Source organism: Neovison vison, chromosome X (genome assembly GCF_020171115.1).
Source record: "Neovison vison isolate M4711 chromosome X, ASM_NN_V1, whole genome shotgun sequence".
Classification (NCBI taxonomy): domain Eukaryota; kingdom Metazoa; phylum Chordata; class Mammalia; order Carnivora; family Mustelidae; genus Neogale; species Neogale vison.
In genome coordinates, this window is record NC_058105.1 from 97,861,728 (window position 1) to 97,983,623 (window position 121,896).

At 38.9% G+C, this 121,896-nt stretch overlaps 1 protein-coding gene and 1 pseudogene across 1 annotated transcript; both read right to left on the reverse strand.

Moving 5' to 3' along the window:
- Positions 1-56,893: 56,893 nt before the first annotated feature.
- Positions 56,894-121,031, reverse strand: OTC (ornithine transcarbamylase). Its single transcript, XM_044234921.1, has 10 exons — positions 120,955-121,031; positions 108,220-108,358; positions 106,667-106,748; positions 97,004-97,091; positions 78,870-79,023; positions 76,832-76,954; positions 70,268-70,321; positions 70,038-70,187; positions 67,432-67,569; positions 56,894-56,953 (listed from the first exon to the last, which is right to left on the reverse strand). The coding sequence occupies exons 1-10, from the start codon at positions 121,029-121,031 to the stop codon at positions 56,894-56,896; spliced, it is 1,065 nt and encodes a 354-aa protein (XP_044090856.1).
- Positions 93,282-93,406, reverse strand: LOC122896835 (annotated as a pseudogene).
- Positions 121,032-121,896: the final 865 nt, after the last annotated feature.

Here is a 121,896-nt window from a genome sequence, read left to right on the forward strand (position 1 = left end):
TGTTCTCCGTGAGTGTAGTTACATCTGTCACCATTACTGCCACTATTACTTATGCTGTACCCTTTATCCCCATGACTTACTTATTCCATAACTGGAAGCCTATTCCCCCCACTCCTCTTTACCTATTTTGTTTATCTCCCTACCCCCCACCCCTCTGGCAACCAGCAGTCTGTTCTCTATATTAAAGAGTCTATTTCTGCTTTTTTGTTTGTTTGTTCATTTGTTTTTTTAGATTCCACATATAAGTGAAATCATATGAAATCTTTCTCTAACTTGTTTCACTTAGCATAATACTCTAGCTTCATCTGTGTTGTTGTAAATGGCAAGATCTCTTCCTTTTTTATGTCCAAGTAATATTTAATTATATATTAATATATATGTATAATTTATATATATTATATATATAGATATATTATATGTGTGTGTATATATATATCACATTTTCTGTATTCATTCATCTATCAATAGGCATTTGCATTAATTCCATATCTTCTTAATTATGAACAGTACTATAATAAACAGAGGTTCATAAAGCCTTTCAAATTAGTGTTTTTGTTTTCTTTGGATACATGCCCAGTAGTAGTATTACTGGATCACATGGTATTTCTATTTTTAATTTTTAGAAGAACCTCCATACTGTTTTCTATGATGGCTGCGCCAATTTACATTCCTACCAACAGTGCACGAGGGTTCCCTTTTCTCCACATCCTTGCCAGCACTTGATATTTCTTGTCTATTTGATACTGGCAATTCTGACAGGTGTAACGTGAGATCTCATTATGGTTTTGATTTGCATTTCTCTGATAATGAGTGATGTTGAGCAGTTTTCTTGTGTCTGTTGGCCATCTGTATGTCTTCTTTGGAAAATGTCTATTCAGGTCCTCTCCCCATTTTTAATCAGATTATTTGTTTTTCTTGGTGTTGAACTATAAGTTCTTTATATATTTTTGATATTAATCTCTTATCATAAATATCATTTTCAAATATCTTCTTCCAGTCAGTAGATTTCCTTTTCATTTTGTTGGTGGTTTCCTCTGCTGCGCAAAAGCTTTTTATTTTGGTATAGTGCCAATAGTCTATTTTTGCTTTTGTTTCCCTTGCCTGAGGAGATGTGGCTAGAAAACTGTTGTGACAGCCGATATTGCACGTATTTTCTTACTCTTGTAGATGCACAGTATGCATTAGCCACTGATTCTTAATCAGGCGAACATCAGAACTATCCAGAGAGTGATTTTTTTTTTCTTATTCTCTACGTCTGGATGGGGCCCAATCATCTGTGGTTTTTAAAATTTCCCCAGGTGATTCTAATGTGTGTGTGTGTGTGTGTGTATGTGTGTGTGTGTAGCGCCTAGAAAACTTCTGCCGTCAAGAAACTTGTTTGATAATGCTTACCTTGATATTTCCTTAAGTTACATGACCAAGGAACCCTTTGATCATATAACAACTGTTTAGATCTACCCAAACCAGTGTTAGTAACAGACTGCCCGATGCAAGTTGAGGCTTCCCTGAAGGCTATCTAAACAGTCGCATTTTGAATTGCACTATTTCTGAAACAACTTCTGACTGTAAAATTTGCCGGTTGTAAGGCACAGGTTTCTAGGGATGAAAAGTGATTACCAACTTAATTAAGTTGTGCCTTTTTATCCATGCAAATGACTCCATCAATTAGTAATATACTGATAATTTAAATGTGTTCTTAGTCCATATTTTTGGCAGTTTTCTCTCTCCCAAACCCACTCTCCTATCTCACCCCCACCTTTCAGCTCCAATACTTCACCTGAGTGAGATCAGTAAAATCTTTCCATCATCTTTATCACTCTTTAGTGGAAGACATAGATTTTGTGGAACCACCTTAAAAAATAGGCCCTGCCAATAGAATATTTATAGCTTTTACAGAGAAAGTTGAAGAAAATTGCTTTATATTGACCCCCCTCCCAATTAAAAGGCAAATGTCAATGGGAACAGAGCCCTTTGGGAATTAATGGTTGTTGCTAGGGGTGACCAACCATTCTGGCTTGCCAGTAACTGAGCTGTTTCCTGGGACACAGGACATTCAGTGCTAAAATGAGAACAATCTCAGACAAATCAGGACAGTTGTTGTCAGCCACTTAAAGGATAAAGAAAAAGATGGAAAAGGTGTGTATTTTTCCCTGTGGGTCATTATGCAATTGCCTTTATGTTCTGGACTATTTCTACTGCTACTATCATTGTGGCTGGCTGTGCCTAAATGTTGTCCGTTCCATTGTATTACCTCTTCTTGCTGTGAAAGTTGGAGGGCTGCATTTTTTTAAAGATTCTGTTTATTTATTTGACAGAGAAATAGAGATCACAAGTAGGCAGAGAGACAGGCAGAGAGAGCAGGGGGAAGCAGGCTCCCTGCTGAGCAGAGTGACCGATGTGGGGCTCGATCCTAGGACCCTGAGATCATGACCTGAGCTGAAAGCAGAGGCTTAACCCACTGAGCCATCCAGGCGCCCCGAGGGCTGCATATTTTTAAATTTTACTTCTATCTTTTCTGCATTTTAATCTGTCATCCCATGGCAACAAGAGGAATAATGAGTTGGAGAAAGCATCCTTGGCTAATATCCATTTCCATGACAGCTGTGCTATATGTGGGTGGAGATGCAGGGGCAGAGACAGGCACATGTTGGGAAACATGATGTTGACTGGGAGACACTGAACATATCTTTGCTTATCATTGTGCAGTAAGCCAGCTGGTGCCTGGTTTGCATTGCCTCTTATTGATGGATTAATTGATCAAAGCAAGCACCAAACCACTTATTCTGGATGCGTTAAAAAATTCTTTACCCAATCCTCAGTCATAATTTATTTGCTGTTCACTTGGTTCTAAGGATACCAAGTACCAATTACCCTGGAAATGTAATGCTTTTCAGGCAGTTTATTGCCACTGCCCTAAGCTTTGCCCCATAGCTAAGTTTATTGGACTATCAAATCACCTGACATGATAGATTATTGGTTAGCATTTCCTTCGGTGAGTTGCTGAGTGGGGAGTTGCAAATGTTACACAGAATAGTAAGACTGACTCCTTTTCTGCTTTCCGGGCATCAGGTTTTTAAAACATTTTTCCCAGTTTCTGGGAGTCACAAATCCAGGCACAGCTTAGCTGAGTCCTCTAGCTCAGGATCTCTCATGAACTACAGTCAAGATGTAGACTGCCGGGGTGCCTGGGTGGCTCAGCCCTTAAGTGTCTGCCTTCAGCTCAGGTCATGATCCCAGGGTCCTGGGATCGAGTCCTGCATCAGGCTCCCTGCTTGGCAGGAAGCCTGCTTCTCCCTCTCCCACTCCCTCTGCTTGTGTTCCCTCTCTCGCTGTGTCTCTCTCTGTCAAATAAATAAAATTAAAAAAAAAAAAGATGGAGACTGTCGCTGTAGTCTCACTGGAAAACGATTCACTTCTAAGCTCACTCTTGTGCTCGTCAGCAAGATGCAGTTTCTTGCAGGGGTTTGGACAGAAGGCCTCAGTTCCTTGCTGGCTCTTGATGGAAGCCATCCTGAATTCCCTGCCACACGGGCCTCCCCAGCATGAAAGCATGCTTCATCAAAGCCAGGAAGAAGTTCTGTTAGCAAGTGGGAAGTCATAGTCTAAAATAACTAATCACGGAAGTATCATCTCATAACTTACGCCATATTGTATTTATTAGAGGCAAATCGCTAGGTCCTGTGCACACTGAAGGAGAAGGGATTGATATGTGTGTGAATACCAGGAGGGAGGAATCATGGGGATCCACTTTAGATATATACCTTCTATTTAGCAGTTTTGGAAGGAGCATAGCAAAATGATTGACTGAGCTGCTTCTGAATCCTTATTTGTATTTTTGATACTGTCACGGGCTAGCCATATAGCCTTGAAAAAGTAACTTCTTGAACTTTAGTTTCCTCACCTGTTAATTCAGAAGAATAATAGTACTTAAGTCTCGGAGTGGTTGTGAAGGTTAAATTGAAATGAAATTATTTACATGCACATTTAGCATGGTTCCTGGCATGTGGTAGGTACTCGAAAATGTTACTTGTCTTAGCCAGGGCTTCCTGGCAGCACCCTAAGAGATGGGCCAATGGGTTAGGGAGCAGGGAAGTAAAAGAAGGCAAGCAGGATAGGATCTCAGCAAAGATCACACAAGGACCACCTTCAGCCTGATCCTGCAGGGGATTCTTAGTGTGAGCTAGCTTTCTAAGTTGTATCATTTGAGGTCTGGCAGCTGTAATTTCATGATCCTAGAATCTATATCCACTGGTTAACAACTACTCACCTCAGGGTAGAGGGGGAGGATGGAGACTACCAGCACTAGCTGTCTGACCTTGTGGGCAAAGCAGCTCTAATAGCCAGAAGGCAACTCTCTGATAAAGAGAGTTGGAATTGCCAGGTGCTGGCCTTGCAATTCCAGAAACACTGATGTTGGTGGAAGAAGGGCACATAATAGTAAAAAGGCCAAAAAAGTTATCTGTGGAGCATAAATATATTGTCCAATATATTACCCAATTAAAAAATGGAGGTTCCAGTCTGAGTAGGGGGATAAAACAAGTTCAAAGAAAACTGTAATTAGATGCAAGATATAACAATTGACATAATTGAATTTTCAGATTGGGTCTTGGAAAAAGTTTCAAACCAAGTCTTTATAAGAGAAGCCAGAAGAGAAGGCATCCTAAATGATATTGAATATTGGTTAGGATTTTACAAGTAGAGATGAGGGAAGTGGTATGAGCAAAGGCATAGAGAATCTAAGGACAAGTATAGGGAGCAACAAGTATTTCAGTTTTCTTGTTTATAGTAGGAGTAGAGGGGGGAAAGCCAAGCATAGATAGGTTGGGAATGTATCACAAAGATGCTTGAATGTAGGGATAATAAATTTGCACTTAATTGAGAAGGAACTAGGGAGCTATTGGTGGCTTCTGAACAAGCAAATGACCATTGCTCTAGTTTTGGAAATTAACTTGACCTTACTGAATATGATGGATTGGAATAAGAAAAGAAGGATAGGGGAAGAGAAATTAAAAGCATATTACAAAAGACAACATGAGTGATTGTAAGGATTGGGAGTAAGGACAGTAGTGTTAAGAATGGAGTATAGGGTGTTAGAAAGTAGTCCAATTTCATTCTTTTATATATAACTGTCCAGTTGCCTAGCACCATTTACTGAAAAGGCTGTCTTTTCCCCCATTGTATATACTTTGTCCAGGTTAACTGACCTTATAAGTGTAAGTTTATTTTGGGGCTCTCTGTTCTCTTCTGTTGATCTATGTGAGGTTTTTTTTGTTTTGTTTTGTTTTTGTGCCTGGATTATACTGTTTTGAATACTACAGCTTTGGAATCTAAAAAAAAAAAAAAAGAATAAAGGAAAAAGCAGAATCAGAATCAGACCTATAAATACAGAGAACACACTGATGTTGCCAGAGGGGAGTGGGTGGGGAGTTGGGTGGAGGGGAGTGGGAGATACAGGCCTCCAGTTATGGAATGAATAAGTCATGGGAAAAAAGGCACAGCATGAGGAATACAGTCAATGATATTGTAATAGCGATATAATGGGACAGATGGTAGCTACACTTGTGAGCATAGCATAATATATAAACTTGTCAAATTACTAATTTGTACACATGAAATTAATGTAACATTGTGTGTCAGCTATACTCAAATTTTTAAAAAAGCAAATGGAGAAGAAGTAAAAAGAAAATGGAGTATTAGGGATGGATGCATATGTGGCAAAAGCAGAAAGCCACAGATTTCCTAATTGATTGGATATGGTGAGGAGCAAAGAACAGGCTTCCAACCTTTGGGAAAGTAGATAATTCATGAGAGAACATAATGAATTTACCTTTGGATCTGTTGAGTTTGAGATGTTGTTGAATTATCCCAGGAGTGTTGTCCATCCGGAAGTTGTGAACAGAGGAATAGAGCTTCAGGAAATAAATGAATTGAGGCTTAGGCTTGGTAAGATGAAACCACAGACATTGATGAACTCATCAGGGTGCAGGAGTGAGAATGACAAGTCTTAGAAAGTCTTTAAGAGCAAAAAGAGGAATAAAATCAGTGCAGAAGACAGAGAAGGAGCATCCAGAAGTGGAATAAAGAGGCTCTGTATCATAAAAGTCAGGAGAAGAGAGAGACCGAAAGAAAACAAGATGAAAAGATAGAGAGAGAAGCAGAGGCATGGGGAAACGAGACAGCAATGAGATTGACAATTAGAAAGTCATCTGTGACTTTGGTGAGTAGTTTGTGTGGGGCTGCAAAACTGGAATCCACATGTGAAGGGGATAAACAATGAGCAGGTTATGAGAATAGTTTTTTTCAAGAAGTTTGATTGTAATGATTTTGGCAGCTTATGGGAGGTAGGACATAAATATTTTTAATACCGGGTAGAACTAAATATGTAAGCAAAGGGAAGGAAGAGTAAAACGGAAGTAATTAAAAACATAAACTGATGGGGCTAGATCTAAGGTGTCACCAGAAGAGATTGAGGTCAAGAGAACCTAAGTATTCTTCCTGTCTTCGCAGGCACTGGTCAGGTAAATAAACTCATTCATTACAGCTCTCTGTGGTTGATGTAGAGATCATCCTCCCCCACTCTCTTTAAGCTTAGAATCTTCCAGTTTGTTACTTAAATAATGTCTCTAGTAAAGTGTCTAATTGCAGATGAAGCTTGCCATTTGGAAGAGCAATTTGCAAAAGATAACTATATCAGGGTGAGGAATAGCGGTGCCTGAGAGCTCACGGGTCCACCCACCACACTCATCATTCCGCAGGAGAGCAATCATCCTAAAACAAAATGCAATTTCCACATCTAATTTTTGGTTTCTGTGCTAACTAAAGGTTATACTCCACACAGATAAAATATCTTTCGACTGAACTTTACGTGCTAGTCACTCCAGAAACTTTTTTTTAAAAAGATTTTATTTATTTGACAGAGATCACAAGCAGGCAGAGAGAGAGGAAGGGAAGCAGACTCCCCACAGAGCAGAGAGCCCGATGCGGGGCTTGATCCCAGGACTCCAGGACCATGACCTGAGCCAAAGGCAGAGGCCTTAACCCACTGAGCCACCCAGGCGCCCCGCTCCAGAAACTTTTAAAGGTAAGGATTTGGAGAAAGCTTTTTAGTCAGAAGCTGTAACTAGAACAAGAAAGGAAAGACTCTTAAAACTAGTCACTATATGATTTTTTACCTTCACTATATTTTGGGTTTTATTGTTTGGATTTCTTTTCTAAGACCCCAGGAGAAGGGATTCGTGGTTCTAAAATGGGCTGGGAATGAGGAAAGTAAGACTATGTCTGTGACATTATGAGAATTTTCCCAGAGTGTCATCCTGGATTACAAACAAGAAATTCAGCTTCTTCGAAGCAACAAGGCCCTATGCTGTGCAGGCAGTGACAATGGCACCTGTGTTCCCTGTTAAGGGCTTAGCATTTGTGGTGGCAGTGGTGGTGACCTCAAAAGGTGTGCAAAGCCATGGTGCACTGTGTAGCCACTTTCCATATCCTGCTAGATTTACACATGCTATGCATAACAAACTGGGAATTAATTTAGCCATACAGTATGTGCATGACGTGGTTTCTTTGCACCAATCTGTAGCCCACAAGAAGAAAACCTAAGGAACAAATAGTGGAATGGAAAAAAAGATCACAAATACAAATGAAGAAAACATTGCTGAAACAAAAGGAGCTTTATATATACAGAGGGGAATGGCATACTGTATCCCGGGAAAATTGACATGTAACGAGCATGCCGGTTATTAGTCCCTCAGCTCCAAACATTCACTTCTCTATTCCACTTTGCTGATGCTGGGGCCGAGACTCTGCAAATTACATTTTTCATTTGCCAGCTTGTTCCTTCTTAGACTCTGTCAATAGGGGGCAGGACCAGGGAACATCTTTCCTTTTGTTTGCGTGATACTCCCCATTCGCACAGACCCAACAAAGGTACTTTGTTTCCAGATTCTTTTGGCATTCCCATAACTGACTGATCTAGCTCCTTTAAGATAACAGCAGCAGTCAGAAGTGCATAATCTTCAGAGGTCTGAGTTTCAGCTCTGCCTGATCTCTTCAAACTCCTTAAGTGACAGAACCAGCCAGGCAGCTGCCTTTCCTTGGGGATTGGAGTTCCCTTCTCTAAGGTTCTAGGTTCAGATCATCACTTCCCTTTGTTTTCCTAGTCTTCCAAAGGATAGCTATTTCCTGCAGATATTATCTCTGGGTCCCCCCTCCCCGTGGTTCTCCTTTTGCTCTTTCAGCTCTCTCACATCTGTGAAGATTTTCCTGTATTAAATTCCCTCTGTTGAAATACTTAGCATGAAGTCTCTTTTTAATGACTGGACCTTAGCTGATAGAGTGAGCAAGAACAAAATCTATCTCAGCAAATATTTTTAGACCTCAGAAATAAAGAGGATGTCCTTTTGGCCTTAAAACAGTCGGTTGGGCCTCTGACTCTTGATTTCAGCTCAGGTCATGATCTCAGGGTCATGGGATCAAGCCCCACATTGTGCTCTGTGCTCTGCAGGGAGTCTGCTTGAGATTCTTTCTCTCCCTCTGCCCCTTCCCCTGCTCACCTGTGTTACCTCTCTCTGTCCTAAATAAATCTTAAAAAAAAAAAAAAAGATAAACCATCTACAAGGGGAAAATTCAGGTTGACTTCTGATTCTTACACAATAATATTCAACCCTAGAAAACAGTAAGTACAGCAGTAATGCTTATAAACTTCTAAGGAAAAAAGAATCCTAAGACTATTAGAAACATCTAAAATGTTGTTCAAGTATAGAACCAACAGATTAATATTTTCAGATACACACAAGAATTCAGGACGTACATTCCTTTGAAATCTTCCTGATGAAACTAAAATCTATTTTCTCAAAAGTGAATGGAGACTCCATGGCAAGTGAATGGGTAGTAGGCAGTAACTTCACACTAAAGTAAATGGTAGACTGCAAATCTAAAATACAGAAACGAAGCAATAAAATTACTAATAAAACTCAAGCAGAGGAGATACGTTTTCTAACAGATTGCTGATTGTTTGTAAAAGTGCAATTGACTCTTATACTTTTTTATTAAATTCAGGAAACCTGCTAAACTCTTCTTAACTCTAATAAATTATAAATTCTGTCAGATTTTCTATATAGAAATCACATCAGATACCATAATAACAGATTCTCCTGCTTTTTTTTTGAAGGTTCAAAAAAGTTTTTTTTTTTAATGAAAGGTATTGTTTTTTTGTTTTTTTTTTAAAGATTTTATTTATTTATTTGACAGAGAGAGATCACAAGCAGGCAGAGAGGCAGGCAGAGAGAGAGGAGGAAACAGGCTCCCTGCTGAGCAGAGAGCCCGATGCGGGGCTCGATCCCAGTACCCTGAGATCATGACCCGAGCCGAAGGCAGCGGCTTAACCCACTGAGCCACCCAGGCGCCCCTTAACAAAAGGTATTGTTGAGATAAACTGGTTTAAAAGTTAAAAGAGGAAAGGGTAAAGGCTAAAAAATTTTTAGCTTAAGAATAAAATAAAATTCAAAAAATTAATTAACAAGACTAAGAATCATGGGGAGAAAGCCATGAATTCCATGCTTTGCTTGCTCCTCCTCTGGAATTCCGCTGTTCTTGGTAGTGAACTCAGTCTTGGCTGAATTTCTTGCTGATCTTCTGGGGGAGGGGCCTGTTGTAGAGATTCTCAAGTGTCTTTGCCCCAGGCAGAATTGCAAAATTGCACCGCCCTTACCAGGGGCCCGGCTAAGTAATCCGCTGGGGTTCCCCTTTGGAGCTTTTGTTCCCTGAACACTTTCCATAGAGTTCTGGAGGATGGCATGAAAATGGTGGCCTCCGAATCTCTGGCCCAGAGGAGCTGAGAGTTCGGAGCACCACTCCTCAGTGCACCCTCAGAGAAAAGTGCTCAATCATTTGCATCTCCCTGGCCTATAGCCCCGCTTTGAGCTCCCCCAGCCTGTGACCAAGTGACTCTGGCACACAGCCCTGCCTGAAGTCTCCAAACTCAGGAGATCCCTGTGCACTTCCAGGGATTCCCAGGATCTTGTGGGGTCCGTGCTCACAGAGAAGGGGTCTGCCTATGCCACGGATCACAGCTTAAGGTAACTCCAAGTTCAGAGCTCATTTCTCAGCACAGTCTCTGTAACCAGCTTCCTGGCTCTAATACCTGGGAGCTCTGTGACGCTCAAAGAAACCCGACCCTTCTTGAACCCCGCAGGATGTGAGACCACGATATCCCTGCCTGGGCTTCACCCCGGCTTACCATCTGCAGTGATGTCCCTCAGTGGAACAGACTTTTAAAAGTTCTGATTTTGTGCTCCATTGATCCACTGCTTGCAGGGAGCCAGATCATCCCCCTGCGGTCTATTTTTCCATCACTTTAAATTCACTTCTCCACAGGTCCCACCTTTCAGAAAGTGGTTGATTTTCTGTTTCTAGAATTGCTGCTCTTCTTCGATCTTCTGTTAGAGTGTAGCTGTTTGGAATGGTTGGATAAACTATCTAGCTGATCTCCTGCTACCTGATGTCATCTCAGCCTGTTACTTCTCTGCCATCTTGACTCCTCCCCACTATCATGAGTGTTTAAAAGGGATCCTGACAACTTGTCTTAGGAACTTCAAGTCAGTCCTGCATCCTCCCACACCCCCTGTTGCCACACACAACCACAGTCAACAAGCCTTTGGCATCTACAGTGCAATCTAGAGTCCTTGATCCCTCACCCTCTCCACCTGACTGACTTCATGCCATGGACTCTCCTGCTTCTTGAGTCCTCTGTCCATTTCTATTCCTCACATGTTTTAACAGCTGCTTCCAGACCAGCCATTATCTCACAACTCCTTTGTGTTCCACCTTGGATATTGGTTTGATCTGAAACATTCTAAATCCGGGTTTCTTTTTCTCTCCAAACAGCTGCAGAAATAAGGGGGATCCAAATGGGGTTAATGAGAAGACAGAGGTAATGGTTTCAAGGATCTCAGAAGGGTTAGACTGCAGTTAGCTTTAGTGTTGTCATTTGAAAGATCCTCATCATTATTCTAATCCAGGTGCAGAGCAGAATCATGTAGGATCTTTCAGTTCCCCTCGTCTTCATATTGGACTTCTCAGGCAAACTTTTCCAGGCCTGAGTGGACTTAACAGGTAGGTAGAGCTCTCAGGCAGGGCGAGGATCCTGACTCCTTCCAGAGGAGGTAAGCAGGTGAGTCCTGGTTGCCAGTCTCTTCTGAGCTGGTTGATGTGACTCTTCTCATCTCTCCTCAGAGCCGAGTACCTGGACAGGTCATCTTTCTTATTGGTGAGCTGCCAGTGGTGTCTTGTGGCCATTGCTGATGTCTGAGGCCTGTTGTGATGCAGGCTTCCAGAGTACATAGTAGCAGGTGAAGTTAAAGATGAGGTTGTCATGGTGCCTGGGGGGCTCAGTCAGTTGGGCGGCCGCTTTCAGCTCAGGTCATGATCCCAGGGTGTTGGGATGGAGCCTCGCATCAGGCTCCCTGCTCGTTGGGAGCCTGCTTCTCCCTCACTGTCTGCCTGCTGCTCTACTTGTACTCTCTCTGTATCTTTCTTTCTTGAACCGGCCGCAGGCTCGGTGAGCTCGGAGCGCGGCTGGAGGTCAGGCAGACAGGAGTTACTGGGTGCTGTTCTCTGAGGGCGCACTGAGGAGTGGGGCCCCGGGCTCTTGGCTCCTCCGGGCCGGAGACCAGGAGATCGCCATTTGTATTCCCGTCCTCCGGAACTCCTTCTTTTTACTTCTTATACATTAAATTTTTTTCCTGTTTTTCTTGCACTGACTATGATGTCCCATATCTTTTTTTCTGATCTTAATGGTAATCCTTTCATTTTGTCACCTTTAAGTATAATAATTGCTATCAATATTCATAGATGTCCTTTATCAGGTTAGAGAAGGTCCCTTTTATCTTTAGTTTTCTGTTATGATCATGATCATGACTGTATGTTGACTACATCTGTGGCATCAAACGAACTTCTCTTTCTCAGTTTCCTTATGTGCTTAAGTATTAGATATTATTACCTGTATATTCACTTGTTATATTATTTCATATACTTAATTGGATTTTATTCATTATCTTTCCTTCTTGCATTTTAGATCTTACATCTGAGATTATATTTTGCTCGAATGACAATCCTTTAGAATTTAATAAGGATTTATTGATAAAGACCTTGTAATTTTTTTTAAAGTTTTCTACTTTATTTTCAACCTTGAAATATAGTTTCTGTGGGCACAAAATTCTAAGTTGACAGTTATGTAATCTCAGAATATTAAAGATATTATTCTACCATCTTCTGGCTTCAATTGTGGCTAATGACCTAATAGCCATTTTTTTATTAGTGATTATTAGTCTTTTCTCTTTTCGATAGTCTGATTTTGATATTTTCTCTTTGTTAATCCATAGTTTCATTAAGATATATGAAGATGTGGGGGCACCTGGGTGGCTCAGTGGGTTAAGCCACTGCCTTCGGCTCAGGTCATGATCTTGGGGTCCTGGGATCGAGTCCCACATTGGGCTCTCTGCCCAGCCTGATTCCTCCTCTCTCTCTGCCTGCCTCTCTGCCTACTTGTGATCTCTCTCTGTCAAATAAATAAATAAAATCTTAAAAAAAAAGATATATGAAGATGTGAATTTCTTCTTGTTTATCCTGTTTGGAATTTATTAAGGTTTCATAATGAGATTTAGTGTCTGTCAACAATTTTGGAAAAATCTCATCTATGGGGTGCCTGAGGGGCTCAGTGGGTTAAAGCCTCTGCCTTCGGCTTAGGTCAAGATCTCAGGGTCCTGGGACTGAGCCCCGCATCAGGCTCTCTGCTTAGCAGGGAGCCTGCTTTCCTCTCTCTCTCTGCCTGCCTCTCTGCCTACTTATGATCTGTCTGTCAAATAAATAAATAAAATCTAAAAAAAAATCTCATCCATGATCTCTTTAAATGGTTATTTTCCCCCTTGTCTTTTAATCTTTCTTTTATAGATTTTATCTCTTGTCTCTGGGCTACATTCTAGATAGTTCTTAGATCTTCAAGTTGGTACTGCCACAACACATTCTTCTGATAGCTAAGCCTCTCTCCTCCCATGCTGTAGTTGTAGAGCAGGATTAGAACTCCCAGTTGCATCTTCTTTCCATCCACGTGGAATGCATCTTTTATACCTCTCAGGAAATGTGAACATAAATGGGGTTTTCTCCTTCTTGATAGTCTCTGTTTGGTAGTCCTCCCCCTTGCCAACCCCCAATTCTTGTTTCCCTCCCCCCATTGTACAGGGACAGTTTAACAAGTCTTCTGACTAGAGAGGCATCCAAGGAGAGAGTGAAAACATCCATAACTTTATGAGTCTCTTAAAGCCTCCATCTTTGAAAAACGAATGCAGGAAGCATGCTCCCTCAACCCAGAGAAAGGGTGTATAGTAATGGTGAAGGGTCAAAACAGCTTACTTTACTAAAAGCCCATGGGCTCTCCCCCCAGTTTTCTTTTTATATTGCCTAGGAAAGGGATGAGGTAGAGTGGATAATGTAGTGTCTGGTTTTTTTTTTTTTTTTAAATCTCTGGTTTATATTTCTTGCAGGGGTGTGGCTAGCCCCAACCACAGATGGTTTAATGAACTTAGACTGAGGGTACTAAATAATCTTCTGTCATCAAACTTGGGCCTTAGCTGTAATGCAAGTGTAGCAGGAAAATCCCACTCAACATCTGGTTACACATCAAAGTATTATTTTTGAGAAGGGTTGATCAAGCATTGGGTTACTCAACTGTTACTGTCAATTGTATTCCCAACTGTTCTCAATGTACTGGGCTTAACTCAAATAACTAAACAAACATGTGTTTAGAAGAATCACAAAATATTTTCGATATTTTAGTTCTGATGTAGCAATTTATCTTTTAATTTCTAAAATTACATATGCTTTGGAAAATACTTTGTTAAACACTTAAGGATATATAAAATTTATACAACTCAATATACCCTAGCCTCATACTGGGTAGTCCCCAACACAGGAGCAAACAAAGAAAAACATCAACTTCTGGTTAGCTTTCCAAATTAGAGTGAGTACAAGCACGATCTATTGATTGTCTGGGATGAACACACACTGGCATCATCCATTAACAACTCTAATTAGGGGACCCATCAATTAAAGTAAAGCAGGCCCTGGGCCGAGAATAAACATGACAGAAAACAGTCACGATCTGCTAATTATCTAATCACTAATGGACATTAGTAAGTTAAGGGACATTACAACTCTCATAAAAATAGTGAAATTTTAGAATAAGAGGAAATATGGTTATTATAAAACAAGTTGAACAAGACAGAACATAAAAATCTCCATAGTTCCTTCCACCTAGAGATAAATGCTATTCATATTTTGGTAAACATCCTTATAGACATATAGGTAATGTTCTTTTAAAAGAATCACCTTTGCCTACTTTTCCACTATATGTAATGTACATTACTATTTTAAATGTTTCTCAATATTCTCCATATTCCCTTCATATTGTTTCATTTTATAGAAAATAAATAATTAGCTAGTGCCCGTTTATAGATGAGGGGTGGTGATAGCTGCAATCTTCAGAAAACTGGAAAGTGAAGGAGTTATGAAGAATATTGAGAAGCATCCAGAAACCTCAAGAGTTGTCATAATTTTAGGGAAACTCTCCAACTTTGATAAGGAAGATTATATTTAAAGGCACGATGTTAGCAAATTTGTTGTGCCCTCTTGATCTCATGCTGGTGTTACATCATAACTTCTTTTGAGTTTTCTTCTGTGTGGAGCTTTGTAATTGTCTTAATGGCGTCTCCTTTAATTGCCTAAGCAGGACTGCCACCTAGCTTCAGTCGCTAAACTTTCAGAATGTCAGAGCTTCCATCAAATAATGAGTGGCCAACTTGAAGGTCCCTTCAAATGATTTTGTCACTTATTATTTCAAGAGGCTTTATCTCAGGGCAAAACAGCTCTTCACTTGGGCTTATACAATTCAAGCTTCGTTGTACTGTCACTAAGGGCATTGAAAATTTCAGAGGAAAAAGTGGAATGATTTATTCTTGTGTTCACAGAGAATAACAAGAATGAGCAGGACCTTTGGCCGCCCAGAGTACAGAGCCAAGGGGAATAAGCTATGGTCCTTGGTTAAGGGTGGTAGGCAGGGTTATCCTTCTTCCCCAAGAAGACAGTAAGTTTCAAACATCACTCAGATTACGAGGTGCCTTATTGTAGAACAATACAAATAATTGCTTGATATCTGTTAGAATTAGTGGTTCTCAACCCTGGTTGCACATTAGAATTATCTGGGAAGCTTTAAGATGGTATCAGTGACTAGGCCCAACCTCTAGCAACACTGATTTAGTTGTATTGAGATGTTTCTAAGGCATCAGTATTTTGAATAATTCTAACAAGCCCACAGGGCTGCAAATCAATGGTGGAAATGAGTAAGAGGAGCGGAAGTCTCATTGTATCTGTAATTTAGGTCATGCAAGATGTTAGTTTGAGCATCTTTTGGGGAAGGAGAAATAGAAAACATGTAGGAAATGCCCCCACTTTTGGTCATTTGTGCTTAGCACCATTTTTTTCATGGATAGGATAACTATAGAATTTATTATCCAAATCAGGACACTTGTGAAAGTGAAAGAGGGTGCTAGAAACAGTTATGCCAGGGCAATGGTTGATGGTTGTTAACTGTGACTATCCAATCAAAGTGGAATCAATTGTTAGTCTGCTCTCCTATGGCCTGCCTCTTCTCTTGGTCGCAGTAATGGCCCAAAGTTAAGCCATGCTCTTGTTGATCTTTTCATATTTGCCCATTGAAAGACTTTAAAGTCACTTTTTAAAAATATGTCTTTATCATGTCAAATTTTGGCAATTGGTTTTTGGAAAGTCATTTTTGAGGGTTTAAAAATTTCTGCTTTCCCAAGATTCTTATTTCATTTCTCCACCATTACACTCCTAGGGGAGAGACAGGAAATGAAACCCACACACATTGCCTTTTTTTCTTTTTGGGGAGGGGGTGGATACTGTGGATACTTTTTAGGACTTCCAGGCAAAGTTTAATGAGAAAGAAGTTAGAAACTACTTGTTCTAATTAAGTTTTTAGTTTGTGTGTGGATTTTGCATGCACATACAGGGTTCATTTCTTATTAACAAGGATAATTAAATGTTAACTGGACTTAACACATTTGTGAATGTGTACTCTTAATTGATTGCCTTTATTGATTAACTTTGTTCTCCTAGCCAAATGAAATGTGTGTGAGAAGTCTTTAAAGAAGTAGAAGTATCATATAAGTGGAAGGCATTATTATATTACTGAAAGTTTGTATTTTAAAATAGAATCCTCATTTTCTTAGGATGATTTGGTTTCAGTGGGTTTTCAATTTTTTTTTTTAACCTGATAATCATTTTAGCAAATGAAATCTTACATGGAAATTTAATAGATAAAACAAGTTAAAGGCCAGCTTGAAGTTAGAAGAGGTGGTTGGGTGGAGGATGAGGGGAAGGGAGCCATGCCTTACCTTTTCAGTCTGCTCCTTCATCCTTTTCAGGATAATGTACCAGGTGAAATAAAATGGATTCACTTACGTCAACAGTGTTTTAAAATAAAGCCAGGAGGCCATTAAGGTGGTGGGCCTTCTGATCATTCTCACTAGGTGGAACCATGAACTTCAGCACTGGGCCAAACTGCAGCTATTCCAAGGACTCCGCATAAACATCAGCAACTTGCTATAGTAACAGATATTTACTTAGTGATAGCCTTAGCAACCAATTATGTTTAGCTGAGATTAGTTTAGCGCCACCAACACCATTCACAATTCTTTGTAAGCAGCATACACAAGCATTTCCTTTTGTCTTTAAAAACTGACTTTGGGGGCGCCTGGGTGGCTCAGTGGGTTAAGCCGCTGCATTCGGCTCAGGTCATGATCTCAGGGTCCTGGGATTGAGTCCTGTATCAGGCTCTCTGCTCAGCAAGGAGCCTGCTTCCTCCTCTCTCTCTCTCCGCCTGCCTCTCTGCCTACTTGTGATCTCTCTCTGTCAAATAAATAAATAAAATATTTTTTAAAAATTGTATTAAAAAAACCTGACTTTGGGGGCTCCTGGGTGGCTCAGTCAGTCAAGTGTCTGCCTTCGGCTCAGGTCATGATCCCGGGGTCCTGGGATTGAGGCCCGTATCGGGCTCCCTGCTTGGTGGGAAGCCTGCTTCTCCCTCTCCCACTCCCCCTGCCTGTGTTTCTTCTCTTGCTGTCTCTCTCTCTCTCTGTCAAATGAGAAAATAAAATCTTTAAAAACAACTGATTTTGTTCCCTAGTGGGACACAATTTAGGGTGCCATGCAAATCTGTGCTCCTGATTACAATTATGAGAACCCAAATAAATGTTTTTGTTTCATTTCCGTTCTGCCTCTTTTCTCAGCTGACATTTCAGGTGTGGGAAGAGAGTGGTAGAGTAATTTGGGGCTTGGGAACTTGGTATTTTGTTCCTGGTTTTGATCCCAAGTTTCTGCCACAGTCCCAAATATTTACTTTCAGAAGGCTCCTTTTCAATAGAGGGAGGATCATAGATTCTGCCATCTGCCCGCCATTCAGGGATGGTATGTGAGCCAAAGTTGATCAATATGGCATGCTTTGATTTCTACCAATGACAATACATAAGTCTAAAGTATTTTAGGTTTGCACAATAACATTATTACTAATTATTAGAAAAGCAACTGGCCCAGAGAAAGAAAAGGAGGCAGAAGTTTAGCTGTTGAGTTAAAGAAGATTTTAGCAAGAATCCTACTTTCTTTGTATCTTCTGTTATTCATAAAGCCAAAGTGACAGGTCTATGGTCTTGTTTTGCTTGTTTATTTCATATTAGTCCATTAGTCCATCAACCAGTGAATTATTAAACAAATTGTATATCCATACAACAGAAAATTATTCAGTAATAAAAAGAAATAGACTTTTGATAACACACAAGTCTGGCTGAATCTCAGTAATACTATGCTGAAGGAAAGAAGCCCAACATAAAAGAACACATATTCTATGATTTAGTTTATATGACATTTTAGAAAAGAAAAATCTAATCCATACTAACAGAAAGCAGATTAATAGTTGCCCAGGGCTGGAGGTGGGGAGGCTCTCTAGAAAGGGGTACATGGGAATATTGTTTAGGGGTTTTAGAAATGTTTGCATATTACTCGTGGTAGTATTTATACCAGTTTGTAAATTTGTCAAATCTCATCAAAATATACACTTAAAATAGGTACATTTTAGTGTATGTAAACAACATATCAATTTAGTTGATTGAAAGTTTCATTTTCTTAGGACAAACAGTTTGTTCTTGGCACTGATGCCAGTGGCAAAAGATGAAATATTACATGGAACTAGTTTCGTGCAAGATATAGATCAGTTGGCTTGCTTTTATCTCTTGGACACTATTGTATCCGATTTTAGAAACTTAAACTCTAGATGTGAATATTAGTATGGTATCTACTTCTGCATTTATTCCCAGTTTCACTTTATCCTCTGATTTATTTTTTCTCCCCATTTTTAATGCCTGCTATTTTTTTATGTTGAGATGTGTGAAATAATTTCTAGTACAAGGTAGAGAATTTTTCAAATTAAAAGTGAATTAAGTTAATTTATTTGGGCTTTTTAAAATTATAGACAAGGTTAATACATACTTTTCACTTTACTATACTTACACACATATTAGTTCATATGCACACAAAATTACTAACCATTAATAGATTTAGAAGTCCAATAAAGTTGGTGGATTTGAGAGGATAACTTTTAGCTGTGATAAGACTAATAAATGAAATGTTTGCTCTTTTCTATGAATCCTCTTCTAAAATAGAAACTTGACCAAATGTGACTAATAGTGGATACCCTGTAATTGAGAAATCTGGCAAAAAATAATGCTAGATGGGGAACCTGGGTGGCTCGGTGGGTTGGTTAAAGCCTCTGCCTTCGGCTCAGGTCATGATCCCAGGGTCCTGGGATCGAGCCCTGCATGGGGCTCTCTGCTCAGCAGGGACCCTGCTTCCTCCTCTCTCTCTGCCTGCCTCTCTGCCAAGTTGTGATCTCTGTCTGTCAAATAAATAAATAAAATCATTAAAAAAATAATGCTAGACAACTCATTGGAGAAGTATGGTGTGGGTTTTGATATTGTTTATCATGTTAATGACAGCAAGGGAGTTTAATAACAAGAAACCCTGCTGCTATGGTATTTAGGAATTCTCAAATTCAGCTTTTATTTCCTGGAATCAAAGCTGTTTCATGGCATTGATGAAGTGTATTGTACAAAGCTGATTTGCCATTGGGAAGTGTGCCCAAAGAAAAGTAAATCAATGAAGTTTTTTAGATAGGAAGTTGAAGAAATAAGTCTAGGAGTAATCCTTATTAAACACTTTCCTGTCTTATATGTGAAATATATAAGATTTATAAAGAAATATGTCCCTGTAATGTAAGAATAAGGAAATAAGTTTAAAAACACACAACTCCAGTAGAAGGTACATATGCTGCCTGAATGTGGTTGTGATGGGAATGGGCAATACAGAATTGTTAATGAAATTAAAATTATCTAAAAATACCACGTTCAAAATTTTTTTCAAAATCCAAAAAAAGAACTAAATAGAAGGTGACTAGTGTAATACAAAAAGTAGAGTAACAATCATCATCTATAATTTTCTTATCAATTAAAATTTGCTTAGTTATAAGTTGAATACCCTTCCTTTAAACTGTTTTTCATAAACCCACTGTACTATGGGCAAGTAAATTAATTTCTTTCTCTTTACCACAAATATTTATAAAGAAATAATATTATCACATGAAGACTTTTCTTTCATTTAGTTAAAAGCAGAGATGAACTAATATTAAATTTCAAATGTTGAAGATTTGTAGCAAGACCTTAGCAGCAGTATTATGCTTGCCCTTGACTCTAACCTCGGTGTGGTCCATGGGTAGACCAGTAGCATCAGCATCACCTGGGAACTAGAAATGCAGCCTTATAAACCCCACCCCAGACATCTTGAATCAGAATCAGTGTGTTAACAAGATCCAGAGAATTTGGATGCACTTTAGTTTGAGAAGCCCAGTCCTACACCATTAATGTAACCAAAATTATTTAAGAAATTGCTAGGATAACCAAGTATCCCAGTCTGCCCCGTACTAAGGGATTACTCTGGATTTAGGACTTTCAGTGCTAGAACAAGACAGTCCAGGAAAATTGAGATAAATTGGCTCACCCTAAAATTTGCCTATGTTCAACTTTAGAGCTGAGGAGGAAAAAATGTGAATATGGGGAAATTACGCTCTGGGTCAATGTCTATGTTTCCACTCACTAATTTTAAGCTTTAAGAAAATAGTTGAAATTAGGAACTGCTCTCTGCTCTCCAGCTCTTTAGATCCTCTTGTGAATCAAAACATGGAGTCCAGGGTCAAAGCCCTAACAGGTAAAATCTGTTGCTTTTCCAGTAAAATTCTTGCCACAGGTTAATACACTAGATAGTGTCAAGCAAGGCATTTTGGTTTATTCCTTTCCTGGTTGCTCATTCAGGATTGTTGAACTGTACCTCTGGCCTGCATGTGATTATCTTAGAGTTGCAAAACTTCTAAGGAAGGCCACCTGGGATAGAGCTGTTTGTTCTCATTAGCTGGGAAAACAAGGTTCTGTTTATTTCTCATGCTAGTGTCAGGGGGACCCTGGTTTAATTCCAACACACGACTAAGTGTTGATTTCACACAAAGGGATTAGCTTAGGTGTCTGTGGAAGTTCTAAGGCAGCCTCACAGGAGCCATCTGACTCAACATTGTGTGACTAGGGAAAACTGGATGTACAAAATACACCATATTTTTCTTTTAACACATGTTATTAGCAAACATTATGGAATCAAATCAAGTACATAAAATGCCAATGGTGCTGTCTCATTTATCATAGACAGCAGTGTTGATTTTGAAATCATGTCTGATAAATGTCTCTTTTGTACAGTTCTCACCTCTCATGATTATGGGATGGGTAGTTATTCATTGAAGCAGATGCTGCCATGCTCTACCCTGACTCCTCCAATCCCTTTACATTCTCATGTTTTCTGTCCTGATTCAGGCTTTCATTCCCAGTAGTCAGCACCTAAATCTCTTAGCTGGCTGACTACCTTTAGGCAACTGACCCTTGATATGCCTGGAGACATAGAAGCCTGGAAGTACCTGGGAATTGATATTCCCTGAGAACAACACCTAACCAGTGATGGACAGTGAAGAGAATTAATATTATAGCTCCCTTTCCTTCTAATGAGGACAATTCTTAGATGTGTTTTACATTGTCTCTGTAACACCCCTATAACACTGACCCAAAGTAAGATTCCTTGAATTTTGCTTGCTATCCCACCCCACCTGGGCCTCTTTTCCTTCCTTGTCCTATTTATCCATTTGCCTAATGGAAATACCTCCTAATAATTCACTGACACATGAATCCTTGTCTCAAGGTCTGCTTCTTAGCAACCTAACAGAACACATTCATATTACATAATTTGAAGAGTATCCAAATCTCTCCTTTCGCAAAAAGACAGAGGTACATACACATAGATATGCAAATGCTATCAAGTGTATGCAAATATAAATCAAATTATTAATTATATTAACTTAATTAGGAACAAAGAGTTTCACTGTCAGAGAAAAGGGATACAAAAATAAAATCAAATAAGAACACTCTAACTTCAAATTTGACTTGGAAATATCAGTATAAACTCATGATTTGTTTTTTACTTTCTAAAAATGCATATATTTCCCAATTCTGATTTTATGATTTTTGAAAAAAATGAAATTGTTTGGGAGTTACTAGAGCATCAAGTCACTGTTTTAAAAAAAATTGATTAATAAAGGGGCATCTGGGTGGCTAGATGGTTAAGCATCTGCCTTCAGCTCAGGTCATAATCTCCAGGTCCTGGGATTGAGCCCTGTGTCAGGCTCCCTACTCAGCAGGGAATCTACTTCTTGCTCTGCCTCTCCTGCTGCTCGCCATTGTGTGCGCTCTCTCTCTCAAGTGAATAAATAAAAAGTTTTAAATAAAAATTGATTAATAAAGAGAAAGAATCAAATACTTATTCTGTTTCTTGTACAAGCTATATTTTAGGCTAACTATATAGTTGAAGAATCCTAGCAGCAATCATCAAAAGATGTAAAAATCATTAGATGGACATCAGTAGGGAACTTTATAATGGAAGGATCGGGCTGACAGCACTTGAACCCACTGTCATCAGTTGAGTCACAGAAGGAAACATTATAATGTTTCCGAAAAAGATAATAAGGCAGTTTAGTGAAAAGACTATTTACCAAAGTGTAGGCATGGTTAAGGAAAATCAACACGGAAACACAAAGTACTCCAGAATTCATATGGGAAGGGACCATTAACCCTAGGCTTGGAGGGGTAAAGAGAGCACTCCTGGAATCTAAAAAGAGAGCTGTAGCTGCAAGAGAAGGCCACCCAATGGCAGCCATGTTGTATGGTAAAGAGATGTAACCACTACCCACTTGGGCAACCCAGCAGGGAAGCAATCAGAGGAATGAATACCTTGACTTTACTCTCTTACCATTCTATGATTTATGGATGTCTATCATTGGATAACCAGGAGCCATAGAACAAAGAAGTTTGTTGATACAGTCTATAAATCTGGCTCCTATGGCAGGTAGCAAGATGGAGAAAAATGGAGAGTAAGACCAGAGGCATAAATAGGGAATATCTAACACACAAGTGATAAACACTTTCAGCACAAGTATAATTCTTTAATAGACCTGAACACAAGATCAGATTTCATAAGGATGCTCCCAAAATTCTGGATTTCTCAATTTGTCCCTCATTTTGAAAACCAATAAGAAGCAGACTGGTATTGCAATAAATTCCAATGAAGTCCTCAGGATGAAGGTAGTGACCCTGTTATTCATCCCATTTGCCAACTGGCAGACTAAAACATCTATAGTAAGAGTCTAGATTTGATTAGAATTCTGAGCTCCTGGGGCTCTAGAAAAAGATAAAGCCTGCAACAAATCTAATTTGTCTGGCCTCTTGCAATTCCTTTAAGTTGATTTTTAAAAAATCTTCTTCAACAACATCTTACCCAGATTCCAAATCTTTTCTCCTCTCCAAATAACACTTCCAGCACTCCTATTCTTTCTATTCGTGAAAAGACTTAATTATTTTTGTCACTTCATAACTAGAGTGACCATAATAGATAGTTGATCTTCATGATTCAAAAATGGATTCATGATTCTTTATTTATGAATCTGCCTACTAACTAAAATCTATTTGTAACACCCAAATGAATGCTAGTGGTACTTTTTCTGTCATTCACAGACATGTGCAGAGCAGTGAAAAATTTTGAGTTGCTTGCTCAGTGTGCATGTTCCTAGCCGAGATTGAACATGGATGGCAGTGCTCTGCCTTCTTGCTTCAGATCTCATGCTATAAATAAGTGTCCTTATTGCAGCCTATGTAGTGCCATGTTTTCCCCATTTCCATGCTTCTGCTAGTGATTTTACTGTTTAAAATGGCAGCCAAGCAAAGTGCTGAAGTTCTGGCCAGTGTTCCTAAGTGCAAGAAGGCTGAGATGGGCTTTATAAGGAAAATATGTGTGTTGGATGTTTCATTCAGACATAATATTTTGGCTACTAGTTCAGTGTTAATGAACCAACAATGTGTACAAAATCAGGTATCATTAAATAGAAACACAGATAAAACAAAGTTATGTGCTGATCAGTTGATGAAAATGTTGTGACTAAAGAATTTCAGGAACCTAACCCTGTATTTTCCTTAGGAGCACTGGCTCAGTATTTGCTAATTCAATGTTTGCAGTGACTTTATAGAACATTACTATGAATAACAAGAATAATAAAGTATTTGGGGAAGTGAAAGATGGAATGCCTAGACAGTGGGTGAAAACTGGGACTAGGAACACTATACCTAGTGTGTTGTAGCCAGCTCCCACTAGCCTACAGACCTGATCATGTGCCTCTCTTCCCAACTCCACCATTTATTGATTCCACAATGAAATTGGCCATTGTGGCATAGTATTTACACCATGGAAATGGGCACACCTTACAAATAAGACAGGCAGGTATTAAACATTTACCAGCATACCCCTGACTATAACTCCTCCTTTGCATAATTTTCCCCTCAAATTCCTTTTGTTGAAGTACAGGGAGCACAGCAAAGCCGCCACCAATTATTTCAGCTGCCTGTAGCCCTGGAGAGAACAACTCTCAGGTGGATGAGTGGAAGTGTGGCAAAACACTATGCTTACTGCTTGCAGCCATTGATCCCCCTGTACCTGCCATTAGGGAATAATAGCTCCTCCTTCCTTCTGCCATAGCAAAATCTTACTGGAACCTTGATGACAAAGGAATCTGGAAAATACAGTTTCCAGGCTTTCAGTCCTTGTGGTACAAGGGATAACATGAAAGATGGAAATAATACCCAATATCAGTAAACCCTATATGACTTGGAAGGAAAATAACTCGATATGAGTAAACATCAGTGAACTGTTCAATAAATGTTTTCTATGTGCCATCTTTGTGCCAGGAACATGCTACAGGATTTCAAGCAGTGATTTTTCAAATTATGGATAAAAATCTATAATAGGTTGTAATTTTGATTTATTATGTATGTCCAGTGTTTTTTAAATAAAATAGAGCAAAGCAGAGTAGAATACAAATATGAGTACATTGAATGTAGAGTGAGTAAATATTGTTTGTAAAACTTTTGTCTCAGACACATAGATATATCTGTGTCTACTTGTTTCTAGAGTAAAATGTACTTCTCACTATGGATTACAGTCAAATATAGTCCAAAAAAATCCACATAGCTTTAGAGCAAGGATCAGTAAAACTTTTCTTTAGAGGATCCTGTAGTAAATATGTTAAGCTTTGAGGGCCATGTGTCTGTGCTACAGCTACTCAACTCTGTCTCTGTAGGGGAAGCAGAATAGATAATAAGAAAATGAATGGACAAGGCTTGTTCCGCTAAAACTTATACAAAACCAGATAGCTGACCAGTAGCTTTCGTCTCAGAGATTGTAGTTTGACAACTACATTTTTAGAGCAGTGCTTCTCAAACTCTCTATGGTAAAAACAAACAAACAAACAAAAAGCAAAAACCCCAGCTTTTTGTTTTTGTTTATTACTGTCCAGCACAAGTACACAGCTCCTACTGTATACAACTCATCTGAGCAAGCTTAACACTCAATCCAGTCTATGCCTTGCTTAGCAAGATGACCACAATGATCATGCACTTAAACAATATGGAAATCTTAAATTTCTAGAAAAGATTGTGAGTACATACCCTTAGTTTGTGTACTTGTGGCAGACTGGTAACAAAGAGTTCATAGGCCAGGGACCAGTTCTCATCTATAAATCACATTTTGAGTAGCACTGCTCTCTCTCTCTCTCTCGATATATATATATATACACACACACACACACACACACACACACACTATATATATATACATATACATATTACAACATATAGTGTTATATTAATTTCAGGTGTACAGTATAATGATTCAACAATTCTCTACATTAGTGTTCATCACGATAAGGGTACTCTTAATCTTCTTCACCTATCTCATCCATCCCCTCTACTACCTCCTCTCTGGCAACTACCAGTTTGTTCTCTATACTTGAGTCTTTTTTTTTTGTTTGTCTCTTTTTTACTTTATTCATTGGATTTCTTTCTTAAATTCCACTTTTGAGTGAAACCATATGGTATTTGCCTTTCTCTGACTTATTTCATGTAACATTAAACCCTCTAGATTACCCATGTTGCAAATGGCAAGATTTCATTGTTTTTTTTTTTTTAAGTTTTATTTATGACAGAGAGAGACAGCAAGGGAGGGGACACAAGCAGAGGGGAGCTGGAGAGGGAGAAGCAGGCTCCCCACTGAGCAGGGAGCCTAATGTGGGGCTCAATCCCAGGACCCTGGCATCATGACCTGAGCCAAAGGCAGACACCTAACAACCGAGCCACCCAGGCTCTCTGAGATTTCATTCTTTTTTATGGCTGAGTAATATTCTGTTGTGTATATATGTGTATATATACCATATCTTCTTTATCCATTCATTTATCTCTGGATACTTGAATTGCTTCTCTTGGCTATTATAAATAATGCTGCAGTAAACAAAGGGTTGCATATATCTTTTTGACTTAATGTTTTCATTTTATTTGGGTAATACCTGCTAGTCAAATTACTGAGTTATATGGTAATTCTATGTTTAATTTTTGAGGAATTTTCATACTGTTTTTGAGTAATTTTTGAGGAAACTTCATATTGTTTTCTACAGTGGTTGCACAATTGCAATCCCATAACTATGCATGAGGGTTTGGTTTTTTTTCCACATCCTCACCAGTGCTTGTTATTTCTTGTGTTTCTTATTTTAGCCATTCTGACAGGTGTGTAGTGATATTTCTTTGTGGTTTTCACTGATGATTAATGACATTGAACATCTTTTTATATGTTGTTGACCATCTGTATGTCTTCTTTGGAAAAATGTCTAATCAGTTCCTCTGCCTATTTTTTAAAAATTAGGTTATTTGTTTTTTTGGTGTTGAGTTATATAAGTTCTTCATATATTTTGGATACTAGCCCTTTATTGGATAAGTCATTTGTAAATATCTTTGCCCATTCAGTATGTTGTCTTTTTGTTCCACTGATGGTTTCCTTTGTTGCACAAACCCTTTTTATTTTGATATAGTCCTAGTAGTTTGATTTTACTTTTGTTTCCCTTGCCAAAGGAGACATATCTAGAAAAATATTTCTATGGATGATGTCAAAGAGCTTACTGCCTATGTTTTTTTCCTAGGAATTTTATAATTTCAGTTCTCATATTTAGGTCTTTAACCCATTTTGAGTTTATTTTTGTGTATGGTGTAAGACAGTAATCTAGTTTCATTCTTTTGCAAGTACCTGTCCAGTTTTCCCAACACCAATTATTGAAGAGACTGTCTTTTTTACATTGTGTATTCTTGCCTTATTTGTTGCAGAGTAATTAACCATAAAAGCGGGAGTTTCTTTTGGGGCTGTCAGTTCTGTTCAAATGATCTATGTGTCTGTTTTTGTGCCAGTACCACACTGTTTTGATTACTGCAGCTTGGTAGTATATCATGAAATCTGGGATTATGATACATCCAGCTATGTTCTTTCTCATGATTGCTTTGGCTATTTGGAGTCTTTTGTGATTCCATATGAATCTTAGAATTATTTGTTCTACTTCTGTGGAAAAATACTGTTGGTATTTTGATAAGGATTTCATTATCGCTGTAGATTGCTTCAGGTGGTATGCACATTTCAACAATATTGGTATTTTTGATCGATGAACATTGAACATCTTTCCTTTTGTTTGTGTCATCTTCAATTTCTTTCATCGTGCTTTTTAATTTTCAGAGTACAAGTCTTTCACCTCCTTGATTAAGTTTAATCCTACATATTTTACTCTTTTTGGTAAAATTGTAAATGAAATTGTTTTCCTAAATTCTCTTTCTGCTACTTTATTATTCATGCATAGAAATGAAAGAGATTTCTGTATATTAATTTTGTATCCTGAAATTTTACTGAACTCATTTATCAGTTCTAGTAGTTTTTGGTGAGGTGTTTAAGATTTTCTAAATATAGTATCTTGTCATCTGCAAATAGTGAAAATTCTATTTCTTCCTTACCAATTTAGATGCCTTTTATTTCTTTTCTGTTGTCTGACTTCTGTGGCTAGGACTTCCAGTACTTGTTGAATAAAGGGGTGAGAGAGTGGACACACCTGTCTTGTTTCTGATCTTAGGAGAAAAGCTCTTCTTTTTCCATCATTGAGTATGATGTTAGCTGTGGGTTTTTCATATATGGCCTTTATTATGTTGAGGTATGTGTCCTCTGAACCTGACTTGTTCAGAGTTTTTTTTTTTTATCATGAATGGATGTTTTACTTTGTCAAATGCTTTTTCTCCATCTATTGAAGTGATCATGTGGTTTTTATCCTTTTTCTTGTTGATGTGTTGGATCATGGTGATTGATTTGTAAATACTGAAACTCACTTGTATCCCAGAAACAAATCCCACTTGGTCATGGTGAATGGTTTTTTTAATGTATTATTTGATTTGGTTTGCAATATTTTGTTAAGGATTTTTGCATCTATGTTCATCAGGAATATTGGCCTGTAGTTCTCTTTTTTTTTTTTTTAAAGATTTTATTTGTTTATTTGACAGACAGAGATCACAAGTAGAGAGGCAGGCAGAGAGAGAGAGAGGGAAGCAGGCTCCCTGCTGAGCAGAGAGCCCGACGCGGGACTCGATCCCAGGACCCTGAGATCATGACCTGAGCCGAAGGCAGCGGCTTAACCCACTGAGCCACCCAGGCGCCCCTGTAGTTCTCTTTTTAGTGGTGTCTTTATCAGGTTTTGGTATCAGAGTAATCCTGCCCTCACTGAATTTGGAAATTTTCCTTCCTCTCTCTTATTTTTTAAAATATTTTGAGAAGAACATGTATTTACTCTTCTTTAAATGTTTGATGGGATTCACCTGTGACACCATCTGATTTTATTTGAGTCTCTGTCTCTCTCTCTTATAGTCTGGCTAATGGATTATCATTTGTGTTTGTTGAGAGTTTTTGTAAAGTACTGACTCAATATCATTGCTTCTAATTGGTCTGTTCAGATTTTCTATTTCTTCTTGATTCAGTTTTGGAAGGTTGTGTGTCTCTAGGAATTTATCCATTTTCTAGGTTGTCCAATTTATTGGCATATAATTTTTTATAACATTCTCTTTGTAGAGAGATTGCAGATCTCTCTAGTGATTATAAATAATTATAGATTTTTATTTCACAATAATCCTTTGTATTTCTGTAGTGTTGTTTGTTATTTCTCCTCTTTAATTTCTGGTTTTATTTTAGTCTCTGTCTCTCTTTTTCTTTTCTTATGAGTCTGACTAGTGAATTACCAATTTTATTATTCTTTCAAAGAACCAGCTCTTGGTTTCATTGATCTATTCTATTTTTCAAGTCTCTATTTCATTTATTTCTACTCTGATTTTTATTTCCCTTCTATTGGCTTTGGGCTTTGTGTGTTCTTCTTTTTCAAGCTTCTTTAGGTGTAAGGTTAGGCTGTTACTTTGAGATTCTTCTTCCTTCCTGAGGTAGGTCTGTATTGCTATAATCTTTCCTCTCAGAATAGCTTTTGTTGTATCACAAAGATTTAGGACATTTGTGTTTTCATTTTTATTTGTCTCCATGTATTTTTTGATTTTTCTCTTTGATTTCTTGGTTGGCCTATTCATTGTTTATTTAACCTCCATGCATTTATGTTCTTTTCAGATTTTTTTCTTATAATTGACTTCTAGTTTTATACCATTGTAGTTGAAAAAGATAAATGATAATGACTTCAGTCTTTTTTAATTTGTTGAGACTTGTTTTGTGGCTGAACATGTTATCTGTTCTGGACAATGTTCCATGTGTACTTTGGAAGACTGTGTATTCCACTGTTCTTGGATGTAATGTTCTGAATATACCTATTAGATCCATCTAGTCCAATGTATCATTAATTCCACTGGTTTCTTTCTTTCTTTTTTTTTTTTTTTTGGTCAATTTTCTGTCTGGAAGATCTATCCATTGATATAAGTGTGGTGTCAAAGTCCCATAGTATTATTGAATTACTATCAATTTCTTCCTTTATTTCTGTTAATAGTTGCTTAATGTATTTGAGTGTGCCCATGTTTGGTGCATATATATTTATAATTATTACATCTTTTTGTTGGATTGCTCCCTTTATCATTTGTGTAACACTGTTCTAGAAAATACAAAGAAAAGGTTCTGCTGTTGTATTTATGAGATTTATGAGCTAATGGAGACACATCTGTTAACAATAATAATACAAGGTAGAATACAATACATGCTCTAATATAAGAACTAGTTCCTAGTACATGAACATATTTTCCCCAAACTTGATCTACCTATCTGAAATGGCCAATTATGAGACACACACACACACACACACACGCCATATCCAAAGAAGTTATTTAATGTATACCATGTATTATTAAAAATTTTTCTTTGATAATAATCATCTCTCTAGATAGATAGATAGATACAAAATTTCTCTCTCTCTCTCTCTCTCTTTTTTGAAATGTGCTTGTGAAATTTAGAAGAAGAAATTCCTTTCCTGGACATCATTATGAATGATTCTTAGTGAATGAAGCTTTGGAAAACATTCAACTCAATTACTAGTGTAGCTGCAGCTGGCCAACTAGAGACAGAAGCTATTGTTATTTCCATGTCAAATGGCTCGTTTCTCCCTCCAGTGAGAAGCATTACTCTTTATATGCTAGTAGCAAAAACCATTCAGGAAATATTTTAATATTTTTAAATATGTAATGTGGTAGGTGCAAGCCAGATTATAGTGCAATAGAATAAAAATTCCTGACATTTGAGAGTTTATGGCCATTACCCTCCCAGTGTCTTTTAAAATGAATTCTTTTCTTGTTCACTCCTTTTTCTGCCTTCCAACGAAGGACTTCTAATGACAAATAGGTTTGAGAGTTTCTGTGCTGCAGTCAGAAAGAAATGGTGAAGCAGAGTATGTAGATAAGAGTTTTGTGGAATCATGAGTTGCTAGACTTGGACTAGTCATCCATGTAGACATTGGTTGCTAATGTCGAAATGTTGGTTGGAAGGAGAGAGATAAGGGAGCACCTGTGATGTGTGATGGGAGTGTATGGGAAAGGAATACAAAAAGGAATTTTAAGACATTGCTGAGAACTATGTGTTTCTATTCATGGAGTTGCTGAAATATAAGCAAAAATATTTTAAGCCATTTAAAATTTACCTTCAGTTGCATGAAATATGCTCTTTTGAGAACAGCATCATGTGGGGAATAGTTTTATAACACTAACATTGTTGTCTTTAAACTAGTAATAATTAGAGGCACCTGGGTGGCTCAGTTGTTAAATGTCTGCCTTCTGCTCAGGTCATGATCCCAGGGTCCTGGGATCGAGCCGGTGAGCCCTGCATCTGGCTCACTGCTCAGCGGGAATCCTGCTTCTCCCTCTCCCACTCCCCCTGCTTGTATTCCATCTCCTACTGTGTCTCTCTCTGTCAAATAAATAAATAAAATCTTAAAAAAAACTAGTAATAACTAAGTAGTAACATCTTATTTTGTCCCTTTCCCTGCTCAAGGTTCTCAAAGAACATTTCAAGCTACATCTTTTTGTTTTAATTTTTTTATTTTTTATAAACATATATTTTTATCCCCAGGGGTACAGGTCTGTGAATCGCCAGGTTTACACACTTCACAGCACTCACTAAAGCACATACCCTCCCCAGTGTCCATAACCCCACCCCCTTCTCCCAACCCCCCTCCCCCCCAGCTGCCCTCAGTTTGTTTTGTGAGATTAAGAGTCACTTATGGTTTGTCTCCCTCCCAATCCCATCTTTTAAGTCTGTCAGAACTACCAATTATTTTGATTATTTATTTTATAACTGGAAATTTGCACCTCTTAGTCCCCTTTACCTATTTTACCCATCCCCCTACCCTGTTCCCCTCTGGCAACCACCAGTTTGTTCTCTGTATTTATGAGTCTATTTCTGTTCGTGTTTTGTTTGTTTGTTTTCTTAGATTCCACATATAAGTAAAATCATATGGTATTTGTCTCTATCTGTCTGACTTAATTCATTTAGCAGAATACCTTCTAGGTCCATTCATGTTGTCACAAATGGCAAGATTTCATTCTCTTTTATGACTGAGTGATGTGTATGTACACTTTTGCTTTATTAATTTATCTATCAGTAGACACTTAACTTACTTCTGTATCTTGACTATTATAAATAGCGCTGCAATGAACATAGGGGTACAGATATCTTTTTGAATTAGTGTGAATTAGTGGAATTATTGGATAATATGTCATTTCTATTTCTCAGTTTTGGGCGAACCTCTATACGGTTTTCCTTAGTGGCTGCACCAATTTACATTCCCACCGACAGTGTAAAAGGTTTCCTATTTTCCATATCCTTGCCAACAGTTGTTATTTTTTGTCTTTTGGTTCTAGTCATTCTGACAGGTGTGAGGTCATAGCTCACTGTGGTTCTGATTTGCGTTTCCCTGATGATTAGTGATGCTGAGCATCTTTTCATGTGTCTGTCGACCATCTGTATGTCTTTGGAAAAATATCTTTTCAGGTCCCCTGCCCATGTTGAAGTTAGATTATTAGGGTTTTTTGGTGTTGAGTTGCATTAGCTCTTTATATATTTTGGATGTTAATGCCTTATCAGATGTATCATTTGCAAATGTCTTCTCCCGTTTAGTAGGTTGCCTTTTTGTTTTGTTGAATGTTTCCTTTGCTGTGCCAAAGCTTTTTACTTTGGTGTAGTCCCAGTAGTTTATTTTTGCTTTTGTTCCCCTTGCTTGAAGAGACATAACAAAAAAAACGGTTGCTAAGGCTAATATCAAAAAGACTACTGCCTACATTTTCTTTTAGGAGTCTTATGGTTTCAGGTTTCACATTTAGATCTTTAATTCATTTTGAGTTTATTTTTGTGTATGTTGTAAGAGAATGGTCCAGTTTTCTTCTTTTGCATGTAGCTGCCCAGTTTTCCCAACACTGTTTATTGAGGAGACTGTCTTTCCCCCCACTGTACATTCTAACCTCCTTTGTCACAGATTAATTGACATTATAAGTGTGAGATTGTTTCTGGGTTCTCTATCCTGTTCCATTGATCTATGCACCTATTTTAGTGCCTATATCATGCTATTTTGATTACTGTAGCCTTGTAATCTAGTTTTAAATCTGAGATTGTAATACCTCCAGTTTTATTCTTCTTTCTTAAGATTGCTTTGGCTATTTGGGGTCTTTTGTGATTTCATACAAATTTTAGGAGTATTCTAATTCTGTGACAAAAACTATTGGCATTTTGATGAGGGTACTAAGTTTTCTTTTGGTAAAAACAAAACCAACGTGGTTAACATTGAAAGATTCCTGTGAATCATATTTGCTACTTTATTTTGGTCATTATAACCTGATTAAATTAAAATCAAGGTATCTTTCCCCGTCTTAAGAACCTATGGAGTAAGGAAGAGATAAGTAACATTACTTCAGTTCCACAAATGGATAAGTTTAGGTGCAAGAAATTAAATGCTCCCACTAGGGTCACTTGGTGAATTGGGTCTCCTGATTAATTAAATTGCAGAGATGGCATGTACCTCCAGTATTTGTGTGGGGGGGTCCCTAAGAGAATGCCCAGATGATTTTGGCAACTAGATCAGCTATGGATGTAAAAACGAGGAAAAGATCCCAATCATCCAATCAATCTACAGTTTTGTCATTCTGATATCCTGCTGTTTACACCAGGATGCTCCCCCAGAGACATCACTTTTGAGGAAAGGTCATTTGGGACTTTTTGTGCTTTGAAAAAGGCTTCACTCCACCTATATCCTGGACCCCAACTTCAGCCTCTCCTCTCCCCTCACATTACCCTAGATGTGTCGTACCCTCAGCTACTTTAAGTTGGGCTGACATCTTGAGGAGATTTCAGACACTAAAATTCTTAGAAAAAAAAAAAGAAAAGTTTTTATTTTGCTCTTTTGAGGAAGAAAGACCCAGGAAATTTTACCAGAATAAGAGTAGGACAGAAAACAGACAGAGTACGAATTTTACTTGCGTCCATTTGTTTTGTATTATGCTGTGAAAGAGAAAGCTTAAGATTATTCTTGATAACATACCAATGAATAAATGGGTCGAGGAAGAGTACTTTGAATCAGTCTTGTCATTAATAAGAGAGGAGGATGTTGCCAGCCTCTGAGACCCTCCCCTGTGGGTAATAGAGCTATTAGGTAGATATTGTCCCCCTCCCTGACAGCAAAACACAATGTCATGGAGAAAGCTCAAGTGTGGTTGGGGAGTGCACATTTTATAAAAAAGATAACTGTCTAAAACCTAAAATGTATGTATTTAATTTTCTCCAGAAGTGGTTTGCAATCATCTTCCCTCATCACTGCATTTTTCAGGATGGGGAAAGCCATTGTGTTTGTGGTATACCTCAAGTTCTTGGAGTGACAGATAGCATTGCAACTTGGATGATTTGGGAAGGATTTTTATTCTCTTTAATATATTATTTTAATAAAAATTTAAAGCAGACAATTTCTCTAGCTTAATTGCTTTTGTGACATTCCACTGAATTCCCATAATTTATATAATAAGGCTGACTCTGTTGGAAGGGTGACCTGTCTGGCCAGAGAGAAGAGAAATCACTGTTGGCCTAAACTTATTCCCAATGTTGACTCATCTTCCCAGATGCATCAGCACAATCTTATTCACCTTGACATAGCAAGAATGAGACCATTGATCTGAGTCAGGGACTCTTCATATTTCTGTTCCTTGTTCTTCCAAGACAAGAATGCAAACTCAGCATCTGGCATCTGGGTCGTAACCTGTTTTAGGTCACAGAACTTTTGAGTATCTGATGAAAGCTGTGTTGAGTCAAGTCTTCTAAAATGGGATTAGTTGTGCAAGAGATTTGAGAGAAAGGCTTCTGAGGGAATATGAGGGACAGGGCAGAACAGGAAAGGCTAGGAGAGCTATCAGACTGCGGATATCTGATCTGACCCCTGTAGAGGAGAAAGGAAGGGAAGGAAGGTTAGGTGGAGTGTCTTAGATTTCACTGAAGATTTCAGAGAGTTCAACAAGGTCCTTCAGGAGTCCTTGAGTCAAAGTTGGCCTGGCTTAGGAATCCTTCATCTGCCAGGAACATGCCTGCCTTAGTGTTCCTACTATACTCACTCACTGGCTGGGAGCCAACGGGCTATGTATCACTTCTACTCCCTATAGTCAGAGATCTAAAAAGGGGATTCTTTTTTTTTTTTTTTTCAATTTTGTAGTATTTATTTTTTTTTCCCAATTTATTTATTTTCAGAAAAACAGTATTCATTATTTTTTCACCACACCCAGTGCTCCATGCAAGCTGTGCCCTCTATAATACCCACCACCTGGTACCCCAACCTCCCACCCCCCCGCCACTTCAAACCCCTCAGACTGTTTTTCAGAGTCCATAGTCTCTCATGGTTCACCTCCCCTTCCAATTTACCCAAATTCCCTACTACTCTCTAACGCCCCTTGTCCTCCATGCTATTGGTTATGCACCACACATGAGTGAAACCATATGATAATTGACTCTCTCTGCTTGACTGATTTCACTCAGCATAATCTCTTCCAGTCCCGTCCATGTTGCTACAAAAGTTGGATATTCGTCCTAAAAAGGGGATTCTTATTCTATTTCTTTTTTTTTTTAAGATTTAATTTATTTATTTGACAGAGAGAGATCACAAGTAGACAGAGAGGCAGGCAGAAAGAGAGGAGGAAGCAGGCTCCCCGCTGAGCAGAGAGCCCGATGTGGGGCTCGATCCCAGGACCCTGAGATCATGACCTGAGCCGAAGGCAGTGGCTTAACCCACTGAGCCACCCAGGCGCCCCCCCTCTTATTCTATTTCTTGTGCTGCACAGAACTACCTCACACAAATTCAGAGAACAGTCCTCTACCATGGGCCTCTTTTCCTGAGGGGGAATCTCAGAAAAGGAGGGCTAGTGAGGCAAATTGTAACCCCTGTTGCTACAGTTGGTTTTAGAGCTACAGTTAGAATTCATTATCTCTTTCCTCTACTATCCGTTCTCTCACCTTCACGTATCTCTGTAGGTCTTACTGGTTTTACCTGATGGTATAATGAAAAATTTCACTCCTGAGATATCTAAGCCTTTGGGAATCATACTCTTCTGAAGCTAGAATTGCTACACTTGCCCATTCATAGTCATAATTGGGTAAAAGCATGCCAAGAGGTACCCAGTTGTAACACCCAGTTAACACACATATTCCTCCCTACTGTCATTATGTAAAAGCAGCCCTACTTCCTCCTGATAATTGGTGTCACTTACTCTTGCCATGACTGTGACTCCTCTTCTTGCCTTCTGCTCTTTGGACACAAGAAGTCCAAAATGTCCTAGGAGTAGCCATAGCTTAGAATTCAGTGGGACCCTTTCTGTATCCTCTGGCAAGACTGTACCCTTGCTAAAGACCATGACCACCAATCCTGTCATGCCCAGAGTCCATGGGACTGAAAGCAGAATTCTTCAGTGGTAAGCAGAGCCACTCATACTTCCAACTCTTAGTCCCTGGATCCATGTATTCTTTTTTAAAATTATTAATTTTTTTTTATTTTTAGGGAGTGGGGGAGGGGCAGAGGGAGAATAGAGGAACTCTGAGTAGATTCTGTGTGCTGAGGGTGGAACCTGACACAGGGCTTGATCTCACCATCCTGAGATCACAGACTGAGCCAAAACCAAGTCAGTTGCTTAACCAAATACACAGCTCAAGTGCCATTGGATCCATGTATTTTTCCTACTGGGGACATAGTACCAGATAGAGGTCTCTGATTTAATGTGCACAATATGATCTGAAGGTCTCCCTTCTTTTAGAGTGTTGCCTCAAAACTGGTACTTTAGTTACTCCTTTCCAAATCCATTTCAGTGTTCTATGAGGCTGGCTGTTTTTGGATAACATGGTACATGATATGAGCAGTGGATCCCAAGGTCATGGTCTCACTTCAACCCCACCTTCACTGTAAAATGAGTCCCCTGGTCAGATGCTATGTTGCATGCTTGTGGATCAGGCCTTCCAAAATCCCCTGAATAGTGCTAGTGGCTGAGGCTCTATAGGCAGGAATGATGAACCCATACCGACCTTTCCAGGATGGGTTGACTTAACACCAGATGACCAAGAGAAGTGCCATATTTGGGAATTCAGTATGGGTTTCTGTTGCCAACAGGTTGAACATTCAGAGGCAGCAGTAACTAGATCAACTTTGATAAGTTGGAATCCATGTTACTGGCCTATATCTTGGTCACCATGACCACTTCATGAATATGCCTATCATGCCAATTCTGAAGTAGCTGATGATAGAGGCTAGCTGATGTCAACTAGCTGAGTCATTTTGCCTCCTTGGTTGTTTGGTATCTCTTTTGTGGTATATGCTTTCTGGTGGACATTTACATATGATACAGATATCTTCACATTTTGTATCCACTCCTATGTTTCCATCCACATTGCTCTACCCCAGAACTTCTTATATCTGATCTTTGAGTCTTTCTTCCCAGGCCATTGGTCACTGCCCTTGTATCTAAATATTCTCATCTCAGACCATCATTCCTTCCGCACAAAGTGGATGACTAGATGCACCATTTATTTTCCACTCATTGGGAAGATTTTTCCTCTTATTATCCTTCAGGGATACTCCTAAATGTAGTGTAATATAGCCAATATCCCTTTTCAGCTTTCACTCACACACTGAAACAAACTATAAACCAAGCAAGAGCTTTATTCTCTTCCTTCAGCAGGTCATATGAGAACTCTCTCCCATATAATTATAGGTTCAAGCCTTAGTGGGGCACTAGTACAACTCCTTTGAGTGACATGGGCATCTGGGGTGTCTGCTCATGCAGTCTACTTGTTTCCTCTCATCTTGCCCAGGTCCCATTCAGGATGCATCATTTCCATATTATTATGGATGGATACTAGGCCTTTATAATTTGTAAGTTATTTGGTTATAAGTTAGGTCTTTATAATATGTAACTTATTTTCTTATAAAGTCTATCTTTATAATTTGACAGCTCAGAAAAACTCAACTCAATGGGTAGCTCCAGCTGCATGGTCACTGGGTGCCTGTAATCAAATATTTTATCTCTCCTGGGACCCAGTAGCATATCAGAACTCATTTCTCAAAAGGCATATCATTTTCTGCTGTGGATGGCCCTTTCTTCTGATTCCCAGGGCCTGCATTGCTTTTCTCCTGCGGGAGCTTGCCGTAAGTTCCATACCGTATCATTTTCCACTGCTGATATTTGTAATACCATAAAGTCTTTCCACTTGGGATGTACAATCCAGCAGACTATATGGTGTTACAAACCCTGGACCTGTTTCAGAACCTTTTCCTGCTCTGGACCCTACTGAAAGGTGGCAGCCTTCTATGTTGGAGGAATATTCCTAGAAGTGTAATGTGCTACCTCCAGAACCCAAAGAGGCCTCCCAGATGCTGTGCTTTTCTGTGATAGGAGATATAAGATACAGCACTATTTTATACTTTGAAAAAAGTATTCCAGCATGCCTGTGACCACTGGACTCCTCTGCTGGGATAACCACCTGTGAAATCTTTAACAATTAAGTCACAACTTTGTGCCAGGGACAGTCTGTGCCCCACCTACCAAGCAGGACAATGTCATGTTCACCTGCAGGGCAGTGAATGACCATGTTTTAATTGTATATCTTAGTGCCTATATTCTCAGACCCCTGGTACTATTTATGTCGTCCAGGCCTCATGAGAAGAAGATGCCATAATGGAACTAGCCATATGAGACTTATTGGGGTCTGTGACTATGAGAGGAAATAGCAAGCAAACCCATAGGGGCTGGAGCCCTCAAAGCAGATCTGACTCTGGGTGAAAGAGATAGAAGGAGGAAGGAAAGTAGGAAGGTTGGGTCTAAGACTGTAATGCAGTTCTGAAGGCATTCTGCAAAGCTGTCAGGGATTCCTTGAACTAGAGGTGCCACCAGAGAAGTCCCACATTATTGGCTTGGAGCTGGCTGTGGGAAGCATGGCCTTGGCATCAACACAGTGATGGATTTCGGAGTGCAGCAGGTGGGATCATTAGTCACTTATGCAGTGGATTTGAAACATCCATTTTCATGGCTACCACAAAAGCTTTTTTACCTTCATAGAAAAATACTAATATACACATGGAAAAATGTGTGTAATTTCATGGGATTCATGGACCCCTTCAAGTCCATTCATGGTACCATATGGATGGTTAAGAACACCAGTTAACAGAATTTATTGCTGATCTCATTTAACAAGAGACTTCTGTCGGCTTTTATCTGAAAGGTAAGCAACACATCTTCTAAAGACACTGACTTTCTTAAGGATGTATTATAGCCTCTTCATTAAAAAGGGAGGAGCCTATATCCTCTTAATATAAGATACAGTACCAAATACATTATAGATAATGCAGATATGTTGGATGGGTAACCAATAAGATCCCAGCCAAAATAGTCCCATTCTGGGGATAGTTCCAGCACTAGGATTGGGAAACAGCAGTGGCTTTTCAATCTTGAAGCCCTCTCATGTTTCATAGTTTGGAAGAGCAGAAAGTTGGTCAATCTACCAATTGCAGAAGGTTCAGACTTTCATTCTAATAAAGAAGATGCCCAGTTTCGATAATCAAATGAAATGTTTTCAAAATGTAATTTCACTTTGGTAAGCAGTATAGTCAAAGCAATGCTGTGGAATACATATCCAAATCCAGACAAAGGATCATCTTGGGCAACTCATTTAACTCCTGTGCTTTGGATCCCCCTACCTTTTTTAATGTTCAACAATATAAATACATTTTTTATTAATTTATAATTATAATTGAGATAAAGTTTATATGCTTCAAAGTGCACAAATGTTAAAAGAATGGTTCAATGAAATTTTGTATACACCTATGGAACCACCAATCAGATTAAAATATAGATCACTTCAAAAAACCCCAAGACTCCCTCATGCTCCTTTCCAGTCAGTACCCATTCATGTAAAAGTAACCACTCTTCTGACTTCTATAACTATGTGTTAACTTTGCCTGCCCTTTAGTTTCATGAGCTCCTTTGTGCCTGGGTTGACTCTGCATTATGTTCATGAGTTTCATTTCTTTTCATCGCTGTTTAGTATTACATTGCATGAATATACTACCAGTTATTGACCCATTTTATTATTGATGTGGATTAGGGTTGTTGCCAGTTTGGGGTTATTATGAAAAAAGCTGCTATGGATTCTTGAACATGTCTTTTGATAGACATGAACCCTCATTTCTCTTGAGTGCATATCCAGAAGTGAAATTCCTGGGTCATGGGATGTACATATGTTTGGCTTTGCTAGATATTGTCAAATAGTTCTGTAATGTGGTTGCATCAGTTCACCCTCCCATCAGCAAGAGAGAGTTTCAGCTATTCCTTATTCCTTATCCTATTCTAGCCTTAAGGACAATAGGTATTGTAATTCCTTTAAATTTTAGCCATTCTGGTGGAGATTCTCCCCTTTCAAGTAAGACTAACTGGGCTATTATCTGGCAAGAAGAAGCCATGTCCATGCTCTTAGAACTTCTTAGAGAGCTTGGCATGGTTTTGCCATGCTAGATAAACAGGGTTTTGATGTGGGCTTATTTTGTTGACTACTTATTAGAGTATTCTTGGTTCTTTGGAAGCAGACCTCTAGAAGTAACAGATTTACAATTCCAAAGGCCCTTAGAAAAGCCACTGAAAAGTATTCCTGGAAACTGAAAGACAAGTCTTTGGCCCAAATTGTAGTGGGATGAAGGGGGAAATGGTCACCTCAGGGGTCAGAGAAGGAGTCATCTTCAGGGAATGGACCCTGTATTTTATTACTGAGAATAACTGTCCACTTTTACTTAAATATGTATAACTTCTTCTCAATGGCAATTAAAGGATTAATAATTTAATTATTAAAGAGCTTGGACTTTGTTAGATCAGGGAAACAGATGTTTACATCCATGAGGCTCCACTGTTCCAAGCTTTTACTTATGAAAGACAAAGATGGGGAAACCATTAATAATTGTAACTAAGTAGTTTCCCTGCTTTATTTTAATCCTAGGCCCATGAGCAGGAAATATGTTTGTTTAATCTATTAATGTGTAAATCAGGATTTGAAGTCAAGAAATATAGATCCAGAACCTCCTTTAATCCTTTCCCTGATCTAGTGTTTTTGATTTGAATGTGAGGCTCTATTTCCAAGGTATCAAAATAATTAAAAATTAACAAGTGTTTATTCATTGCTTTCCCTGTGCTTGGTAAGGGGCTATGGGTCCTTGCATGTATTATCATAGTCATGCTTCACACTGAGTATATTGTTTATGTTCTTTTCATCCCTGTGTAGCTGAGAGATTATATGTTATTAACACTGCTTTAAAGATAGAAGTACAGAGGCAAAGAGGCAAAGTGACCTGCTTTTATATGTTTTGTAATGATTTCAAGTTCAAAGTGTTTATTCTTCTCCTTAACTTTTAGATTCAATTGTCAAATCCCATCCGATTTCTCCTGGATCAAATCTTCTGTTTCCCCCAACCGCTACCCGATTCTGGCAGTAATATAGTTATATATATAGTATATATATATACTATAGTAATATATACTATATATTAATATAATTATATATATAATTAATATATATATTAATATAAAAACCAAAATCCTCTTCTGTTTCCCCCAACCGCTACCCCATTCCGGCAGTAATATAGTAATATATATATACAGTAATATAGTAATATATACTATATATATAGTATATAGTAATATATATATACAGTAATATAGTAATATATACTATATATATATAAATATATATATAGTAATATAAAAACCAAAATCCTTGTGTTGGCCTCAAAGACCTACATAGGCTAACCCCTGTTGAACTTTCCAGACTTGTCTTGTGCTCCTCTCTCCCTTACTCATGATACTCTAGCTATAATCATCTTCTTCCAGTTCTTTGAAGAAGCCAAGCCCTTTTTCTCCTCAGGGCCGAACCTGTATACTATTCCCTCTAGCTGAAATACTCGTATCCTCCATTTTTCACTTAATTATATGAGAATCAGAAATTAAATACCTTAATTTCTTTTCCTGATTTTAGTTAAAGAAATGTAATTTTTACAATTATATTTAATGAAAAGCCTTGAGGGGAGCTAATCTTATTAGCATAAGCACTTTGAGAATTAATTCAAATTGTCGTGATGACTGTACAAGTCTCAGGAAGATAACAAAGAGAAGTCAGAGGACATTTACATTCCAGTGACCATGTAAAAAGGCACTGTTGGAAAGTAGCCAGTAGGGACATAAATTTTTAAAAATAAAGGTATGTGCTATGTCCTTTGTTAATGGGATAAGATCTTCAGAGATATGTTCTATGACAAGGCTTATAAATACAAAATGTCTATGGTGACCACTTATGCTCATAAAACTATGTTATAGAAACTTGTAGTTCACTAAAGAGACAAAATATTTTTGTAATAAGTTACGGAATGGGCTCACTTAAGCAATAAATGAACTTACCAGCCCTAAAGCTTGGCCTACAGCTGTAGAAGGATTAGCATCACCTCTGACAAATCTGACCCAGATCCACTGAAAATGCACCACTTCCACCTCCCCAATTATTCTTATCAGTCAGGACTCAGTTTTACAATCATCTTCTCTGAGAGGCTTGCTCTGGGCACTGTATTTAAAGCAGCACTGCTGGGGCGCCTGGGTGGCTCAGTGGGTTGGGCCTCTGCCTTCGGCTCAGGTCATGATCTCAGGGTCCTGGGATCGAGCCCTGCATCGAGCCCTGCATTGGGCTCTCTGCTCAGCAGGGAGCCTGCTTCCTCCTCTCTCTCTGCCTGCCTCTCTGCCTACATGTAATCTGTCTGTCAAATAAATAAACAAAATCTTTAAAAAATTAAAAAAAAATAAAGCAGCACTGCTCAAATTTTAGAAAATCACTTGGTAAAACTACAGAGGCCCAGGGCCTCCCTACTTCAATAAGTCAGGGCCTCTGTATTTTGTATTAGCTCTACAGGTCATTCTCATACTCACCAAAGCTTGAGAACTACTGATTTGAATGTGTATGCATCCTTTCATACCTTTTTTTCTCTATTAGAGCATCCCATTTATTTCCTTTAGCTCTCTTGCAATATCTAATTACACGTGGTTGGTTGTCTGTGTCTCCTGCTAGACTCTAAGCACCATGTGGTCAGGGACCATGGCCTTCCTTGTCAGTTACTATATCTCCAGTACCCAACACAGTGCATGGTACAAAGCTGGCACTCAAAACAATAGATGGCTTGCTATGCACAGGATAAATAAAAAAAATTTTCAATGTGGATTTTATCCATAGTTAGTTCAGCCAAGACTTACTTTATAGAAGTGAGTCATAAACTTTTTATTTTCCACCAGAATCTTTTTAGGGATGCTACTAATTACAGATAAAATCAGAGTACAGGCAACTGCTGTGATTTAATCAGGAATAAGCGTTCCAGAGTTCTTCCCACATGACTCCCTTGGATCCCTGAGCGCAGTATAGGACCTTACTTCACAGTGGTTGGTCTCTGGACCAGCAGTATCAATTGATGGTACAAAAGGAATGGTGGGTAAAACTGCTGACAGCTTAGCACAAATCAAAGCAATAGAACCAAAAGTTATTTTCTTCTTCACTAGCACATTCAGGTAGTATTCTTAAAAGCCAGATTCATTTATGATATCCTTGATGAAGCAGTAAATATCATTAATATTAAATTTCAATCCTTGAATACACGTCTTTAATATTCTGTGTAATGACTGAGACATAAACATTGCAAAATACTATAATTGTCTGGAAGAAAAGCACCTGTGCAATTCCTTGAGCTGTGTGTTGAACTAGCTGCCTTTTGCATGGTACACCCATTTTAATTGGGGAAAAAAAAACCCCAGCAACCGACAAACTATGGTCATTAGGTCTTGGGTATTTGGCAGATATCTTGAAAATGAATGAGGTAAACCTATCACTTCAAGGAAACAAACTGACAGTATTTATTGCCAAAGATAAAATTTGAGTTTCCAAGAGAAAATTAGATTTGTGTGTACATCTTGTGTCTGCTTTGCAATACTTAAACATTTTTCTAATGTGTGAGGGGGTTATCTTAGTCCATTTGGACTGCTGTAACAAACCACTACGCACTGGGTAGCTTATAAACAGTAGGAATTTACTTCTAACAATCCTGGAGCTTGGGATGTACAGGATTAAGGTGCTGGCCAATTCAATGTGTGGTGAGGGCCCAATGCCCAATTCATAGATGGCTGACTTCTAGCTGTGTCCTAATGGCAGAAAAGGCGAGGGAGCTCTGTAGGGTCTCTTTATATATATATATATATATATGTATATATATATATATATATATACATATATATATATATATATATATAGACACTAATTCCATTCATGAATGGAGAACCCTCATGACTGAAACACCTCCCAAAGGCCCCACCTCCTAATACCATAATCTTTGGGGGTTAGGATTTCAATATATGAAATTTGGGGGGACACATTCAGACCATAGCGGTGGTGATATTAACAAATGTAATATCTAAAATTTTATGTAATGTAATATGCCATCATTTGGGAAGATCTGCATAGTTCAGTGAACTAATATTTTCCAAATGACCAATGCAGAATCATGCATGGATAAAAATCTATTCAAAGTGCAATACAGGCATGAAGCTTAATGTAACAGTGTAGACAAGTTCATTAAAGTGGTTTCAGATTCCAAATTGCAATTAATCTTCATGGAGTTATCACTTGAGGAGTTTCAGTGTAGCATCAAAGAATATCAATGATTATTTGAAAATGCTGTTAAAATAGCCCTCCCTTTTCAACTACTTATCTTTGTGGGGCTGGATGTTCCTCCTATACTTCAAACCAACATAGCACCACTAATGGAATGCAGAAGCAGATATGAGAATTCAGCTGTCTTCTAGTAAGGTGGGCATCAAAGACATGTGCAGAAGTATAACATAGAGTCAGCCAATCTATTCATTAACTTTTTTTGGGAAAACATAGTAATTTTTAAAATAAAAATATATTATTTATGTTAACCTATAATGGGTTTACTATTTTTATTTTTAAATGAATCAATAAATAATTATTTCTAAACTTTCTGTTTTAATTTCTACTGTGTATATGAGATACATATTATCCCACATAAACAAAAACTCTTTGAGATCTTCATAATTTATGAGAGTGTGAAGAGGTCTGAGACTAAAATGTTCAAGAACTGCTGCCTTAACAATTTGAAAATGTCTTTCTTTGAGGAGTTCTAGCCTCAGAGATAGATAAATCCTGAAGAGTTCTTCCTAATCCCTTTCTCCTTTTATCAACAAGACCCCAAGTCCAACAATTGCCAGAGGTCTTTAGTTTATTTCACACAAACGTACATTCCCATCATGCTTTCCTAAGCAAAGAATTTAGTCAATTTGATTAGATTTTTGAACTTTTTGGCATCAATGACTTGACATGGTAAAGAGCCAGGTCACTCACCAGGGTTAACATATTCACAACCCACCTTCTAGAGAGACATAGCTCAACTGAAGCATCATCTGGGTTGTGCCAACTTCAGAAGGCAAGCTCATTCCTTGCATTTTGTTGTTTTGTTTTGTTTTGTTTTTGGATACCAGCTATTCTACTCAATATATTTCTGATGGTGGAATATAATTTTGTGATGAAGGGACAAAGACAAATATAAAGCATTAGAAATAATAGACCAAGTAAAAAGGGGTTAATATTTATTTAACACTTGCTCTAAGTCAAATACTCTTATATATGTTACTTCATTTAATCCTCCCAACATACAATGAGATGGGCATCATTATTCTCATTTTACAGATAAGAAGAGCAGGGAGATAGCTGTTACGTAGCAGAGGAGATATGAAATCCAGGCTTCAGTAGCTCCAAAGACAGATTAATAGAGTATCTGGGTTGTGTCAAATGCTTTATGGTTCTACGGATAAAAATGGTTATGGTTACTTATGGATGTAGGGATAAAAATACTTCAACTAAGTCTTTAGAATTGCCTCAGACCAATGACTCTCAAAGTGTGGTCCTTGGACCAGCAGCATCAGCATTTCTGGGAACTCGTTAAAAACATGGATTCCCAGGTCCCAATTCAGACCTGCTGAATAAGAAGCCTTGGGGGAAGTCAAGAAGCAAACACAGAGGGCAGGCTAACTAAACTAAGTCTATAAAGATACTAAAATGTTACAGAAATATACCAGAAATATTGTACCAGTTGCTCTACTCTACTGTGGGGAAAGCAAATTGGTCTCCTATTCCATATGGCTAATAAATTCCTTATTAGGAATTTGTACATGGGGCAGGAAAATATTATTTGCTATGTATAATGTTCTGCTTCCTTCTAAGAAAGCCTGATCCTGGTAACCAGAGAAGTTTTTGCTTGCTAAGCACAAGCTCTTCACCATTTTCTTTCCTTTTTTTTTTAAAAGATTTTATTTATTTGACAGACAGAGATCACAAGCAGGCAGAGAGGCAGGCAGAGAGAGAGGGGGAAGCAGACTCCCCACTGAGCAGGGAGTCCAATGTGGGGCTCGATCCCAGGACCCTGAGACCATGACCTGAGCTGAAGGCAGAGGCTCAACCTACTGAGCCACCCAGGTGCCTCTCTTTACCATTTTCTAATGGCTTATTAACTCCCTGCTCCTCCCTTAATGTTTGAGGGATGATCAGTACAGTATAGACCTCTAAAAAATCTTATTTAGGGATTATCTTAGATCAGATTCCCTACAAGCAGAGCCCAAGATGGGGATTCTTTTGCAAGTAATCTATTGACAAAGCATTCTCAGGAGAAAGGACGCAGGTTAAGCAGTAGGGGAACGCTAACCAAGGACATATTCTTCTTCTTTTTTTTAAAGAACATATTCTTAAACAGATCCTAACTTCAACCTGATCCTATGCGGAGGTCTGGAGCATGAGTTTTACCAAAGTTGATCCTACCTGGAGGGAAGGGAGCCAAGTCTTTATATACCCCTCTTCCAGTCTCTTATTGACTGTGGGCTACTGGTAGTGGGATGAGGGTGTGAGTCTAATCTCTTGGGCCAAGTGGTTCCTGATAGCTGAGGGTAGCAATTCAGGGCAGCTCTAAGCCATTAGCAGACAACCCTGACAGCAGATGGGGGATGGGCAAACCTAGATAAAAGGGATCTGGATGGGGCACCAACAGTATCTACTACCTCAATATTTTTTGGATCTCTGTTCATATCATTGGGTATCTATATCCATGCTTGCCTCTGTATGATTTCTCCTCTCTATCCCTTGGCCTCACAGAACAATAATCTTGGACTAGCCAGCTTTCTGTTCTCCACTCAGTCTATAAGATAAATCAGCTCAAGTGACTACATTTATAGGATCCCAGATAGTTTGCAGAGGGTATTGAACATAGGCATTATCCCTTCTTATAGAATATATTTCTACCCCAGGAACATTTTGTTCTTGTTTCCTATTTCCTGTTTCTGCAAAATGAAAGGATAGTCTGGCTTATTTCTAAACTTCATTCCAATTTAAAAATTCATTTGGCTAATGATTTTGCTCCACAAGGCAGTTGTTATGCTTGCATTCTTCGGGAACAAGCTTTACAAAAGCATTGATTAGAAATTAAGTCTGGTGTCATTGATAGATCTTAGGCATTATTGAAACTGAAAAGATTTCAACCATATCAGGAATTCACTTCCATTTTCTCTGATCAAGATTCATTAAAAAAATTTTTTTTAATTTTTTTATTAAGATATAATGTATTATTAGCCCCAGGGGTACAGGTCTGTTAATCACCAGGTTTATACACTTTATAGCACTCACCATAGCACATACCTGCCCCAATGTCCTTAACCCCACTACCCTCTCCCTGCCCCCCTCCCCCAGCAACCCTCAGTTTGTTTTGTGAGATTAAGAGTCTCTTATGGTTTGTCTCCCTCCTGATCCCATCTTGTTTCATTTATTCTTTTCCTACCCCCAAGCCCCCTATATTGCCTCTCAACTTCCTCAAATCAGGGAGATCATATGATAATTGTCTTTCTCTGGTGACTTGTTTTACTAAGCATAATATCCCCTAGTTCCATCCACATCGTCACAAATGGCAAGATTTTGTTTCTTTTGATGGCTGCATAGTATTTCATTGTATATATATATATATATATATATCTCATCTTCTTTATCCATTCATCTGTTGATGGACATCAAGATTCTTTTTTTTAAAGAAGATTTTATTTACTTGATTTTATTTATTTGAGAGAGAAAGAGAGCATGAGTGGGGCAGGTGTCAGAGGGAAAGGGAGAAGCAGACTCCTTGCTAAGCAGGACCCTGGGATCATGACTTGAGCTGAAGGCAGATGCTTAAACGACTGAGCTACCCAGGTACCCTTCTTTTTTTTAAATTTGAGTTAACATACAGTGCAATATTGGTTCCTGGTGTAGAATTCAGTGATTCTTCACTTACATACACTACTCAGTGCTCCTCACAACAAATGCCCTCTCTAATACCATCATCCATCTAGCCCATCCCGTACCCATCAACCCTCAGTTTGCTCTCTACTATTAAGAGTCTCTTATGGTTTGTTTCCCTCTCTCCTTTTTTTCTTTTCCCCCTTCCCATATATTCACCTGTCTTCTTTCTTAAATTCCACAAATGTGTGAGATCATATGGTATTTGTCTTTCCCTGACTGACTTATTTCACCTAGCATAATACACTCTAGTTCCATCCATGTCATTGCAAATAAGATTTCATTCTTCCTTGATAGCTGAATAATATGAGATTATATATATATACATATATATGCATATTATATATACATATATATGCACACATACTATATCTACACATATTATACACACACACACACACCCTCATTTTCTTTACCCATTCATCAGTCCATGGACATTTGGGCTCTCTCCATGGTTTAGCTATTGTTGATAATGTTGCATTAAACATCAGGATGCATGTATACACTTTGAATCTGTATTTTTGTCTCCTTTGGGTAAATACCTAGCAGTGAAATTGCTGGATGATAGGGTAGTTCTGTTTTTAACTTTTTGAGGAACTTCCAAACTTTCCTCCGAAGTGGCTGCAGCAATTTGCGCTCCTGCCAACAGTGCAAGAGTGTTTCTGTTTCTCTGCATCCTCGCTAACACATGTTGTTGCTTGTGATGTTAATTTTAGCCATTTTGACAGGTGTGAAGTAGTCTCTCATTGTGGCTTTGATTTGTATTTTCCTGATGATGAGTGATGTTGAGCATCTTTTCATCAGTCTGTTGGCCATCAGGATGTCTTCTTTGGAAAGTGTCTATTCATGTCTTTTACCCATTTCTTAACTGGGTTATTTGTTTTTTGGGTGATGTTTGATAAGTTCTTTAGAGATTTTAGATACTAACCCTTTATCAGATATGTCATTTGCAAATATCTTCTTCCATTCTACAGGATGACTTTTAGTTTTGTTGATTGTTTCCTTCACTGTGCAGATTTTTATCTTGATGAAGTCCCAATAGTTCATTTTTGCTTTTGTTTCTCTTGCCTCCAGTGACATATCTAGTAAGAAGTTGTTATGGCTGAGGTCAAAGAGGTTACTACGTGCATTCTTCTCTAGGATTTTGATGGTTTCCTATCTCATGTGTAGGTCTTTCATCCATTTTGAATTTATTGTTGTGTTTGATGTAAGAAAGTGATCCAGTTTCATTCTTCATGTTGCTGTTCAGTTTTCCCAATATCATTTGTTGAAGAGATTGTCTTTTTTCCATTGGATATTCTTTCCTACCTTGTCAAAGATTAGTTGACCATATAGTTGTAGGTCCATTTCTGTGTTCTCTATTCTGTTGCATTGATCTATGTGTCTGTTTTTGTGCCAGTACCATGCTGTCTTGATGACTACAGCTTTGTAATATAAACCATAATATAGCTTGAAATCTGGAATCACTGTGCCTCCAGTTTTGTTCTTCTCTTTCAGAATTCCTTTGGCTATTCAGGGTCTTTTGTGGTTCATTTCTAAATTTCTAAATTTCATTTCTAAATTTCCAAATTTAGAAATTTTAGGATTGTTTGTTCTAGCTCTGTGAAAAATGCTGGTGGTATTTTCATTGGGATTGCATTAAATGTGTAGATTGTTTTGGGCAGAATAGACATTTCAACCGTGTTTGTTCTTCTAATCTATGGGCATGGAATGCTTTTCTGTTTCTTTGTGTCCTTTTCAATTTCTTTCAAAAGTGTTCTATAGTACAGATATTTTACCTCTTTAGTTTATTCCTAGGTTTATTCCTAGATATCTTATTGTTTTTGGTGCAATTGCAAATAGGATTGATTCCTTGATTTCTTCTGCTGCTGCTCTGTTATTAGTGTATAGAAATGCAACAGATATCTGCACATTGATTTTATATCCTTCAACTTACCTGAATTTGTGTGAGTTCTAGCAATTTTTTGGTGGAGTCTTTTGGGTCTTCCACATAGGGTATCATGTCATCTGCAAATAGTGGATGTTTGACTTCTTCCTTGCCTATTTGGATGCCTTTTATTTATTTTTGCTGTCTGATTGCTGAGGCTAGGACTTCCAGTACTATGTTAAGTAGTAATGGTGAGAGTAGACATCCTTGTCTTGTTCCTGACAAAGATGATCCTTGTCATTGTTTATGATGATCCTTGTTCCCTATCCTAGGTGAAAGGATCTGTTTCTCCCCATTGAGGATGATATTAACTCTGGGTCATTTGTATATGGCCTTTATGATGTTGAGGTATGTTCCATCTATCCCTACTTCGTTGAGGATTTTATCAGGAAAGAACACTGTATTTTCTCAAATGCTTTTTCTGCATCTATTGACATGATCATATGGCTCTTATCCTTTTTTTTTTAAACCAATATGGTGTATCACGTTGATTGATTTGTAAATACTGCACCACCCCTGCAGCCCAAGAATAAATTCCACTTGACAGAGGTGAACAATTTTTTTAATGTACTGTTGAATCTGATTTGCTAGTATTTTACTGAGAATTTTTGCATACATGTTCATCAGGATATTGGCTTGTAACTCTCCTTTTTAGTGGGGTGTTTGTCTGGTTTTGGAATCAAGGTAATGCTGGCTTTATAGAATGAGTTTGCAAGTTTTCCATCCATTGGTATTTTTGGGAACAGTTTTAGAAGAATAGGTATTAATTCTTCTTCAGTATTTGGTAGAATTCCCCTGGGAAGCTACCTGACCCAGGACTCTTGTTTTTTGGGAGATTTTTGATTACTGATTCAATTTCTTTACTGGTTATGGGCCTGTTCAAGTTTTCTATTTCTTTCTGTTTTAGTTTTGGTGGATTGTAAGTTTCTAAGAATTTGTCAATTTCTTTCTGATTGCCCAGTTTGTTGGCATATAATTTCTTCTTTTTTCCCTTGTTTTATAGTATTTATTTGATTCACTAAATAAACTGTCTTTTCATTTGATGGCGTTATGACTTCTTTCTTATTTATGGAAACTGACTTCTTGATTTTTACCTTTTTTAAACCAACATATAGTACATCATTAATTTTAATGATTCATTAGTTGTATATAATTTTTCATAATATTCCTTTATAATTGTATTTCTGTGGTGTTGGTTGTGATCTCTTGTCTTTCATTTGTGATTTTATTTACTTGAGTCCTTTCTCTTTTCTTTTTGGTAAGTCTGGCAAAGGGTTTATCAATTTTATTAATTCTTTCAAAGAACCAGCTCTTAATTTCATTAATCTGTTCTACTGGTTTTGTTGTTGTTGTTGTTTTATATCATTTTTTTCTGCTCTAATCTTCATTATTTCCCTTCTGCTGTCTGTAGGCTTTATTTGCTGTCTGTTTTCTAGCTGCTTCAGGTATAAGGTCAGGTTGTATATTTGAGACTCTTCTTACTTTTTGAGGAAGGCCTGTACTGCAACATATATCCCTCTTAGGATTGCCTTTGCTACATCCCAAAGTTTTGGACTGTTGTGTTTTCATTTTCATTTGCTTCCATGGATTTTTAAATTTCTTCTTTAATTTCCTGGTTAATCCATTTATTCTTTAGTAGGATGTTCTTTAACCTCCATGTATTTGAGGTCTTTCCCATTTTTTTTTTTTCATGTGGTTGACTTCAAGTTACTTCAAGTTTCATAGCATTGTGGTCTGAAAATAAGCATGGTATAGTCTCAGTCTTTTTGTACTTGTTGAGGGCTGATTTGTGACCCAGTATGTGATCTCTTCTGGAGAGTGTTCCATGTGCACTCGAAAAGAATGTGTATTCTGCCGCTTTAGGAAGAAATGTTCTGAATATATCTGTTAAGTCTGTCCAGTCCAGTGTGTCATTCAAACCCATTGTTTCCTTGTTGATCTGCTTAGAGGATCTGTCCATTGCTGTAAGTGAGGTGTTAAGAGTCCCCTACTATTATTATATTATTATCAATGAGTTTCTTTATGTTTATTATTAATTGATTTATGTATTTGGGTGCTCTGAAGTTGGGGTCATAAATATTTACAATTGTTAGATTTTCCCTTTTTTTTAAGTGTTTTCTTTTTTAAGATTTTATTTATTTGACAGAGAGATCACAAGTAGGCAGAGAGGCAGACAGAGAGAGAGGGAAGCAGGTTCCCTGCTGAGCAGAAAGCCTGATGCGAGGCTTGGTCCCAAGACCCTGAGATCATGACCTGAGTGGAAGGGAGAAGCTTACCCACTGAGCCACCCAGGTGCCCCCAATTGTTAGATCGTCTTGATGGATAGACCCCTTAATTATGATATAATGCCCTTCTTCATCTCTTGTTACAATTCTTGTTTTAAAATCTAGTTTGGGGGTGCCTAAGTATCTTAGTTGGTTAAGCACCAACTCTTATATTTTGGCTCAGTTCATGATCTCAGAGTTGTGGGATCAAGCCCCATGTTGGATTCTGCACTCAGCATGACGTCTACCGATTACCTCCCTCTCCCCCTGCTTACGCTCTTTCTTTCTCAAAGAAGATCTTTAAAAATTAAATAAATATATCTAGTTTGTCTAATATAAGTATGGCTACTTTGGCTTTCTTTAGATGTCCATTAGCCTGATAGATGGTTCTCCATCCCCTTTCTTTCAATCTGCATGTTTTGTTGGGTCTAAAATGAGACTCTTATAGGAAGCATATAGATGGATCTTGTTTTTTTTACCCATTCTGGTACCCTATGTCTTTTGATTGGAGCATTTGGTCCATTTACATTCAGAGAGTGATTTTTGAAAGCTATGAATTTAATGTCATTGTGTTACCCGTAGAGTTAGTGTTTCTGGTGATGTTCTCTGGCCCTTTCTAATCTTGGTTGCTTTTGGTCTTTTTCTTCCCACTCAAAGAGTCCCCCTTTTAATTTCTTTCAGAAGTGGTTTAGTAGTCACAAACTCCCTTCATTTTTGTTTGTATGGGAAATTCTTCATTTCTCCTATTCGAATGACAGCCTTGTTGGATAAAGAATTCTTGGTTGCGGGGGTGCCTGAGTGGCACAATTGGTTAAGTGTCTGACTCTTGGTTTTGGCTCAGGCTGTAATCTCATGGTTGTGAGATTGAGCCCTGCATCAGGCTCTGTGCTCAACATGGAGTCTGCTTGGGATTCTTTCTCTCTTTGCCCCTCTTGCTTATGTTCTCTCTCAAATAAATAAATCAGTCTTAAAAAATTGAATTCTTTTTTTTTGATATATCATCTTTTTATTGGTGTCAATGCACACATATGCATATTTCACTGGATGGAGATAAAGTATATTTCATTCACATTTGGCATATATATAAAATTGTGTATTTTAAACTTTTTTAAAAGATTTAATTTTTTTTCCTTATTTATTTATTTATTTATTTTCAGCATAACAGTATTCATTTTTTTTTTTGGCTGCACATTTTTCCCATGCAGCCCCTTGAATATATCCTGCCACTTTTTTTCTGGCCTTCTGGGTTTCTGTGAATAAATCTGCCATGAACCTGATCCATCTTCTCTTATAGGTTAAGGGCTTTTTTCCCCTTGTAGCTTCAAGATTCTTTGTCTGTGTATTTTGTGAATTTGACTATGATATGCCTTGGCAATGATCAACCTTTGTTGAATTTAATGTGAATTCTCTGTGCTCCTTGGATTTTGACATCTGTGTCCTTCCCCAGATCAGGGAAGTTTTTATCTATAATTCGTTTGAATAAAACTTTTGCCCCCTTTTCTCCCTCTTCATCTTCTGGGACTCCTATGATACAAATGTTACTACATTTTAAGAAGCTGCTGAGTTCCCTAAGTCTACCTTTGTGATCCATTATCTTTCTTTCTGTCTTCTTTTCAGCTTCATTATTGACCAAGATTCTTTTACCTTTAATTGATATTAAATTTTCAGGACAAGGGATGAATTTCTTCAAAAGATTAAAGAATAGCAGAGTTGATCTCAAAGTTCTGCTTCAATGATCTGTCATGTATTTGCCATACAAAAATAAACAGACACTTCCACTTCCATTGTGAAGTCTTAATGAAATTGTTGCAGAAACTGAGGCAAGACACTGAAGTGTCTCTATGTGTCTTATTTCAATCAAGTATAAGATGGTATTGAAAAAATTCTAAATGTAAATAGTTGATGGTAGGGCCACCCCTACCAAATACTGGCCCTTTGTGTGACTTAAAATAAAACACCTATTCAGGCTTATGAAATGCTGAAAAATGTGGCCCCCTGGGTAGGGGTGACTATTAAAAAGTCAATCTTTTCTCCTGGATGTAAGGCCTGAAGGAAGCACAAGACTTGGTAACTGAAGTGAAATCCAGGTTTCAGCCCTACTCACACCTTTCACCTGAGACTTTCGCACAGAGCACAAGTTTCACATCAGTAATGTGATGTGGAACACCATCAGTAATGTGTTCCCAGTTGTAGGAGTCTGATCATTGTGACTAAACTGGTTTTCCATTTTTTGATATAACCTTTTATATCTGTCAAAAGACATAAAGGCTACAAAATTGCTGAGTGGTGCCGTGCCTCAAGATGTACTTCAACCACCTCCATAATATAGATGTTGAGGAGAGCTTCCAAAACAGAAAGCCCCCCCCCAAATATATTCTGTATATACCTTCTATGTATTCTTTGTTCATTTTTATCACATGAGGAGACTTGTCTTGACACTTTGGCATTGGGCTAAGGGGTCCCCACCATTTTAATTGAGGTTCTAGGGTCACTTGCTTGTGTAGGAGGTCTAACATAGCATTGCCATGCTAATCTGTGCAGATTTGCCTGGGTATTTTACTATAGTTAAGTCATTAATGCAATATCAGTTAGAAATATTTGACAGTGAATTACTTTTCTTAAGTTCTTAGAAACTTAAAATTGGGGGGAAAGAAACCTGTTGATTCTTCTCCAACACTGAAATCATCGCAGTGTAATTACTTGATGTTTTACTTCCAATATTGCGTGAAGAAAGCCTGGAAGAAAGGAAATCTTTGGCAAGTTATATTAAATGGATAGGATCTATTATGTACACCAGAGACCCAAGGGTCATTGCTGGAGTTTTTGTTAATCATTGCTGATGCAGTAGATATACAGAAAAGGTGATGAGGGAAGAAAACATAAAAAGTAAAAATGGGAGATTAAAAATAGCTTTGGAAAAATTAAGGCTCTGTCTTCCTTCCCTGTTTTCTTTATTCCTAATGTTATAAATAATGTCTTTGTAAGATGAAAAGTTAAGAAAGCAAATAAATTCCTATAGTTTTATGTTGAGAAAGATATTAAATTGGTGTATACATAAAAAGAAAACTTCGGGGCTTATTGAGATAAAGTGATTACATTATGACAAGAAAATGATTAGAAGTTACTTTTGATTGAGTGAACCATTTGGTTCAGAGAGTAACCCGTAAAGAAAGGTCATTACCATGGGCAACCATTTAGATAGTAGAAGTATACTTAGGATTATGTCCTTTATATATAGGTAGTTTGAGGGAGAGCTTCCACAGTGTATATGGCACCTTCTGGTTAAATCATTCTATACTCTCTACTGAAAGAAGATAGTCTGTTAAACTCCATTCTTTCTTTCTTTCTTGAGTGGTCCCAAGAAATTACCATAGACAAGAAAGTCAACTTTGATATTTACTAGAAAAAAATGGATTTTTCTCTTACAACATTATCTGCCTTTTCTCCCTAAAAATATATTTTATTGCATGTTGATTGCAAATCTAATTTATAATTCATCTCTTACTCATTTAAGTCATAGTTATCTGCTAAAGAATATCTGTCAACCAGCCTGGAAACATTCTTCTAATAGTAGAGGCAGAACATAAAGATGGTTATTTTTTTTTGTCCTCTGTGAAATACATTATTTTCTTAAAGTTCCACTTATGTTATTTAATATTTTGACTAAAAATGTTTAATTCATATCATAATAATACAACAATACAAATTTTGATCACCCACAAAAGCATGTAGCCTTAATTACAATAATCCAGTGATGCAAAATTTTGTTATCCTGGTTAGAAATTGTAGAGAAAAGAATGGACTAAAATGTGGCAAGCAGTGCATTTATAGACACATCCGGTGTGGGGTGTGAGTAGATGCACAATAAGCACAAACATGAAAAAATTAAATTGCTTCTGCTAGAGAATTTGGACCTACGAAAATATCACTCTGCAACGGATCTTATGTTCCCACCTAGGTTTCCATGGTTTTGCCACTTGTTCACAAAGGCTTCTTTAGGCTTTTGACATTAAATGTTCATTACGGAGAAAAGGTGTGTGCTTTTGAAAAATCCTTCCCACATATAACCAGAAAAAACTCGAATTTGGGCACTGTTATAGCTGTTTTCCGAGAAATTTCATCATTTCCTCTATGCATAAGTAAATGTCTGTCCACCTCATTTGCCTGAAAACTACTACATCAGCAAGATGGATCATTTGGCTTCCTTGTTGGTCCTGGGGGATATGAACACAGGCCACAGATCTACCAGCAGCTGACTTCCTGGTAAATGTTTACTTACAAATTAGCACAAGTGATGATTTATTAAGGTAATAAGCATAGATTACATTTAATGGCTTAGACATTATGCATTATGAACACAGTATTTTATGTTTAGTTGAAGCAAGTGTACACGACTATTAATATAATACCCAAATGTGACTCAAAATTGTGCATTAGAGAGTTTAAACCAAGTCAAGCCATGTATTGTAGTGCATTGGCGCTTAAATTAAGGCCTTCAGGAAGGTTTCACAATGGTAAAGCAATATCACATCATTCACCTATACTGTGTGTCAAGATTTGTTTATTTCTTAGATTCTCTTCTCCTTCCTCCATATGTTGACTTTTTCAGGTACTGAAGAACATTGTTTCTCTCTTGACAAACATCACTGCTTCAAAACTTTGGTTTCTGAAGCTGAGGTGAATAATCTGTCAGCAGGGACACCATGACAGCCTGGGATGACACAACAAAGAAAGAGAAAGAGAGAAATGGGCAAATATTAGCAAGACTCTGCTTAGGGATCTAAGGAAGAGGAAATGGATTGCTGCTTTGAAGGCCTGTAGTTAAAATGTGTTTTCTGAAGGAAGTGATAAGGGGACAGTTCTAAATTAATATCTATTTTTATTTGGGTAGAGGAAGGTCCGGAAGGATCAGACTGACCCAAATAAATGCAGAAACGCCATGCTTACTTAGGCCTCATTCCAGAACTAGTGGATATGAGAGTTGAAATGAGATACCATGGTGGTAGCCATTATTGGATTTTCCAGTCATAAGTGAAACCTAGGTATTGGTTGGTTTTAGAGAAATATAATCCCTCTCATCCTGATGTTTATGCTGTGGTTTGGTCACTTATAACCTAGAGAAGTTTAGAATCAATCAGATGTAGAATAAGAAAAGTAAATTGTTTGGGCTAACAAATAATGTCTGCCTGAATCTGGGTCCTCATGAAGGAATATTTATAATCGAGAGTATAGCTTCCCATTAGGCTGTGACCTGCAAATGGTAATTTGCACTTTTACTCTTCCCAGCTTCCACAATAATGACAATAGTAATAATATCAGAAACAACCACAACAAATGCTTACTGAGTGCTTACTGTGTACTGGACTAAATGCCTTATCATATGTTGGTTACTTAAGAAATATTTGCCAGGCACTGTGCTAGGTACTGCTAGGTAGAAGTGTCTATCCATTATCTCATTTAATGCAATAAGCTTCTAAGGTAACTTCTGTTACTATCATTTATATATGGGAAAATCCTGGAAAAACAGATAGTACACAACTGGGTTTGGACTCAGGTTTCTCTGACCTCACCCTTAGGAGGTGGTTTTACTGCCTTACAGGTTCTTACTGTCTCCTTTTGACCATACTGTACATGTGTCCCTAGCCTATACCAGAAATGCAAGTTTTCTATTTCATAGGTATTCATTGAATGTATTTACTGAACAGTAACCATGTGTTGGGCCCTGTATTGAGTGCTTTATGTGCACCATACCACTTCATGTCCTTCCCTACTTGTGTGAAGTGGTAAGAGAGAAGAAGGTGTAGGTATTTCCTGAGTGGTAGTAGTAGGGGATGGATTTGCATCTGCCTGTCCCTAAGATCTTAACCACTATGCTTAGATGACTCTTACCTCATTTAATCCTCATAAACTTATGAATTTATTTCTATTTTTATCTCCATTATCATATGAATAAACTGGACTTGCTCAAGATCACATAGAGAGTCAGAATTTTTTTTAAAGATTTTTATTTATTTGATAGAGAGAAATCACAAGTAGGCAGAGAGGCAGGCAGAGAGAGAGGGGAGAAAGCAGGTTCCCTGCGGAGCAGAGAGCCCGACGTGGGGCTCGATCCCAGAACCCTGGGATCATGACCTGAGCTGAAGGCAGAGCCTTTAACCCACTGAGCCACCCAGGCGCCCCGAGAGTCAGAATTTTAACTTGATTTCCAAAGTCTGTATTCTAGAAGCAATACCCTATATCACCAGTAGGCTACAAAAACTGTTTTGAGCACAAATATAGGGTGTCATGCTCCTTCCAGGTATAACGAAGAGCATTATAGACAAGATCAATGCTCTTTTGAAGTCGTTTTCATTATAGTAGGGCGACAGGCAACAAACAGAAAAATACCAAGTCGGGATAAATGTCATTAATAAGTAAAATAAAAAATGGAGGGGCACCTGGGTGCCTCAGTGGACCAAGTGTCTCCTTTTGGCTCTGGTCATGATCCTGGGGTCCTGGGATTGAGCCCTATGTCTCTCTCAAATAAATAAATTTTAAAAATCTTTAAATAAAATAATGTGATAAAGGAGGATGAAGAACCTCTTTAAGAGTGGGTAGCAAAGGAAATAGTCAACAAAACAAAGAGGCAGCCCACGGAATAGGAGAAGATATTCACAAAATTATACTACAGACAAAGGGCTGATATCCAAGATCTATGAAAAACTCCTCAAACTCAACACCCACAAAACAGATAATCACATCAAAAAATGGGCAGAAGACATGAACAGACACTTCTCTGAAGAAGACATACAAATGGCTAACAGACACATGAAAAAATTTTCATCATCATTACTATCAGGGAGATCCAAATCAAAATCACATTGAGATAGCACCTCACACCAGTTAGAATGGTCAAAATCAACAGTACAGGAAACAGCAAGTGTTGGAGAGGATGTGGAGAACGGGGAACCCTCTTACACTCTTGGTGGGAATGCAAGTTGTGCAGTCACTTTGGAAAACAGCGTGGAGATTCCTTAAGAAATTAAAAATAGAGCTACCATATGATCCTGCAATTGCACTACTGGGTATTTACCCCAAAGATACAGATGTAGTGAACAGAAGGGCCATCTGTACCCCAATGTTCATAGCAGCAATGGCCACAGTCACCAAACTGTGGAAAGAGCCAAGATGCCCTTCAAAAGATGAATGGATAAAGAAGATATGGTCCATATATACAATGGAATATTATGCCTGCATCAGAAAGGATGAATACCCAACTTTTGTATAAACATGGATGGGACTGGAGGAGATTAAGCTGAGTGAAATAAGTCAAGCAGAGAGAGTCAATTATCATATAGTTTCATTTACTTGTGGGGTATAAGGAATAACACGGAGGACGCTGGGAGAAGGAAAAGAGAAATGAGTTGGGGGAAATTGTAGAGGGTGACAAACCATGAGAGACTGTGGACTTTGAGAAACAAACTGAGGGTTTTGGAGGGGGGCGGGTAGGGGGTTGGGTGCGCCTGGTGCTGGGTGTCAAGGAGGGCAGGTATTGCATGGAGCACTAGGTGTGATTCATAAACAATGAATCTTGGAACACTGAAAAAATAAAATAAAATTTAAGAAAAAAGAGTGGGTGGCCAGTGAAGGCCTTGTTAAAGGAATGACATTTAAGATTTGAATGACAAGAAGAAACTAGGAAGGCCAAAGTCTAGGATAAGAACACCTTCCAGGTAAAATATTTTAAGCTTCTTTATGGGTTTTTAGGATCACATTTCAGTTTTTTTTTATTGTTAATGGTCATTGCAAGTGTCAAATTTATTTTCAAATGTTAAATCTTATAAAGTCAACTTGGAGTAGAGTTGCCAGATTTGGTTAAATAAATAACTAAATACATACATACAAACAATGAAATTGGCATTTAAGAAAGCAACAGTTTTTTTTTTTAAACTGTAAGTATGTTCCAAATATTGCATGGGACATACCTATACTAAACAATTATTTGTTGTTTAGCTAAAATTCCAATTTAACTGGGTATTCTGTATTTGATCTGTCACCCCTAATTTGGAGAGAAATAAAGTACGAAAATACTGTGAATTAGATTTGCAGTGGTGTTGCATATCTAAGGATCATCCTGATAGCAGTGCTTTGAAGTATCAGCTCTACTGCACAGTCCCTTTAGGTTACTTCAGGTCCACAGTAAAAATTGTAGGCAGAGGAAGAAAGGTACCTGACATTTTATGAGTTCTACAGCCTTCGTAATTACTGAAAAATACAAAAGCAATCTTCGTGGGGAGGAGAGGGTATATTTAAAAAACAAAATAAATTGCTGTATGAGTTCTAGTAGTTTGGGGGTGGAGACTTTTGGGTTTCCATATAAAGAATCATGTCATCTGTGAAGAGAGAGAGTTTGACTTCTTCATTGCCAATTTGGATACCATTTATTTCTCTTTGTTGTCTGATTGCTGTTGCTAGGACTTCTCATACTGTGTTGAACAAGAGTGGTGAGAGTGGGCATCCTTGTTGTGTTTCTGATCTCAATGGGAATGCTGCAAGCTTTTTCCCATTGAGGATAATATTTGCTGTGGGTCTTTCATAGATATATTTTATGAAGTTCAGGAATGTTCTCTCTATCCCTATACTTCGAAGCGTTTTAATCAGGAACAGATGCTGGATTTTGTCAAATGCTTTTTCTGCATCAATTGAGAGGACCATGTGGTTCTTCTCTCTTCTCTTATTAATTTGTTCTATCACATTTATTGATTTGCAAATGTTGAACCATCCTTGTAGCCCAGAAATGAATCCCACCTGGTCATGGTGGATAATCTTTTTTTTTAAATTTTATTTATTTAATTGATAGAGACAGAGAGATCACAAGTAGGCAGAGAGGCAGGCAGAGAGAGAGGAGGAAACAGGCTCCCTGCCTCACAGAGAGCCCGATGCGGGGCTCGATCCCAGGACCCTGAGATCATGACCTGAGCCGAAGGCAGAGGCTTTAACCCACTGAGCCACCCAGGCGCCCCAGGTGGATAATCTTTTTAATGTGCTATTGGATCCTGTTTGCTAGGATCTTGTTGAGAATCTTAGCATCCATATTCATCAGTGATATTGGTCTGAAATTCTTCTTTTTGGTAGGGTCTTTGCCTGGTTTGGGGATCAGGGTAATGCTGGCTTCATAGAAAGAGTCTGGAAATTTTCCTTCTGCTTCAATTTTTTGAAACAGTGTCAGGAGAATAGGTGTTATTTCTTCTTTGAAAGTTTGGTAGAATTCCCCAGGGAATCCGTCAGGTCCTGGGCTCTTGTTTTTTGGGAGGTTTTTGATCACTGCTTCAATCTCGTTACTAGATATTGGTCTATTCAGGTTGTCAGTTTCTTCCTGGTTCAATTTTGGGAGTTTATAGTTTTCCAGGAATGCATCCATTTCATCTAGGTTGCTTAGCTTATTGGCATATAACTGTTGATAATAACTTCTGATGATTGTTTCTACTTCCTTGGTGTTAGTTGTGATCTTTCCCTTTTCATTCATAATTTTATTAATTTGGGTTTTCTCTCTTTTTTCTTTTGGATTAGTGTGGCCAATGGTTTATTGATCTTATTGATTCTTTCAAAAAACCAGCTTCTAGTTTCATTGATATGTTCTACTGTATCTCTGGTTTCTACGTCATTGATCTCAGCTTTAATATTGATTATTTCCCTTCTTATGTGTGGAGTTGGTTTGATTTGTTGTTGATTCTCCAGTTCTTTAAGGTATGAACAGACACTTCTCCAGTGAAGACATACAAATGGCTATCAGACACATGAAAAAATGCTCATCATCACTAGCCATCAGGGAGATTCAAATTAAAACCACATTGAGATACCACCTTATACCAGTTAGAATGGCCAAAATTAGCAAGATAGGAAACAACATGTGTTGGTGGGGATGTGGAGAAAGGGGAACCCTCTTACACTGTTGGTGGGAATGCAAGTTGGTGCAGCCACTTTGGAGAACAGTGTGGAGATTCCTCAAGAAACTAAAAATAGAGCTTCCCTATGACCCTGCAATTGCACTACTGGGTATTTACCCCAAAGATACAGATGTCGTGAAAAGAAGGGCCATCTATACCCCAATGTTTATAGCAGCAATGGCCACAGTCACCAAACTGTGGAAGGAACCAAGATGCCCTTCAACGGACGAATGGATAAGGAAGATGTGGTCCATATACACTATGGAGTATTATGCCTCCATCAGAAAGGATGAATACCCAACTTTTATAGAAACGTGGACGGGACTGGAAGAGATTATGCTGAGTGAAATAAGTCAAGCAGAGCAAGTCAATTATCATATGGTTTCACTTATTTGTGGAGCATAACAAATAGCATGGAGGACAAGGGGAGATGGAGAGGAGAAGGGAATTGGGGGAAATTGGAAGGGTAGGTGAACCATGAGAGACTATGGACTCTGAAAAACAATCTGAGGGTTTTGAAGGGGCAGGGGGTGGGAGGTTGGGGGAACCAGGTGGTGGGTATTAGAGAGGGCACGGATTGCAAGGAACACTGGGTGTGGTGCAAAAACAATGAATACTGTTATGCTGAAAATAAATTTTTAAAAAATAAAAAAATTAAACAAAGGCATCCAAAGTCTTGTGCACTATGCAGAGAATGATATGATTACTAGAGTGTTCTAAACAGCACAGCTAGAATTCACCCAACATGCAGGCCTTGAAAAGCTCCTCTAAGTACTGAAAGAATATGCATTTGCTGGGGAGAGCATGTGCTACGGTGAGCTCTGTGAATTGTGTAAGACTGATGAATCATAGACCTGTACCCCTGAAGCAAATAATACATTATATGTTAATAAAAAAGTTATATGCTTTTGGAGCAAGCCCCACCCTATTTAGTTATGTATTTGCCATTAGTCATTATGGACATGTTAGAACTTGAGGCTAGATTGTATTTTTCTTTTCTTCTTCATTTCATTTTAAATGAAATTATGTGTGGAAATCATTCTCTAGACAGTAGTCCTATCCAGTAAAATATTCTGCAATTATCAAAATGTTCTATGTCTGTGCTGTCAGATACAAATAATGTAGCCACCAGCCATGTGTGGCTATTGAGCACTTAAAATGTGCTTAGTATGTCTGAGGAATACACTCTTACATTTCATTATATTTTAGTTTAAATTTAAATAGAAATAGCCACAAGTGCCTAGTAGCTATTGCACTGGATAGGGAATTTCTAGAGGAAAACAAGTATTGTGCCTTTAGAACATCCCAGAGAAATGTATCTCAGTAGTGTTGAGCCTAAATGCCATTCTAAATAAGTTACCTAAGAATCATTTCTTTCCATGTAAAATAGGAATTTAGACTAGACAATCTCTAGGGTCTCAACTCCCCTGAAAATACCATATTCCTATGAATTGTACAGGCTAAGTGGGGACTACATACTATTCTTTTTTTTTTAAATCTCCAAATGCCTGGCAGAGGGACCAGCACCCAGTAGATGCATAGTATATGACTGCCAACATGAACTTCACTCAATGGGACCTTAGTCTCTAACTCAGAGAATTGAAGAGTGTAGCATGTGTGTCAGCACCTCTCTTCCAGAATCCATGTCAGGTGTCACTAGTCAGTTATGCCACTTTCTTTCTGAGACCACAGGCAGGCTTAGAACCTTCTGAACATAGATAACTTAAGTAGCCTGTTGCTGAGACTGAGGGCCCTATGATTAAAAATCATTTGCCATCTGTATAGTGTTTGATCTGTTGATCTTATCTATGAGAAAACCAGGACCCAGAGAGGTAATACTTATCCAAGATGGCAGAGTTGACGAGCATTAAAGACTATATAAAATATATAAAGTATATGCTGGCTAACTGAAGATAAAAAAAGTATATAAAGTATGCAGTATATAAAGAATGCATCTAGGGTGCAAGTCTTCTCACTCCCAGGCAATATTCTTTCTATTTTAGATGCTCTACCTTCATTTTAACATGGCTATGCCTCTTGTTTGCTTTGAAATATATTTTCCCCTATTAATAGTGGGCACTTCAGGAAGGTAGGGTATGGAGAGATGGTGGTAGGTCTTAGGCGGATGGAAAATAAGTGGACATAAGATTTCCCTTTGTTTATTTATGTGTATATCTATCTATCTATATGTATATTTATGTATATATATTTATCCTTGTAAGCATCTTAATATAAATACATGACGTATTTAATTTTTTAAAGTAAATTCAATTTAAAGATGTTGTTTAATAAGATCTTCAAAAATTCAGAAGTGGCGAACATCTCCATAAATGATATTTTAGCAACATTCTTTTAATTTTTCCCCACTGAATTTCTGCAAAGGTCATGTTTTAACAGATTTGGGTTGATTTATCTTTGTAACTTCAGTCATCTTCTGAGAAAGACTAGAGCTTGAGGAAAATTTTTTGCCATGCCTCTTCCTGGGGTATGTGGTTGAAGAGCTCACATTTTCTTTTTTGCCATCTAGATCTTTGCTACTCAAAATGTGGTCTCCAGGACAGCAGCATCTGCATTACCTAAGTGCTTGTTAGAAATGCTGGATCTTGGGCCCCATCTCGGGGATTATTGAATCTATCTGCACTTTAACAAGATCCCTAGGTGATTCAAATAGTTAGAATGGCAAAAATTGACCAGACAAAAAACAACAAATGCTGGAGAGGATGAGGAGAAAGGGGAACCCTCTTACACTGTTGGTGGAAATGCAAGTTGGTGCAGCCACTTTGGAAAACAGTGGGGAGAGTCCTCAAAAAGTTAAGGCTATCCTATGACCCAGCAATTATACTACACTACCCAAAGATACAGATGTAGTGAAAAGAAAGGCTACATGCACCCCAATGTTCATAGCAGCAATGTCCACGATAGCCAAACTGTGGAAGGAGCCAAGATGTCCTTCAACAGACAAATGGATAAAGAAGATATGGTCCATATATACAATGGAATATTACTCAGCCATCAGAAAGGACACATACCCCACATTTGCATCAACATTGCTGGAACTGGAGGAGATTGTGCTAAGTGAAATATGTCAAGCAGAGAAAGACAATTATCATATGGTTTCACTTATTTGTGGAACATAAGGAATAGCACGGAGGACATTAGGAGAAGGAAGGAAAAAATGAAGGGGGGTGGAATTAGAGGGGGAGATGAATGATGAGAGACTATAGATGCCGAGAAACAAACTGAGGGTTTTAGAGGGGAGAAGGGTGGGGGGATGGGTGATCCTGGTGATAGGTATTAAGGAGGGGATGTATTACATGGAGCACTGGGTGTTATATGCAAACAATGAATCATGCAACAATACATCATCAAAAACTAATGAAGTACTGTATAGTGACTAATGTAACATAATAAAAAAATTTTTAAAAAAAGCTTTGGAAGCACTGGTCTAGATAACATGGCAGTTGCCATTTTGGCCAAAGCTAGTGTCCTGAGGTGGCCAGCTGGAGGGTACAGTAAAAACAAAATCATCCCTCCTATTAGATATGACAAATTTAGACCTGACATATAACTTTCCATTGGAAAGGAAATCATGATTGGCTTTCAAGCAGCCATAGTGGAGCTCAAAACCCTCCTGGTCACTGTATTAGGGGAACAATGAAGAAGATGTCAGTGATAATAATTATCATAATACTTACAGTGTATTAGATACCATACCAAATGCTCTACATGTATTATTTTAATGCTCACAATAACCCTATCTATTCCCATTTAGATAAAATAACCCTATCTATTCCCATTTAGATAAAATGAATTCCCATTAGATTAAAAAAATGACCAGAGTCTTTTCCAGCTCATTTTTCTCTACTCCAGAATTTGAAAGTTATAAACTACTTTTCCCAAAAGCTACAGAGCAGACACGACACTCAACTGTAGGTACTCAAGTCTTAGAGTCATAAGCGAACAATGTGCATTGAAAGCCATCATCTGAGAGATTAGATCTTCTGGTCTAAGCAGATGGGGGGTATCTGGTTGAGCTGGGGCAACGATAATGGAGTATCTGGTATTTAGTTTCAGGGGTCTTAGGTACCAGGCTTTGCATAGCTGTGTCAGTGCTGTTTGGCTACTAAAAAACCACGATGTTGTTGGGCGATTTTCCTGCGTGTGTTGTTTCTGAATATGTGGTATCCAGGAATGACTTGCTGCACCTTCTTTCCCCAGAGATTCTGGGCACTGCTAAATGTCTCTTAATAAATTCTTATATTATCTTTTTATCTTTCCTAGAGTGGCCTCTGTTTGCCAGTAAGACCCCAGCTGGTACAGTAATTGAAATCAGTTAAATCACTAAAAACTAAAAAAAAAAACAAAACACAGTGGTACTAAATTATGACACATGATTGTCAGTTTTTCAGAGAAGAAGGTGATGCTTGGACTATTGTAACACACAGATGTAAGGTTAATATTTCCTAGAATAGCAGTGATGAAGATGAAACTTATGTTAAGTGGAGCAGTATTTTGTTAAATTTGTTTTGTTGCAGTTCTGGAAATGTTCAGTACCTAAAGCAGATACATCTATAGAGCCAAAGTCAAGTAGAGAACCAAAACAATGATCTAGGTAAGCCATAAAAGGATGAAAAGAGAAAGGAAATAAGATTTCTTTAAATACTCATTTTGTGCCAGGTACTGAATTAGGAATCTCTATACATATTAACAAGGGGACTGTAAAATAAGAATTATACAATATAATGGTTGGCAGACAATGGTGGCTGGTGTTCAGGCTGATTAAGAGCAGCCTCAATTTTTATTAAAATAGATATATTTTGGGGCACCTGGGTGGCTCATTCGGATGAGCACCCAAATCTCGATTTCAGCTCAGGTCATGATCTCAGGGTCATAAGACTGAGCCCCGCCTGGGGCTCCACACTTGGCATGGGACCTGCTTGGGATTCTCTCTTCCTCTCCCTCTGCCCCACCCCCTGGCCCACTCTTTCTCACTCTCTCTCTTTCTTAAAAAAAAAAAAAAGGCAATAAAATAAAATAGATATATTCGGAAGGACATCAATTTTATACCATTAAAAATACAATATAAATGCTAAGAAGCAATAATAATCTATTATGAACTTTCTGGGAAAAAATAGATGCCTTATGAGTAAGTCATATAGGTAGATAATCTCAGTTGCTTATTATTTACCAAAAGGCATGAATGACTAAGTTAGGACCACACAGAGAACCTCTTCTTAGCTTCCATTCCCCATTTCTTGCTTACCATGATTGTCCACTTCCTGTTTTCAGCCTCTGGGAATACTAGTGATCGTGGAGAATAAAACACTTCATCATCCACTTCTTCTGGCTTTCTGGGCAAGCAGTGTAAAAACGTCCAGTCAGAGGCAGCAACTTTAGCAGTCTAAAGAAGAAATAGGATGCGTCTGTGTTTTGACTAGTATATACGGCTATTACTTTTGTCTTCTTCAATATTAAAACACACATATGGTGTGGAGTCAGGGACCAAATGCAAATTGAGAGATGATGAGGCAGAGCGGTGGTTTAAATTCAAGGCACCAAAAGGAAACATAAATGGTACTTTCAACTTATGGAATTTTATAGTTTTTTTTTTTTAAAATTTGGGAGAATGTTACTCCAAATTAAACCACTAACTCAGTTTTCTGGTTCTCTGTCTAGAGGGATTGTGAACATTTCAGTAAAGAGTTCCATGGATGTAATGCGTGGCTGATAGCAAAAGTTACCCATTATGCCCCAATATATTTTAAAAAGTTGCTTTTATGAGGTTATGTTACATTTTGAGCAGCTTATCTACAAGTTACGGTTTTTAGCAGTTGAAGCATACCTCGTCACTAATTAAAACACTTTTGAGAGTGTGCTGAGATAGGAGTGCATTAAACAGGATTATGGGCACTATACACAAGAGGTTTCCCTCTTAATGCAAAAGTCCTAACAGTTGTGATTTTCTCCAGCCATTAAGTCCTGAAAGCTACATTTTCCCATCCATTTCCATTGTTCACTTACAGAGTCAAAACTGCAGTACCTCATAATTTCTTACCTCAAAATTACTGCCTTTTACTAAAATTTTTACTTCCTGTACTTGTTAGAGGTTCAGAAACTTCTGAATTTCTAAAATAATGGCAAAGTTACATGGGAAAGGAATAACATTTGAGTCAGTCATACATCAGTGTGATGAATGTTCTTCAAGCCTGCAGTCCTAGCCACACAAAAATGCCTAAGGCTGGTCAAGGCAAGGATGAGGTAAGCCACAAGGAATTTAGAATTTCTCCATGAACGTATTTCCACATATATGCCAACAGATTAGCCATAATGTATAAATAACTTCTATAACCAATAATGGCAAAAAAAAATAGAAAATGGGCAAAGGATATGATAGCATTTTAGAGAAAGACACATGGAAATGGCCAGTAAACACGAAACGATGTTTAGTTTCATTAGTAATCAAGGAAATGAAAAATTTAAAAAGCATGAGATACAGATTTTAAAAATTAAAAATGTAAATAACAACTAAGAGTAGAAAGAGTATGGAGAGAGTAGAAATTATCAATTCTTTTTGGATGGCTATTTAGCAGCATTTACCTATTTTAAAAAGTATATACCACTTTACACAGAACTTATTTTTCCATGGATCTATTCTCCAGTAATACTTGCACAGAGAAATACGTATAAGGATATTCATTGCAGCATTTTTTGTAATTGGGATCATTAAAAACAGCCCAATTTATCAACATAAATCATAGTTCCCCCAGACCTTGGAATTTTATGCAACCATTTAAAATAATGAAAAATATCTAAATAAATGGACAAGAAAATCTAAGATTTGTTAAGTGGGAAAAGTAAGTCAGAATAATATGTCCGATATGCCATTTACGAGATATTAATAGTTGTGTGTGTATATGAAGTCATATATAAATACACAGAAAAGGTCTGCAAAGAGATGCATCAAATTGTCGAACCATGGCTCCCTCTGGGAATAGTCACTGTTGAAAGGATATAGGAAAGACGCTTCCACTTTTTATTTTCCAAACTTCATTCTATTCACATGGATAAATAAGGAGCTAGTATTTACATATTGCTTTATCAATGAAATATCTGATGTGTTTGCTCAGTCTCTTTCCCCACCAAAACAGACTAGCTGCTCTGCTGACAAAATCCCAACGTATACTTGCCTGGTAGTTTTCTCCAGAAGAGCAGTTCTCAAAGTGTGACCCTGGAGCAGCAGCATTGCATCACCTGGGAACTTGGTATAAATGCCAGTTCTTGGGTCCCACCTCTAATCTAATTCAGAACCCCGGGGGGAGTGGGGTCCTGCCAGCTATGTATTAAGAGCTCCAGGCAATTCAGAGGCTTGCTCAGCACTGAGAAGACTTGCTTCAGATCTTAATGAAAGGCATCATTCCCCTGGGAATGCCCTGGAAGCCGTAAGCAAAGCTAAACTGGACTCGAGTGTCCTGAACAACTAGAGGCAAGGACTAGCCTGAAGAACCTAATTATGCAGCTTTTCTTAGAGGAGAAATCAGAAGAAACTGCATGCAACAGAAGTAACAGTGTCTCTAGACACACACACAGCAAAGCATTCTGATGCCTCCATGCCTCCATCGCTGTGAGAGGGAAAAGCTTGCTTCTCTCTTCTGCCTGACTGCAAATGCCTGCATCCAGGACAAAAGAGTCTTTCCAAAGAACATCCATAGCTAAGCTTCAGGAGGAGAGAAATCCCTGGAGGATGCAGTCAGCGAGTCCTTTATAGGGAAGGAGAGGACAGTCTACTGTCCCTAAAGCGAATGAGTGATCAGATGGTTCGGCCCTTTGTGAATGGAATTAATGAACCTTCAGAGAGGCATCACTTTGTACCTTCATTGTAACCTGGTAACCTTGGAAAGCCTGGAGCCGCTTTTTCTTCTCCTCTTCTTGTCCCATGCTTATCCATGTGTCTGTAATTAACACATTGCCTCCACGAGCCGCTTCCAATGGATCATTTGTCAGTGACAGCTTGGTGCCGTTCTAGCATACACAAGCATGGCCGTTAAACAAGTTCATGGGACAGAGAAAGGCCATTCTAAGTTTACATATAAGGAGCATACCTCCTTGGCATACTGCTCTGCCACCTTGGTCACACTGGGATCTGGCTCATAACCCTGCAGGGGGAAGAAGTCAACTGTTATTTAGGCAATTGTTTTGTATTAGGTTGTCTTATATATGCATTATTTTCCTCTCAATAGCAAGCCCGCTGTCCTTCTTTTTGCTGCTTCAAGTGGGATATGGTATTGACATCTAAATTCCAAACCTTCATAGGGCTTTTGGGAATTTAACAAGGTAACCGGCTGCCCCATCTTTTATTATCCTTGACCTCTTTAATTATCAGATAAACAGGGCGTGGTGCTTTGCAGCTCTCAGTAGGGCCCCTTCTCCTTCCTCTAATAGTGTTAAGAGGATTACATATGTAATTCTACAAGCAGATGCCATTTTGTCTCCATCTTTCCGCGAGCTGTGTGGGTTTTTTTTTTTTTTTTTTTTGCAATGTTTTGTTTGTGTTTGTTTGTGTTTTTGTTTTTGTCTGGGATGCTTTTCTCTGCTTGCTTCATGTGGCTAACGCTTTCAAGTCTCAGGTCAAATGTCTCCTCTGCAGAAGAACCTTCCCCAAGCACCCCAGCTAGATACTCACAGGCCATGTGCCAGTGTTCTGAGTGCAGGACTCGTGCTTTGAAATGCCATTTACACCACAAGCACCCTGCTTTTGCTCAAATATATTTGTTTGGGATCGTTTGGTGAGAGCAGGGTCGGGGCTTGGGTGAAGTAAGCGAGGTGCTGAGACAGAGTTTAAGCAGAACTGTCAGAGTCTTTGTGAGCACAAATGGCGCACCAGAGGGGCCTCGCTTGCTTGGAGTCTCAACTCTGGGTGAGGGGACATTAGAGGGCACTAAAGCCTCCCCCACCCCAAGCTATTCCAGACGCCCCAGGTAGCCCTGCACCTCCCCTCTCCCCCTCCAATCTGTTCTGTCAACAGCAGCAAGGATTGTTTTCTCTGAAGCCTGCAATGTTTACCACTTGTTCCTTAAGTCCAAGCTGATTAAGAGTATCAAGGCTTCCCCCTGCCCCCACATTCCCTGTTTCTGTCTCTCTTAATTCTTCTCAACATCTTGCTGTAGGAAAGGCAATCTTATTGTTATCTTCGTACTATGTCTTGCCCTTTTCTGCCATCTCAGCCTTTTACCCTTGAACACCTCCTTCTGTCCCCTCCTGGGGGTCTTTGTTGGAACATGTCAGCTCTTCTTTTGTCAGACTTTAGCCCAGCCTCACCTCTGGACCCTCCATATGGAGGTCTTGTCAGTCCAAACAGCACAGTTATTCTCACCTTCCTCCATCCTTCTCATTTTCCCGAATTCTTAGCATTTATTATAAGTTGGGTTTTAGAAATTCTCAGTGGAGCATTGTGATACACACTGTGATATGCCACTCACATCCCCCCTTCATGAATAAAGAACTTATTCCCCCAGCTGCTGGGCGTGCTGCCAGAAGATGGCTTTCAGCCGCCAGCCCTCTTTGGGCATTGCCTCAGCTGCAGAGAGCTGACTCATCCAAGGTCACATCCCCTTCTGGGGCGACCTACATTCAATGACTGATTGACAGAAGGGGTTGGAAACTTGACTCCCTCCTCCCAACTTGAAACAGCTCTAAATGGCCATCTTGGATCTAGAAGTCTCTGTAAGGTCAGATGAGGCTGTTGTTCGACCTGCAGTGCGGCTCGGCTTCTTCCTCTGCCCACTCCTGCTTTCTTCCCTTCCCTTCCACAGGTGTTTGGTCTCAAGGGCGTGCCCTAATAAGCATCCTGCACACCAAACTCTGTCTCAGAGTCTACTCCTAGGAACCTCAGCCTGTCACAGGCATGTTCAGGTTCATTCCTTTGAAACTGTCTATTTGCACATGAGTGTCTATCGTAGTTCCTTCTCATAACAAAATTCTTGAAAGAAACTACACATGACGCTGATGATGGTGACACAGACATTTTAGACCGCCCTCAAATAGCCGTAAGTTCTAGAGCTCTTTTATCGGGATGTGGAAAAGGTAATTAATAAAGCTTTGCTAATTTAGTAACTAATGTGACCATTCATACCAGTAAACATAAATGAAGAGGCTTGGCCATTACCCTATGTGCCTCCTGCCCTGAAAATTTAGCCTTCCCTCTAGAGAGCAGGTTTTATACTCCCTACATATAATCATTCTTACAGAAGGAATCAATAAGTACTTAGAGAACCAACAGAGAGGTTTGGAAATTAGAAAATCACCCAACCTTGCATGCACTGGGCCATGACTGAGAATACAAAGAGGAATTCTTTACTCACAGCTCAGCTTTCAATACTAAATCACTCATTGGCTTTTACATAAATCTTAAAACCAGAGGAAGAAGGTGATTAACAAACCCAGTTCAGTCTAAATATTCACTTAGAACAATGTTAAAATCATTACCATCAATAGTTTATGGAGCAATTTTACAATCAAGGACAAAATTATGTTTTCTTGAACATGCAAGTTATTCCCAGTTGAAGAATGGGGAAATAGATTAATTATGGCCTTGGAGACTTCAGGGCTTCTTAAATTTACAATAAATTAACTGAACAACTTCTGCACTATCACGCTTTCCCAAAGACTTTTTAAAACTCTCACTCCCACCAAGATTTGACAAAGTTTTAATGCTGTCTGTCATTTAAATGAGTTTTTGCCTAAGAACAATATTGAAATTACTTTGTAAGATTCAAATTTTTCCCTTTGGTGGTAATAAAACATCTCTGATATACCATAAAATGTTTAAATCCTATATTTTTCCAACAGAATAAAGCCTCTCCAGAAGTATCTTCTATCAGGGAACAGTTACTGTCAATAAATGTTGTCACTGTAAAAACCAAATGCAATCACAGTTTGCATTAATACAGAGCTTTTCTTCCAACTAGATTTGGGTGACGGTGTGTTAACTCTTCCCATAAAGTGAAGGAGAATCACCTTAAGCACAAGTCGGATCTGACCCTTCATTTCCATTTATGCTAAAAGAAAGAGAATTATCTGCTGTAAGAATTCTCTCTCTGAGGGGCACCTAGGTGGCTCAGTGGGTTAAAGCCTCTGCCTTCGGCTCAGGTCATGATCATAGGGTCCAGGGATTGAGCCCCGCATCAGACTCTCTGCTCAGTGGGGAGCCTGCTTCCCCCTCTTTCTCTCTCTGCCTGCCTCTCTGCTTATCTGTGACCTCTTTCTCTCTGTCAAATAAATAAATAAAATCTTAAAAAAAAAAAAGAATTCTCTCTCTAAGTCCCCACAGTTTACTATAATAGGGTGGCTTCTAATACATGCTGTTGTCTGTGTCTGCCATTTCTTCTATGGCAAGTGTATTAGGTAGAAGAGTATCCTCCCAAAATTCATTTTCAGCCAGAACGTAACTTTTATCTAGGAGGGTCTTGACAGATGTAAGGAGTTAAGATGAGGTCATACCGGATTAGTGTGGGCCTACTTTTTTTTTTTTAAAGATTTTATTTATTTATTTGACAGAGACTACAAGTAGGTGGAGAGGCAGGCAGAGAGAGAGGGGGAAGGAGGCTCCTTGCTGAGCAGAGAGCCCAATGTGGGGCTTGATCCCAGGACCCTGAGATCATGACCTGAGCCAAAGGCAGAGGCTTTAAACCACTGAGCCACCCAGGCGCCCCAGTGCGGGCCTACTTTTAACATGACTGACATTCTCCTATGAAGAGGGGCATCTGTACAGAGAAACAGAGACATAAAGGCAAGAATATGGAGGACGAGACTGGAAGGTTGCAGCCACAAGCCCAGGAAGCTTGGGGCTGTGGAGAGAGATGAGGATTCTTTCCTAGAGATTTCAGAGAGAGCATGGCCCCACCGCCATCTTGATTTTGGACTTCTAGTCTCCAGAACTGTAAATAATAAATTTCTATCATTTGAAGCCACCCAGTGTGTGGTACTTTGTTATAACAGATGGCACATTGACTCAAACTGGTTCAGCAAGAGCACTAGCGAAAAGCATTTTGTTTTCTTTTTCTTTGGCAGGAGACAGTGGACAATGCCGGTGCTCTACACAGAGGCCATCGTAGGATTTCTTTTCACAGCTTTTGCTCCCTCTCCCCATTTCAATGGGCTTTTAACAGCACTTACAGCTCTTCCTGGGAAAACAGCCCTCTGGCTACCCGGCTGCTTTTCTTGCCAAAAGTGCCAGGGGATTTACTACCCCACCTCCCCTTGCTGCCTTTGACCAATGACTGTTCAAAGTATGAAAGCCCACCTACTGGGGTGTGCGGCTGACACAGTTGATTAAGCATCCGACTTTAGATTTTGGCCCAGTTCATGATCTCAGAGTCCTGGGACAGAGCCCCCCATTGGCTCCCAGTGTGGAGTCCTCTTGGGATTCTCTCTCTGCCCCTCCCCTCGCTTGTGCGCTTTCTTTCTCTCTCTCTCTCTCTCTCTTTCTTTTTCTCTCTCTCTCTTTAAAATAAATAAATAAAATTTTTAAAAAAGAGGAAGCAAGCCCACTTTCCTTGCCTCAGCTTGAGACAACTCTGGGGCATAAGTTATGCTTCTGAGCTCACCTGTGGGTTCAGGCTGTAGCTTCCTTCTGTAGGATGATGCCTGACATGGTACGAGAGTGACCAAATCATGCCCTTTGCCTAGGAGTATCCCACTTTTAGCACCGATAGTCTGATGTCCCTGGAAATCCCTCCGCCTGAGGCAAACCGGGATGGTTAGTGACTCTAAATGGCCCTCTTACTTAGATTCTTCCCTCTCTCTGTCCTTCTCCTCCTCTCCTGCAGGTCTTCCTTAGGAGTACTCCTTTAATACCTGTACACAAATCCTCACTAAGTCCCTTGTGGGGAGCTCAGCCTGAGACACTGGTGCAGGAAGGGATGAAGAGTGCATGAAAGCCTGGGGGACTGGGGAATTTCCTATAGAAATTCAGTCATTAACCCATATTGTGTAATTCATGTTCCTGGTAATTGGCAAATAAACATCTCAAACTCAAGAAGCAGAAGCAGGGAGCAATTTTAGGCCTTAGTAATTTTAAGATGCCTCTGGACGTCTTAGTTTGTTAGAGGGAACCCTCGCACTCACTACTGAAATAGCAGCAAACAGATGCCTGGTCAGAAACACACTAGTCCACAGTAATTGTGAATAGTTGCTCTTAATGACAGGGCTGGTTTTATCTTTCACTTTGTTTCTGAAACAGTCTCTGTTTAGGGGAGTTTTCCCTTTAAAGACTCCTGATTGGAGGGGCGCCTGGGTGGCTCAGTGGGTTAAGCCTCTGCCTTCAGCTCAGATCATGGTCTCAGGATCCTGGGATTGAGCCCTGCATCAGGCTCTCTGCTCAGCAGGGAGCTTGCTTCCCCCTCTCTCTCTGCCTGCCTCTCTGCCTACTTGTGATCTCTCTCTCTCTGTCAAATAAATAAATAAATCTTTTTTAAAATCCATTAAAAAAAAAAGACTCCTGATTGGGTATCATTAGCCAATCAGAAATATAATGGGGAAAATATTCAGTAGTGATGGGATTTTTTTAAGGATTTTATTTATTTATTTGACAGAAAGAGATCACAAGTAGGCAGAGAGGCAGGCAGAGAGAGAGGGGGAAGCAGGCTCCCTGCTGAGCAGAGACCCCCCGATGTGGGGCTTGACCCTTCGATCATGACCTCAGCCGAAGGCAGAGGCTTGAGCCACCCAAGTGCCCCAGTGATGGAATATTTAAAAGGTTCTGTGGGGATTCTTCAGTACTGGTTTGTGTATGAGTCTCTTGTACATTAATTTTTGTCCTGTAAAAGGCCTATTTATTTTGTATGAGGCAGGGAGTGTCTTAACATAGGGCTTCTCTTGGAGGCATCTACACTTTTTTATTTGGGTGTGTTTATCTATGGATTTATGTCATTATGTAGGTAAAACATTAACATGTTGAGAAATTCAAACCACATAAAAGGATATACCATGAAAATAAAGTCTCCCTCCTATCTCTGTCCTTGAACCTCCCAGTTCCCCTTCTCAGAGGCAGCAACTATTACCAGCTTCTTACATATCAAAAGTGTTACTTTTGAAAATAACCTGTGAAAGAAGTCATGCCTCCTGTACATTCTCTGTGAGATTAGCAGCAGAGTAGGAAGTAAATTGGGGACATTTTCACAGCCGCGTGGGACTCAGATTCGAAAAGCTGCAGGGCCCCTGGAGTTGAGTTTGAAATATTAAGCTGGTATAGAAGCCATCACTGTGACCTTCACACTAGATTGACATTTTTTCTTCTAAACTGCAGAATTAGAAAAGCGATGACATTCTCTCTATGCCTTGGGAATTCTACACTGTCTGGATTTCATTGCTTTCTTCAGCCTCTGTTGTAGCGGTGCCCAAGGATGCCAGTCATCATAATGGCTGGCTTCAGGGCCGTCAAAGGGATAATTCAGAGAGGCTTTTAAGAAAGACTCACAGAAGAGAGGCTTCATGGGAAATGGGCACTCAAGAGGCCACATAAATGTAATAGTAATGCTAGATACATAGCCTTAAGTTTGTGGCCTCACCTGTACCTTCCTTGAATGGAAGACTGGTTTGTTTTCACTGGTAGTTGTATCTGGGATGATTTAAGAGGGGCTTAGTCTCAAGGCAGAAAGTTCCCCTACCTTTGGAGTAGCTGCCTGAAGGTGCATCCCGAATTTTGCAGCACTCATCATGATGGAATGCAGAATGTTGTTCCCATCCCCAATCCAGCTGAGGGTAAGGCCTTTCAGAGAGCCATAGTGTTCCTAAAAGCCAAGGGAGGAGGAGATTACATCCAGGAGGAAAGCCACTTGTGTGAAACAATTATTAGAGCTAAAATAAAAGAAAGAGTCAGCCTTCACCTCATTTTTATAGCTTTGTTGGAATGAATAAACTACTAGTTTTTTGTTTTTGCATTATATAGAACAATTCAATAATATGGATGTACAATCACAATAAATATCAAAATGACTTAATGTCTTAAACCATGACATCATATAAACTCATACAGAGACTCATAGTTTCATACGTTTAAAATCTGAATCTTTGTTGGATTCATTCATTCATTCGTTCGTTCATTCATTCATTCACTCAACAAATTGAGTGCCATCAATGTCCAGAGGCTTTCCTTGGTCCTGGAGATAGAACAATGAAGAAAGGAGAGAAAAAAAATCACTACCTTTATGGAGCTTACATTCATTGGTATTAGAATGGGGAAACACAATGCATCTGGAACAGTGGAACATGGTATCTATGTTTGCATTTATATAAAATTTAAAAACATGCTCATTAATATTTTGGTTGTTTACAGATATAGATGTGTAGTCAAAATATAAACACATGCCTGGGAATTATAAATACAAACATCAGGAAAATAATTTCTTTGTGGGGTGAAAGGAAATGGGATCAGGGAGAGTTACACAGTAGGCTTCAACTCTTTATATTATTTAAAAACAAAAAATTTCTAAAGTAAGATTTGACAAAACTATGTAATAGGCTTAAGGGCATTTGTTTTATTTTTCTTGAAGTGTCTGTAGGCTTCACAGATTTTATATATTCATAAAGATAATGTTTTAAAAATAGAAAGGCTAAACAACTTTGAGGTCGCAGAACTACTACACGGTGAATCTAGGATTTAAATCCAAGTCCATCTGATTTAAATGCCATGTTTTTAATAAGCTGCTATTTATTCACTCAACTCCTGCTTTGAATATTCTATATGAAGACATTGCACCAGGCCATGCAGGGGACAATATGATGAATAGGAAATTTTATTGTCCTTCAGTGAATCTGTAATCTTGTAATGATGAAGCCCCAGGGGGGAGCATTAAATTATCTGGCATATATGTAAAGCCACACCTGCCAGCAGCCACTTGGTATCTAACATTGTTGTATCATCTTCTCTGCATGAATCCTATCCTCATCACCAAAGAGTTCTATTCCATTTTGAGTTTAACTTCACATTCATATGTGTGTGGCTTATTCAAATAAGGAGGAATATGGACCCATCAGTTCTCCCTGTCTTCCAGAACAGTCCATCCACACAGAAACCATGATTGTCAGGATTCCTAATGGCAAGACCATGTAGATTGGCTGTGGCAAGCCAAAGGAGATGAATCTTTTCAAAGTTATTCAAGTTTCTAGTTTAAGGGGACATGGCTAATTTTGCCTCGGTTCTATAAATTCTATGTGTTCTTAACTCCAGTCTCAAGCAATCAGTTTATTAAAATGATAGAAAATGGCCTCCCTCTCAAAAAGTGATTTGGTAGTGGACCATTTTGAATATTCAAAGCATACTCAACCAGTCTTCATTCCCAAGCCACAGAGCCGGATGTACGTAGGATTCCATAAAACATTTCCATTCTATATGCTCCAGCATTCTCTGTTCATCCATTGTGTTAAATATGTCCCCAGAAAACAGTGATTGAAAGAAGAGGGGATGGGGGGGCTGGGACTAAAAGAGGTTGTGAATTGAGTTGAGAATAGAAGGATCTGAGGATCTGTTTTTAACAATGCCCTGTCTCCTTTGGAGATCTAGCATTCACACATATGCTATAGTTCTTTGCCAAAGTGATATTTGAAAACAAAACACCAATACCATGATTCAAATGGTTCCATTTAGAGCTAGTTGGGAACAATTTATTTATTTTGCTTTTATGTAAGGCAAAGAAATAAGCCAACCTGGAGCGTGAGGTAATCAGCCAGGATCTGGATAGGATGGTACAAATCTGACAGCCCATTGATGATTGGGATGGATGCTTCTTTAGCCAGAATATCTAGATCTGATTGTTTGTACACTCGAGCCAGCACTGCATCTGTCATGCTAGACAACACACTGCAGGAGACCAAGAAAAGATAATCTAAGTTAATTATGCTTAATAATTCCTTCTTTAGACATGATCTTAAACAGGAGTAAGAAATGCTAATAAATTAGAATTGTTACAAGGTTACAGCTACGTAACATGACAGATTTTAAAGCTAATATTATGGCACCTGGGGGGTTCAGTCAGTTAAGCATCTGCCTTTGGCTAAGGTCATGATCCCAGGGTCCTGAGATCCAGCCCCACCTCAGGCTCCCCACTCACTGGGGAGTCTGCTTGTCCCTGTCCCTCTGCCCCTCCCACTGCTCATGTTCTCTCTCATACTACCCCTTTCTCTCTCAAATAAATAAATAAAATCTAAAAAAATAAAAGCTAATATTAAACATGTAGTCATTATAGGAGCCAGATGTTGTTCCACTGATCTCATCCAGTGATCACTGATTTTACTGCTTTTTACAGGGGTAAGAAATCAATTTTGGGCCTAGCAAGTTATGACAATGAATTATAATTGATAAGGGGCAGTTGGTAAAGTTAAAAGGAACAAGACCAAAACAAGGTATACAGAGTGACATTAATGGTCTGGCATGTGGCTCATTTTCTTTGATGTCATCCCACAGACATATATACATTTTCAATGTAAAATTGAAAGTACGTGTGTGGCAGCCATGAATGTTGCACACCCAGGTTGCCGCACAAGAAAGAACCTTCTGGGAGGAGTCCCATTAGCCGACAACCCCCAGCTGCTGCACTTTTGGGATACACTGTAGTGTTTCCAGTAAAGCCACACTCCTCCCATACTATATTCCCAGCCAATGGCTGAGCAGAGTGGGGGCACCAGAGCTGAGTTAGTCTGCCTGACATGGGACTGCTCCAACGGGCAGTCCTTGCTCTGAGGTTCCCCATTGTCCTGGCCAAGACTTTCTCAGACCTCTGCTGCACTCTCAGGTTCTTTTTACCCTATTCCTTCCTCCCTCTTCTTCCTTCAATACGGCAGGACCTGCACTGTGGTCTGAAGGCTTTCCCTGCCTACTTCTGCTTCCTCCTTCCTTCATCCTTCACAGTTGTTTCCCCCATCAATCTCTTGCAAGTCTAATTTAATTATGGAGTCTGCTTCTGCATGAACTTGAATGACACAATCCACAATAAACTTCTGTGGGGGCTGAGCCTGAGAAGGCATTCAGCCCTTGTCCCTGTACCCTACATAGCTATCAGCATCTCTGAAAAAAGACAGAAAGTGTCCGACATCATAAACACAAAAATCCACCAAAAAGGCAAGGAAAACCAAATCATGGCCATGAATTCGAATAGCACAGAGAAAGGTGAATGTTATTATTCTCATTTCATAGCTGAAGGACCTAAGACACAAAGAGGTTAAGTAACTTGCCCCAGACCACACAGCTGAGTAAGTTGGAGGAGCTCATATTCAAACCAAAGTCAATTTAAGTCAAAACTCCATGTTCACTATGGAGTATTATGCCTCCATCAGAAAGGATGAATACCCAACTTTTGTAGCAACATGGATGGGACTGGAAGAGATTGTGCTGAGTGAAATAAACAGAGAGTCAATTATCATATGGTTTCACTTATTTGCAGAGCTTAACAAATAACATGGAGGACGTGGAGAGATGGAGAGAAGGGAGTTGAGGGAAATTGGAAGGGGAAGTAAACCACGAGAGACTGGGGCACCTGGGTGGCTCAGTGGGTTAAAGCCTCTGCTTTCGGCTCAGGTCATGGTCCCAGGGTCCTGGGATCGAGCCCCGCGTCGGGCTCTCTGCTCAGCGGGGAGCCTGCTTCCCTCTCTCTCTACCTGCCTCTCTGCCTATTTGTGATCTCTGTCTGTCAAATAAATGAAATCTTTAAAAAAAAAAAAAAAACCACGAGAGACTATGGACTCTGAAAAACAACCTAAGGGGCGGGGTGGGGTGGGAGGTTAGGGGAGCCAGGTGGTGGGTATTAAGGAGGGCACAGATTGCATGGAGCACTGGGTGTGGTGCAAAAACAATGAATACTGTTATGCTGAAAAGAAAAAGAATACCCAACAACTCCATGTTCTTGGGGCCCCTAGGTGGCTTAGTTGGTTGAGTGACTCTTGCTTTCCCCTCAGGTCATGATTTCAAGGTCATGAGATTGAGCCCTGTGTCAGGCTTTCTGTTCCACAGGGAGTCTGCTTGAAGATTTTCTCCCTCTGACTCTTCCCCACTTGTTTCTCCCTCTTTCTCTCTCTCTAATAAATAAATCAATCTACCAAGAGTATAAGAGTGTTCCCCTTTCTCCACATCCTCGCCAACATTTGTTGTTCCTAGGGAGGCAAAGCTGAATGGGAAGAAATCAGAGAGGCAGACAACCATGAAAGACTCTGAACTCAGGGAAACAAACAGTATTGCAGAAAGGAGGTGGGTAGGGGAATGGAGTAACCAGGTGATGGGTATTAAGGAGGGCTAGTGATGTGATGAACACTGGGTGTTATACCCAACTGATGAATCATTGAACACTAGATCAAAAACTAATGATGTACTATATGTTGGCTAATTAAACTTGATAAAAATAAAAATAATTTTTAAAAAATAAATAAATCCTTTAAAAAGTCCATGTTCTTACTGTTAAAACACATTTCCTCAACTTTGCACGTGTAAATATCTGGAAGGAAAGCCTGGGATCCATATTTTAGTTTTTTTCCATGAATCAGAGTGATGGTGTTTCCTCAGCTAAAGCTTCAGCCTTACAAAACTAGCAAGGATGGCCCTTGGTTTAAAATCTCATTTTCTTATTATTTAAAGGGAAACCTCTACAATAGAGGCTTCTACCATTTCAGTTTTAAAGAATCTTTTTTTTTTAATGACAAAAGAATTTGGAAAGCCACTCATAGTAGTAGTTAGAGTAAATATAATTATGATTATAAAGTACCCATTGGGGTTCTTGTTCTGGTTCTGTAACTTATGAGCTGTCTGGCCTTGGAAATGTTATATAATTTCTCTGTGACTTAGTTTCTTCATCTCTAAAACAACAACAGTAATATCTATCCTATTGAGTTGTGAGGATTACATGAGATTACCTATTTAAAGGGAATAGTATGGTGTCTTATTCATAGTAAGAGATCAGTAAGTAGTAGATACTATTACCATGCCAAAAGAATTTGCAACTCAACAACAACAACAAAAAAAAAAAACAAAGAATCCAATTAAAAAATGGGCAAAGGACCTGAATAGACATTTTTCTAAAGACATACAGATGGCCAAAAGACACATGAAAAGATGCTCAGCATCACTCATCATTAGGGAAATGCAAAAAATTAAAACCACAATGAGGTATCAATTTATGCCCATTCAAATGGCTAAAATCAAAACCAAACACACCAACTCAAGAAAGAGAAAGAGAGAGAGAGAGAGAGAAAGAAAGAGAAAAGGAAAAAAGAAAGGGAAAGAGAGGAAGGAAGAGAGGAAGGATGGATGAATTTCCGAATCACAGGCCCTACTCAAATTTACCGAATCAGAAGCTGCATTTTAATAAGGTTTCCAGGTTATTAATTTGCATATTAAAGCTTGAGATCCCTAATAGAGACAGAATTGAGGCCATTAAATTTTTAAAAGTACCATCCATTCATTTCTTAGAACCCTAACCTGGCAAAAATAAAAAACTATCAAGAGATGGCAGCCCACAAAAGTAGGATTTTGTCCATAATCTCTGGCAGAGAGTGCTTTCTAGTTCAATTGAAGGAAAAAGGCATCTCAAATCCTAAGAAATGAATAATCCACTCCATTGAGGCCTCCCTTGTTAGAATAACCAGGTGCCCTGGGCCATCCGATGACCTATGGCAATGGTTCCCAAACTTTGGTGTGTATCAGAACTAAATAAAGAACTAATAAACTACGGAGCCCCAAGCTCCTGAAATAGGGGAGAAATCTGGGTCTTTGTACTATTACCAGGTTTCCCAGGTAACTCAGATAACCTTACAAATGTTGAGAACCACTGTCCTAAGGCATAAGCTTTATGTTAAAAGAATTTTAAATCTTCTTTCTTTCTTCAAGATCTTAATAAAAATTCCCTACCCAGTACAGATATACTGATGCTTCATGGTATGGAATGCAGGCTTTTAACTCTATCATGATGAAGTCATTTAGATGGAGGTAGATATCCCACTAAGGTTTGTAACTGTAATCACTTATCAGTTCCCTATTTCAGAAGAATTGGTTAATTTTATGATACCTAAAATCCTGAGAGAGAGAGGTGGAGGAGTGTTTGACTGGAAAGGACTTCTTTAAATACGCATCACTTCCTAAACTGTGTACAAATAGGTTAAAAAAAAAACCCAATCTGGATTAACCATTGCAGTTGACCTTATTTTACTTATATTGTAGCTTTTCAAAAAATTTTAGTGAGCTAGAACCATAGGTCTCCAGCCTCTTAAGGTTTTTTTTTTTTTTTTAAGATCTTATTTATTTGACAGACAGAGATCATAAGTAGACAGAGAGGCAGGCAGGCAGAGGGGGAAGCAAGATCCCTGCTGAGCAGAGAGCCCAAAGGGATTGTGACCTGAGCTGAAGGCAGAGGTTTTAATCCACTGAGCCACCAAGGCACCCTTCCAACCTCTTAAGGTTTCAAGAATTTTACAATGTATTGTTGAGTTTTGCTAGATTCAGTGTGTGTTATATATAAATGTTATCTGAACCTCATAGATGAGGAAACCAAGGCCTTGCAAACCTTGAAGTAATTAGAGCAAGGTTAGAAAGAATGAAGAATGATGAAGCTGAAAGAGGGAGACATGAGGGGAGCAGCTGGAGAAGTCAATGCCCTATGGACATGAAGATTTCAAGATGATTGAAAAAGGGCAATTGTGGTTCCCTCCCTTGAACAATTCCAAGAGCTCTCGAAGCAAAGCAGCCAAAAGACAAACATGCATTTACTTGACCTTTTTATAATGTGAAGTTGATGCCTCAGGAATCTATATGGTAGAATCTTACGAGAGAGTACCTGGCCTGCTTTACTGAGATTGCGCAATGCCTCCTAGGACAGAGGTTCTTGACCTTGGCTGCCCATTAGAATCACCTATGGAGCTGTAAAAATCCTGATGCCATATTCTGCCCTTTGGAAAATTAAAGCAGAGATATGGTGGAAGATTCACATCGATATTTTTAAAGCTTACCAAGTTATTCCAATATGAAGACAACAAGACTGAGAATAGTTGTTCTCAAAAATAGAAAGAGGAGGTGGGAAGAGAGTGGGATCTTCTGCTGTGGGATGGAACAATGGAGAGGCAGAAAGTCTCAGAATCCTATAGTATAAGAAAAATAAGAGCTAAAAACATGATATGCTATACTGGAAAGAACAAGATCTTATAGACTTATAAAAGAGGCATTTTGGGGGTGCATGGGTGGCTCAGTTGGTTGAGTGGCTGACTCTTTATTTTGGGTCAGGTCATGATCTCAGGGTTGTGAGATCAAGCCCTGCCTCAGGCTCCACACATAGTGTGGAATCTGCTTGAGATTCTCTCTCTTTCTACGCCCCCCCCCAACTTGCTCTCTTTCTCTCTAAACAAATAAATGGATAAAACCTTAAAAAAAAAAAGACATATTTATTTTCCTTTCAGCTCAGTCACTACCAGGACCAGTTCAATGGCAGCTGAAATAACTATAATCTTTTCCCTTTCAGCACTTATAAGTATCCCTAGTGCCCAGAATTTGGTCTTAATATTGTTATATTAAAAAGAAGAAGAAGAAAGGAGTGGCGCCTGGGTGGCTCAGTCCTTAAGTGTCTGCCTTCAGCTCAGGTCATTATCCCAGGGTCCTGGGATCCAGCACCTAATCAGGCTCCTCGCTCAGCAGGAAACATGCTTCTCCCTCTCCTACTCCCCCTGCTTCTGTTCCCTCTCTCACTGTATCTCTCTCTGTGTCAAATAAATACATGAAATCTTTTAAAATGGCAGAGGCAGTGCTGAAAGGAAAAAAAAATCAACTTGAAGAGCTCCCATTTGTCAAGTTGTGGTCACTTATAGTACCAAAAATCATCAAATAAAATAATTTGTGCCTCTAAAAGTCCATCATGCTAATAAAGAAAGAGTTAATGCAAAGAAAATGTATAAAAACATAATTGTAGCATCAGTGAAGAATGGCTATTACCATGTACATTTGAATTTATTTACTAAGTAAGAAAGTATTTATATATATCTACATATACAGATAGATCTTTTGTGAGTTTTTGTTAAGTATATTTCTCTTTTTTATTATGTTCAGTTAGCCACTGTATAGTACATCATGAGTTTTGGATATAGTGTTCAATGATTCATTAGTATAATTCTGTTTATAAAGCATAGATACATACCATTTATAATGTGTGTAAATCACAAAGTATTACATTAACTTAGAAGCCAAATTCCTAGAAATGGTAGAAACCGTAACACAAATGGGCAGATGCCATCAGCATTTGTGGTTTTATAGAAAGTGAAGTAGAAAAGGAGTCTAGCAGTTAACTAGCACCAGTTGCCATAGACAATTTCCAATTAGAAAGATGACATGACCATTTATTCCAAGATAACTTAGTTAATGGTCCTGAAGAAGAATCTAAATTTTCAGCCTCACCTTCCTGCCTCCCTGGGAATAAAACTTCTTAATGACCTGACTAATTATAAAACAATATCATTAAGAAAGGCATATATTTTAAAATATCCAAACAAGGCCAGGTTAATATATCATGAAGACATTACAGTGGGTCTTCCAGAGATGAAAAACAAAGAAAATAAAACTTAAGATACCTTATCTTTTAATTTCTGTAAAAAGTCAGAATCTGTATGAAAAAACTAAAATTACGGTCCTATGGTTCATACAGTAATGCTCCCCACCCAAACATGCCCATGTCCCAGTACCCAGAACCTGTGATTAAGTTACCTTAGATAGCAAAAGGAATTTTGTAGATAGGATTAATTAAGGATCTTGAGACAGAGAGATTATCCTGGGATGGGCCCAATGTAATAACAAGGTCCTCATAAGAGAGGCAAGAGGTCAGGAAAGAGAGAAGATGCTAGCTTCTTGAAGAGGGAGGAAGGCTGGAAAGGGTGAGGACTTGGATTCTTTCTCCCCTGGAGCCTCCAAAAGGAACACAACTGTGGACTCATTTTAGACATCTGACCTCCAGAAGTGTAAGATAATAAATTTGTGTTGTTTGAAGTCACAGTGTATGGTAATTTGTTAAGGCACCAGTAGGAAACCAATATAGATCCATGATAAAAAGTGAAAGTAATGTGCTAAAAATATATTCAGCCTAGTGGCCAGCCATGTGAGTTTAGTTCATCTTGACCTTAGCAACCAGTTCCCACAACCCAACCAAAACTGAGTGTTCAGCAATCCACTTAACCTGCATTACTAGCCTCTTGAGATTCTCTTTTTTTCCCCCCCGCTTTCCGGTTTGGTAGAATTACAAAGGTAAGTTCTGAAAAGGTATCAAAGTAGTCTTTTGTAGAATTCCTGACAAACCAGCAATGTAGAGAAGTTTCAATTCCAGGGCCATAAAAGATAAGAATAAAAGTAGGGATAAAGATGTAGAGCAACATCTATGATATTAATAGCATGGTGCCCAGTTCTGTTGTTAAAATATTAATCAGTTCTGTAATCAATGGGCTATTTTTTGTGTATCTTTTCCCTTTTCAAAATGTTTAGAGCATCCAAGGAAATCCAAAACACTAGGCTTGTGATTAAGTTAAATGTTTAAGAGCATTTGAATTAAGTTTGCAATCAGTGTTTAAATGGTTGAGGAGACTTGTTTTGTTCAGTTAATATGTATTTGACTTATTGGTTAAGTAGTATGTGACTGTTTAAAGCAGTTGTTCTGAAATTTGAATACACATCAGAATCACCAGGTGGGCTTGTTGAAATACAGTCAGTTGGGTTTCTGATTTAGTAAGTGTGGGTTGGGTCCCCAAAGAACTTGCATTTCCAACAAACTCCCAGGTACAGCTTATTCTGCTGGCTTGGGGACCATACTTTGAGAACCACCAAGGAATGTTAGCTATTTTACGTTTAAAGGAATGCTAAGTGCTTGATAAATTCATAAGATTAATATTTTGGGATGTCAACAAAGTACAAAAAGTAGGGTTTATGGCTTTAGGCTCAGAAAGCCCCTTGGAGATTAAAGCATCTATGGGCAAAAAGGAGTATGATGAAGCTTGATAGAAAATGCCACTTTGATCCTTCTACCACAGAAGCTGAAGATGAAGTAGAATTAATGATAAAAGGGGGAAAGGAACAGTCTCCAGGTTGTTTTCACACTGGAATCACTTATGGAAACAGAGATATTAAAGACCTTTAGTTACTTATCTATTTTTTTGTCAATAATGCTGCATTCTACTTAATGTTTTAAAGTTGCCATAAATCATAAAGAAATTACCACTCTTATTTTTCTTCTTCCAGGTTACTAAAGATCTTTAAAGAACAAAACAAAACAAAATAACCTTTTCACTGGAAACAATGGCAAAGCTGTTACTGGAGCTGGACTTACAGAGCCATTAACAGTAATTTGAGCTTTCTATGCCTCTCTATCAATTTTTACCCAGCTTTAAGTATTGTAAGAGCTGAGTTATATGTGCTACAAATGAAAGGCTGACAAGTTAAAATACTTTTTCTAGTTCTATAATGACTTGCTTTTTGTCAGTTTTCATTTCCATTGAATATATAGAATTCTGTTTGCCATCTGGTGGATTTCTGCAGCTTTGTAGACAATCTTGGGCCTCTGTCACTGATGGTAACAAAACAACTTTTACAAAATCCAAATTACCCAAATTTAAAGTTTCTCACATGCATCAGTTTCTTCTGGATGTTTGATGGCCAATATTAAGGTTTAGAAAAAATAATCCATAAGTTAAAACATTTATTCAACTTGATTTTACTTGAATGTTTAAAATGTGGTCTAGTCCCCCTATAATTACCCCCATCACTTCTTCCCCTAGGAAAAGAGACATAGGACTTTAAGTAGAGAGATGGTTCAGAAGATAAAATATTAACATTGATTATTTTAGGATGATGGCAGTATTGGTGGTTCTGTCTATATTTTTATCTCTTAGTATTTTCTACAAAAAAGATGATTACTGTAATAACCAGGAAAAAAACACCTCATACCATTCAAAAAAAGAACATTTCTTCCAAACACGATTTTGAAAGTAATTGAGAATAAATTAAGGCTTCTTACAGCAATGGCTAATTCGTGGCCTTGGTAAGTAAAGAAATGTACAGGATGAGCCTGGAACATTTTGCCATATCAAAAAGCAAGGGAGTTATCAAAGCCTGAGAGAGTTAGGTCAAAATGACCCAGTAGCCAGCTGGAGGACAGATCACACTGTCCAAATATGGGTAATTTGAACAACAATAAGAATAATAACTGCAATGAATTGAAGCCTTTTAATATGTTAAAATACATGAGTTTATAGAGAGATGAAAGAACAGAAGAACATTGACAAGAGTCATAACAAGACCAATTTCAAGTTAATGTAGAAGGGAACTCTTAGGCAGTTTGTATAAACTCTCATCAGAACAGTCAGACTGCATAAAAATGAGACAAGATTGCACGGTATGTAGCGTGCCCTGATAGCGGATAATTTCATGCAAACTTCAGGCCAATTCTGAAGAAATGGTGTGGAGGAAGCATGAAAAGGATGGATGATCTAAAGAACCCATAAAGATCTTTCTAACCTTGAATTTTTATGATTCGTTGATATTTTATCCTTTGGTATAAGATCAAAACTTTTTTTAGGAATTAATTAAAACCCTCAGAAGACCAAAACAAAACAAAACAAAACAAAAAAATACCATAAGCGAAGTTCCCCATGGTCTCAGGAAAGCCCCTGCAGAGTCTTTGTGCTTGGGTGAACAGACACTAAAACAAAACAAAGCAAAACAACCAACAAAACAGAAAAGAAAACACCAGGAGTGTCCTGGGCCAGATCTTATGAGCAAGCATGGATATTGGTGAGATGGACAATCATACAATAATCCTGATGCTGTTAGAAGTTGAGTTGTTCCTAAACTTACTGGAGCGTGGTGAATGTGTTGCAAAAGCCAAAGGCAAACAGAACTTGTATTCTCGTGGGGTCCTGCCCCCACATTCTTCCTTTTGTCCTTATCCTGCCTTGAATCAGACTGTGTGCCCCCTAAATTCCAGTTTGTTATCAGTGACAGCCAGATTTTTTTAGTTATATCAATATAAGAATAATGAGGACACAAAATAATACCTTTAACAAAGCCAGATGGGCTCCTCTCAAATGGGCTGGTGTTGGAAGAAATCCAGGGATGCTGAATAATTGCTACATGCGATTTATTCATGAAAGCTTTTATAATGGCCAGATTACTTTGACTTAGGTATTAGTGCCTAGTTTTGAGGACCTCGGGGATAAATGGGTAGGGCATAATGGCATTGAGAATGACCTCCTCAAAATGTGTCATAGGAATTTCAGCCTTGGGTCACTGTAAGCTGACTAAGAGACCACAGTGATGTCTCAAATTAAATCAGAACTTTCCTGAGATTGAATCAGGCCATAACTTGGTTCAATCAATATTACTTGAATTTATTCTGTGTGCCTGTCCTTTATAAGCATTATCTCATTCATCCTCATGTAATTCATTGAGATAAGTATTTGTATCTCCACTTTACAGCTGAGGAACCTGACTCAGAAGCAACTAGTCCAGTGTGGTATGAGTTGTGACTTCAACCGAACCCCAACCCTGTTTCATAGCCCCTGCAATTTCCACTGTGGCAAACTGCCTCTATACTATGAAGAGTCATAGTTCATGTTGTGAAGGACTGAATTTTGTCACCATTTACCCAAGGACATACAACAGCCATGACTGCTAGCTTTTTGGTGACCTCTGTAAAGATTCATGGAAATATCATATTTTCAATTTATAGATACGTCAATTTATTAGGACCTAATTTGGTATAATATTTTAGAACATTTTAGTAAGAAACCTAAGAAAGATTGCCTTTTTCGGTCTTAATATCACTCATATAAATACCTTCAATAAGAGTTTTCCAGCTTTTTAAAAACATTCCTTTCAACATGGTAGTGGTTCACTCCATTATTTGAGGACTGTGTCCCATCCACAAATCCCTCTGTAACTTCCATTATTTGAGCTGTCAGAATGACAAGGATTTGAAACCTTTCCATGATGTTGCAGGGGCATGTGGATGTGTGTGTGTAGTGGGTTGAATGGTGTCCCCTAAATTCATATCCACTTGGAAACTCAAAATGTGACCTTTTTTTTGGAAATAGGGTCTTCATAGAAGTAATGAGTTAAGATGAGGTCACACTGGAATAGAGTGAGCCTTACATCCAATAACCAATGTCCTCATAAGAAGGGGAGGGGTTACACAGACATACAGAGAAGATGCCCAGTTGAACATGGAGGCAGAATTTGGAGGGATGTAGCTACAAGCCAAGGAACACCAAGGATTGCCAAAAGCCTTCAGAAGCTAGGCAAGGCAAGGAAGGATTCTACCCAGAGCCTTCAGACACAGCATGTCTTTGCTGACACCTTGATTTTGGACTTCTAGCCTCCAGAACTGTGAGCAAATAAATAATCTCTATTGTTTTAAGCCACCAAGTTTGTGGACATTTGTATGGCAGCTCTAAGAAACGAATATAGTGGTTTCTGCTGATTTTCTTTTCCACTAGTTTTACATTGGTGGAACACATTTTAGTAATCTCCACCATAAGTAAATTACACCTATAGGGAAAGTAGTTAGAGTAGAACAAGGTTACACTGGTTTTCTGTGGAGCCTTTCATACACATCGTTCCTGAAGCTGCATCACTAGGTGCTGTATGAAAGCGAAAATGAGGGTAAAGCTATTATGCCCCTTTCAACTGTGGACTCAGAGTTTAGCCACCAACAAGTCGTCATTGTGGAAGATGCAGAAAGCCTAGAACCTGGAGAGATAATGTCCTACTCGCGTGGTGAAGTTCCATCCAATTTTAAACTTCCAAGGAATCCATGATCTCAGTCATGCTAAGGTGTCACTTCTGGTGTTCTATCTAAAAGGATAGGCCAGAGTGAAGGCAAACATAGACTGCCCAACTCTTAACCCCAGTAGAGTACCAGAGAATTGACAAAATCTGAAAACACCCTCAAGTCTGAAGCAAGTTTAGATGAAAGAATATGTATTTTGTGTGTCTTGTGATATGTTAAGGGATGGAAAAGAATTACTAAGAGAGGGACGCCTGGGTGGCTCAGTTGGTTAAGCAGCTGCCTTCGGCTCAGGTCATGATCCCAGCGTCCTGGGATCAAGTCCCACATCGGGTTCCTTGCTCGGCGGGGAACCTGCTCCTCCCTCTGACTCTGCCTGCCACTCTGTCTGCCTGTGCTTGCTCTCTCCCCCTCTTTCTCTCTGATATATAAATAAAAAAAAAATCTTAAAAAAAAAAAGAATTACTAAGAGAGATTTTTCAAAAGAGGGAAGTGAGCGGTGATTGATTCTATTGGGAGCTTGGCCCTATAGGGATCCACACTGAACTGAGGAAACAGTTCGAATCTTGAGGCTATCCTTCCATGGGTACAATATATTCTCCCTTACCAGTTAGAGTGTATCTAGGTAAAGGACATTCAGCAAAATCAATAAGAGATGAGAGCCCAGTGGTGCAAAACATGAGTTAACACAGCAGTCCTGAGATGGCTGTTTTTGAAATGCCCACTTACAGGGTTGGCCCTTGGCAGGCATCTGGGAACTTGGACTTTTGGAGGGTTTCCACCATTCATGGATATAGTAAGGATGGCTCACTGCCTAAATTGTATAAACACTATGGATCATACCGAATACTTCCCTTCCTTCTGGGATTCTAGAATTTGGGTTTATAATAGGCTGAGGGTGCCCAGGTCACCAGCTGTCAAAAGTCTTGGGAACTGTGTCTCTAACAAGCTTTCCTGATAGACAACATTTAGCATGTGTTGACACAACTCATTGCTGGGGGGGAATTAAACATGTCCTGTGTAGCTCTACAGGGAGAGAACCCTTGGAAGCTTGTGCCTGGTCTACCCTGGACTTGACCCCAAGTACATTTCCCTTTGCTGGTTTTGTTTTATAGGTTTTTGTTTGTTTGTTTTTGTTTTTGTTTTGTTTTGTTATGGATCTTAGCCTTCGTATGACTATTTGTTGTGTCCTATGAGTAAGTCCTCCTAATGAATTCTTGAACCTGGGGGTGATTTGGGTGACCCTGACACACCAGCTCTTCCACAATACCAGCCAACAATTCCATCTCAGTGTGCCCCTATTCCCCATTAGCACCCCCAGATTACACAATACTGAACTCAGACTTAGCTAAGGAGAATTTACCCATGATATTTTGAAGAGTGGACAGGTTTTATTCTTGTAGTCAAGAAAGTAAAGAGCAACACGTTTTATTTTGGATGTGTATTTGGGTACTTCTTGGTCTGGTTGATCTTTCCTTTGGTGGCTGAAACAGGACTAACTTGTAAGGGTACCTCTTAAATTATTTGAATATCTAAAATGTGTTTGTTTGCAAATTTTAAAATACTGCTTGCTATCCTTCTGTTCCTGAGTACATTAAACTTGTTCTTGCCTTAAGCTTTTGTAGCAGCTTTTCCTATCTGTAGTGCTTTTTCCCACAGGTTTGCATACCTGCCTCTGCCTTTTCAGTCTGTTCTCAACTGTCATCTCCCTGGAGAGAGGCCTTTCCTGACCACACTATCTAAAGTCAGCCCCACCCGACCTACAGATCATCTTGCTTTTGCTGCATCATAGAACATATCCCAACCTGCTGTTCTATTCATGTTTTGTTTAGTGAAAGCCTCCTCCCACTGAAATATAATTTCCAGCAAGGATTTTGTTTGATTTGATCAGCATTTTATTCTGTGCCAAAACAATTCCTGGAAGAAAAACTAGGCATTCAATAAATATTTTTGAATACACAAATAATTAAATCATTTGACTAAATAATTAACAATTTGGAAATTGCACTTAACAGCTTTTAGGAGACTAGCCCAGTTTTGCCTTTTTTTTTTCTTGTTGCCATATTCACTGTATTCCCCCTTACATTCTCCTTTCATCAATGGGCAGTCACTGTTTTCATTTCACCGGACCCCCAAAGTAGCCAGACAGGCAGATTGAGAAGCAACACCATCAATCAGTGTCAGGTGTGCACCATCTTCTTGATTTGAAAAGGCCAGCACTGTCATTTAAACATCATCCAATATCTTTGCATCTTACAAAGTTGGATTTCCACAAAAAGCAAGGAGGCAATTGCTATGGATTGTACGCTGCATATTGGCAGGGTAGATGTCATTAAGATTCACTTCCTTGCTTCTCCAATTCAATTGCTTCTGTGAAAGGCGGTGGATTTCTCTTGCCTTCTTCAATTTAGATTTATTGAATTTCTGAATTTCATCCATATCTTGTTTGTCAGACATTTTGGCAGATTAAGCAGTAATGGGGTACATAGAAGAAAGTCAGATTCCACAGAAGCTACTGTGCCCCCCTTTCTGACATCTCCATTGCTCATTTCAGCCTCTTCTGTTAGTGCACTATGCTTATTCTCCTTGTACCCTAAGTATTTCCTTCTGCCTTCCCTAACTGCACCTGTCCTTAAGGTTCAGCCTTCTGCAATTCTCCCACAAGGAAATTCTGGAGCTCATTTTCTACCACCGAGTTTATGGTTCTATTTATCCAGCTCTCAGCTTCATCCAAGGTCTATCTCCAGTGGCTAGTGGACATTTGCATCGGAGTTTCAGCCTTTAATGCAATATGTCTAATACCTAATCTAGCACCTACTCTCCAAAGCAGAAACTCCTTTCAGTTTTCTGCTTCTGCTAATGTACCCACATATATTTTAAGAATAACAAATCTGGGGGCGCCTGGGTGGCTCAGAGGGTTAAAGCCTCTGCCTTTGGCTCAGGTCATGATCTCTGGGTCCTGGGATCGAGCTCTCTGCTCAGCGGGGAGCCTGCTTCCTCCTCTCTCTCTCTCTCTCTCTCTCTCTCTCTCAGCCTGCCTCTCTGCCTACCTGTGATCTCTGTCTGTCAAATGAATAAAATTTTTTTAAAAGAATAACAAATCTGAAATCATTCTTTCTCCACTATCAATGTACCCTTCACAATCAGTCATCTTGAAACCATATACATATTTTATTAGCTATCCCTTCTTTACCATTCCCTTCACTCACACTCTAGCATAGATTGACAGCACAATACCCCAAGATTACTACAGAGCCTTCTAATTCAGGGTTTCGCAAATTATGGTCTGGCCACCCGGGCAACAGAATCATTTGAAGAGCTTGTTATAGATTCCTGAAAACGATCTGAGCTCTCGCTGCAGAATTAAAATTTCTGAGTGTGGGGCCTAGAGTTCTGCATTGAGATACACCTCTGTGTAAGGACCACCACTTGATACCTAATCCATTCACATGCAATGGAGAGTATAAATTGCACCTTAAGGATCAGAAAGCCCTCATTTTATAGAAAAGGAAACTAAGATCCAGGGAATGTTTCACTTACCATAAGATCATAGGTAAGTGGCAAAGCTTGGACTAGATCTCAAGCCTTACAATTTTCAAGCCATGCCTGACTGGTAGCCTTTTAAAAGTCTGCATGGGGGTACCTGGGTATCTCAGTCGGTTAAGCATACGATTCTTGATTTTGGTTCAGGTTATGATCTCAGGGTTGCGAGATCAATCCCCATGTCAGGCTTAGTGCTCAGGGTGGAGCAGAGCCTGCTTGAGACCCTCTCGATATTCCCACCTTCTCACTCTCTTTCTCTCAAATAAATAAATAAAATAAAATAATTTTTTTTTTTAAGAAAGGCCTGCATATAATGTTGGCCTTTGGATGGCATCGGGAACTTTGATTTGGAGAGGGTTTCCAGGACTGATAACAGTGGCTTACTGTGCCTAATTTTTTTTTCTTAAAAAATATGGTTTAGGGCACCTGGGTGGCTCTCTCTCGCGCGCGCGCGCGCGCGCACGCTCTCTCTCTGCTTGCCTCTCCATCTACTTGTGATCTCTCTCTGTCAAATAAATTAAAAAAATCTTTAAAAAAATATGGTTTAAAGTGAACACCAGCTTTCCTTCTGAGAGTCTGGATTTGGGTACATGTCAAACAGAGGATGCTATGTGAACAGCCCCCCTAAAAACCCTGAGTACTGAGTCTCTAGAGAGCTTCCCTGGTTGGCAACATTTCACAGGCATTGTCACAACTTGTTACTAAGGGAATTAAAGGTGTCCTGAGTGACTCTACTGGGAAAGGACTCTTGGAATCTTGCACCTGGTTTTCCTTGGCCTTTGCTACGTGTGCCTTTTTCCTTCATTGATTGTGCTTGGTATACTTTCACTGTAATAAATCACAGCTGTGAATATTATGACTGTATGCTAAGTCCATGAATCCTCCTAGTGAATCATCAAACATGGAGTGGTCTTGGGAACCTCATGACATGCAAGCCAATGCTTTCCATAATGTATTTCACTGCCACTCTTATGGGCTATCTATAAGAGGTAGTAGGAATAGTCAAAACAGCATCACCTTAAAGAAAAAAAAGAGCATGCTCTAAATGCTGACTTAGTTACTAAGCTCCATTACTTTTCTGAGTCATGGTTTTGTTGTCTATAAAACTAGGCCAATAATGTGTAATTTTTAAGGTTTTTACAAAGATTTTGATATAATAGTACAAGAAATCCACCTTCTAGGGAAGAGCTATTATTTTTATTCAGACTCTTGGATAAGATGGAATGATCAGAATTAATTCTATGGATCCACATTTATCCATATATCCATGTAGCAGTGGAACTAATTATATAGACGAAAAGCTTCCAATTATGTTGGATCTTGTGAGCAGATTGTTTTTCTCAGGATCTGCGTAGAGCTCCTCTAACTAAGGACTTGCAGTGGGAATTGTGTGGAGAGCGAGCACAGAAAGAACACATTTATACTCATTCTCAGCTTTCAACCCATGCTTGGTTATTTGTCTATTGTTTTTAGGGTCCTGCCCACTCCACTGATTTCTGGGTCCTGACCTCTTTCTCATAGCCAGTCTGCACTCAGTAACCCTTTATTGGATGCTCAGCTATTCCTCTAGCTTTATTCTTTTCCAGCCACTGCTTCACACGGGACTTATTCACCATCGTTCTCTTGGTCTCTGTGGCGAATCCCCACTAAAACTTCTCTCCTGGATGTGCCCTGGGCTTCATCCCTTAACCTGCTTGTAATATTTGCTTTTGAGTAAAGTTTAGTTTACTTTTGTGGAGCCAGAATTATTAGGCAAATGTAATCCCAGTCAGTGGCAGCATAGTTGGAAGAAAAACTCATTCATGTTTACTTATTCTTTTAGGTCCATGCATCCAGAAGATGAACACAGCACTTCTTAATACTAACATTGTCCCATCTGAAATAATGTCACTAAAAGGCTTAAAGATGAGTTATTTCAAATATCTTTAGCAATTCAAATGGGGTAGATAAATTCTTTTGTCTTACCAATCAGGAATATCCACACTATGTTAGCCACCAACATTTCGAGATTTTATATTATAGTAGCTAGTACGTTCCTAATTAAGTTGTTTCACCTCTTTATGTCAATCTATTTGGGCTGTTATAGGATTAAATGAGTTAGAACAATGCCTAACACATATTAAATGCTCAATAAATGTTAGCTATTAATAGTATTACTTGCTCTGATGCTAACTAGTTATGAGTCATTGACCATGTCAGTTTCCCTGGACATCTATTTCTTCAACTGTAAAATATGAGTTACATTTGACACTTTCTAAGTTTCCCTAAGTTTGAAATTTTATAATCAGTAACCTCTTCAAATTGCTAAGAAGAAAATTATCTTAAACCACAGAAAGTGACCAGAGGATGAAGGGAGAAGCATTCGGAACATCAGGCAAAGAGAGAAGGGAGGAAACAGAGAACAGTACAAACGATGCTGAGCGGGGGGAAAAAAGTTATTTAAAGAGAAGTATATTTTCTTTTTGAAATTCACCACTTCTGAAATAAGCTTTGAAGAGAAGATTTACCAACCGGGCTGTGTCTGTGAGACTTTCATTCACACCCAGATGAATGTCTTGTGTGGTAAGAAAACAAGGGTGTCCTCCCAGAAGTGCAAAGCCTATAATAAAAGAAAAAGGAAAAAAAATAGTCTTTTGGAAAAAAAAAAAGAACCAAAGTAGAAAACAAAATTATGAGGAATTGGCACTATCTCAATTGAAAAGTCAAAATCATTAAAGCTCTCTATCGTCTCTGCTAGGGAATTCTGTACCCTCAACTCTCCTTCAGATATGTACCCATTTCTCCTCCCTATTGTTAAGAACCTGACAATAATGGGGCATCATTCTCTTTCGGAGGCCATGCCTGGTTTTGGTTCTTTAAAATATAAATGGGAAAATTTATAATTTAAAATATAAAATGGGAAAATAAACTATAGTGTGGGATATTGTGGATTACAGTGGAATGCTACTCAGTAATAAAAAGGAATGAGCTACTAATACATACAAGATGGATCAATCTCACAAACATTAGGCTAGATGAAAGAAGCTACATACAAAAGAGTAGATGATGTAAAATTCCATTTATTTTTTTTTAATATTTTATTTATTTGACACAGAGAGAGAGATCACAAGTAAGCAGAGAGGCAAGCAGAGAGAGAGGGGGAAGCAGGCTCCCCGCCAAGCAGAGAGCCCGATGTGGGGCTCTATCCCAGGACCCTGAGATCATGACCTGAGCCGAAGGCAGAGGCTTTAACTCACTAAGCCACCCAGGAACCCCTATAATTCCATTTATATGAAGTTCTGGAACAGGCAAAACTGCCAGACAGTGGCATAAATTTAAAAATGCAGTTGCTTCTGGAGAGGGTGAGTAGCTGGGAAGGAGCATTGGTGAACTTTCTAGGGTAATGGGACTATTTTACACCTGGATAGAATTTGTAGGTCAAAAAAAAAAAAAGAGGAAGTAAGTAGTTCCTTCTGAAATGGAATGAAATAATTATATCCTACCTATCGTATACTGTTTAAGAGTGTTGGTTTAAATATGTCCAAACCAAATGGTTTTTAGCTAGAGGGTACTATGTTCCGACTCTAGCAATGACTATTAATAGAACACTACCATAAGCTGACACTTAATAAACATTCTCCTATTGAAACCTTCACTCTAACAAAAGTACAGAAGATATTCTATATAATAATTTTAGAGACAAGGATTCTGAGAGTCAAGAGCTTAAAACCTTGTTCAAGATTGTTTTTAAGAACTTGTAGCCCCTAGGGTTTGCCACAGGGGAGCCATGCCCTGAGCCGACTTCTATTGGAATTTGCAAAGACAGGACAATGTAGTGGAACTGGACTCAGTCTTCATCTGGAAAATCAGGCAACTTGCCTAGAGCCCTAAGATCTTTTGCAGATGTGCTGTGCTACATCCCAGGTAGAGTCAGACAACATGAAACACAGTAATGATCCTACTTGCAATGGGTCCTGTAGTAAAGAGTCTGTCCTTTTATGATGTTTAACTACTACCAGTGGTAAAGCCAACCATCACACACTTCCTTCTCTTTCTACCCTGTATCTGGGCAAGCTAGTAAGAAAGTGCACATGCTCCTTCCTTTGGCACTAGCAGGAGGTTCAAACTAAACAAGGCCTGCTCTGAGCATGGGAATCTTCATCCCATCCTTACCTCCTATCCACATCCAGGCCAATATCATTTCTCCACTCTCTAATGCCACTCTAAGGCCAACATGGGACACAGTCCTACCCTACCCAGGAAGCCACATTATGTGAGTAACAAACCTGTTCATACCCTTCTGGTACATGTATAGCATCCCCACCATCAACAATCAAACCAAATTTTGGTGGAAGGCACATTTCATCTCTGTAGCATGATCATAATAGGCCTTGGCATCGCAGCATGGTTCTGAAATTTATTCATTCATTCTAAAAGCATGTGTTTGGTGATACTCTATGCACTGGGGAAAGCATTATAAACAACAGGGTACAAGTCCCTGCTTACATAGAACTTACATTCCAATGGGGAGAGACAAATAATAAACTGAATGAGTTAATTAAATATGTTGTATGTTAGATGTTGATAGGTGCCGTAAGAAAAATAGAGTGGGGGGTGGGGATAGGGAATGTAAGGAATATGAGTTGTAATTTGAATGTGGTCAAGGAAGCCACACTGAAACATACCAGATGGTGGAATGAGAATGTCCTGAGATCCTTAGAAAGGAGCAGGAGTGGTGGCTTCAAGGCACAAGAAGATTGGTAGGGAAGGTGCAGAGTATGTGAGGAGGACAGTACTAGGAGGTGAGGTTGCAGAAGGTAGGTAGAGAGGAAGCAACAACTTTGACTTTTGTCTGAGTAAGACAGAAAGCCCTTAGAGGGTTGGAGCAGAAGAGTCACATGGTAGACTTATGGTGTTTTTTTTTAAAGATTTTATTCATCTCATTTGACAGATAGAGATCACAAGTAGGCAGAGAGGCAGGCAGAGAGAGAGAGGGAGGAGGAAGCAGGCTCCCTACTGAGCAGAGAGCCCGATGCGGGGCTTGATCCCAGATCATGACCTGAGCCGAAGGCAGAGGCTTTAACCCACTGAGCCACCCAGGTGCCCCTAGACTTATGTTTTAATACAACATCTGTAGTGGGGCAAGGGAAGAAGCAGGGAAACCAGTTCCTAGACCTATTTGCAAAACTTTGTGTGAGAGCTGATAGCTTGGACCAGGATGGTAGCCCCTGAAATGATGACAAGTTATTGGAGTCTTGATATGTTTTGGAAATTAGAGCCTGCACTCAGCTGGTGACCTTGCTTCATGGGCCACTAAAAAAAAACAGTAGCAATCAGAGAACTTCCAGATTCCACCACCCATTTCCCCATTTGCCAGCATCTGTACCCATATATTCTGCTTTCCTTCCTTTTAAGAATAGATGATCTTTTTATGTCCCATGTGTGTACTAGAAACCATGCCTCCTTGCATACTCAAGAACATTGCTCTAGCAATTTTTTCCTTCCTCCCTTACATTACCTTCATCATAAAAATTCTCTTCTCATTTTTCACTCATTAATAAAAAACAAATGCAAATTTTCTCTTGTCCCTACTTTCCCTGCTAAGTAACCCTTTAACTCTTTGCTCCCTCTGCAGCAAAACCTTGTTTTTGCTTTCTCTCTTGAGTTTTTCTTTTCTCATTTCTTTCAAACCTATCCCCATAAGACTTTGCCCACCCCCAACACTGCACCAAAACTCCTTTCATCAGTTGCCAATGATACATCTAATGGCCATTTCAGTTCTCAGTTATCTTGGATTAGCAGCATTTAACAAAGTTGTTCACCATCTTCTCCTTGATAAACTTCCTCACACATTGCCCAGGACAATCTTTATAATTTTGATGTCCCCCAGGCCCAGTCCTTCATCTTCTTCTCTCCATCCATACTCATTCCCTTTCTAATCATATCCAGACTCATGGCCTAAAATGCCATCTATATGGTGATGACTCCCAAATATCTCTAGGATAAATCTCACTCCCATACCCCAAACTAATAGCCAAGTGCCTTCTCAACATCTTTGCTGGTGTATCTAACAGACTTCTTAAACTCAATACTTCCCAAGCTGAACTCTTGATCTTCCTTTCCATCCTGCTCCACCTGGTCCATCCTGCTTACAGTTGCTCAGGTAGAAACCTTGAAGTCATCCTTAAGGTCTCTTCTCTTACCCAATAACATCAGAAATCTTTTGGCTGTCCCTTTAAAACATATCCACAACCCCTCTCACTTCCCCCTCCCACTGCTACCACTCTGCCCTTGCCTCCATGTATTATGCTACCTACTGATGGATTTCACTGCTTCTATCTTGTCTCCACCCCCAATCCCTGCAGTTTATTTTCAACAGAGCCGTCCTAGAGAGCTTTTTAAAGTGGAAGTTAGATCATATCCCTCTGTTCAAAACCCTCCAAAGAGGGGTGCCTGAGTGGCTCAGTGGGTTAAGCCTCTGCCTTTGACTCAGGTCATGATCTCAGGGTCCTGGGATTGAGCCCTGCATCTGGCTCTCTGTCCCTCTGCATCCTCCCATCTCTGCCTGCCTCTCTGCCTACCTGTGATTTCTCCCTCTGCTTGTACTCTCCCTCTTGTCAAATAAATAAATAAAGTCTTAAAAAAAAACCCTCCAAAGATTCTCCATTTCACTCAGAGCAAAAGCCAAGTTCAAATAATGGAGTAGATGTTTTGCCCTCAGTTCCAGGAACATTCTTCTCCTTGTTTCCAACATACTGTATCATCCACTTATTTATTATGTCTATTGTTTATTGTCTGTGTACCCACTAGAACGTAAGCTCAATGAAGGCAGGAAAGTTCCTCTGTTTTGTTCACTGATTTATCACTCTCAAGAATCTAGAATACATACTGTACATAGTAAGGACTCAACAAATCCTTATTGAATGAAAGTAGGAGGGATTGATTCTAGGGAGGGGACCCATTCTTTTCACTTACAAACGTCTCCTAGTGTTAGTAGCAGAAAGAACAGAATTTTCTATTATGTGAGAAGTGGACTGATGGGAATTTAGTGATTATAGTCCATAATCACTCTTGAGTATTTAATCTGTTTCTAAACGGGGAACATCACCTAAACAAATGTGAATACTGCACATTTACCAAGAAAGTATTTATTGTGCACCTACTGTATGCCTAGTACAGAACTGAATGTCACTGAGGGTTGGAAACCATGGAGGGAGGTTTGAAACAGTTTAAGATCTCTTGGCAGGTCTGCTCTAAGTCATACTCTTTCTTTGACTAAAAGTTATTTTGCTATAACAATGCGGGATTAGGGTGCTGCCTTTTCACTTTCCTCTTTGAGCTACAAAGAAGATTCACATCAAGCCTGGACTTACGAGATAGGAGTAGGGAGAGCAGTTATAGAAAATGTTAAGAAGTGGGAGTCCAAGCCTTCAGCAGTTCTCGAAGAAGATAAGATAGGGGGACATTGCCTCTGAGAAGGAATTTCCTCTGCAATAGTGGTCACTGGTCAGAAAGGAGCCTCAGACCCCAGTTTAAAAGCACAGGTCAAGCATTTGCCAGCTTACCGGACCTGGCTGGTGATAAGTGCTTCTGGAGAGCATCAGGGATTTGGAGAAGCCTCCAGGAGCCACCATTGCCGAGGAGAAGAAGGCAGAGGGATGGGGCTCGCCTCTTTCTTCACCCTTCATCCATAGAAGTCTGCTTTAATCTGTCATCTGTTTATGCATTTGTGTGGGATTTTTTTTTAAAGATTTTATTTATTTATTTGACAGAGAGAGATTACAAGCAGGCAGAGAGGCAGGCAGAGAGAGAGAAGGAAGCAGGCTCCCTGCTGAGCAGAGAGCCCGATGCGGGCCTCAATCCCAGGACCCTGAGATCATGACCCGAGCCAAAGGCAGCGGCTTAACCCACTGAGCCACCCAGGTGCCCGGTGTGGGATATTTTTGAACAAAGATTTTCTTCTGTTAATATCTTGGTTTCTGCCTCGGAAGAGAAGTGTACATCTGATTTTGCTCTTTCCCTCACAGATCCGTGCAAGCTTTGGAAGGAGAGGTATAAATAGAATTCATGCACTAGAAATGTGAGGGCTCTGAGGGCTCTTGGTGGTAGAGCTAAGGCAGCCATGAGCCTCCCTGTGCTTCTTTTTCATACCTGCAGAATAGCATCACGATTTTTTATATTGTCACCTTCGTAAAGATGATACATTTGAAATAGCTTGGAAAGCATCAGCTTCTCTGTCTCCTTGAAAGTGAAATGCCAAAGTTAAATAATGAAAAGAACCCTCTCTTAGGATGCCTTGTGCATTTTTTCTATCAGCTACTGCACTTACCAAGATTAATAAATGTATCCCTCTATCTGCTCAATTAATTTGCAATAAAAGAATATAATCATCAGTAGACACACAGGAGAATTGCACAGTTTGCCTGGCAGGCGTATACACAGAGTGGGGGAGGAATAAATGATCTACAGCTATACACAGCGATGTCGGCACACCTCACTAACATAGTGCTGAGCAAAAGAAACCACACACAAAAGAGCATATGCTGAATGACTCCATCACAGGCAAAAGGAATCTGTGGTGTTAGAAACCAGGATCATGGTTACCCTTTGGTAGGGGGAGTAGCAACTAGAAGGAGATACAAGGGAGGGCTTCTGGGTGCTCTTAATGTCCTGTTTCTCTCTCTCTCTCTCTGGGTGTTAATTACAAGGATATGTTTACTAGAAGAATTCATGGAACTATATACTTCAGGATTTGTGCATTTTTCGGTAGGCATGTTACACGTTAATGAAAATATTACATGAGCAATTTGTATGGCTTAAGTGAGTGGCGAATTTTATTCTGTCCTCTGAGATAAGTAGAAATACGGTTGTATCTCTGCCACTCAGGCTGGGGATGGAATCCTCCAGGACTTTCCTATGAGGAGGCTGGCACAAATCCGAGGCAAGAATAGACAGTTTTAATTACATCCTACTTCCATTCTGAATACCAACATAACAAGTTGTGATGAAGAATTGTGCCGAAGGACAACGGATGAGGCACATGCGCTTTATAGAAATGCTCTGCTGTGGTTTTGGTTGAGGTTTACTGTTTCTGTAAACATTTAAAGCAACTCCTTACTCTGACAGATTCTCCTCCTGTTGAGTTTGACTGGGTGCCATGTACAATTAGACTCATGGATATTTATTGAAGATAATGGTGACTACTCTGTGAACCATAACTTTTTATGGTTAGATGTTGCTTTTCTCATGTATTTGTTGTTACAGTTTGCAATTTTGTGCCTGTTTCAGAGAGCTTCAATATAGAAAACCACCATCTAACAAAATGTTTAATGCCATCTGTGGAAACAATTTTACTGGAATAAAACATGACTATGACCTGTTCAAATTAAATTAGATACTTAAAAAATACATTTAATCAAAGTTTCCAGTCCTGGGTCTGCCGTTTATTAGCTATGTGTCTGTGGGCCATTTGCTGAACCCGTTTCTGCCTGTTTTCCTCAATGGTCTTGTCCTCATGGAACTGTCATAAGGATTAAGTGAGATAATCCCCATAATTAATGTGGAACACTTGGCACAGGGTCTGCACCCGAAGGCTTATTAAGTCTTCCCTCTTGGTTTTATTAATAGCTTAACTACCACATTATATGTGAGTGGCAAAACTGATCAGTTATTCAGGGATATTTGACATCAAAAATAGCATAGCGTCTGTACAGAGAAAAGTTGTAGAAAACACCAACAACGAAGAAAAATTAATTTTAAAAACCTTAAAATTGAGGTATGTACTCATGTCTATCTACTCATCCATCCTTTTTGATGACTTCAGAACAACAACACCTCTCTTAAGTACTAATGATAAAAGAAAATTCTGCCCAACTCATAGAAGGTCAGTGTTATAAAGGAACAGAATTTGCGAATTGCTGACTGGTTTATGCAATATTTATTTTTCCTCAAATGTCAACATGATTTCTTAAAGGAGCCATCTTTAAAAAGCAGTATGTAGGGGCACCTGGGTGGCTCAGTGGGTTAAGCCTCTGCCTTTGGCTCAGGCCCTGATCTCAGGATCCTGGGATCGAGCTCTGCATCAGGCTCTCTGCTCAGTAGGAAGCCTGCTTCTCTCTCTCTTTGCCTGCTGCTCTGCCTACTTGAGATCTCTCTCTCTCTCTCTCTGTCAAATAAATAAATAAATAATTTTTTTTAAAAAGGCAGTATGTTCTCATATGTTTTCTTCCTGGGACTAAAAGACAAGGTGACACATTATGGGTGTTTCCTCTCATCCTCCTTTCTTCTTTCCAGGGTCAAGGGGAGTGCATTAGTAAGAACAGTAAACTTGAGATCTGAATCCTGGTGCTATTTGTATTACCATGTCACTTAATCCCTCTGAACTCTATTTTGCTATATATTTGATGAACCTCATTACTGATTATTACAAGGCAAGAACTACATGAAGTAGTTGTTTGCTTCTAAACCCTAGAAAGCTCTTATGAGGCACCTGGGTGGCTCAGTTGGTTAAGCGTCATCTGACTCTTGATTTCAGCTAAGGTCGTGATCTCAGAGTTGTGAGATCTAGCCCTGCATTGGGCTCTGCCCTGGATGTGGAGCCTGCTTAAGATTCGCTCTCTGCCCCTCCTCTCTCTCTCTGTCTGTCTCTCTCCCTCTCTGAAATTAATTAATTAATTAATTAACCCTAGAAAGCTCTGATGCTTGTAGATAGGATGAGATATTTGAAGAATCAAGTAGTGTGTTTTTGTTTGTGGTGCCTCCTCCTTGAGCCTCTCCATTTGTCCATTTGAGCAGTCATGTTATTAATTCAAGGGAGATTTGACAGAGCAGAAATGCAGAGAAAGAAAAGAGGTGATATGTGGCTTATGAGTTTCAAAATGGACTTTTGGAAACATAACAGAGTTAATAGTTTGAGAAAAAAGAAATTCTGAGTTTCTATAGCTTACAATTCCAGGCACAAACAGTAGATTTGAAAGAAATCTTGGATAGTCAGAGACAGTTTTTTCTTCCTGCTTTATCACCTAGCCCCTGATACTAGCACTTGAGAGCAGAAAATGAGGAGCAGGAGAGAAGCAGCAACAGAAGCAGAAATTGATGGAACTTGACATCGTATCCTGTGGTCTCTCCCACAGGCCTGCTACTGAAGTGTGGGAAGCATGATGGAAATTTCAGATGAGTCTGGGGAATCCCAAAGCTGATAACACCCATGTCTCGCTTTTAAGACAGAGCTCTAGGAGGCAACACATGTTCTAGAACTCCCTGGCACGCAGCCTGAAGAAAGAAAGAGAGAGAAAGCCTTGCAGTATCTCTGTACCCAATATGACATGGAGAGTTTTCAAGGGGTTGAGAGAGTCAAACCAAGAAACATTTCAAGTCTTGTGATCTGAGTGAAGCAAACTGCAGCCAAGGTCCAATGGGGATATAGAAGTCCCAGCAGAGGGGCGCCTGGTGGCTCAGTGGGTTAAAGCCTCTGCCTTTGGCTCAGGTCATGGTCCCAGGGTCCTGGGATCGAGCCCCGCATCAGGCTCTCTGCTTCATGGGGAGCCTGCTTCCTCCTCTCTCTCTCTGCCTACTTGTGATCTCTACCTGTCAAATAAATAAATAAAATCTTAAAAAAAAAAAGAAGTCCCAGCAGACCCTAGTGTGGATATCTGTTGATGATACCCTGATTACCAATGCCCAGATCCCCATAGTCCTGGACATCTTCTTCACATACTCTCCAGGGCTTACCCATGACTGTGGGGAAAGAGAGAAGAGAGCCTACATTGATGAAGGAAACCCTGAAATGGTTGAGGATGCCTAACATTGAGGAGATTCAGTTTCCACCATCCTGAAAAATTAGAACAAGCAAGAAAAAACTCTTTACCTGTTAGGAAAAAACACATTTCTTGCCCACATGACTTTGAGGACTGAGATTTTGTGTCCACTCACATTTTGTACTGAACATGAAAAGCTCTTTGGGACTAGTAATCAAGTCTTCATGGAATTCCTACAGATGACGCTAATCTTTCAGCTTACAGCTTCCTTGAGAATTGGAAAGAACACCCAGAGGCTCACATGGCTACTCCCAGTGACAGTGTTTTCCTTTTGTGCTTGCTAACAAGACAGACAAATTCCCCCACTGGGCGACTCCTCCCGGATCCTCACCCTCTGGCCCCTTCCTCAGCACAAGCGCAAGTTTGTCTGTGGACTCACCTGTTTCTGTGGAAAGTCTTGTTCGAGTACTTCTTTTTTCAAAAATCATGCCTAAGGACTTCCCTTGTAATAAGGGCAAATACTGGAAATTAAGGACAAAAATACAATTAAAATGAAAAATATTTTATATCCAATATCAAAGATTACGTTTCAAAAGCTATTCTTTACATTATCAGGAGATATAGAGTAATTAATCACTGCCTCCAAATGAGCATTCAAAATATTACTTAAAAAGGGCGCCTGGGTGGCTCAGTGGGTTAAGCCGCTGCCTTCGGCTCAGGTCATGATCTCAGGGTCCTGGGATGGAGCCCCTCATCGGGCTCTCTGCTCAGCAGGGAGCCTGCTTCCCTCTCTCTGTCTCTCTGCCTGCCTCTCCATCTACTTGTGATTTCTCTCTGTCAAATAAATAAATAAAATCTTTAAAAAATATATTACTTAAGTGAATTTAAAGTGTTCCTCTTTTCATGTTCTTTACAAGTAGAGGAAGGGAACAGGAAAACTCCTACAGCTTATTGACATGTAATTAGAAAATATTAGTTGCTCTGGGTTCAACCTGAATACTTGTTCCAAAGTACGCTGATATTTCCGACTGGAACCATCTTTTTACCTAAATTCATGGAAACCCATATCCGCGTTCAAGGACCTTGACAACGCTTGGTTCAGACGTGTTTTCTCAGCTAGATGCAATGCTACTCTGTCACAACATGGGGCATTAAGACTCCTAAACATGAAGCCCCAGCTACACTTTCATCATACATCCTCCCGGGAGTGCAAAGGCTTTGTTTCTGGAAGTCATTTGGAAACAATCTGGAGAGTTTGGGTATGGGGTGGGGCTTTCCTCCTTCCTCTTCTCAGAGATCCAGTCTCAATAGGATGAGTTCTGGAATAAACAGATTCCTGCCAGCTAACTTTCTTTATACACAAAGTATGAAGAATAGGCCTGGGGTCTTGGGGACCTTTTCTCCAATTTCAGGTCTTATATGAGAATGTCAACTCACAGCAGTTGGAAACTCTCCTGTTTTCTGAACTTGGAGAGCTAGTGAAATAGATAAGAGAACCAAGGTTGTATAAAACTTCCTCAACCTGAAACCAGCTCTTTAAAGTGCTTTTGAATCAGCTTGGAACACAAATATGCTTTCATAATTAAGCAGCCTAAATGAAGCTGCTGCATTAATTAATTGAAATTGGTTGCCAGGAAAAAAAAACAGTATCATCCTTATTTTTAACTTGATAGAAAATGCAAAGAGAAAAGAGTGAAGGTAGAAAAATAAAATCTTTCCAGAGAAATGATTCCTTAGGTCCTGATCCAATTAATAATGAATTTCAACATTCCACATGAAAGAAGTACAATGACTTGTCACTGAATAACTGATTTTTATGCTTTTTATATGTCTGTACACTCCGTGATAATCAATTACCTTGACTGTGTGGTTTCATTACTTAGCTACTGTTTAGGAATTTTAATATATTTTCTTTCCCCTCTTTCTTTGGAAAGGCTGTCTTTAAAAAGGCTGGATGGTAGTATCAGAAAGTAAGATGAAAATGCTCCATACCTCTCCTTTCTGTTTTATCCTAAATTTGAGATCTGCTGATAGCCATAACATATACTTAATTTCTTCTCCTGTAAAGTTCTTTAGAGTGAGGAGGTCACGACCCTTCAGCTGTACTTTATTTTGTAGTGGTTGTCCACATCTACAAAAAAAAGAAAGAAAAAAAATAAAGAGAAATATATATTTAAGGAGAAAAAACACATGACCTATGGTGATTTGTTGTTTTATTCTTGAAACAAAACAGCAAATCGCCTGGAGCCTCATGTGTCTCTGCAAAGTATTAAAGCATTAAAATCGATATGGCATTGGTTTACATTTTAGATATCCAATATGTTGGATATTGAGAGAAAAGAAACATTTGAGGAAGGAATTGAATTCTTATTTGCTGGGAGTAGCCATATCAGTGGCTTCGCCACTTACTAACTGGCAACTTCAGGCAAGTTACCTAATCTCTCTCTGCACCTGAATTTCTCGCTCACCTAGAAAATGAGTATAATAATCTTATAGGGCTGTGAGGATGAAATGATTTAATACATGGAGATCATACAGGGTCTGCCATATAATAAGCATTTGATAAATTTTAGCTGTTGTTATTGATTGGTTATATATATGATTGATTATACAAACAGAATTTGCAATGTCCATACAATAGAAAACATTTTCATTCTTTTTCCCCTACTGCCTTTCAAAGCTGTTCTTGGAAATTTGTTCTTTACTTGTCCCTGGTCAAATACAATGGGCCTTGTGGCTTTTCTAGTAACTTTCAGGAAATAAAGTTTAAAAAATCCTCTATGCTTACTTTATTCCCCCACAACAGTCTCATTAAAATAATATGTAATAATAAAAATAATAATGATTTTTTTTAACTTTAAGAAAGGTACTGCAAGTTAACACCCTCTTTCCTTCCAGTTCATGCCTAATTCAAGCTGGACCACTCTAGAGGGAGGAGGGACCATGAGCTGTCTCCTTTATTTCCCCACCTTTAGTCCCTCCAAGTAAAGCCTCGGGAAGGTGAGGAATTAAGAGTAAGGTAAAGTCTGGTTCTGTTCTAGCAATCTAGCAATGGTATAGGTGCTTGAGGCTGTCTCCTTCTCCTCTGGGGTGCTTTTGAGGCTCCTTTGGAGAATTCTGCCATCACTGGGAATTTCTCACAGTAGTCTTTGGTGGTGGACAATTACATTTCTCATGCCATCCAAGGGAATGCATCTTGACTCCTTTTGCAGAGATCTCCCCATCCTTCAGGAGGTCTCTTGGCCATCATGTGAAACACTACCATGCTAGGTCTCTTTCTCAGTCTGTATTGGTTCATGGGAAGCTCTTCATATTCTGTGCTCTGACAAGAGTCCGTTTCATTCCAGTATAGACTCCTCTATTGTTCTGCCATCAAAACAGCTAGTCAACCCCTCCCTCGTATACTAGATTTCCCAGGTAGAGGCCTGGATTTGGCCTATGGTGTCCTCAAGCTCTCCTATTAAAGATATCGATGCCATTAGAGTCACTATCCCTAGGTTTAAGGTGAGGAGAGAGTACCTCTTCCTGTCGTACACAGTGGTAATACTTTAAAAATCCTCTTCTAATCAACAACCCATCTCTTGGTTTCTATAGTCCATTTTAGAAACTGGAAGTGGTCACTAGTGGGTTGCAAAACTAATTCTTGTGTATCTCCTTTGCTCCTGTTTTAGTGGCATAGCATTTTATGTTGGAATGAGGGAAGAGTCAACACCTATTGGGCCTGAGCAGAAACTGAGATGGAAAGAGTCCCATTTTAACATCTGGTTACATTGTGATGACAATAATTATTATTTGGGATAATCAGGATCTAAAAGTGAAAACATTTATTCTTTCATTTTCTCAGTGTTACCTCTATTTAACAATAATTATATTGTATACAATTAGAAATTATGAATAACGAAGGGCAAATTGTGGTTCACCACAGGTACTAAACATTAATCTTATTAGAAGTAAAACAACATCACAAAATGGTCATGCTTGAATTTCAGCCTAACAAAAGAGCTTGGGCTACTTGAGATGAAGAATAAATCCTTTGGTGGGATTTATGAATGTCTTGCAATGATGACAAGAGGATAGGTAGGAAAATCACAAATTCACTCAATTTATTGTTTCCACTGCATGATGTCAAATAACTTAGACCAAGGAATATTTTACTAAACATCCAACTTTCTGGTAGAGTTGAATGGTTCATTTAGTCTTTGATAGATGAGTAGATTGTTTTCAGTTGTCTTTTTGTGATGTTAGGTCCTTCAGAGATTCTAGTTAGTGAGGAAAGGAACTTCCATAAAGATCAAGGGTTTGTGAGTTAGTTGGCTGATGGTTGATTGATTGATTTAATATAAGACTAATGACAGGGGCTCCAGGGTGGCTCAGTCACTTAAGCATTTGTCTTCAGCTCAGGTCATGATCTTGGGGTCCTGGGATCAAGCCCTGTGTCAGGCTTTCTGCTCAGTGGGGAGTCTGCTTCTCCCTCTCCCACTGACCCTCCCCTTGCTAACACTCTTGCTTCCTCTCTCTCTCTCTCAAATGAATAAATAAAAAATCTTTTAAAAAAAGATACTAATGACATTTAATTCTTTTTTTAAAAGATTTTATTTATTTACTTGGCAGAGAGAGATCACAAGTAGGCAGAGAGGCAGGCTGAGAGAGAGAGGAGGAAGCAGGCTCCCCACCGAGCAGAGAGCCCGATGTGGGGCTTGATCCCAGGACCCTGGGATCATGACCTGAGCTGAAAGCAGAAGCTTTAACCCACTGAGCCACCCAGTCACCCCATGACATTCAGTTCTAATAGAAATTAGTGTTTTCAGCTTACATGTAGATCAAAGTTTTGGTTAACATACCTGTTTCAAAGATGTACCATAGCCTTCAACTTTTATTTTATTTATTATTATTTTTTAAATTTTTCTTTAAAATTTTATTTAAATTTTAGTTGACATACAGAGCAATATTGGTTTTAGAAATAGAAGTCAGTGATTTATCACTTATAACTTTTAAAAATATGTCCTTCATCTACTCTCTAAATGGAATTTTCTTTAAAGCAGTGGTCCACAATTTATTTTTTATTACAGACCTCTAACATTAAAAAATTTGGGGGGGGCATGTGGGTGGCTCAGTGGATTATAAGCCTCTGCCTTCGGCTCAGGTCATGATCTTAGGGTCCTGGGATCGAGCCCCGCATTGGGCTCTCTGCTCAGCGGGGAGCCTGTTTCCTCCTCTCTCTCTGCCTGCCTTCCTGCCTACTTGTGATCTCTGTCAAATAAATAAAATCTTTAAAAAAAATTTTTTGGATATGGATCTACAATGTATGTTTACTTATTTATATATGTGTTACTACCCTAATAGACTGTGTATAAAACAAAACATTAAAAAATGCAGAAGTTTAGACTGAAAAGAATAAAATATTTAAAAAACAAATTTGTAAATATACAAAAATATACTGGCTAACCAAGTTTCTAGAATAGACCTTCATTTTCTTCCTTCCAATGGAACCCTAGTAAATATCTTACAAAACTGTGTCCAAGATTTGGATAATAGTATTCAGAAATTTGAAAATTTAAAGACATGGCAGTTAGGCAGAAAATGTACTTTTACATATGTATTTTGGTTATGTGTTTGGTTCTGATAATGTTAATTAGTGATAATATTAAGCAACACTTGGAATATACAAGTACTGATACTGTTGAGAAGTAAACCCTTAGACTGATATTGTATTTTTTAGAGTCAGTTGGATTTGGGGATCTGTAAACAGGTTTATCATGTCTGACCTGAAGTGGAGGCATTGCAACTTATACTTTCCCAATTCACAGGGCATGTTTACAAACATTTTTTTTCCTGGAACAAGGTCCAAGTAAGATAAAATCACAGGGGATAAACTCTCTTGACTCTGTATCTCAAATAAAACATTAATATTCCACGGCTTAAGACTTCCTCCGATATTATTTTTAATATATGTGCTGCTGAAGCGAGCACCAGTATTATTTTTAAAAGGGAAAAAATCTTTGCTGGAAACCCTGCTCCCCAGGATTTAAGAAAATTTTTTATTATGTTCAGTTAGCCAACATATAATATTTGTGAAACATCACTATGGTTGTTAAACTCCCATTGACAACAGGAGAAACCACTCATATGCTAATTTTGAGGACTTATTTTTTTGCCCAGAGCTCAAGATCATTCTCCTGGTAATTTTGGAGCCCACAAAAGCTGAGTCATCAGGGCACCTTTTAAGGGATTAAGAACCTTCCCACACTCTCAGCCCTTGCAGGATTGTGTTGTATCTACTTCCTTCTAAACACTCACAGGACTACAAGTTTCATTCAAGAGAATAGCATGGGGGCGCCTGAATGGCTCAGTGGGTTAAAGCCTCTGCCTTCGGCTCAGGTCATGATTTCAGGGTCCTGGGATCAAGCCCCACGTTGGGCTCTCTGCTCAGCAGGGAGCCTGCTTCTCTCTCTCTCTCTCTCTGCCTGCCTCTCTGCCTACTTGTGATCTCTGTCTGTCAAATAAATAAATAAAATCTTTAAAAAAAAAAAGAGAGAGAATAGCATGGATCTTGCAATTGTGCTGCTGATGGTCTTGGTGTTGAAAAAGAAAGGAAAGGATGCGTGGAACTTAATTTTTCTCCCCCCTTCACATGAGAGAAAGAAAGAAAATAATGGTGAAAAAGGAGACCCAACACCACCTTCAGCTACTTCACAAAAGCTCCAACTTCCAGCTCTTATAAGCAGGAGAGAGAATGGGAGAAGTAAAATGTCTCTGGGTGTTTCTCAGATTTGTCCTTATGCTCCAAGACATTGGGATTAGGGTTAGGTTTAGGGTTAGGTTAATGTCGTGCTATTGGGATTGCCTTGTGAGATGAGGCTCTTGCTATTTCTCCATTGACAGATTCAAGTTTAAAGATAAAAGAAGATACGAACATCCTGCTTGAATCTTCCCATTTTGTCCAGACCTTTCATTTTAAAGTTTATGTAGCAACAGAAACCTTATTTCAAAGTATTTTTATTAGATCATAAGTGATCAGAAAAATACCTCTTTGTGACTCCAGTCTCCACAGGGCAGTTACTGGTAATATCGCCTTCCCTTTTGCCCTGGGACTGCACCTTCAATAGGTATTAGCAGATAAGCTTTTTCTTTTCTTTTTTAAAAAAATACAGTTCGTTCTAGTTTACATGGTAGTGTGGCACTGTAAATGACCATTAAGCCTGCAACCATGCATAGCAACCATAATAATAAGTTGGAAAATCCACAATCTTTCCATGAATTTTAATTTTTTGTCAAGACATTAAACACTCTCATATTGTCAGTTATAAATGTGTAGGGAAATTAAAAAAATAGTAAAACAAATATATTTATTACACTGTAATTTAGAACATTAGCAATATTGAGAATTACAGTGTTTTATTTTTTGTGAAAACTGTCAAGAGTAGTTTGAACCATGCATGCTCTCTTATTATATAGCATATGTTACAGAGCAAACATCTTGTCTATGCTTTGGTGAATTGCCAGGCTTTCTAAGTTTGAATCAACTTCCAACATTTTATCCTTTGCACTTTCAATATGTAAAATATCTCTGATAATTTCTTGAATGTGTAAGTGTTTTGCGGGTGTCAGTTCCTACATCTTTATACTTTGTGTCACAACCACTTTGCTCATTTATGTCGGTAAGTGTGTCTTTGCTCAAGATCTCTGACTGCATAGCTAGAGCCTCTCAAACAGTAGCAGCGTCAACAGTCCCACCATCAGTTATTTCTTCTATAAATGCATTCCCATTTGATTCCAATGTAACTGCCAATGTTATTTTTTTTATTTCTCTGCTGCATTTTGGTCTCTGTTAGGCAGTTCCTCCTTTCAGTTATTCATTTTTATCAAATGGCACATCAGTTTGTCGCTGGGAGAAAAAGCAGCACAACTCTACACTTCGTTGTTCATATGTAAACTGAATAACAGATACACAGTGAGCAATCACCAAAACTTGATGTGATTGGTCACTGACCATGATGTGCAGCTATTATTTACATAGCAATTTATGTACAAAAACACCAGCAATGAGGTTTTTACTTTATGCAACTATTCACAATTAAAATACTATGGCAGCTGAAACTTGAACTGTGTACTTGAAAGACTGGCATTTGACTCAACTGCACTAATTGAAATTCCTGCATATTGGGACCTTGGAAAGGTAGGACTGCCTGTGCTCCAAATGCTTTCTCATTGTAGAACTCTCATACCATTCTTTCTATCCAGAACACTATTATCTCAGTAATCCTGGCTCCTTCTTATCCTTAAGCATAAATACCACCTCTCGGGAGATTCCTTCCCTGACTGTACTAAGTAGTCTCTATTTTGCATTCATTTTGTTCATGATATTTATCAAAATATTTAAATATATATTTATGTGTCTGTTTATATTACTTACTTTTTACCTTCCCATTGAACTATATGATTGATGGCAGGGATCCTGCCTGTTTATTTATTAATACATAGGCAGTACTTATTGCAATGCCTGGGATAGAGTAGGTATTTAATGAATATTTCTCAGGTAAAAGGATGAATGAATGAAATTATGTCTCTGGGCAGAAGTAGAATAATTTGTATAAGAATGAATTCAGCATATTTCTGAGAATGAAGTTAGAGAAATTTTCCATGATCAATTTTCAATATTCTGATCAAAGTCTGATGACAAAAAATAAAGATACCAAGAGCCCCCAAAACAGAATTAAGGTTGAGGGAAAGCAAGGGCCCAGGCTGAACACAAGGATTGAGTGTCATGGAGGAAAACTAATTGTGGCCTAGTGTTTTGCTAATGCTGAAATTCCCCATGGCTCAACTACTCTCACGTAGTATTTACACTCCTGGGAAAAATAGTTGGACACATGCATGTGAAACAAGAGCATTATAACCTTGGGGCTCAGGCACCGCAGTCTGAGTCAAGTCCAAAACCCTGGAAAACTGATGAGAGGATCTGGTGGGACAAACTTTTGCCCATAGCACCATGAGAGCCAAATCCAAAGTGCAGTAACAGTGAACTGTAACAATACTTCGGTTCCCTCTCTCCATAAGCCCCTCTAGTACAGAATAAGTCCCTAGGGTTCTTGGGGGCAAAACGGGTAGACAGGTAGATCCTAGAAAATTTTTAAATTGCATCTCAATCAGTGAAGGGGAGTCGTACTGTTCACCACTGGAAAATCATTAAAGTAGTCACCACCTTTCTCGATTCTATTCAAGAGGTGGGGCAGGAAATGTTTGCATAGGAAAAATAGCTGTTTTTCATAGATATCGAGAACTAACCAGGAAAATTTATCACTGGAAGGAAAGCAAACACAATGGTTCAAGTTTAAGTTCCTATCCTGTTTACTGTCTCCTCATAGACCTACTCTTGGCTCTGAAATGGAGCTGCCACACCTCTTTCCTAAGCTATTTAAAAATTCGAGGAAAGTAGAAGAGTTCCACAACTGTACCATGTTGAAATGCCTCTGCCACAGACCCCCTTTTTTTCTGTATCAGACATTTCTTGCTTTCTCGTGATAAATCCATACTTGAATTAGCCAGCTAAAACCACTGGCAAAAATGGCTTCTAAGTTCTTATAGAGACCCTGAGCCTCAGTTGGAGGCAGGCTTCTCTGGTTCTGGAGCACCTGAACCAGGGCCAGAATACTGTTTTAGTGTTCCCATAAAATACTTGGTTTTCTTATATTTCAGTGTGTCTCCTTAGTAAACCAGACCTAAACCACATTATCATTCTTCAGCCAACACATTATAAGGAGGATATAATATTAGAGAAAACAATGGGAACCATGTACAGATTTTCTGTCAAACTGTCATTGCAGTCTGGTTAAAGCCAGAGCTTTTGAAAAAAGCAAGACTAGTTCCTTGCATTAATTTTATCCCTTAAAAAAATAATTACAGAGATTTCTCAGCCCCAGATCACTGAATGCTAAGAAGTTAAGCCAAGGTAATAGTAGACCTTTGTGTTAGTTTTACCCAAATATCTTCCTAGCTAGAAAATGGAAGCATATTCTGTATTGGCAGAATAAAACCTTTCATTGCAAGAGTTTGCGTTTTCCAGCTCTGGTAAATTGTTTGGAGCATGGGAGGAGATCTGGATGTGTTCCCTTGTATAATTGTATTTTGTTGGAAGAAAAAGTGCTTGATCTGAGTAAAATGTGGTCAGTCAGAAATAGACTTCACCAGAATAGGAAAAAATTCAATGTTAAATGGTATCTTGATCCCCATGGAAAATTTGAGATGAAGACTTTATCTTCTGGAGGCCTAAGAGGGAGTCAGTGGGCCTTATGGCTGAGATTTTTGTGTTTCTTTAATGTTCCAGATTGGCGCAACCATTAAGGCTTATTTTTTCTTATTTTTTTTCTTTACTGAGATATTTTGGCTGTATTTTTAAAAAGGAGATTGTGCAAGGGTAGAATGACCAATTTGATCAGTTTGGAAGGATCAAAGTAATCAAAGCAGTGGAAGAAAAAGGGCAGTGGTTTTAATTATTCCAATTCTAGTCCTAGTTCAACTATGACCTTGGGAATATCATTTTCCGTCCTTGGCCTCAATTCCTGATCTGAAAAATTAAGATAATCAACTCAGAATCAGTGATCCTTCTTGTCTTTGTCTTCCATAACACTCATGAAGTTTATAAACACAAGATTTTCCATGGGCCATACTGGAGCTATCTGAATTCTCAGTGACCTGCTTTTAATTTCATCCCTTTATTGCCATCTCAAGAAGTCACACTGCAGTGAATGCAAGGGACAGTGACTTTATTTTCACAAAACTCTTGAATCTCATCCTACTGATCTGAAAAAAAAGCACTGATTAAATTTTCTTTACTTCTTTTACAACAATAATAATAGTTTCTTACTAAAAATTGACCTGCAGCCTTTCTCACTGTTGCTGCATGTTCATATGTGGTATAAGTCACTGTTGTAACTGGGTGACTAGTGGTTTCTAAGAAACCTGATATTGTCAACCCAAAATGGCGTGACTTCCCATCATCTGAAAATCAAAGAGGGTTAGCTTTGTGCAGATGTTATTAAAAGGGCTAGAACCCCAAAACTGTTGAAAATCTGTATCTGCCTCTACTTCTTTTTCTTTCTTTCTTTCTTTTTTTTTTTTTTTGCTGCTCCAAGGAACATACTTTATTTTTTTAATTAATTAATTTATTTTCAGCATAACAGTATTCATTATTTTTTCACCACACCCAGTGCTCCATGCAATCCGTGCCCTCAATAATACCCACCACCTGGTACCCCAACCTCCCACCCCCCCGCCACTTCAAACCCCTCAGATAGTTTTTCAGACTCTGAAAAACTATCTACTTCTATTTCAGTTAAATCACTAGATTACTAAAAATAACAAACCGGAAATAGACCTAAATTTTACTGTTGGCCTAGGGAAATATCATGACAAGGTTCTCAGACCTTGTAGTTTTCTGAAGTCAGGAAATATGTTTTTAAAAAGGCGTTCATTTTAATTTATGACAGAAGGTGTGAATAATCAAAGAGGACTGTTTTCTCTCCTCTAGGCAAGAGCATGGATGGCCTATAATTGCTTCATCTGTGTGTCCATGCTTGTAGAGATAATATGAGTGTGGGATGACGGGAGCCTAATGAGTTATGTAAGCCCTTAAGAGAGGTCTGGAATGAAATACCTGAAAACCAGTCACCTCCACCCCAGTCCATAACCTCCACAAAATTGGGTGGCTTAGCTCAATATTCTCTGAAGAAATTTCTATTTGTGAGATGAAATTGAACTGCACTTACAAATTGGTCTTCTCTGATAAAGAAAGAGATTTTTTTAGTGGTTTCTTTAAAAGCTATAAGTGGTTTCCCTAATAGGCAACAAATCATGGGACACTGTCTATTATCCAAACACCGCCAGGCTCTAGAGCCTTGTTTGTGAGATGAAAAGCATATGGATTGGGTGTTTTCGGCAGTCTTGGTGTCTGATCCTATCGATTTTGGAGAAAAAAAGAAATAATAATTGACTAAAAATGATTGATTTGGGAACCTGCATGAATGGCTTCAGCCTCACTTGAGCTGTTATTTCTATCCTGTTCATGGCGATATGGCTGCTCACTTCAAATCTCTGCAGTCCCTATTTTGTGGCATTGCCACACCCTAACCACACTTTTCTTATTATTCGATGGTGTTAAGATCACGTGATATGTTCTGTAGCAAGGTCTCTTCACCTTTCCCAAGAGATACGGGGGAAATAAAGAGCTCAAATCTCTGTGGAAGGCTGAAAATCAAAGTAAAAGTACAATACAGGCAGAGTTGATAGGGAGTTTTCTCTGTTGTTGAGAGGTCATCAAAAGCCAGAGGTCTTACTGAAGATCAGCAATTCTGAGTTCATCTCACTGACAGGTAGCATAGCTAACTAAAAGAACTGGAAAAAAAATATCCATGCCACAGGAGAGCAACACCATTTCAACATTATCCCATTTTCACGAAAGGCTTATGCTCTTAAGTCTCTAATGACATGGGTGAGTCAAGGCTTTCATATTTTCAAATAACAAGTATCGATTTGGGCTAATTTAGACATGTTTTTGCCTCAGCCCCCATTCCCTGTGAGAGATGGCTTGCCAAAACTCTGTGAATTACAGTCTGGCTATTGGATATAGATGATAGATTATTAGTAAATACCAAAGAAGCCCAATTATTTGGAAGGGGTTTTAATTTAAAAACTTGAACTTGTTATTATTATTTTAAAAATCAGTCATCACTGTAATTTTCAAAGAAGAGTATAAGTTTAAGCTCCAAGCTTTGGTTATTCATTCAGTTGATTATTTTCAGCTCAGTGATGACTCTTTATTAGAAACTATGGAAAAAAATTTCATCATACTTTTATCTGATATAACTCATTGGGATGGAATAATAAAATAATAAACATTCGTCTGTCACTTTACAGTTTTCACACTCATTATCTCACTGATTATCAGTAGACTGTGTCTGGTATGAGAGACTTTCCTTACCTTCTTTGCCACTCTATCCCCAACACCTTACAGATAGTGTGGCACAAAGTAGGCGCTCAACAAGTATTTATTGATTTATTGATTTTTATTGTGTTATGTTAGTTACCACACAGTGTAACTAACATTAGCTTTTACATCATTAGCTTTTGCTGTAGTATTCCATGATTCATTGTGTATAACACCCAATGCTCCATGCAGTCCATGCCTTCCTTAATACCCATCACCGGGCCAGCCCATTCCCTGCCCCTTCCCCTCTAAAACCCTCAGTTTGTTTCTCGAAGTCCATAGTCTCTCATGGTTCATCTTCCCCTCTGATTACCACCCCCTTCCTTTTTTCTTTCCCTCTCCTAATGTCTTCCATGCTATTCCTTATGTTCCACAAATAAGTGAAACCATATGATAATTGACTTTCTCTGCTTGACTTTCAGTATTTATTAAATGAATCATTGAACCACCTTGTGATGTAAGCAGAGAAGATATTACTCTTTTTCCATTTTATAGGTGAAGCAACATTACGGAAACTTTATTGACTTGCTCAAGGTCGATATAACCAGCAAGTGGTGGGACCAGGCCTTGAACCTAGTTTAGACTCCAAAACCTGAGCTTTCCTCCACATTCTTGAGTTGTGTGCTCTAACTCTAGTACTAATCAGTCAACGCCATCATCTGCCTAGGCCTCCTTGACCTTATCTGTAAAATAAGAGAAGGCTAATATTATTCTATGGCTCTGTGGTCCCATCTAGGTCTAATACTACTGGCTTAATTTACAGTATCATCTGTAATGTCATCTGGCTTCCGAGAGTCTTCTCTTCACCAAAGAAATGGTGCTCATGGAAGAGTCCAGAAAGCACAGAGCTTCCAGGTGGCCCAGAGGAGGGACTCAAGGCCACTGTCACAGGTCTGCTTCCTAACAGTGGGAGAGAACTTCAAACTAGAAGCTTCTCCCTTTAGGAAGTCAGTGAGGTTGTTTTGAGGTACCTTGTAAAGAGCCTCTGAAAAAATTCTATGGGATTGTTAACATACAATTACTCTAGAAGCCTTCTGGCAATGATGTGCACATTTCATGGCCTTCCTCCCTTGGTTAACCTATTATCCCTGTCCCCTTCCCCACAGACACACGCCATGCCTCCTTCCATTGCATGTTCACTAGCTGTAAGCAAGATGTCGCTTTTATAATGAATTCACTGGAAACAACCTCCTTTCACATGCTACCAAGAATCTCAAGGATGGATTTCAAATGTGAATTTTAGTTAAAAAAATAAATTATTATCCTCAGCACACCTAACTTTCCTTTGCAGCAGCTTTGTAAATATTTATCCAGTTGTTATTTGGGGTCTTTTTTTTTTTTTAAAGAACTGATTAATCTCCACTCCCTAGAATGATAGATTATTTTCAAGCAAACCCAAATACAAGCTGAAGGCCCTGTATAAATTAATTCTAATTTTCTTCAGGCAGTAGTCCATTTAAAATGTACACAAACAGAAGATGTCAAGAACATTTAGTCCATTTTACCTGCCGAGGTTAGCACACACACACACACCCCCGCCACACCAGCCTGCTATGAAATCTGATTACACAGGACTGAGAAATGAAAGCTCAGCTGGAATTAGAGACAGCAGGCTCAAATAAGGGGAGAACCCAGCATTACACCCTGCAGAAAGAGGACTTTTCAGGCTGCACTCCTTTGCGGACTAGAACTTCAGTTATCACCATGGTTCCTAAGTCAGACTCCAATCTCTGGCCATCACTTACCGAAAATTTCGAACCACGAAACTGTGACCATTTCTAAGAGCTGCATTGTTCAACAGGATCCTCAAATTAAGCAGCATCTTCTTTTGATAATGAAAAAGATGAGTCTATGCTCTTGAAAACGCCTCACCAAGGTAGACAATGGGGTCCACCTAAAAGCTAAGAACGATTTCAATTGCAGTGAGAGAGCAAAGGTACTATCACCCTTCAACTACCTTATCAAATTCTCCTAGTTAGAGATACGCAGGGCAGGGTACAGGAACACTTGAACTTTAAGCCAAGCTTCACCACTCTGTGTGTGTGTGTGTGTGTGTGTGTCTGTGTCTGTGTCTGTGTGTCTGTATGTGTGTAGCAGGAATCTTGATTCTTTTGGAGTACAGACTCCTCATTTTTCATAATATATTTGCACTGTCACATACTCGTATGAAGTCAGTTGACAACTCATTGAGCACATGATATATGCAGGGCATTGCAGTACTGGCTGCTGCGAGCATACATAGAAATAACACTTTCAGAAAATGTGAGTCATCAGTGCGAAACCCCAGAGGTAGACATGACAGCCCTGAGTATTTCCAGGGATATTACTTTTGTAACTCAAAGTCTCATTTTTCCCACAAAAACAAACAGAAAGAAGAGCCCTAGAGCTATTTTTTGGTGGCAAGAAGCTGGAGTAGGGATAGAGGTCTAATAAAAAGATCTCAGTTCTGTACCTCCCATTGTTCCTCGCACTTAGTAGGTCTTCAATAAACAAGTAGTTGCCTATTCTAGCAGGAACCCACAATCAGTAGAAGTGGGAATGGAGAATGGAGTAGCATATGCTCCTCCTCCCCTGATCTCCTCTCCAGATCACTAAGTGGTCCTCCAATACTTGACATTCATTCATTCATCCACAATTATAAATCAGATATTTTCAAGATCAGTTTTGTGTTGGATATTGGACTAGGC

Excerpts from the sequence above, each read along its gene's own strand:
- OTC (XM_044234921.1), bottom strand. The coding sequence starts at position 121,031 with ATGCTGCTTAATTTGAGGATCCTGTTGAACAATGCAGCTCTTAGAAAT. Across the intron at positions 108,359-120,954 it reads TTCGTGGTTCGAAATTTTCG|ATGTGGACAACCACTACAAA; the intron begins GTAAGTGATGGC and ends TTTTTTTTGTAG. Across the intron at positions 56,954-67,431 it reads ACAGGAAGTGGACAATCATG|GCTGTCATGGTGTCCCTGCT; the intron begins GTAAGCAAGAAA and ends GTGTCATCCCAG.